Source organism: Aotus nancymaae, unplaced genomic scaffold (genome assembly GCF_030222135.1).
Source record: "Aotus nancymaae isolate 86718 unplaced genomic scaffold, 86718_ANA_hifiasm-v0.15.2.pri h1tg000158l, whole genome shotgun sequence".
Classification (NCBI taxonomy): domain Eukaryota; kingdom Metazoa; phylum Chordata; class Mammalia; order Primates; family Aotidae; genus Aotus; species Aotus nancymaae.
In genome coordinates this window covers 2,190,489-2,332,374 of record NW_026988573.1, presented here as the reverse complement: position 1 = coordinate 2,332,374, position 141,886 = coordinate 2,190,489, and the positions used below count along the sequence as shown (strand labels likewise).

General features: G+C 61.9%; 1 protein-coding gene and 1 pseudogene across 5 annotated transcripts; both read right to left on the bottom strand.

Moving 5' to 3' along the window:
• Positions 1-23,182: 23,182 nt before the first annotated feature.
• Positions 23,183-26,876, bottom strand: LOC105716357 (uncharacterized; annotated as a pseudogene).
• Positions 23,183-141,004, bottom strand: RXRA (retinoid X receptor alpha). 5 transcript variants are annotated; one of them, XM_021671422.2, is made up of 10 exons: positions 140,916-141,004; positions 60,115-60,365; positions 54,051-54,201; positions 53,253-53,432; positions 44,195-44,364; positions 39,726-39,855; positions 33,581-33,713; positions 31,256-31,347; positions 29,729-29,834; positions 23,183-27,495 (listed from the first exon to the last, which is right to left on the bottom strand). In XM_021671422.2, the coding sequence occupies exons 1-10, from the start codon at positions 140,941-140,943 to the stop codon at positions 27,348-27,350; spliced, it is 1,389 nt and encodes a 462-aa protein (XP_021527097.1). In that variant the 5' UTR covers positions 140,944-141,004; the 3' UTR covers positions 23,183-27,347. The 5 variants fall into 5 exon arrangements, with proteins under 5 accessions (XP_021527097.1, XP_064227810.1, XP_021527098.1 ...); XM_064371740.1 differs by lacking the exon at positions 140,916-141,004 and adding an exon at positions 119,362-119,377; XM_021671423.2 differs by lacking the exon at positions 140,916-141,004 and adding an exon at positions 85,103-85,498.
• Positions 141,005-141,886: the final 882 nt, after the last annotated feature.

The following is a 141,886-nucleotide window of genomic DNA, read 5'->3' as shown; positions in this document are numbered from 1 at the left end:
GATTTTGGTCCCAGAGGGCTAGAGGTTAACATCTTCCCGCGTCTGGGAAATGTCCTCCGTGGGTAACGGCCCAGGTGTGCAGGGGCTGCTCCCGCATGACCACCAGGGCCGGTGAAGTGCTGTGAGACCCCCGCTAGACCCACAGCACATACATGGCAGAGCCCCGAGGGGTGAGGCCTCCACCGATGAGGGCCACAGAGCCAGCAGGAGGGAGGCACGGCCACCAGGAGCCCAAGAGACAAGATTTGTGTTCCCGAAAACCTAGAGGGCGTGGCAGTCAGGTGTGGACGACAGGCAGGATCCAAAGAGGTAGGAGCTCAGACTGGCAGGGGTGGCTCAGGAGGGCTTCCTGGAGGAGGGGGTAGGGTCGGGATGGAGATGGTCATGAAGCCTCCCCTGTGGGTCCTTCCTAGCTGCAGCCACGCCCAGCCAGGAGGCTCCAGGCTAGATACCCACAGCCTGAGGTCGGCCTGTCTGCCATTCTCCCTGCCCTCACCCTGCCCCGCCCCGTGCTGCAGGGAGAAGAGGGAAGGGAGGTCCCCAGCTTGGCTGCAGACTTCTGCTTTCCCAGTTGACACTGAGCCACACTTGACCATGGCAGACCCTGCCCCACAGCCCAGGCCCACCCCCAGCGCATGGCCTTGTGCTCCGGGGCTGCCATGCTGGTCTCCCATGGGGAGGGAAGAGGCCTTCGAGGGGATCAGGGCAGGCTTCTGACCGACCATTTTACGGCCAGTGTCTCTCAGAGAAGAATTAGCTGGGGGTCACACGGGGCAGGTGGGTGCCCCCCCAACCAGCTGTTGGGTCCGAGACCGGGGCCCCCGGGGGAATTTTTCAGGGTGGCTGCTCCTAAATTCAGCAGCACCTGCAAACTCCCAGAAGATCTGCCAATTTCACCTCGCGCTCCACAGGCTCGGGAGGAAGCTACGCACCCCTCCCTCCATATCCCGCCCCACCCTTCCCTTAAAGAGTTAACGGAGACCTGGAGCCCAGTGGCCCATCACAGCCCGGTCCTTGCCTTTCAGCATCCAGCCTCCCCAGAGCCCCCGCCCTGGCAGAAGGCAAAACGCAGGTTCAGAGGACACGCACTTGCAGGATGGGACTGGGCCAGAGTCCAGCTGTCTGACCCCTGCCTGGAGCTCTCATCCCATCCAGGCCAGTGGAAAGTCCAGCAAATAACTGCCGCAGCCCCCACCAAGCCCTCAGCAGCAGGCGGGGGAGGGGGCGGGGGACAGAGAGCTCCCCGGGAAGCAGAGAGCCAGCAGCTACTTTCCATGGAAAAAATGTCTTCAGCCCCACCCCCACCCTGCAGAGGCTGGGAGGCCCCAGCCATGACTCAAGGCTCTGCTGCTAAGGAATCGCTCCGGCCAGACAGCCCCTCGGCCCAGGCAGACCGGGCCCCAGCCCCGGCCCCTATCACGCCAGGGCCCCATTCCAGGCAGAACCCCAATGTCAAACCCCAGGGCCCCACCGCAGGCTTCGTGGCCCTCTGCCTCTCACCCTGGCCATGGTAGAGGCCACTGGGCTTCGATGAGCCAGGCCACAGGCCCTGTGGCTCTGACCCGTCTGCGAGGGCCTCAGCCACCCACCTGCAGAGTGGGAAGGTGGTCTGTGGGGCGGTTCCCTGCGGGCCTTAAAAGTCCACCAAATGCTTGACCGAGGCGAGCCCAGAGGGAGGGCTGTGGGCCTTGGCCCTGGTGGACCGCATGCAAGAGGCGGGGCCTGGGTCTCGGGGCACAGCACCCATGGGCTGTCATGAACACTGGTGGGTGTGACTCCCAGGCCTTCAGCAGACCCACTCATCCACACCACGGAACGGGCTTCTTCGGGTTTCATTTCGAGGCGTTTCGTTTCGAGACCACACTGGAGATGACGGGACCCCACCATCAGCTCAGAGCCCTGCCTGTGGCGGACTCGAGCCAGAAGTACTGGCCATGCGGCAGGCAAGCCCTTTCCACCCTGGGGTCCCCTGGCTCCAAACGCCAGAGGGGTCTGTGGCAGGTCCATGGGAGAGGCTGTGTCCTTCGCCCAGAGGCCTGGGCTCCATCAGAATGAGGCACTGTCCCTGGGAAGCCCCTGGACTCTCGGGGAGGGAACAGCAAAGAGAACCACCCCAGCTCCTGAGATTTCAGGACAGGCGGGACCCCCAGCTCGGGATGACCTCAGGTCAGGAGGGACAGAGATGGTGACCTGAAGCTAAGAACACTGTGAGAGGCACAGACCCCACCCCACAGGACACAGACGGACACAGACACCAGCCCGCAGGACACAGAGGGACACAGACCCGAGGCCCACCCCACAGGACACAGAGGGACACAGACACCAGCCCGCAGGACACAGGACACAGACGGACACAGACCCTAGCCCACAGGACACAGACGGACACAGACAGACACAGACCCCAGGCCCACCCCACAGGACACAGAGGGACAGACCCCAGCCCGCAGGACACAGACGGACACAGACCCCAGGCCCACCCCACAGGATGCTGGGAGGATGGAGACCCCCAGCCCCATGCTACAGGACACTGTAGGAACAGCTGATCCTGGGGCAATTGGAAAGTAGGGAGCCCTGAGGGCCCAGCCATGTTCCCCTTGCCAGCCCAGAGCCGCCATAGGTGGCCTTAGAGTGGAAGCCGAGCTCTAGGCAAGGCTGGGCCATTTCTGTCCAGGAGCCTGTGGGGTCAGATGGGGTAGACGGAGCCTGAGCAGGGGAAGCTCGGAGGGTGTGAGAGGGGACAGCCCAGTGCATCCGAAGCAAGGGACCCTTCTCCCCTCCTCCTGGGAGGGACCCCCTGTTGGTGGGCTGGCAGGCTCGAGCATGGCCAGCAGCTGGCCCGGACCGTGTTCCGTGGGGTGTGTGTCACCACGCAGTCCGCGAGCTTCATAGTTTCCCACTGACGTCACCGCATGGCTTGAATCTGAAGTGACTGTGAACCCTCAGAGGCATAATTGCAGTTGTCTTTGCAAAGTGAAATCAGATGGCTTTTCCAAACCTCCCCCCGGCCCGCCTTCCCCGTTACTCTCCTATTTTTTTTTATTATGTTCCTTGGACCACATCCAGATGTTTCCTGCAACCACAGCCCTCCAAAAATTTACAAAAAGAGAACGAGAGAGTACAGCTTCCTGCCTGCGGGGTGGAAGTGGCGACGTGGCAGGGTGGGGGCAGCCACGTCTGCAGGGTGGGCGGGGGCGGCCACGTCAGCAGCTGGGGCAGCGGCAGGCTCCAGGCAGGTCCCAATCCCCTGCCTCCTTGTGCCTGGGGTCTGGGCGCTGAGAGGACCAGGCCGTGGGGCCACGGTGTGTCAGGGACAGCCCCTCCCTGGCTGTTGAGGCCCTGGCCCAGCTGTGGGCTGAGCGGAGACCATGCTGGGAAGAAGCAGGGCATTGCGGTCATGACCAGCCTTTGGGTTCGGGCTGCCCCAGGCGCCACTCCCAGCTGCGCTACTCACACGTGTGGCCTGGGAGCCACGTCTCCACCGGGACCTCTGTTTCCACGGCGATAGGGGTGGTTGCTGGAGCTTTAATAAAACCAGTCTCTGTCCACTGCTGGCAGCAGGGAGTGCCTCACCTGGACCCAGGCACCTGGGATGGGCGTGCAGAAGACCCCGTAGAGCCCGACACGGAGGGGTTACTCATGGGAGAAGGGCCTTGAAGGAAGCCCAGGATTTCCTGAGGCACAGGCGGAGAAGGCGGCCCCAGGCAAGGAAGCGGCTACATCAGAGGCTTGGCCGCTGGACACACAGGCTGCTGGGGCCCAAGGTGTCCCTGAGACAGCGCATGTGAGGGTCTCTGGAGAAGCATGTCCAGCCTTTCCAGGGGAAGGGGCGACCTGAGGGTTTCTCCCGCAGCGTCCATCTGTCCTGCCTGCCTCCCTCGCCCAGAGGATGCTGAACTGTAGGGGGCGGGCGGGGCTGGCTCACTCCCGACCTCAGGCCACAGCCTGCCCCTCTCTGACCTGGGCCATCCCTAGGTGTAGGCACAGCCCCTGGTGGGCAGAACTGGGAATGTGGATAGGTGGGGACAGGTGTCAAGGCCAGGCGAGGGCTCAGCAAAATGTCTAGAGGGGGAGAAATGGCCCTGGAACCTTCCGTGGGCTGTTTCAGAAACAAGACTTGCCAGTTCATAGAGTCAGCCCCAACTGACACCTCCCCGCCACCTGCCCTCAGAACTCGTCAGTGGAAATGCTGACACCGCAGTTCAGGACCCCCAAACCACCCTCAGGCTCAGGGACGTACTGGACGGCTCACAGAACTCAGTCAGGCAGCCATACTCGAGGCCAGGGCTTAGCACCGTGAAAAGAGACAGCCTCGAACCGGCAAACCAGGCATCTCTGGAGGGCGGGGTCCAGGAGAGACCAGGCTGCAGCACACAGGTGTCGCCTCTCAGTGGAGTCGGGCAGACAATGCTGGATTCTCCCAGAATGCGTGTGCACTAGCCTGGGAGGCCCGGCCATGCCCTGGGGCCCAGGGTTCCTGCTGGGGGTCCATCGCAAAGACGTGCCCGACTGCCAGGCGCCTGGCCTTGGTCTCACCCCCAGGATGATGAGCTGGTACAGCATAGCCCAGGGTCCCATGGTAAATGACATCATGATCACTGGGATGGCCCAAGACCCCCAGGCAAACGCAGACCCTATCACACAGTATACTCCGAGTGGGTAGAGGTCAGCGGTCACCTCCCAGGAGCTAGGCCAGGGTCAAGACCTTTCTTTGGAATGTGCAGGGTGTGGATGGCTCAGGGCTGCTGCGTTAACCCTTTCCTGCACACAACCCACCAGCGCCGCACTGGGAGGTGGTCAGCTTGAATGAGTCCCTGGAGACGGGCAGGAGAGGGGAGGAGGCAGAGAAAACCACAGACAAAATTACAGTCCAGCGAGAGCCAGAGCAGCTGTCGCCACCTCCACTGTACAGAGGATGGGATGGAGGCAGGAAGAGGGGTTGTGACGTGCCCCAGGTCACAGACCCAGGCCGGGAGAGTGCCGGAACCAACCCCGAGCTATGCAGCTTGCTCCTGTCACCCCTGGCTCCACCTCCAGCAGCGAAGATGCTGGCTGGCACCTGGTCCACGCCTTGGGGGAGCCCTAGAACTGGGGGCCTGGTGGTGGCTGCCTCCTGGGAAGTGTTGGCATCTCTCTTGAACCTCAGGTGGAGCTTGGGTTCTGAGAGCAAGCACTCTGCAGTGGCCACATGCTGGGCCCTGCTCAAGCCCCTTCCGGCTCCCAGAAAGAATGAGGTCAGCCTGTTCCACCCTGAGATGTGCAGCAAGCATCTGAGAAGGGAGAGGGCAGTGCTTAACCCTCAGGACAGAGCCCCGCTGCTGGGATCCCGGGCAGCAGGGAGGCAGAGGCGGGAAGGGGAGGCCGCCTTGCTGTCCCCACCAAATCACACGAGCCATAGAGTGGATTCCAGAACAAATCCCTCTTTCCACGAGAGAAATCCGAGGCCTCCCGCGATGGGAAAGGGTGTGCCTGTGGCCACACGGGGCTTGTCACGGGCCAGACACTCCCACGCTGCTCATCTAGCTACAGATGTCCCTGACGTGGGTTTCTTTAGGCTCTTCATTGAAACATTCTGGAAGATACATGTCTAAGGGTTTTAGTGAAAATGGCAGCTTTCCAGGCTGGTCTTAGACAGCAATCGCCAGCAGCCCTGCCGGCCAGGGCTCACCTGGGGCCCCAAGCACTGGGGAGGGGTCGGGGGATGTTGAGTCAGCAGCAAGAGAGATTGCAGTTAGACCTAAAATGGACCACCCAAGTGAGAGCCAGATGGCCATGCCTGGTTATAGACAAGTTTCAGAGACCCCCCCACCCCGCCCACCAGCACTTCCTCCTGTAACACACAGGTACAGAGCCTGGAAGTTCACAGGCACACGCACAGTAGCCTAAAGGTCTCCGTGATCTCCGAAAGTCCTCACAAATGGTGGCTGGACCAGGTGGTATCGTCCAAAGGTCTGGCCAGCATAGCTCAACATTTATGGACTCTTCCGTGGGCAGGCCCCAGGCTGCCCTCCCAGGCCGATAACCAGAAAGGCAGGCCGTGATTCTCCCAATTAGCTTAATTGTGAAATTGGTTCCATGCGGTCTCCAGGGCCACCATCTACGGGAGAAGGCAGCTCAGCGGGATGGTGAGTCTCCCAGCAGCGGTCCACAGAGCCAGCGCCCTGAGGGGCTTACGGGTCAGAGCAAGGAAGGAGCTTTATTCCACACGTCCTCCGCTCCTACTTCCAACCCCACCATCTGGGGTGGAGCTCTAGCTCACGGCAGATGCTCTGAAACCCACGGCTGTAAGTAGTTGGATCTCCAGACCCCAGTGTGCATCACTGTAAGATGGGGAAGATCCACACTGGCCCAGGGAGCGGGCAGGGGGGGAATAAGATGATGTGAACCGCAGGTCCATAAGGAGCAGCTGGTGGGAAGGTCATTAACGGCCCTTGGTTTCTTCAGGCTGACCTGCACCTTCATGAGCCTGCTTAGGGCATCAGGAAACTGGGAGATTTTCTTTTCCCTATTTTGCACCCGAAGAACTCCTGTTCATCCTTCAGCTCCCCGCTCCAGGGCTTCCTCCTCTGGGAAGCCACTCAGCCTCCTCCACCCATGGCTGCTCCTCCCCTGTGTTCCCGTAGCACCTTGATTATGGCCTCCTCATGGCACAGATCAGCCCACATCTGCTGCCCACGTGCAACACCGGGAGAACATTGTAGACCTGCACTGTCCAATACACAAGCCACTTGCCACATGTGGCTTCGAGAGCCTGCAATGTGGCCTGTACAAATTGAGATGTGCCGTAAGGGTAAGATTAACACCAAATCTCCAAGTCTTGCCACCAAAATATGAATGTAAAATGTCTCATTAATAATTGTTATATTGATTGCATGTGGAAATTATACTATTGTTTATATATTGGGTTAAATAACATACTACACTTATTTCACCTGGTTTTAGTGTGGCTACTAGGAAATTCTTAATTAATTACATGTATGCTTCCCATTGGATTCCTATTGAACAGACTCTGCAAACTCTGCTCTCCCCAGAGCCAAGTACAGGACCTAATCTCTGCAATTTCCAGGCTGTATTTGCTGAACGAATAAATGGAGGGATGAATGTATGGGTGGATGGGTGGATGGGTGGATGGGTGGATGGATGGATGGATGGATGGGTGGATGGATGGATGAGTGGATGGATGGATGCATAGATGGGTGGATGGATGGATGCGTGGGTTGGCTGGGTGGATAGATAAGTGACTGGGTAAAATGGATAAATAGATGGTTGGGTGACTGGGTGGGTGGATGGATGGATGACTGAGTGAGTGAATGGGTGGATGGGTGGATGGATGGGTGGGTGGACAGATGGATGGATGGATGGATGGATGGATGGATGGATGGATGGATGGGTAAGCAGGTAGATGGACGGATGGATGAATGGATTGGTGGGTGGGTAGGTGGATGGGTGGGTGGATGGGTGAATAGATGGGTGAATAGATGGGTAGGTAGATGGGTAGGTGGATGGGTGGGTGGATGGGTGGGTGGATGGGTGGGTGGATGGGTGAATAGATGGGTAGGTAGACAGGTGGGTGGATGGGTGGGTGGATGGGTGAATAGATGGGTAGGTGGATGGGTGGGTGGATGGGTGGGTGGATGGGTGAATAGATGGGTAGGTAGATGGGTGGGTAGATGGGTAGGTGGATGGGTGGGTAGATGGGTGGGTAGATGGGTGGGTAGATGGGTAGGTAGATGGGTGGATGGGTGGATGGGTGGATGGGTGGATGGATGGATGGGTGGATGGATGGATGAGTGGATGGATGGATGAATAGATGGGTGGATGGATGGATGGGTGGGTTGGCTGGGTGGATAGATAGGTGACTGGGTAAAATGGATAAATAGATGGTTGGGTGACTGAGTGGGTGGATGGATGGATGACTGGGTGAGTGAATGGGTGGATGGGTGGATGGATGGGTGGGTGGACAGACGGATGGATGGATGGATGGATGGATGGATGGATGGATGGATGGGTAAGCAGGTAGATGGACGGATGGATGAATGGATTGGTGGGTGGGTAGGTGGATGGGTGGGTGGATGGGTGGGTGGATGGGTGAATAGATGGGTAGGTAGATGGGTGGGTAGATGGGTAGGTGGATGGGTGGGTAGACGGGTAGGTAGATGGGTGGGTAGATGGGTGGGTGGATGGGTGGGTGGATGGGTGGGTGGATGGGTAGGTAGATGGGTAGGTAGATGGGTGGGTGGATGGGTGGGTGGATGAGTGGGTGGATGAGTGGGTGGATGGGTGAACAGATGGGTAGGTAGATGGGTGGGTGGATGGGTGAACAGATGGGTAGGTAGATGGGTAGGTGGATGGGTGGGTGGATGGGTGGGTGGATGGGTGGGTGGATGGGTAGGTTGATGGGTGAATAGATGGGTGGGTGGATGAGTAGGTAGATGGGTGGGTGGATGGGTGGGGGGATGGGTGGGGGGATGGGTAGGTGGATGGGTGAATAGATGGGTGGGTGGATGGGTAGGTGGATGGGTGGGTGGATGGGTAGGTGGATGGGTAGGTAGATGGGTAGGTAGATGGGTATGTAGATGGGTGGGTGGATGGGTGGATAGATGGGTGAACAGATGGGTAGGTAGATGGGTGGGTGGATGGGTAGGTAGATGGGCGGGTGGATGGATAGGTAGATGGGTGAATAGATGAGTGGGTAGATGGGTGAACAGATGGGTGAACAGATGAGTAGGGAGACGGCTGGATAGGTGCTCAGGTCTAAACACCATGAGCCTTGCCCCGGAGCGTCTGATTCACCAATGTACCCCTGTGCACTTGTGAAATGCAAACAACTTGTGAAATTTACAAAACCACAGTTCCCACCTCTTGGAACTACACCCAATTTATTCATGTGATCAGCCCCACTGGGTGCCTGCCTTGGGGTTTCAGGAGACCTGGCCAAGAAGATGGCAAGCTCTAGCCAGCAAGGGGTGAAGAGGTTTGCAGATGCACTCTTGACCAAGCCTAAAGACTCAACCCAGACTGTGCTCAGGCACAGGGAGAAGACTGAGAGCTGGCGTTCTTCTCAGGGAGGAGTCTGTGAGGCAGAAGAAGGGATGGAGGGAGGGAGGGAAGGGAAGGAGGAGGAGAAGACACAGGCCAGGCACGCTGACCCTCCTGAGCAGGGGGGAACGTTTGTGAAAGGTGAAAGAGGCCTTTGAAGGGGGGCTGAGAAGAGGTGCTGGAATTGCTGGATGTCTGGGTGATACCGAGGAGGCATGCAGACTTCCGGCACGTCTGCGGGGCAACATGGAGAATGCGCAGCCCCAGTGGTCTCCACCTCATCACCAGCCTCTCTCCCCATGTGTCTCTGTGTTGTTCTTTGCACACCTCGGTTGTCTCCCACCTCTGAGCCTTCGCATATGCTATTCCCCCAGCCTGGGGTGCCTTTCCCTGTACTGTTGTGTAGTTGTGCTATAGACTGAATATCTGTGTCTCCACAGAAGTCATGGATTGAAATCCTAACCCCCAAGATGATGGTGTTGGGAGGTAAGAGCTTTGGGAGGCTCTGCCCTCATGAGTGGGATAAGCGCCTGTATAAAAGAGGTCTCTGAGAACTGCCATGTGAGGACGCAGACAAAAGCCGCCATCTATGAAGCAGCCGTGGGCCCTCTCCAGATACCAAATCTGCAGGAGCTCTGATCTTGGACTTCCAGCCTCCAGGACCGTGAGCAGTAAGCTGCCGTCTGTAAGCCCAAGCGGACTCAGCCAGGTCGGCTTCCCAGGAAGGCCCACCTGCCATGCTGTCCAAAGCGGCACCTCCCCACCACCTCCCACCCTCACTGCCTGCCCCATGCCTTGATTCCTCACATGCTTATCTGAGACCAAGGGCTCCGGCCCCAGATGCAGGCATCCACCAGACACCATGAGCAGGCTCCAGGCGTGTGCTTTCTCCCTTTGACCTCAGAACACCCTCCTGAGGCTTTCTGCAGGCTCTGGGGACAGCTACCTGTGTCCCATTGGGGTTCAAGTCATTAGAATTCATAGTCGCTTTGTAGCTGACAAGATCTGCTCCAGAAAGACTACCACAAACCTCCCCTGGGACTAATCAGGGGCCAATGTCCCAGGCATCCCACTTCCATGCTCCTGAACCCCCATGTTCTGCATCCCCTCCCTCCCCTCAGCAGCAGGCAGGGGCAGGACGCTCTCCCCAGCTCATGAGATGGGCGGCAGGCAGGGAGGGATGCAGGGGCTCTGCCCCGGGAATCACAGAAGCATCACAGAGTTCTCCGCCTTCGCTCCTGGCTCTGAAAGCACCTTCTCTGTATTTTGCTCTTCATTTCCAGAGCAGGGTGTGGGAAACACAAGCATTGGAGGGAAAGGAGGACCCTTGGGCTAAGATGAAATCAGGGATGTTCTTATGTGGGTCCGTCCCTGCTTCCACAGCCCACCACGGTCCATTCTGGTGCAACATCTTGGCCCCTAAGCATGGGGACAGAGAGCAAAAAGACAGCATCTGCAAATCAAACTAAGTAGCATGCTCCAGGACTAGGCAAATGGAAGAGGGAGGAGCCTGGAGGTGGTTGCCAGGGAAACATCAGGGCTTAGCCAATCAGCAGGGGACACCAGTTTGGTTGCCGGGTGCACTTGGCGGGTCGACGCTGCCCTCAGGTGGTGGATGGGGATGCTGACAGCCCCGGCACCAGGTACCGCTGCGTCCCGAGTGACGGAGGCGCCTAACGATGTTCTCCCTCGCACTGGGTATACTCTGAGACAGCCGGGTAGGGCTGACCCTGCACACAGCTCCCATGGCCTCTCTGCGGGAGCAAGCTGAGGATCTTTGGTTGTGATGGGTTTCATAAGCGTCCTGACCTCCGGGGAAGTTGTTTTTGCTACAGTTCCCATGAACTGTTGCCCTGCAAGCCAAGGAAACAGAGCCGCTTGCAGAGAAGACGAAGGGTCTGTGAAATGCCTCCTTCCCTGAACACGACTTAATTCAATGCTCTCATTCACAGAACTCAGTGACAAACACAGGCTTTACTGGATTTCATCAGTAAGGTATTTTGGGTTTATAAATCCTAACGCTTGGAATAATTAGAGGGTGCCACCCAGTGGGAACTCAGAAAATTGCAACCCGGCTTTACAAGCCGTTGTAACTCTCCAAACAGAACTAAGGTCTCTCCCTGTGTATGGCGGGTGGGGTGGGGCAGGGCGGGTGTTCAGGGACTGGGGGAGTTTCCAGAGCCCTAAGAGGGGTTGACATGGCCAACAGCAAGGAAATCACCAAGTTTCAAATTCAGGGGGACAGTGGAACAAAATCTGCTGGCCTTGGACCTTTAAGCTGCCTGCCTCCCCACACCCCACCATCCAGCTGACCCACTGAAGCATGCAGCTGCACAGTGGCAGTCCCATTAGGGCCCCATCAGGCCTGAGTCCGCTGCACCCACACAAGGCCTCAGAGTCCTCATCACAGTGCTGTGGGCAGCTCCTGCTACAAACTAGAATGGTCAAGGGCTGGACGGCCCCTCAGCCCATGGTCCATTTGCTCCTAGTTCACTTGAGGTTTCTGGTAAATTGTTTGCTAAAGCAACTTGTTTGTTGCATTCAAAGTTCACTAGGTGTGTACTTACTGGAAATTTCCTGGGTCCTGCCCTGTGGATTTGTCCCTACCCAGTGCCGCCGTGACCTCATGCCCTCCAGTGACACTGACACCTTGGCCCTCTATGCCCTGGACAGTCTGCAGTTCGCTGACCCCAGGCCCCTGCAGCCCCATGTCACCATAGGTAGTTGTGGAAGAACCGTGGCCCAGGTGGGAAGAGCTGAGGCTGGGGGCTGGGGGATGCCCGCTGAGCAGGCCCAAAACCCAACCGCCCAGCAGCATCTTCTGGGCACAACTGCACACGGCTGAACGTGGCCTTCATGCCCTTCTCACGTCTGCCTGGCTCTCACCGGTGTAGCAACGTCCTTCATCTCCAGGGGCTTCATGCTGTCCTCCTTCCACTCCCACTTCCAGCCCGGTGACATTCTGCCCCACAGCTGGGGTCAACTCCCCGCACACATGACCTCCAGTTCTCCCAGGCCCTTCACAGCAGCTGGGTCCTAGACCCACACACTTGTCATGGCTTCTGCGCAAACCACACACCTCCCTGGGCACCCAGAGAAAGGCCCTTAGAAAAGGCCAATGAGGCTGCAAAGCCTGGCACCTGGAAGGTCTCTCGCTCTGAGTCAAGCACAGCTGCCCCTCACTGAGTGTTGGGGTGATGCCAGAGGGGAGCCACTGCAGGCCTCGGCTCGGGCAGCACCACGAGCAAGGTGCTAGGATTACCCCATTCCACAGAGGCGGAAACTGAGGCTCAGGATAAGCAAGCGGGGAGCTGACACGCGTGACTCCAGAGCCCACAGTTGTATCTCCCAGGGGCAGGGCAGAAGAGACCAAGGACAGGGTTCCAGGCCTGCACCACCAGCAGGGCCCTTGGCTCCTGGTCACTACCTGAGACCCAGAGGCTCTACAGAGCCCACATCTTCTTGCTCCCCTCCCCAGCCGCATCCAACCCCAACAAATGAGAAATCTTCCCCAAACCCTGCCTCTCTGTTAGGAAGTGTGGGAAGGAGAAAAGTTCCTCTTCAAAGTTTCCTTTCTTGTTTAAGAAAAATCGTAAGTGTTAGAAATAATAGTTTGTTTCAAACACTTTCTTCAAAGTCTCTTTGCTTTTTGCTAGTAGCTCTCTGTTAAGCCCTGTCCTATGTAGCTGTGAGACATGCCGTGCTTACAGGCACGTAGTACATTCTGTGTCCTTGTACTTTAACCAAGGTATCTGTGCTGGACGTGCTCACAGGCAGGTCCCAGCTCTCCATTGCTTTTACCTGTTTAGAAAAGTTTTAAGTTGTTAGCCAATCGGGTTTTAGTTTAAATTGTGAGTCTGGCTCCAGCCAACGGAGATCAGACACAGCAGTGAGGACGACCCCACATGCGTAAGGGATAAATGTGTGTGTTTTCCTTTGTTCATTGTGCTCTAGGTGGCAAGATTGCTAACAAGGGTACCCTTCCTGCAGGAAAGTACAAAAAAAGAATTGCTTTGCTGAGAGACCTTTTGTCCCAGTACTGATTTTTTTTCTTTGCAGCACCAAAAATTTTCATATAAGAGGAAAGCTCCCCCTGTCAGTCCCCCAGCCCTGGGGCCTCTAACCCAGGTCTTACTAAGTAAGAACGTGGGGGTTTTTATGCAAGAGCAAGTGTCCAAGCCAGAGAAGGGTGAGACACTCTCCAGGTGTCAGGCTGAGGCCCCGGTCCACCAACAACTCCTGGCATGTTCACCGGCACTGGTCCTGGCTCCTCCGGGTGGGCAGCATTTGGGAGCTGGGACCCCCCTTCCGCTTCCCCCTACCTCAAAGCACACAGGCTGCTCTCGCACAGGCTGAGCCTGAGGGGGCCTTTCAGACTGAAATGGAAGAGCTGAATTGTGGAGGAAGACTTGCCACAAGCAGTCCTGTGACAGGGTCATGCCCATCCCATCACACCAAACAAGGGAAACTGAGTCATGGGCACACGCAACAGTGATCAGCAGCTCAGCAGGACCAGGACCAGGACCCCAGAGAAATCCCAGCCCGCCACCACCCCACTGAGCCTGGAGGAAACCCCACAGCTGCGCCCGAGCTCCCTGGTGCCCCGCCATCCACATCCTCCTCCCCCTCTGGGTGATAGGGCGCTGAGTCTCCTCACCTGCCTCCCTCGGGGTGCTGCTGCAGATTCCACATGTTCCTGCCACTCCCAGGTGATGGCAGCACCCCGACCACTGCCGGTCATGCAGCAGCCTCAGTTTCCCCAGCTGTGACAGTTATCAAGGAACAGGTCTGCGGTGGCAAATGTGCATCTGTGCTGTAGGGTGGACATGCTGCCTCTGACAGCGGCACCCCAGCGAGTGCTGGGTGAGGGGAGTCCAGCGAGAAGCCTCGCAGAAGCGCCTCCCTCCTTCCAGGACCGGCAGCAGGACGGAGAGCAGGAGGCTGCAGGCTGGCCAGCTTCCCTCGGAAGCCCTTAAGGAAGCCCCTCCCTGATCACTCTGTGGGAACGAGACCACCGCTCACCTGCAAAGACAGCCTAGCCGGGAGTCCTGACACCGACGTGTGGGTTGTGAGGCCTGTTCCTCTCCGGGCCTCAGTTTCCTTTGTGAACCTGGGCTTCTCACCCCTCCTCCCTCACGGAGCTGCTGGGAGGACAACACGAAGCCCCTGGAGACGGACACTGTCATTCCAGTAAGAGTCAGGCAGACGTGAGAAGGTCGTGAGGGCCGAGTCCGGCCTGTGCAGTGGTGCCCAGAAGATGCTGCTGGGCGGTTGGATTTTGGGCCTGCTCAGGGGGAATCCCCCAGCCCCCCAGCCTGGGCCCCTCCCACCTGGGCCACAGTTCTTCCACAGCTACCTGTGGTGAGCTGGCACTGCGGGAAACAGCGTCCCCCTCCACCCCTGGGCAACGGTGGTCAAGTCACTTGCACCCCAGCCTTAGAAGTGTAGGAGGGAGGGAGGGGGCGAGGGGGAAGGAGTTGGGGGACAGTCACCCTCAAAAGTCGCTTCATTGGGCCCAACATGGTGACTCACACCTGTAGTCCCAGCACTTTGGGAGGCTGAGGTGGGTGAATCATTTGAGAATAGGAGTTCAAGACCAGCCTGACCAACATGGTGAAACCCTGTCTGTATTGAAAATTAAAAAAAAAAAAATAGCTGGGTGTGGTGGTGTGCGCTTGTAATTCCAGCTACTTGGGAGGCTGAGGCAGGAGAATCACTTGAACTCAAAAGGTAGAGGTTGCAGTGAGCCAAGATTGTGCCACTGCACTCCAGCCTGGGTGACAGAGCAAAACTCGTTTCAAAAAAAAAAAAAAAAGTCACCCCATTGGCCTCCTCCCATCAGCACCCCAGTTCCTCATTCTCTGTCTCCTCCGTGCACATCTGACTAGAGGGGTCAGCCAAGGCATGGAATCGCTTTGGAAAAGCTAAACCCTCATTTCCAGCTGCTGGAATGTCTCATGATAACTCTCCAGTAAGCAGGGTAGCTTCCATAATGACTTAGGCAACAGCCTGTGGCTTTTCTAATTTTGAGGCAGAGTCCTGCTCTGTTGCCCCAGCTGGAGTACAGTGGTGGGACCACCGCTCATGCCCCCTTGACCTCCCAGGCTCGAGCGATCTTCCCGTCTCAGCCTCGAGTGGCTGGGACGACAGGCACATGCCACGGTGCTCAGCTAATTTTTGCAGGAGTATTTTTTTGTTTTTTGTTTTTTTTGTAAAGATGAGGTTTCTCCACATCCCCCAGGATGATCTGTGGGGATCGCTCCCATGTGAGGCCCCTCGGAATTGGGCCTCGCCGTATGGTGAGCTTGAGCCCGGACACAGTTTCTCGTTGGAGGCAGTCGAGATCGGGGAAAGTTAAACTGAGATCAAAGGATATCTAAAAGCAACTTTGCAAGACGATGAGGTGATACCTATGTGGTCTGAGAAGACATTGTGTTTATTTTCTGTTTCTGCTTTTTATGACTTTGTCTACCCATTTGCTGGGTCCTGTGCTTGTTCTTGTGACTGCTGTTTGCACAGATAACAGGCTTACTGCCTCTCTGGTGCCCTGCATAGATAGTTAACTTTTTAACTTTAGCTTCCCCCAACCTGATAATGAGACCCGTCTGGACGACTTGATTGTATCGGATTATGTACCTGATTTTACTATTGTGTTATCTGCTGCCTAAGCTTGTATCCCAGGACTTTCTGTTCCCTTGATGTATGAGATATTGGTGTCTGTTCCTGCAAACGAAGTAGGACAAAGATATATATACTAACTGTGTGCAAAAATAAATTTGTCACTTGAGCAAAAGCTTACTTGACCCTCCGGACCTCTCTATGCTTTCTCTCTTTTCTTCCAGCGCACTCCCCTATTCAGGTTGGAACCCTCTTGCTGGCCAAGAGTCCCCGGCAGACGTGCCGGCCGACCGGGAACGCAGAATGATCTCAAACTCCTGGGCTCAAACGATCTGCCCACCTCGGCTTCTGAAAGCGCAGGGATCACAGGCACCTCAGCCAGCTTCTTCATATAGAGACATGCTGCTTTCAGGTTTTAAATAAGCTTTTTAAATTTTAGAATAGTTTTTAGATGCGCTGAAGAGTTGCGAAGATACCACAGTTCCCACACGCCCCACACCCAGCTCTGCTCACACTGACATGTCACGTTAGCCTAGCACCTGTGTTGAGGTCGTGAGCCAGCACGGACACACCGTCCTCGATGTCCAGGCAGGCCACTCGGTCATCGCGTCTCCCGAGGCTCCTCCTGTCGTCTCAGCCTCTCAAGCTCTCGTCTTTGATGACCTTGACGGTCCCGAGGAGGCGCCATGTCAGTCCGTTGTCACTTTACTATCAAGAACACCCTGAGACTGGATAATTTAGAAAGAAGAGAGGTTTGACTGGCTCACAGTTCTGCAGGCTGGGCAGGAGGCACGGCTGGGAGGCCTCCGGAAACAGAATCGTGGCAGGTGAAGGGGAAGCAGGTGCGTCCCACACGGCGGCAGGAGAGGGGGCAAGTAAAGGACCAGATCTCACGAGAACGGCAAGGACAAGTCCACGCCCGTGACCCATCCCCTCCCCCGGGCCCCTCCTCCAACACCGAAGATCATAATTAACCTCATCGTTGTGCCCCGGCCCCCTCAAATCTCATGTCCTTCTCAGGGGGTTTCTTTGTTTGTTTTGAGACAGAGTCTCCCTCTGTCACCCAGGCTGGAGTGCAGTAGCGCGATCTCAGCTCACTGCAACCTCTGCTTCCCAGATTCAAGCGATTCTCCTGTCTCAGCCTCTTGAGTAGCTGGAATTACAGGCACCTGCCACCACACTTGGCTAATTTTTTTATTTTTAGTAGAGAAGGGGTTTCACCGTGTTGACCAGGCTGGTCTTGAACTCCTGACCTCAAGTGATTCTCGTGCCTCAGCTTCCCAAGTAGCTGCAATTACAGGCACCTGCCACCATGCCCAGCTAATTTATGTATTTTCAGTAAAGAAGGAGTTTCACCATGTTGGCCTCAAGGGTTTCGCCATGTTGGCCAGGCTGGTCTCGAACTCCTGACCTCAAGTGATCCACCTACCTCAGCCTCCCAAAGTGCTGAGATTACAGCTGTGAGCTACTGCGCCCAGCCCCTTCTCACATTTCAAAACACAATCCTGCCTTTTTAACAGTCTAAAAGTCTTAACTCATTCCAGCATTAACTCAAAAGTCCAAATCCAAAGTCTCATATTTGCGACCTATCGAATGTTTTCTCTATGGTTAGAGGGGGTTAGAGCTTTGGGAGGAAGGCTGCCGAGGCCAGGTCCCTTCTCACCAGGGCTTCCTCTCCACAGGACACCGCTGATGACATTGATGAGGGTCACCTGGCGGCAAGTGCTCTTCAGAAAAGAGACTGGAAAGAGACCCCTTTCTCTCCCTTTTGTGCCGTCCTCTTTCTAAAGAAGTCACTATGCTCAGCCCACATTCGGGGAGGGAGAGCTACGCCCCTTTCCTTAAGGGCTGGGCGTCTGCAGAAATTACTTGGCATTCTGCACTGGGAGTTTGTCTCTCTCCACCATGTGATTATCGATTCAGCCATTTATCTGCATGAGTGTGGACTTGTGGATGTGGGAAGTAAAAGTTCCTCTTCAAAGTTTCCCTGCAGTGGCGCGATCTTGGCTCACTGCAACCTCCGCCTCCCGGGTTCAAGCAATTCTCCTGCCTCAGCCTCCCGAGTAGCTGGGACTACAGGCACGTGCCACCACGTCTAGCTAATTTTTATGTTTTTAGTAGAGATGGGGTTTCACCATGTTGGCCAGGATGGTCTCGATCTTGACCTCGTGATCTGCCTGCCTCGGCCTCCCAAAGTGCTGGGATTACAGGTGTGAGCCACTGCGCCCGGCCAAGAATAAATTTGCTAATAACTCTTTGTGAAGCCCTATCCTATGCAGCTGTGAAACATGCCGTGCTTGCAGGCACATAGTACATTCTGTGTCCTTGTGCTTTAACCAAAATATCTGCAGGACACGCTCACAGGCGTGTCCCAGCTTGCCGTCTATGCCCCTTACCTGTTTAGAAAAGTTTTAAGAAGTTGTTAGCCAATCGGGTTTTAGTTTACATTGTGAGTCTGGCTCCAGCCAATGGAGATCAGACACAGCAGTGAGGACAACCCTGAATGGGTAAGGGATAAATGTGTCTGTTTTCCTTTGTTTACTGTACTCTCGTGGCACGATGGCTAGTGAGGGAACCCTTCCTGCAGCCCAGGAAGTAAACATTGCTTTGCTGAGAGATCCTTTGTCTCAGTGCGGATTTTTCTTTGCAGCACGGAGCATCTGTTTCCAACAGTGGGTATTTACACTTTGTGTTCTAATCCAATACTGCATGATTTCTTCCCTCCAGCTCACACGTTCCTGCTTCGCCATCCGGAACTCTTCTGCTCGGCGACTATGTCCCTCTGACAGGCCCTCATTGTTTGGCTTTGTTTTTAATATTTTTTTCAGCACTTCTTTACTTTTACTTGCTGGTTCTGCAAGATGTTCCTGTCCTAGAATCAGCCATTTCTCCAAGGAGCACGGTCCTTTTACTGGAGAAGGGCGTTAGGAACCAAGACCCGGGCGCCAGGGTGTCCACTGCTCCTGGGAGGTCTTGGTTCCTTTGTGTCTCTCTCGGCAGACAGAGCGAGAGTCATGTGTGCTTCCTAACCTGTGCACAGACACACGTCTGTCTGTAAGGGTCCTCCTGAGCAAACACGGAGGCAGCTCTCGTCCAGAGTGCTGGCCCTGGATGCCGCCTGCTCTCCAGCCACACTCCGTGCCTGAACAACGGGCTCAGCTCCCCTGGTGAGATCACTGCTCTCCACTCTTCAGTAAGAGCTCAACCCTGGTGTGACCTTCCTGAGCTTCATAACGCAACGCTCACTGCAATTCTCACCCGGGCCACAGGGGAGACTGAGGCTGGGGAGGGAAGTGCTTTTGCCCATGGACCTCAGGCCTGGTTTTCTAACCTTCACACTGCAGGAAGTGGGGTTCCGCGGCCCCCCAGATGGGCTGGGCCAGGTTTTGGCAGCTGCTGTTGCAAGGACGGGGGAGGATGAAGGCCCTGCCTGGCCAGCTTCCCCCAAGGACGGACTCCCTGTTCTTCAGAGGCCCTGGGACCTGTCTCTCTGTCGCCAAAACAGGCTCTGCTGCATCAGTGTCACCCCTGAGGGCAGCAGGGAGGCATCTGAGTCCTCGGGGATCCAGCCCCAGGGGCCCGGTGTTTCAGTGCCTTCTGCCCTGGTGGAGTAGATGAGACTCCTCAGGACAGGCCTGGGCCAGAGGGAGAGGCACAAGGAGGGAGGGAGGAGGGAAGTAGGGAGGGAGGGGGAAAGGAGGGAGGGAGGAGGGGGAAAGGAGGGAGGGAGGAGGGGGAAAGGAGGGAGGGAGGAGGAAGAAAGGAGGGAGGGAGGAGGAAGAAAGGAGGGAGGGAGGGAGGAAGGGGAAAGCAGGGAGGGAGGAGGAAGAAAGGAGGGAGGGAGGGAGGAAGAAAGGAGGGAGGGAGGAGGAAGAAAGGAGGGAGGGAGGGAGAAAGGGGAAAGGAGGGAGGGGGGAAGGAGGAAGGGAGGGGGAAGAATGGAGGGAGGGGGAAAGAAGAAGGAAGGAAAAGGAGGGAAGGGGGAAGGAGGAAGGGAGGGGGAAGAATGGAGGGAGGGAGGGAGGAAGGGGAAAGTGGGGGGGAAGGAGGGAGAGGGAAGGAAGGAAGACCACTGAGTCCCCTCTCGGTGCTTCCCCAATGCCCCAGCTGACCCACACAGGGGTCTCTGCTCTGCCCTTGGACCTCAAGGGCTCCACTGCTCACCTTGGAAGGCACCGTGGTACCCGACCTCCCCCATCCCCCATGGTGGGCAAGAGCCATGATGCCACCTCCTGGCCCCCAGGCCCTGGAACCTAGGCCCACAGTCCTGGCCTTGCCCAGAGGTGGATCCCAGGTCAACTCTCCAAGGGTTCCTGCTGCCCACCCTTTGTCCCAGGAGCAAAGGACTGAGTCTGCCTGGCCCCTCCCCCCATGCCCTGCATTAGAGCCTCTGCACACCAAAAGAAGGAAGGAAGCCGCCGCCATAAAGCATTTTCTGGGTGACCAAGGCCCTGGTCACAACAGCCCTGGAAAGTGGGGAGTCTGTCCTCATTGTGGGGATGGAGAAACTGAGACTCAGAGAGGGCGGGACCCACCCACTCCCTCCCTGCCACTCCGCCGTCCCCCACTCCCTCCCTGCCACTCCGCCCTCACCTTCCCTGCCCCTGCCCCTGCTGCAGGCCAAGCCCACCTGCCACCCAGTAGTAGCGCTGCGTGCCCAGCGTCCCACACAGCTGACTGCCAGGCATCTGGGTGAAACTCGGATGAAGCCGGCTGCTGCCTGGACTGCCCGTTGCAGTGAGCAGGGATGTGGCTGGGCGGGGGAGTGCCCGGGTGATTCTAACTCGGGAATCAGCCCCGCTGCCCAAGCCACTGTGACCCCCACGGGCCTGGAGGAGCCAGAAGGGACCGGAACACCGCGCTGTCTGAGCATCGCCAGCAGGGGGCAGGGCTGCCTCACGCCACGGGCGCTGCAGAGGGCACGGTGCATCTGTCCTTGGGGGCAGCACACCCTGACGGCCTTGGGTTATAACCGAGGGGGTGGGATGGGACCTGGTCCTGCCTCAGGCTCCCTTTGGGCAAACTCCTTCCTCCCAGGGCCTCTGCGAGGGTGAGGACGTGGCTCTGGTGGCTGCGGGTTCCCTCGGGGCATCTGTGCAGAGGGCAGAAGGGCAGGTGGAAAAAGCCACACTCGATGGCCGGCCTGCCCCGATGCTGTCTGAGTTCCTGCCGAGGGGCAGATGTGCCCCTTGGAGAATCCGGGGCCTAGGACGCAGGCAATACGTGGCCCTTCCCGACGTCTCCACGCCCCAGCCCCTCCCTCCTGAGGCCCCCGAGTCTTCCCTGACCTCCTCTGGCCACCCAGGTGCGGATGTCCTCGGGCACAACAATGGCCCCCTCCTCCACCCTGAGTGTGCACTGCCTGTACCAGGGTCTCTGTGAGGGGCTGCTCTGTTCTCCCAGGATGCGCCCCATTCCCCACGCATGCCCTTCCTCCCATCACGCTGTCTGCTGGCTGACAGCAAAGACAGCGGCACGGGGAGCTCAGTAACACCCAAGAGCCATGTGTCCCTGCCCCCACCGCAGGTGCCTGAGCCCCGCCCTCACATGCCTCTCAGTTCACAGCCCCCCAGCCCACATTGGCTGTCACCGCCTGAGCATGCTGGTGATGAACTTATCAGGCCCAGCATCTCTGGTCCAGAGGGACTTCCCTGGCCAGGAGTCGCCATGGCAACCAGATGCCGCAGGGAGGCCCAAGGCTGGGGTGTCCTGCGATGCCACGCCGGCCGGCAGCCTGGAGCTTCTGCCTGGCTGGTAGGAGCACAGGGTGGCGTTCACGTCCCTGGAGGGGCACCAAACTCCCCCACCACGTTCACCCCAGGAAGTCCCGTGTAGTTCCCTGCCCTATTATTAAAACCAGCACCAAGGCCCTGGGAACCCATGAGGAAGCTTCCCCTTCCTGGGGTTCTCCTGGAGCCCCAAGGGGTCTGTCTCCTGCACCCACACACCTGAGCTTTCCCCTTTTGTCCCTGCACCCTGGTCTAAGAACTCTGAGGGCTCCCTCACCCTGAAGACAGGTGTCCATGGAGACTGTGCCCAGCGTCCAGGGGCCACCAGGGCACAGAGCCAGCTTCCAACCTGTGTTGCTGTCTCACACAGCAGCACTCAGCCATGTGGCCACGCCCATAGCAGGACAGGAGGCCTTGCAACACGGAGGCCACATCCCAGTTCCCAAGGCCCCAGGGCCAACCCCCTTTCCAGACCACAGAAGGGTCCCGCGTGCTTTATGTGTGCAAGATTGTCTGCGGGGAGCCTCGGTGGGCCAGGCCCCCCAGGCCAGATGGGCAGAGGGCTGCTGGGCACAGAGGAAGCGGGTGGGTACTTCCAGGACTCTGCCCTCCCTCAGGGTCTTCTCACTTGGGGCCCTCTGGAGAAGCCCAGGCTGGTCTTGGTGGGCAGAGCCAAGGCCCTGGCAGTGGAGGGCGTGCACACCTGGGGAGGCTCCTCTGGACCTGCAGCTGGGACCTGCAGCGGCTCCTAAGATGGCAAAGTGAGTCCAGCCTCCTGTGGCACCAACCATTCATAGTTGGGGCTTAGGGAGTGGCCGAGTTTCAGGGCACAGCCGCTGCTCCCAGGAAGAGGGAAGAGGGTGTGACGTCCCGACTCCACCGAGGGAGGCTGACTCAGCCCTGCCCCCCACAACCCCCACTGCTCTGTAGACCCCTCTAGGGCTGAGCACGAGTGTGATGTTCATGAGTGTGAGTCAGTGTGTGCACGGGTGTATGGGTGTGTGCAAGGGTGTGTATGCACATGAGCGTGTATGGGTGTGTGCAGGGGAGTGTGTATGGATATGCATGGGAGCAGCTGAGCATGGGCGTGCATGCCAAAGCGTGTGTGTATGTGTCCATGTGTATGAATGGGTGCAAAGGTGCACGTGAGCATGTATGCCTGTGTGAGTATACAAGTGTGTGAATGCGTGTGTCCTTCAGGCGGCAGGTCGTTCCATCTTGAGTCTCACCCGGGAGTCACCCCTGCTCTGGACACAGGTCACACTGCCCTCTGCCCACCACCACAGGGCAGGACCTGGACCCTCAAGGCCCCACTCCTCATCTTCAGTGTGTCTGGTGCCTCCTGGGGAGAGTGCCTGGCTGGACACAGGTGCATGACAGGGCTCAGGACACCACCACCAAACCTCAGCCTGGAGCAGCCCAGCCCCAGACAGCGTGGAGACAGAGGGCACTTATCACAGAAGACGTGCAGAGGGGGCGGCATTAACCTGTTATTATTGGGGCAGTTGGGTGACATCATGTGTTCCCTGCCCTGCCGACCCGGGCCAGCATGGCTGCAGAGGCGTGGGTCTCTGGCAGCCCGGGGCGGACAGGTGCCCACAGGCCCGGTGCCCATGGCTGCTGACAGGCGCCCTCATGGAGGCCCCGGTTCCCGGCCCCTGGGAGGAGCAGCAGAGCCCAGCGAACAGGGAGAGGACTCTCAGAGCGTGGCCCACGGGACCTGGTGGGGAGGAGGGCGGGCTGGTGGGGGCTGACCGCAGGCCCTCCCGCTCCAAACAAAAAAGTCCTCAGGCAGAACAAACGAACTGAATGGCGATGTATTTTAAACACTCATATTTTGTTTCTTCTCTCACGTTTCTCCCTTTGCATGTTTCTTTTCCACAATTCTATGCCACTGTCCATCAGACCCCGGCACCTGCGGCCGCCGTGTTTCAGACGATCGTATGGGGAAGCCGTTTCAGTCATAGTCACAGGAAGGCCGGCCACAGGACACAACAGAGCAAGGCTTTAAAAATTACTCAAAAGGGGAAGAAAACCCTTGAAAGCCTCAGGCCCACCCTCCTGTCCCCAAGGAAGATGCCCCCGGCGGCGGTTTCCTCCCAAGCCTCGCCGCTGTCACAGGGGTCCTCTCCTCTGCCATCGTCTGCCCTGGCATCTCTCGGAGGAAGCTTTCACATCAATCTCTAGAAGCAGAAACAAAACAGCCCCAGCCCTCCCCCCGCCATATCCAAGTATACATGAGGGATAAAATTACATTTGTACAAAAATAGATTTTTTTTTTTACCTTTCCAGATGCTTTAGACATTTTCTCTTATCTTTACTCTCTTTATGTATCCGTCATCCTCTCTAAAGTATTAGCTATGCGTCCCAGCTAAGGCATTGCTAAGGATTGGGAACGGCTAAAGCTGTCTGCTCCAAAGCATCTTAAAATAGATGCATCTCCTGCCTTGAGATATTCATTCGAACCCGGATTTCACCAAAGGAGGGTCCTATGTACTTGCTTACACTAAGCAAATTTATAGGAAAACGGGAAACGTCTTGATTAAAAATAAACACGAAACATTGGTAACTGCTCCGCCTCTCCGTGGCCCTGGTGCACGGCTCTCCCCACACACGTCTGCACGGTACATACATGTTTACACCACACACCTGCGTGGATGGGCCCCAGGTCACGCACCCTGACCACGGCGGGGACATCAGCCGGCCGCCCACAGGCTGCACATGCCGGCCAGGCCCTCCTGGGTGCCCCACGGGGAAAGGCTCAGGGTCTTCGCCAGCACTGCCATCAGGCCGCCAGCCCAGAATTCTTGGGGAACATCGTGACTTGGAACGCCGAAGGTCAGGGCTGTCTTTCCCAGAGCCCGTGTGCTTCCAGGGTGCAGAGGGCCGGTGGCTGACACAGGCCCTAGGGTGGAGGGTCCCAGCAGGCCAGCTTCCAACACACACCTGACGAAGCCTAGGGTGGCCCGGCTCTGCGGCGTCTTCACTCCTCAGCCTCAGGAGCCCCATCGGAAAGCCAAGCAAGGAGGTGACCAGCTGAGGAACACGCCTGAAGGCGCCGGGGTGCCCTGGTGGCCCAGGAAGCAGCCACCGCGAAGGGGGGCCTGCGGGGAAGCCGCTTCATCCAGCCGGGCCGAGCCGGGGACAGGCACAGGTGGCTAATGAGCTGATGTTAGTGCTATCTTTAGAAAATTAAAGATTGTCCCACCAAAATAATAATTACAAAAAAATCACCTTAATTGAACCAGATTGGTAATACTACTACAGGTCTGGTTAAATAGAAACTCTACCTGTCTACTGAGTAATGAGCCACACTCCTCACACGTCACCTTTTCAAACCAACAGCACTGGTTATACAACCACAGGGCCGATGAGAAGGGGCGAGAGGGCTGCAGGAAGAACCCAGGCCACGAGGGCTGGTGGGGAGGGCTGCAGGAAGAACCCAGGCCACGAGGGCTGGTGGGGAGGGCTGCAGGAAGAACCCAGGCCACGAGGGCTGGTGGGGAGGGCTGCAGGGGCCCGGGTGGCTGCAGGAAGAACCCAGGCCACGAGGGCTGGTGGGGAGGGCTGCAGGAAGAACCCAGGCCACGAGGACTGGTGGGGAGGGCTGCAGGAAGAACCCAGGCCACGAGGGCTGGTGGGGAGGGCTGCAGGAAGAACCCAGGCCACGAGGGCTGGTGGGGAAGGCTGCAGGGGCCCGGGTGGCTACAGGAAGAACCCAGGCCACGAGGGCTGGTGAGGAAGGCTGCAGGGGCCGGGGAGGCCAGGGTTCTGCTTGCAGGGGTTGGCGGCCCAGGGGTGGGGGGCCTCAGTGCTTTACAGACAGATAGCCAGAGCTGGAAATGGCAGGGCTGCCAAGAAGTCGAGCCCCCAAAATTAAGGCCCCGGCCCTGGGCTTCTTCCTCTGGAGCCGTGGGCGTTCCCGAGGGTCCAGGCGCAAACGGACGGGTACTGGCTGCAGAAGGCACCGGGTGTTGGTGTGGGGTCTCTCACGCTCCCACCATTGGGCCCCAGAGCACCTGCACCCTCCTGTTTCCACCATGCCCAAGGGGCAGCTGGGCTCCCGGGCAGTGCCTGGGAGGGGCCCAGCTGGCCAGGGGCCTGTTACAGGTGTGAGGCTCACCACTCTGCCTCAGGATGGTGGCTGGACAGAGGGCACCTCTGGGGATCCACGCCACTAAAAGGCAGGGGTGGAGGGGGGCGGGAATGAGAGGCTTCTGGAATCTCTGACAGTCTCTGTCTCGGGCAGACTCAGCTGCAGGCTCCACCCAGTCCCTCAGCTCAGCTCTGGCTGGAAGCTCCAGGAAGGCAAAGAATGGACACTCCTCCCCACCAAGGCTGGAACACTGCCTCTGAGCCGCTGCCTCCTGGCCCAACCCCCCAGGCGGCTCCCCTCCCCACCGAGGAGCCCCTCCTGGGGCACCCCACACTCCCCTGCTCCAGGTGGGGAAAGCCTCTGGAGAAGACGCCCACTCCCCCGCTCCACTCCTAGACCGCTGCTGGGAAGACAAGGCCCCTCCTGCATCCCCCCACCCGTCTGCTGTTCAGGCACCTGCTACTGACAAAGGCTGGGTCCACGGGACTGAGGCGTGAACAGGAAGAGTACTCAGGCCAAAGGAAGGGCCTTCCAGTGCAAAAGAGGCGCGTTCAACCTGAGAGCCCTGCACCACTGGACGGGGGAGAGCCTGGGGGAGGAGCGCCGGGCCACGTGGGGCTGAGCCGGGGAGGCCCTCAGCCCCCAACCTTCAACCAGAGCGGGCGTTCGGTGAGGCTCCCAAGTAAGGCTCTGGGTGAGCAACGCTGTCTCTGGACACCACCGGGCTGGGTGGTCCCACCAGGGCCTGCGTACGGCCAGGACCAAGGGCATTGCAACTCAGGGTTCTCAGGTTCCAAGTCTTTTAGACACACTGTAGCGGGTCCCACCGATGCCCCTGCAGAGCCGCTCCAGGCCACGAGGTCCCAGTTCCCGAGCCCCTCTCTCCAGGCCACCTGCCCCTCTGAGGAAAATCACCGGGCCACCCTCTTCCCCTCCCGTCCACGCGGGCCTCACAGATGGTTGCAGGTCAGCAGAGCCCTGTGCTTCCAGCAAGGCCAGGGGCGTGGTGACGCCCCACCCTGCCCCGCCAGGCCGCAGCCCACCCGGCAGAGCGAGAAGACTCAGGCTGGGGAGGGACCGAGGCACTCCGGTCTCAACAGGAAGGGGGAGTCTGAAGCCAGGACACCAAGGCAGAGAGAAAACCGAGGGGGTGAGTGACACCCGTCCCTGCAGCCTGGAGGTGGCCCTGAAACCCTGCACAGAGGTCGGCTCATATTCTCCTTGGCTCGAGGGCAACACCGCGAGTTATCTTTGGAAAAAGACGCTACTCTCCCTTCACTCACAGCACAGGGCAGCCTCCTGGCCCCTCTCGTCCCCGAGGCGGCTGAGGTCTTGGCTGATGACACGCCAGCCTGTGCCCCCAGCTGTCCCCTCCTCCTGATTGGGGGAGCTGTCATGGGCAGGCGGGGCACCAGTACTCAGAGCAGGCAAAGACATCACTCCAGACGGGAGGGCCACACGGGAATTCTGAAAACCAGCTTCGATCAACAGCAATGGAAACCGAGGCCCCGTTCCCAACTCCTGCAGCTCCAGGGCCCGGAGCCGGGGGACCCCTGTGAGCCACCCAAGACCCGTGGGGTGTGGCAGGGTGTCCCGAGAGCCCGGTGGGGAGGTGCCTGGCTGGGCTCACTCTAGTTCTTGCCACTCAGGCTGCCACCTCAGGAAAGCCACTGCCCTGGGCCACAGACAAGTAGTAACAGAAATAAGGAGGTGACAACACATCTCTTAGGCAGAGCAGTGACAGGCTGTGCCCCAAAGTCCAAACAGGCCAGGCAGAGAAGGGCAGGGACAGGGCTCAGGCTGAGAAGAGCAGCTGCGTCCAGGCGGGGTGGCCGGACCGGGCAGGCGCGAAGGATGGGCCCGCAGGCCTAAGTCATTTGGTGCGGGGCTTCCAGCATCTCCATGAGGAAGGTGTCGATGGGCGTGTCCCCAATGAGCTTGAAGAAGAAGAGATGTTCCAGGCACTTGAGCCCAATGGAGCGCAGAGCCGGCAGGCGGAGCAAGAGCTTGGCAAACCTGCAGGGAAGGGGTCCGGTGAGGGCTGGGCAAGGCGCACGGGCAGTCCTGCCATGGCACCTGGAGGCCTCCCTAGGGATGGGGCTGTGTCTGACAGCCCAACCACCCTGAAGCTGGTCTGTGGCCCAGGGCCTGCCTGTGCCAAGCCCCCAGAAGGACGAAGGGGAGGCCAGAAGGCAACAGGCGGCAGCAGCCAGAGCCAGGAGAGCGAAGGGAGATCCCTGGGGCCGAGGACAGAGAGGAGGGGCGGGGCCAGACAGCCGCGGGTGGGGGCCAGCTGAAAAGCTTCAGTAAAGGAGTTAAACATTGTGGGCAGCTGGGTAGCTCACACCCATAATCTCAGCACTTTGAGAGGTCAAGGTGGGAGGACAGCTTGAGCCCAGGAGTTCGAGACCAGCCTGGGCAACACAGTGAGACCGTGTCTCTACACAACATAAAGAGAAAAAAAGCAGCTGGGCGTGGTGGTGTGCGCCTGCAGGGAGGCCGGCTCGAGAGCCGGCGGTGGAGGCTGCAGTGAGCTACCGCCGCACCACTGCACTCCAGCCTGGGCAACAGAGCAAGACTGTCTCCTAAAAAATGAAAAAATGTGGGCCGTAGGGACCGTCAGCGGGATTTGCAGCAGGGGAGAGCTGCAGGAGTGGACGTGTCAGCGACGCCTCCGGCTGCTGCAGCTGTCCCAGCAAGAGACAGCGGGGCCTGTGAGGGAAAGGGGTGCTGAGCACGCTGGTGAGTGGCAGAAACGGGCAGGGCACTGGATGGGCAACCAAGAAGTCAAAGGCTATGGGGGTGGTGTTCAGGCTGCACCCCCACTGCAGGGGGAGCCAGGCCTGACCTGGGAGCCCTGTACCAGGCAAGTCCATTCCCATCAAGCGCCAGCACCCCGTGAGTGCCTTCCCACCACACCTCGTGCAGGGCTGCGGGCCCCAGACCAAGGGCCACCTCTTCAGCAGAAATAGCATTGCCGGTGTTGGGCGCACCACGGTCAGAGAAGGCTGGCAAGGAGGGAGGGACCATGGGTTGCTCCTCAGGGCCCAGCCCACCCCTGGGGAGTTTCCTGGGGCAGGGACCAGTGCGGAGGCAGGGGAGAAGTCTGGGGCTCTGGGAAGAGGTGCAGAGGGCCAGGCATGAGGGCAGCAGCTGCCACAGAGGACAGGGTGCTGTGGGGACGGGGCCAGGTTTCCCTCCCGGCTGCCCATGTCTGCCCCGGGGCCCCTGGGCACCGCCTGGGTCTCTCCACACAGCCCCACCAGGGGCTGCAGAACCTCATTAATTATTAACGAAGTCTTTATTTCAGGGAAAAGCTCTGTGGTTGGCTGCCTCACAGTTCTTGTTTTAAAGGCAAAAACAGCGCAGAGGCTGGAGTTGGGCCAGAGAACAAGCTGTTTTCTGCTGAGCTGGCGAGATGGGCCAGGGCAGAAAGCCAGGAAAAACAAGCCGCCTGCCACCCCCTCCTGTCCTCGTCCTCCGTCCTCTGGGAAGTTTCACTTTAAACCAAGCCAGATGAGGGCCGAGCAGGCAGTGGGGACACAGTTAACTGTGTGTGTGCCGGTGGCACCAGGGCCTGGGTGTCCTACGGGTCTGGGGGCCCCCTCACCCCACCCCTCACCCACAGTCAGGATCAAGAGGCCAGGAGAAGCCTCTTTAGAGAGAAGGGGCAGAATCTGGAGAGCTGACTCTGAATCCCAGGAATCCACGAGTTTCTCTTCCTGGACACCTACTGCGCGCCCAGCAACGTGGACTCGGAGACGAGAGGCTCCCAGCCGTTCTGGGGCCCACTGTCGGGCGGGGGGGAAATGAGCTCCTCCAGGGGGCCGTGGTCACCTATTCTATACACACTTGTAGAGAACGTTTATTACGTGTGGACATCAGGCCATCTAGGCTACACATGCTTGTGAAGTGCCTACTGTGTGCTGGTGTCGCCTGGCCTCTGGTGGTTCTGCTTGGCAGGGGAGTGGGTGGGGGGTGAAGCACAGCCTTCATCTACCTACTCGAGAAAGACAAGCACCTACTACGCGCCAGGTCCGAGGTAATCCTTCCGCGGGGATACGTACGGCGTGAACCTGTGGGTCATGCCCGCCACGGCCCACTGGCCCGGAGAGCCTGCTCAGGACCTACTGCCCAGGGCTGGGCCTGGGGAGGCTGCCACCTTCTCGTTCACATAAAACAGCCTTGCAGAGGGTGGGGGCTCTGGAGGCAAGAGCCCGGGTCTGGGGTCTGTGGGGGCGGGGCCCACCTTCCCGGCTGCTCTGGGTATTTTTGCTTGCAGTAGGCCTCCAGGGACGCGTAGACCTTCTCCCTCAGCGCCTCCACCTCGGCCGGGTTCGAGAGCCCCTTAGAGTCTGAAAGGAGGAGAGGCCGCAGGTCAGAACCCTCAGCTGGGGCGCGTCCCGGGCACCTGCCCCCAGGACCCAGGCCTGTGTGGGGTCTGGGCAGAGCAGGTGGTGTGAGGGATGCCGCAGGACATGACCCCAGAGCCCACCGGCAGGGGGCGATTGTGGAACCCGAGGCCAGGCCAGGCTGCTCTGGGCCCAAGCCCGGCTCTGCCACTTGCCAGTCATGTGAACTTGGGTCAATCATTCGCCCTCCAGAGACTCGTGTCCGGAACCTGCTGCCTTCCAGCTGCCGCAGGGACTGACAATGGACGCCTCTGCTGCCCTTGGGTCCCAGCCCCGTAACACGGATGGGAGCTACCAATGCCACCCCAGGAGCACCCAGAGCCTGCGGAAACCCACCCTCAGGATGCTGGAGAGTGCTGAGCTCAGGCCCCGGGGTCAAGAGCCTAGAGCGAACAGAGTCTGGGATTGCGGCCACCAACACCTGCAAGGCCCAGGGACCCCTGTGAGTGCCACTTTGGCCCAGGCCCTGGGGCTCCTTGGCAACATGTCTGGCTCCCCCGGCTGCCTCAGCTCCAGCCAGTCTCCTCACTCTCCCTGCAAGCCCAGGCCCAGGTCCTGCTGGTGTCCCAGCTCTGGCAACCAGGCCACACGGGACCTGAGTGGGGATTCCTTGGGCCAGGCGTGACTCAGCCTCCGTGCTGACAGGATTATATGCTGGGGGCGCCTGCTGGTGGGTGTGGCCCCCTGAACCTGGAGCTCTGGGCGGACGGGCCCTACCCAGCAGCCTGAAGGAGCCCTCCCATGCACGGCAGGGTGCCAGGCAAACAGGCATGTGTTAACATTTGTTGGGTGAAGGAGTAACACCTAGGAGGCTTTAAAGCAGAGAACCCAGAGTCTGGAGAAGGGCGGCACTGTTGGCCAGGAGGCCTGCGCCCACCCCAGCCCCGCAGCCCCGAGTCCCGAGCCCTGCCGTGCTTAACTGCAGGGGCCCAGGGAAACACCCTGGACCCGAGGCTCGGGGATGAGGCTGGTCCTCTCCAGAACACCCGGCAGACCTGACCCATCCCCATCGCCAGCCTGCAGGGCCTGGGGCTCCTGAACTTGAGCGCCGGAAGGTCACACCACAGCCGGCCGCTGCAGAGTCTGGATTCCCATGCACAATGGTGGACGCTGCCAAGGCAGAGCCCAGAGGCACCACCAAGCCCCTGAAAACAAGTACCTTGCTGGGCCCCCCTGTGAGCAGAAGGCAGAGCAGCCCAAGAAAAGCGGCCACACTTTGGCTGAGAGGGGAGCCCGCTGAGCTCAGGGAGGGTGGGAGTCAGCCCCATGCGGAGCCACAGCGAGAGGCGCAGGCGGGAGGAGGCCCAGGTGCCCCTGCCCCACCGGAGGACGCGACCAGGAGCCGCGAGGCAGGAAGGCCGTACCGGGGTTGAAGAGGACGATGGCGCGCAGGCAGCCCAGCTCCGTCTTGTCCATCTGCATGTCCCGCATCTTGGACACGAGCTCCGTCAGCACCCTGCAGCGGAGGAGGGCAGACACCCCATCCCTGTCAGGCCGTGGCCCTCACCAGGGCCCCATCCCAGACACCCAAGGCCTCTGGGAGACCAGTGTGGCCCAAGGGTGGCTGAGATGGGCCAAGCCAAGCCAAGAACTACCAGACAGCCGGAGCGGGAGTGGGCAGAACCCAGGCCCAAGTGCCACCTCTGCCAGGCCTGCCCAGCCCTGCCTGGAAGGTGGGCTTCCCTCCTCTCCCTCTAGGGTCTGCCTGTGAAGCTTTATTCTGGGAACCTAGATGCTAAGGAGGGGCCTGGTGACAGCCAAGCCGAGGTGAGCCAGGGCGGCACGTGGGGCAGAGTCCACTCCTGAGCCCAGTGAGACCCATCACTGTCCCCCCTCAGCTTCAGACCCAGCACCACCTGAGGCAAAGCCTCGGCCTGTGCCACAGCCCCAGTGCTCCCTTCACTCCAGAGAGAGGGCTTTCCCCAGGACCTGGTCTCCCTGGGTGGGGGCTGCCAGAGGGAAGCATTTCCACTTCTTGTTACCAGAGAAAAAAATCCCTCGGCTCCCTCCCCGGAGCCGCTGGGGACGTTCTCGGATGAGACTCAGCCGCCCGCCCCTGCAGCTAGACTCCGAATCCCACTGGCCTCTCCACAGTGTCCTGGGGCCCCTAGCCTCAGCAGCCTGCCCACCAACCCCAAAGCTGGACTGCTGACCAGGAAGTGAGGGTGGGCCATGGCAGGGAAAGGGAGATGGCCGGGTGGGGCCTAGAGGGCCGCCTAAGGAGTCTGGGCGCTCCCCTGTGAGCCAAGGGGGGCCCTGAGGGTCTACAGAAGGGGGAGTACCCTGGCTGGTTCCTCGGAGATCTGAGGGAGCCTGGAGCTAGATAGAGGGGGACAGAACAGGAGCTGGAAGGGACCCTGATGTCTGCTCTGAGGCAGGGGCACACACTGCAGCGGGCACGGAAAAGCTCTGGGCCACCGAGAGCAAAGACTTTGCATGCCACTCGCACAAAAGGCAAGGAAACGCGGGGCTCTGTCGTCACTGCTCTGGGACCCCAGAGAATGTAACCCCGAGACTCTGTCATCTCTCCACGAGCCAAACAAAGGAGCTGTCAGCTGGGCAGTGGCTGGGGCTTCACTTCCCTAAGCCGCATCCCCAGTACCCCTCTAAAGAAACTCCTGTGGGCAATAAATATGGCACCCTGCAGCCCCATGAGGACTCTCCTGTACGCTTTCTTAAAGGCCCTGACAAGTCCTGCAGCAAGCCCCTCTAGCACACAATTTAAACTAGCATTTCCCCACCGTCTGTGGCGGGACTTGGGGACCTGAACTGCCCCATGGGCACTGCTGTTGGTGCATTCATTCCCCTGTGAGTGCCGGGGCCTGGCCTCTGCCCACCTCTAACGTCAGGGCTCTCGTGCTCAGAGGCCATCTTCTCCAGGCGGCCTGCTCCTCCCCTCTCACTGCTCCTGTGCCGTAGACCCCTGCCCAAGGGACCCCGCAACGCCCCTCGCCAGCCTTCCTGCCCCAGCTGGCTGAGCTGACATCCAGTCCCCAGGAGGCCCAGTCTGGGTGGGCTCCCTGAGCCTGTGGAGAAAGACTGTGCAGAGACAGGGACAAGGAAGCTCCTGCCCACCTCGCCCGGAGGACGGTCGTGGGCCAGCGCTTCAGGAGGGCACTGTGAATGGACACAGACCACCAGGCCAGGACAAGGGTGGGCCCTCCAGGCAACGCCACCCTTCCAGGGTGTCCCTGAGAAGTGGCTGAGGTACGACCGGTGCTCCGCTGGGAGGTGTGAAGTGCAGTGGTCCCCACACCCCTGCCTGCACGGGGACAGGCACTGGAGCGCACCACGCCCTCCCGGGCTGCCCCAGCACGACCGTGCCAGCCCCAAACAAACAGCCTGCAACGTGCCAACCGGAATCAACAGTTCTACAAAACTGCATCTATGATCTAATCGCTCCAAAAAGAAATAAAGCTTCCTTCCCGCGGATAAATCCGTGGGATCGTGAAAAAGAGGAGCTGGAGGGAAACAGGCAAAGTGCCCCCTGCGGTCTAGATGCCCAGGGCCGGGCTGGCACGGGGCTCCAAGCCACCTCCTCGTGCTTTCTCTTTTCCACGTGGGCACCCTCCATGCCCTGAAATAATACTAGGCAGGTGGTGCACGGGGCCCAGGCGGCTGGACTCTGATGGCCTGGCGGGCGGTGGAGGTGACCGAAGCGCCATTGCCCCTCCCGGGACCACCCCCACCTGTCAAAGATGGCGCCCACCCCTGCGCTGTGGGCGCTGTTCCGGTGGACGTGCAGCCCGGTGGCCAGGAGGATCCCGTCCTTCACGGCGATGGAGCGGTGGGAGAAGGAGGCGATGAGCAGCTCGTTCCAGCCTGGGGAGGAGGCACACGGTCACTCGGCTGTCTCCAGGCCATGGGCCTCCCCACTTCCCAGGCCCTGCTGGGACTCCCCCCACAGAGGCAGCATGTCACAGACCCCTCCTGACAGGCTGTGGAACCCTAATCCCATGAAGTGTCCACAGAAAAAAGCTTCCTGAGAATGCCTCTTCCACAGTACACGCCGGCACAGGAAAGGCACCGAGAAGTCCCACGCAAAGTCCCCTGAGCTTTGCGGACCCCAGGAGCCCACAAACTCATGCGCCCACCAAAGCTTCCTCCTGTGCGTGCAGGACACGCCTGCCACAGGGCACGTGGGAGAGCACCCAGGGATGTTCCCACAGCTGCCAGCAGGTTCCAGGAGAGATCCGCGCACTGAGTGGAGTGCCACTGAACGGCAGGTCGTCCACCTGAAAGCGGGTGCTCGAGAGCCCAGCCTCTTCTGGGGAGTTCCCCGGGAGGCCAGCTAGAAAACAGCAGCCCCTCAATACGAGGCTCCAGTGCAGACAAACCAGAGCAGGCATCAGGGAGGAAGAGAGCCGCAAACAGGGACCCTCACGCACACACACGTTACGGCTTTTGTGGCTCCTGCAGACAGGGTGACACGGTATAACCTGCAGTCACAGAGTCACCTTTAGCACCTTCCGCACCCCTCGGGCGCTCCAGAGGCTCCAGGCTCTGTAGCAGACACTGTCGTGAATTTCCCACCTAATCCCAACTGTAATCCTGGAAGCCAGCATGAACCCTGTTTTACAGGGGGGAGACTGAGGCACGAGAGTACATGTCAGCAAGAAGCTGGTGGGGAGCACCATGCTATCACCGGCTCAGTCCACCAGGCCTCCTGGCACATGCCCACCCCATCATGGGGACCCCGAGGGCAGGTGTCACCATCCTCATTCTCCCCAGTTCACAACTGGGTCATCCGAGGACCCCAGGAGGGAGGTCCCACCCCCGAAGCCAGCTAGCCCAGGTGTGCCGACACAGACCAGGCAGCGATGACGCCGAACTCGCCCCAGGCTGTGCCACCAAAACGAGGGCAGAACAGTGGGTTCTCTGCCCATCACCGTGGGGGGATGCAAATGGCACCACGGGCAGTCTGATGGAAATACCATCACAGACACAGGACTGGCACCTCCCCACCTGCCACGCATCCCCTCTCCCTGCTAGTCGGCAGCAGGCAGCCTGTTAGGTTGGGAGGATAAGAAGAGTGGGGTCCCCTGGGGCAGGGGTTTGGGAAACACACCCAGCCTCTGCACCAAGGCTGCAGCACACCGTGGCATCCGGGCTCAGCCGCGCCGGCAGCCGAGGAGCTTCCACTCTGCACAGACACGTTTTCCTAACCATAGAATCCTTTTTTTCCCATGAAACAACTGTAGCACCACATTTGGGAGAACTCTGATCTAGAAGACTCCCCTCAATCTGACATGTGGGGAATCTGTGGCCTGGAGATGAAAAGGGCCCTCCCTCTCTTCCCATACCAGGCCCAGTGTAGACAGAGCCTGCGGCCAAGGGCAGGGACCCAGGGGGCTGAAGATGAGAGCTGTGCTGGGGCAGAACTGGCTGGTCCTGCCCTCTTGAGCCTGCCTCTCTCCCCAAAATCCTCCAGCCCTGGGGGTTTACTTGACAGCGGCCACCTCCCTCCCACTGCCCCGAGAGCCCCTGAGGCCCCAGCGGGGAGGAGGTGGACTCGCCTCTGAAACTCTGGTGTCCCCAGGAGTGGCCTGGTGTGCAGCTGGGTTCAGAAGGTGCTGCTGAGCCGAGGCGGGGCTCTCAGCACAGGATACAGGTTGGGGCCCCAGACGCACGGACAGAACAGCGGGAATCTCTCCGCGCACCCTCCTGCTCGCCGGCGGCCTCTCAGCTCCCCCATCCCCATCCCTCCACCCAATGTCCTCACTCGGTATTCCTCCTCTCCTGCCCCACACACCTCTAGAAGCGGCCCTCCTCCGTCTCAGATGTAAGGGGAAACAGAGGAACTCACTTTACAGGAGCCTTTGGGGTGCGTGCCTCACTCGGTATTCCTCCTCTCCTGCCCCACACACCTCTAGAAGCGGCCCTCCTCCGTCTCAGATGTAAGGGGAAACAGAGGAACTCACTTTACAGGAGCCTTTGGGGTGCGTGTTCACCTTCCCAAGCGCGCCATCGCGGTCCGAAGGAGCTCGGAACCGGCAATGTGAGGGCCCGGATCGGCCACAGCTCTTAACAGCTCAGGGCACGCTGGCCTTTCAGGTGGACCTCAGTGACGCGGGGGACACCAAGTCTTCCTCCAGGCTCCGAGCTCAGGACAAACAAGGAGGCTGGCCTGGGGCTGCTCGGTTGGTCACTCCATCCTCCACCTCGAGAGGCTGGCCCTGCCCGAGGAGCTAACGCCTGCAGCCCCCTCGCGGCCCTGCCCACACGCCCAGGGCCTCCCAACCAGAATAGTCGCCTCTGCTGGGGTGCAGGACGCCTGGAACCCCACTCAAGGGCACAGACTCTCTGGAACCCGCCTCCCACGGCTCTCAGGGCCGGACAGCACTTCTGGTAGGGAGCGCACAGAGTCGAGGGTCAGGTGGGGAAGCCGGGGCCTCGGGCTGGCTCACCGGGTTCCCGTCTCACCTCTGAGCCACCACTTCCTTGGCACAGGGAGCAGTGATCGTCTGGAGAGTTAAATGAGTCCACACCCATGAGGCAGGGCAGGGCCCCTCAGGGTCACGGCTGCCGTACCCATGGGGCTCGTGATGGGGACCCCCTCCCAGGGCGGCCATGACCAGAAGAACCCAGCCTGGCTTCCCCTATGTCCCCAGGCTGGAGATGTGGGCAGCATTAAGAAGACCAGAGGAGTAAAGTGATGTGCTGTCCCCACAGGGGACGTCGGCTACTACACAAGCCTGGCCCCTCCCTCCCTCCCGGCCCAGCAAGGCCTGGCCCCGCCTCTCCCATCCCTCCCTCCCCGCAGCAGCAAGAAGTGCCTGTGCAGCCCAGGCCCTCAGAAAACCCCGTTAGAGCAGCTAATGGGACCTCAGAACCAAGAGCCTGGGATGAGGGGGCAGGTGGGAGGAAGGAGCCGGACAGAGGAACCTGAAAGCTGTGAGCGACCTGGCTCTGCCTGGTTTCCTCATCTGACAAACTCAAGGGTCAGGGTGTGACTCGGAGCTTCCATGAACAAGCCAAAGCTATTCATTTGGATGCTTTACTTCTGAAGCCGCCTGGACAGGTGGGGCAGGAACCCACCCCAAGGACGGGGCCCACCCCACAGGAGCAGACATGTGACACCAGTTACCCACGGCCCCGCTGGAATCCTCCACCAGTTTCCGGGCCCCTGCAGGGCTGTGGCCGCTGCCCCCGCTCAGTGACACCAAGAGCCACAGGTGGACACTCCCGGGGTGAGCAGAGACCCTGGGCCTTGAACCTGGATGGCCAATGGCTCTCACGATGGTGGGAACCCCAGGCATGGGCACCCGTTCCCATTGCTGCTACCGCCCAGCAGAAGCCACCTCCCACCAGCACTGGGAACGCAGTGGGAGGGCCCAGCAGGAGGGACATAATGGGGGAGCACCCAGCGCACCCCTGTACTTGCCAGGGCTCGGCGGGGCTCACCTCTGCCACTGCCTCCTGCACAGAGGAAAACCCAGCAGGGCTGCCCCAGCCCCCAAGCCAGGCTACAGCCACGGATCCTGACCCGAGTCCCCTGGAGGGGACAGAGCCCTCCAGCCAACACCAGCCAGAGGCTACAATCACGGACCCTGACCTGAGCCCCCTGGAGGGGACACAGCCCTCCAGCCAACACCAGTCAGAGGCTACTACCACGGACCCTGACCTGAGCCCCCTGGAGGGGACAGAGCCCTCCAGCCAACACCAGCCAGAGGCTACAACCACGGACCCTGATCTGAGCCCCCTGGAGGGGACAGAGCCCTCCAGCCAACACCAGCCAGAGGCTACAATCACGGACCCTGACCTGAGCCCCCTGGAGGGGACAGAGCCCTCCAGCCAACACCAGCCAGAGGCTACAACCACGGACCCTGACCTGAGCCCCTGGAGGGGACAGAGCCCTCCAGCCAACACCAGCCGGGCACGGCATATCCTTGGGGCTGACCCAGGTCCTCTCCAGCCGGCCAGTGCAGGCTTCAAACTCCCATGCTCCACATCTGGGCTGGACTTGTCCCTCGGTGGACCTTACGAGGCTTGGGGAGACCACCTGGTGTGTGAGCTCCCAAGCCCGGCAGACAGAGCACACAGGACGCTGAGGCGCAGACGGTAAATGACTTGGTCAAGGTCAGCGCTCACAGGCAGCAGGGTGGGACTCATGTCGGAAGTGCAGCTCCAGACCTCACCGTGTGCCTAGAAGCCGGCACCACACAGGAGCAGAGCACACTGGAGACAGGTCAGCAAGGACCTCAGTGGGGACCAGGAGGAGGCCAGGCTGGGAGGACCCACCCAGAGACAAGCAGCAGTAAAGATGTCCCGGAAAAAGCCGCTGGGCAGGAGCAGAGGCCACCCTCGAAGGGATGTCACAGGGTGGCTTCCCAGGCATCCTAGAAGGGACCAGGGATTCGGAGCACCAGGGCTCTAGGCTGAGGGAAGGGCCTCGTGGGGAGCCCCACCTGATTACACTCCGCCACGAACACCGCATGCAGGCCAAGGTTGGAGCCAGAAGCTGCCAGAACCTGGGACTGCAGGGCCAGGCGCCACACAAATACTGTGACAGACACAGCCGCCCAACCCGACTCGGACCTCTGCCCGGCCCCAGTACACAACCACCGGGAGACCCCCCAGGAAAAGAGCTGCAACCGACCAGCCGTTATCTGGGTCTGACGGGTGGGCTGGGAATGGGGGCACCATTCTCTCTCTACAAAGACCACTGGGGTCAGGCAGGCGTGCAGCTGGCAAAGCCAGGGGCTCTGAACCGAGGGCTCTGGGGGAGCCCCTGCAAACGAGGGCACCTGGAACGCTCACCATACCCTAAAAGAAGTCTGAGCCCATAAGAGCAGACGTCCACATGCCTGAGGCCCAGCAGGGCAAGGACCCACCAGACGCCAGGCCAGCAGGATCAAGTCAAGGGCTTGGAGATGGGAGATTACCCGGGCTGATCCAGGGGGCCCCAATACGGCCATAAGAGTCCTTACAGGAGGAGGCGGCGGTGCCACGCCTTCCACACACAGCCCGTGTGGTCCCAGCCCTGACCCAAGCAGCTTCCAGAATATTCCCTGCTTCACAGGGAGCCCCGTCTCTGTTTGGTGTGTCTTCTCTATTTTTTTTGAGGAGTCGCCTTGTACGGGCCAAGGCTCCCTGGTCAGGCTGAGGATGGGGCCCGCAGTGCAGCCATGGGACTCGAGGCAGCTGGGACACCTGGCCCTAACGGAGCTTGGCCTCTTGGGCCCAGGGGCACATGGGACAGCAGCCAGCACCATCGTCGCTGCTGGGAGGGCACTGAGGGCAGACCTGGGCCCCCAACATGCTGCTGCCCCAGCAGGAACCTGCACTATGGGCCTGGTCTCAGCTATCCCGTGACTCAGTGAGGACCAGCCCAGGCGGGATGCCCCTCACACCTCCTTTCCAGGTGGGGGACCAGCTCAGAGGGCGCCGCCCCATCCAGCTCCCACCGCCAACCTGACCCCAAAACCCCAAAGCTGAGCTCCCAGCCCCCGTCTGGCTGCTGTCTGGCGTCGCAGGGCATGTGCTGAGCGTGGAGCAGGCATTTCTGTGCCGTGGCTGGGTGCATCACCATTCCCGCATGGAAACAGGGTGGGAGGAGAGGGGCAGAGAGCGCATGGCCCTCCCCAGCAGCCTCTGGGACACACCCAGCCTCCCTCTCCAGAGCCTCCAAGCCTCCACCGACAGCCCTTCACCTCTCTGAAGGCCACTCAGAGAGACCCGAATGGCACCCCTCCGTATGGGGGCAGGAGGAAGGGCAGGAAGAGCCCTTCCTCAACAGTCGCATATAGTCCACAGTTGGTCCCAGGAGGTGGAAGTGTTCCAAGACGTACCATCCTCACGCCTTCCCCACCCCCGCCCGGGCCGGCCACTCACCTGCCCGCAGCAGGATGACCTGGTCGTCCAGGGGCAGCTCTGAGAAGTGAGGGATGCGCTTGGCCCACTCCACCAGGGTGAAGAGCTGCTTGTCGGCTGCTTGGCAGATGTTGGTGACGGGGTCGTTCGGCTGCAGGGGAGGAAGAGGAGAATGACATTTGGTCCCAGAAGCCGACGTACTGACGGAACACAGCGCAGACCAGGCCCCACCCACATGACGGGCCCATGCGGGGCGCTGAATACAGCCCCCAAAGATGCCCACGCCCTAATCCCCGGAACCTGGGAATGTGCGACCTTGCACGGCAAACAGGGCTTTGAGAGGCATTAGGTGTGGCCTTAGGTTGGGAGCTGGGCCTGCGCCCGGGCCCGCAGCGTGTATCAGCAGCAGGAACCTGCACCGCAGGCCACTCTACCAGGGTGAAGAGCTGCTTGTCGGCTGCTCTTGCCAGGGTCATGGCAAGGGGCCCAGGAGAGGGAGGCAGCAGGGGCAGAGGAGGACATGTGATCGCAGGCACCAGGGCCCGAGGGAGAGAGACGCTGCTGGCTTTGAAGGCAGAGGAAGAGGCCATGAGCCAAGGAATGTGGGGGCACCAGAAGCTGGCAAACGCAGGGCAGCCTCCCCGTCACAGCCTCCAGGAGCCAGCCCACAGACGCTTCGACTTCAGCCCAGCAAGACTGATTTGGCTCTCCGACCTCAGGACGGTCAGATAATAAAACGTGTGTCGTTTCCAGCCACTAGGTTACAGCAGGACACGTATCTCTCCCACGGCTCTGGGACGCAGGTGCAGGGAGCTGGGGAAATCGGATATGGGGCAGCGGCAGAGCTGGGTGGGACCGACCCCCTTCATCTCTGATGGCCACAGTGTCCCACCCTGGGGACAGGGCTGGCCTCTTGTAGTCTACCAGACATGGAGGTGGGCGCTCAGGAGGGCAGGCGCCTCGGCTGAGACACCAGACCCCAGGCACGGAGAGCAAGCGGCATTCCCAGCTCCTTTGGAAAGTCCTAGTGAGAAGAGGGCAATTCAGTCTCACAGATGAGGGCACCCAGGTGGCCTTGAAGCAGGGCAGGAGGGGAGGCCCCTCCCCAGCTCCTAGCAGGTGGGGCTTGGGTCATGGACCTTCTATGTCCTGAGCAATGGGTCCCCTCGGTTGTGCGGCTGCAGGAGTAAGGACTGTGAATGGGATCTGGAGACCCCGTACTCCAGGGCATTCGCCAAGGAGAAAATGCCTCCCTTTGAAGAGCTTTCACTGACAGAAACCATATGCTCGTCAGAGGCATGCAGCCTAAACACAGTGCCTGGTGGGAAGAGCCCCTAAGGCCTGAGTGGGAAGTCCCCTGATGAACGGTGTGGAGGCCAGGACCCTCAGGAGAGGCCAGGACAGCCCTTGGGGCCCCGAGCCTGAAGGGGTGAACAGAGGGGCAGGATTCTTCAGCTGAGAGGGGTTCACCACAGTCTACACAGGTCTCAGACTCACTCATTCCTCCGCAAACCTTCCATGAGCAGCACATCCACAGCACTCACAGGCTCCAGCCTCTATGCCCAGCACCCCCCAGGCCCGCCACAGCCAGGCCCGGCTTCTCAGCCTCAGCCTCAGCCTCCCCTTCTGTCTCACTGGGGGCTGAACAGGGCAGTTCCTTCTCGCCTGCTCATTTGCCGCAGGGCATCCCTGAGAAAGGGTCACGCAGGCCTGGCAGGGGAGGGGGATGTGGGGTAAACAGCCCGAGCACCGGGTCCGCAGCATGTGCCTCTGCTTGGGAGCCTTGTACCAGGGAACTCCCCAGCTGCTGGCGGGCCACTCTCGGAAGCCAACACAGGGCCCAGAGCAGGCCCAGGTGACAGGCGGTTGCCATGGGTGGGAAGAAGAGCCTCGAGTCCTCCTGGGCTGATGGGGCCTCTGCAGGAGAGGACGCAGGGTCACCATCTGTCATGTGCCTGCAGTGGGCACGGCCAGCACAGGGAGCAGGGTGTGGCGGCTGAAAAGCCAGCAGGCTGGAGCGAAGAAGGCACACGCCCAGCAGGTATGAGGCTCTGGCTCCCATGACAGCAGGGCCAGGCCTGGAGGGGTCCCCCAGGAAGGGAGGGACCATGCAGGTTCCTGGCTCCGCCCAGCTCCACCTCCCTGTGTGGCCTTGGGATAGGCTTAACGTCTGTGAGCCTCCCATTCTCGCCTGGAGATCCAACGTGCCTCGTGTAAAGGAAGGCGTGTGACAGGCTCCACTCCTGCCTAGAAGTGTCCATAGGACCCGCCCAGGCCGAGGCCCTGGCCCTGCCCCATGCTGGGGAGAAACCGGGCACCAGGACCATGACACTCGGCAGGTTGCCCCCTCTCTGACCTCAGTTTGCCCATCTGAGGGAAGGGGCCCAGTGAGCGGTCTGGAAGTTGGACCCAGACCAGTCTACAGAGGAGCGTTCAGTGTGAGATCAGACAGAGGAGCGGGCAGGGAGAGACCCATCCCTGCGGAGACGCGTCCTTTATCCCGCTAAAGTCCTGCCTGTCTCTGCGTTTCTGAACCCCCTGAACTTTTACGCAATGAGAGAGAGAGCACATGGCAGACTTTTCTCCCAAGTAATGTCCTTACTTCACAGAATGAAGATTTTCTGCTGGATCATGAAACCCTCAGGGCCACCCTCCCTCCCCTGCCCTCCGCAGGGCTGCACAGGCGGGCGCAGGGCAGGGCAGGTGTGCAGACCAGACAGGACTGTGCGGTATCCCAGGTGGGGTGGGCCTGCGCCAGTCACTCACAGAGAGGGTTTCTCTGGAAAGAAGGGGCCTACTGTCGGGGTCCCGTGTGCCTTCTCCCCAGCAGCCCCAGCCCCCAGCCAGAGTAGAGGTCTGAGGAGAGCCAGGATATGCAGAAGGCACCGGGCTGTCCTATCCAGAAAGGGCAGGGGAGCAGGACGGCCCCAACCCAGCCACGGGGCTTCAGGCAAGAGCAGAACCTCACCCTCAGACAGGCAGAGGCAGTGGGGGTGTGGGCCCTATGTGAGCGCCAAGGAGCAGGGGTGGGGTGGCTGTCCCTGACTGAAGCTGGCGGCGAGAAGCAGCCCAGCCGTCCCCAGCAGCCTCGTGGGGGCAGCAGACGTCAACCCACCGCACACCTTACCCTGCACTCACACGTCACCCTGCGATGGCTCGTGCTAGGGGCCACAGAGAAAAGAGCAAGCGCTCTCAGCCCACGTCACAGGGGCTGTCCCCACCCTGGTGGGGGCACAGATAGAAGCCAGAGGTACTTCAACTGAGACCAAAGCCTGAGGAAGAGCCAGAGGGCCCGGCTCCAGGCCGTGGGAGCAGGGACAGTGACCTGCAGAGCACGCCCAGCACTGAGGGAGGCCAGCCCGCTGTGCCTGGGCCCACAGAGGGACAGAGGTCAGGGCCACCTCATGGTCAGCCTGGACAAGGTCATCGGTGACCACGGGGCTCTGGTCCCAGCCCCAAACCCACAGAGAGACACAGATGAAGTCTAGATACCATGGTCCCCGAGAGCAGCTGGGTCCAAGGTCCCCGGCAGCAGGAAGCTTCGTGCAAAGTCCTGAACCTTGACTCAGGCAGCCAGGAGCTCACCCTCGCCCAACCCCGGGCACAGCTGCAGCCACCCCCTCAGTGGGGCCCGGGACAAGTGGGGTCTCCCAGCCAGACCAGCCCACCAGGGAGCAACGGTTCCCAGAACATGCATGTCCCTGGGCCTTAGGGTAAAAGGGGCTGAGAACGCACCTGTGACGCCCTCCCTGGCAAGACCACAGCCGTAAGTCAAGATGCCACAGGGAGGGAGCCGGCGGCAAGGAAGGGTCCAAGGTGGGGAGGGCGAGGCCAGGGGGTCCAAATCCAACACCCTGCAGCCAGCTGAGCCAACCCAGGAGAAAAGCCTGGGACCCACCCATCCTCCTCCTCTTGAGCCAACCCAGGAGAAAAGCCTGGGACCCACCCATGGACTGTGGTCCACCCATCCTCCTCCTCCTGAGGCTGCCAGTCCAGGGTGGGAATAGGCAGGAGGGACAGCACGAGGGTCACAAGCTGGGGGACTGCAGAGCCGCTTCCTGTTTCAACAGTACCCACCACAACTGCTGGGTACCTGCCCAGGGCCATACAGCTGTTGGCAAAGACAGCCCCGGAACCAAAGTGCAGAACCTCTCGCCGGAAGCTCGGCCTCCTCCCACACCTTCTCCAGGGGGCACCTGGGAGCAGGGACAGCCTCTGTGCCCAGAGAGGCCAAATCCCAAGGGGACATGGCAGCTGAGGCCCCTGTCCCCTGCCTGAGTGCCACCCCTGCGTGGGCCAGGAGAGGACAGTGGTGCCCAGCTGGGGTGAGGGGCCCACAGGGTCGCCACAGGTAAGAGACCAAGCTGAGGAGGCCACAGAGCCCAGGGCAGCCCCCAGGACGGACCTCTCCGGCTCAGCAGCAGCTCAGGTGGGTGAGTAAGGGAAACTGAGGCAGGCAGGCTGCCCCCCCCGCACAGGCTGCAACTCACCGAACTGGGGTTCAGCCCCACGTTGGCCTCCACGTAGGTCTCGGTCTTGGGCTCCACAGCCAGCTCGGCCTCCAGGATCCTCTCCACGGGCATGTCCTCGTTGGCGCTGCTGGTCGACTCCACCTCGTTCTCGTTCCGGTCCTTGCCACGCTGCCGCTCCTCCTGCACGGCTACAACCCGGGAGGCGGGGTCAGCCCCACACTCAGCCCAGCCAGTGGCTCCCAGGGAAGCCTGTCGGGGCCGGGTGGTGCCAGCTCCCAGCCAATGCACCCACAACACCAGCATCCCCACCAGGGCTGGGTGATAGAGACCCCATCTCTGCCCCAGGCCTGGCCTCCATGTGGCTGTGTGCTCTGAGAACAGAGACCAGCTCTCATTAACTCCAATTAATTTTCACACCAGGAGCCTGCCTGGGGCCCGGCAGGAGATCGTGCAGCAGGAACCTCAACATGCAGCGAGAAAGGCCCTGATGGTCTGTGGACTCAGGGAGAACCAGGAAGCCTTCCTGGAAGAGGTGGCGATGTGACTGGAGGCAGGTGCAGAGGAATAATGGCTCATGCAGGAGACACAGTCCCTGCAAAGGCCTAGAAGCAGAGCAGAACGTGCTCACGAGGGGGCACCCATGCCGGCTGAGGGTCTGGGCTAAGGGGCACATCCAGGGGTGACAGGCTCAGAGCCACCGGGGCAAGGAGGAAACTGTGCACCTGTAGACCCCATGCGCCTCCCAACACCGGGCCCTGCCAGAAATGGAGGGCAGGCACCCACCAGGCCCCACCCTGGCCACACAGAGACGGCCCACCCAGCTCCACCAGCCACGCCCCAAGCAGCGGCACAGAGATGCCTTTCAATCTGCCCCAGGAAGCAGCCACTCGTGGGGCACCGGAGGCCAAGCATTAGGATAAAACACAGCGACGCTTGCAGGCAGCAGCACCTGCATCCCCGGCCACGCTCCCTGCTCAGCCGTGGGCTCCAGTCAGCTGACTCTGATCAGCCCTGGGGGTGAGCTCAGCGAAAGGCCTGACGCATGAACCCTGCTGCCCAGGCGCATGAGGCTCCTCCCGCCCCGCACTTCCCCTCACCTGGATTTGCCTTCCTGGGCTGTCCACTCTGGGCCCTGAGGGAGCCACCTCAGCACCTCTGCCGCCTATCTGGGCATCCCCTACCAGAAGTGCCAGGGGGCAGGCCGGGACCCAGACGGAGCTTGGACAGAAGCGTCCACTTGGCTCATGGGCCATTCCCCCGAGACGTGCCCCCTTCCCCGCAAGGCCTGAGCTGGGGCTCCGGTCCCAATCCCCACCACCTCTTCCCTCTTCTGTTCCATCCACCACCCAACAGCCTCAGAGGGCAGGCACCTGCGTTACCCCACTGTACCAATGAGAAGACTGTGGCTCATGGAGATAGAGTGACTTGTCCAAGTGAGTCAACAGCAGAGACAGAAGAGCAACAGGACCCGGGCCGCAAGGCCAGTTCTGTCAAGCACAGCTCCATGCCCTCCTCCAGTCAACCTCTCCACTCTCGCCCTGAAAATGTCTCTCCTGCCTATCTCCTCCCAGCTCAGACACGGACCTGGGGCCAATTCCTCCCTCCCTCGTGCCCTCCTGCCAGTGTGCTGGGCCGGGCAGTCCCTGATCCAGGCCCCTTCTCTTCCTGGTCTGACGCCTAGGACACGGCCTTTCTAAGGGCCTGAGGGTATGGCCTGGCAGGGGGGCTCCTAGCGCTACCACCTTTCTGGGCCTTGGGTGGGGCTCATCCCAGCCCCTCCAGGCCATCTTGACAGTGGGCAGAACACAAACCTGGTAGCCTGGCCACCATGGACTATGTTCCGCTCCCACTCTCTGGCTTCCAGATGGTTGTGGCAAACATGAGGGACAGCAGGAGGAACAAGGGCGGGAGAGCATATCTGCGCCTCTGGCACCCTCCCTGCCCCTACCCGCCATGGTGTCAGCCGCCACTTCCTCCTAAAGCCACAGCTCCTGCTGAGCAGCACTCTCCAGGCTCTGCAAGTCCCTCCCCACTTCACACCCCCAGGCCCGGGGTCCCCAGCTCTGCGTGGTTCCCTTCACGCCAGCCAGGGCTCTGTAACAGCCCCACACGGACGCCTCTCAGCCACCCTGTGCCAACAGTTTCCTGCACGGCCTGCTGCCTGAGCAAGGGACTTCCGCCCACACAGAGAGACTCAGGGCCGGGAGGCCCAGCCCCAGCTTCAAGATGCACCAGCTAGGCCGAGGAGCCAGCCAGGGCCCCCGCAGTCGGCATACAGGCCTGGCCCTACTGGAAACCTGACGGCGGGTGGGCGCAGGGCGGGGGGCACGGCTGGCGGGCAGACATTGAGGGTCTGGCAGCCCCCACACGGGACTTCCGTGAGCACTCCAGTGGGCGGAGCTTGTCTGGGGTGGGGTCACTACTCACAGGACCCTCTGTACAGGATCCTGAGCCAGTAGAGTCGACCCCAACCCCCAGCAGGAGGCACCCACGCAGGTGGGTCTCAGCCAGCATCTGAGCTGACAGGGACAGGGACCTCCACTGGCCCAGGTCCCTGAGACCCTAAGGATGAGCACCAACGACAGAATTCTGAAGTCTCAGTGCCAAGATACAGCTGGCACTGCTGTCTCCCCAGTGGGGAAACTGAGGCTCTGAGCACCAAAGGGGCAAGGCTGAGCCCTCAAGACAGTGAGCAGCCTGAAGCTGCCATCCTGGGATCAGATAACCGCAGCTCCCGGAGCCCAGAGCCTGCCACAGCCGAGCAACAGTGTGGCCCCTGGCAAGTCCCCGACCTCCCGGTGCCTCGGCTTCCTCATCCGTAAGAGGAGAATGACAGCGCCCACCCCCAGGACGGCTCCAAGAGGAAGCGCCAGCACACAGGGGGCCTGGAGGTGCCCAGAGCTGTCACCAGAGCCTCCCACCCTACGCGCCAGCCCGGTCCAGTGCCAGGGATTTTCTCCTGCTCAGAGGTAGCCCCAGACGAGGGTGGCCCTGAGCGAGGGGCCTTCCTGCCAGTTCTCCCCAGGCGTCTGGAACTGGGCTCCTTGGCACCGGCCTCCTCTGCCAGGACAGCCGAGAATTAATTAGCGAGTGTTTTGTGAAGCACTTTGAAGCTGTGAAGGGCCCGGCAGCTCTGCCCAGCATCATTATAAATATGATCGCTTTATTTATAGGCTGGGGGCAGAAGGGGCTGGGATTGATGCTTTGCCAGCACAATCACCTTCTAGACAAAGTCACGCTTGACTCATGTTCCGCTGGCGCCGCAGGCCGGGTGGGAGGCGTCTGTAAACACAGGGCCTCTTCACCCTCCAGCCTGAGTGAGCGCTGCTCGGAGGCAGAGGAGGCTCATACGCCGCAGCCTAGTCTTCCCAGGAAGACTTGAGACCCCTGCACTGCTGCAGCTGGATCCCCGCCCAAGCACCCCTGCCCCTGGCTTCACTGCGGTCCCAGCATCAGGAGACATGCTGGCCCAGGACTCGGGGTACAGCAGCCCCTAAGAAGCAAGGGACATCTCTGACCCGCCACAGCCCCTATGGGCCAAGCAGGAGGGAAGGGGTCTAGGGGAAGGCAGGCGGCTCCAAGGTAGGCATTTCGGGGCCCAAGGGCATCCCAAGCCCCGCTGGCTCCTCCGCCTCAGGTAGTGGCAACGGCCGAGCCCTTCCTCTGTCCTTCGCACAGTCCAGAGCTGGGCTCAAGACAGGCAGGACTGAACTCCACCGAACCATTCTGGCATCCCCTTAAGGGTGGAGTGACAGAGCCCCAGAGAGCGGCGCCAGAGGCCACACAGCCAGCTAGAGTCTCTAAAGGGAGTGGCGTACCTTCCCTCAAGGCTTCAGCCTAGAGCAAGGCATCAGAACATGAGAACCATGCACACACACGTGCGTACAAACTATGCAGACACACACACACATGCCACACCACACACACACACGCCACACACACATGCCACACATGACAGCACACAGACATGCCATACCACACACACCACACACACCACATGACAGCACAGACACATGCCACACACACACGCCACACATGACAGCACACACACAGACATGCCATACCACACACACCACACACACACCACACATGACAGCACACACACATGCCACACATGACAGCACACAGACATGCCATACCACACATGCTACACACATACCACACATGACAGCATAGACACATGCCACACACACACATGCCACACATGACAGCACACACACACAGACATGCTATACCACACACACCATACACACAGCACACAGGACAGCATAGACACATGCCATACGCACACACGCCACACACGTACCACACACCCATACACCACACACACACAGAGACATGCCATATCACACACAGACACCACACACACACGGCCACTGCTCTCCAACCCCATCACCACCTACACACAGTGCTCTCATCTGCCATGCTCTGCCCCCAAGCTCACAGGGGTCTTCCTGATGCCCCCGGCCTGTCACAGATGAGGAACCTGAGGACCCAGCGAGGCAAGGTCACTTGCCCAGTGTCAGGCCAGATGGCAAGAGGGCCACACCTGAACCCAGCCGGGTCTCCCTCCCCACCACAGAAACACATGGGGTCAGCCATGTCCCTGCAGTGCACTCCCACACATGTGCACACACACGTGGGTCAGTTGTGTCGCTGCACTGCACTGACACAAATGTGCACACACACATGGGGTCAGCCATGTTCCTGCACTCGCACACACGTGCACACACACGCGGGTCAGCCATGTTCCTGCAATGCACTCACATGTGCACACCCAGCCGGGGCTCCCTCCCCACCAGAGACATGTGGGTCAGCCGTGTCACTGCAGTGCACTCACGAGCACACACATGTGCACACACACACTCACACGTGCACACACATGCACTCACACATGCACCACATGCACTTGTGCACACATGCCCTCACATGTGCACACATGCACTCACACACATGCACACATGTACCACAATGCACTCACATGTGCACAAACATGCATCACATGTGCACAATCATGCAACACACGTGCACATATGTGCACTTACACATGCACACACGCACTTGTGTGCAGACATGCACTCGTGTGCACATGCACGCACACATGCACACATATGCACTCACGTGTGCACGCACATGCACTAGCACATGTGCACACGTGCATTCACACGTGCACTCACATGTGCAAACATGCACCACACATACACGTGCACACACACATGCACACAGCCGGGGCTTCCCACCACAGAGACATGTGGTCAGCTGTGTCCCTGCAGTGCACTCACACATGTACTCATACACATGCACTCACTCGTGCACATACACATGCACCATACATGCACACGTGCACAAACGTGCACAAACATGAACCACACATACACACGCACACACACATGCACTCACATGCACACACAGCCGGGGCTCCCTCCCCACCACAGAGACGTGGGTGAGCTGTGTCCCTGCAGTTCACTCACGTGCACACACACATGCACTCACATGCACACAGCCGGGGCTCCCCACCACAGAGACGTGGGTCAGCTGTGTCCCTGTAGTGCATTCACACATGTGTGCACACACATGCACTCACACACATGTGCACACACATGCACCACATGCCAGACACTGCTGTTTCCGCACCCGGTCCTTCTGAGCTGGAGGGTGGGCACAGGAAGCAAAGGCAGGCAGGAAGGAAACGGGGAGCAGCCTTCCTGGGGGAAGAGGAAGCCGAGTGGGAGGCAGGCACCATCCCCTCTAATCTGGGCCAGAGTTCCCCCCAGTGGAAGCCAAGCCTCTCCCATAGACTGGGAACCCCCAAGGGTAAGGCCTGCCTTCCCCATCAGACCACATGTGCCTGCAGGCCCCGAAGCCCTGCCACCCCCGGCTTCAGCAAACAGGCCCAGCTCAGCTTGGCAGAGGGCCAACACCCATCACACTAGTCCCCCAGCCTCTGCCCACCCCTGGTCCGGGAATGCAGCAGAACAAGTCCCTCCTGGCGGCTGCCTGCGAATGCAGGCCCCATTGCCCAACCCGAGATGCTATCAGCCTGTGGCATCCTCAGCATAGGGGTAGGGATCCCACCTGCCCCAGAGCTACAGTGGGCCCTTGCTGGGGGCAGAGCCACTGTAAGAGGCACCTGGTCCATCCTGCCTTCAGCCAGCCCCGGGACCCACCCCAGGCAACTCCCTCGCAGCACTGCAATGAGACCCGACACCTCAGCACCAGCCTCAGTTTCTAGGGGTATGATCACAAACCGGGCCAAAGGGCCACGTGGCTTCAAGGCCAGTCAGCGTGGCAGCCTGCCAGGGGCCTGACGCTTAGGAGGGCTCAGCCCCCCGAGCTGACAGCACCCATCCTGCAGGAGGGAAGGGATCTGAGGGAAGGCAGACAGCTTGTATACATACTTTGGGCCACGGGCACCTAGGGTTAGCCAATCTGGCCCCATAGCTTTCCCCAGGGCTACTGCCATGCCCCACCCATGCAGCCCACAGCCATGCCTTCTACTGCCAGGGAGCCCACCTTGCAGTGCTCTGCCCCAAGAGGAGAGAGGGAAGCGCTCTGCATTTGAGGACTCATCTGGAGCCAAGGGGTCTTGTCCAGCACCCAGACGCAGGGGGCAGAGGAGGGTGCCTCCCAAGCCCTCCCAGCCGCCAATCCCGTGTGGGGTCCCTGCAGGGCAAGTGCCTAGGCTGCACGTGAGGCCCCATCACGCTGCCCAAGAGTAAGGAGCTCCACAGGCTCCTGTGCAGCCCACACAGCCAGGGTGGAGGAGCTAAGAGACTTCCCGGTGCCCGAGGAGAGGCGTTGGCAGCAGGGCACGTTTGGCACGGGGGCCTCAGCCCCTCCTCTCCGCCCACGCAGAGGCACCCTTCACGCCAAGGCTGAGTTCTGCAGCTGTGTTTGGGGCGAGAGCGCTCAGCAGCGTTCTGACTGCATGTTCACGACACAGAATCCTGCTGGAGACAAAGGGGAGGGGTCCCTCGACAGCAGCAGCTGCTCCTCTCATGGCCCATAAGTCTGGTCTCCGGGGCTGTGCACTGCCAAGAGGAAGGACCAGAAGCACCAGACGCCTCCATCGGCACATACAGACATGCCACGGCACGTGTGGCCAGAAATGGATCATGCCTGCTGCTGGCCCCGGGACCTCCCCACGGCTCACCTCTCTGCACCTCATTTCTCTATCTCAGAGGTATGGGGCGAGTGAGACCATGTGTGGGGATAAGGAAGGGGGTGTCCAGGGTGCACCCCACATGGCATGCTCCTAACAGAACCCAGTCACCAATGGGCACCAGAGGAGGGGTCAGACCAGGTGACTCCAGGTCCCCCCAGCCCCAACATCGCACAGTTCTATTGGGATGGGATGGGGTGTTGGCCCCACACTTTGGGGGACCCAGGCAGCAGGAGTTTGGTGATCCCAAGCACACGGATGACCAGGCTGCGGAGCTTTAGGAAGGAGTCAGTGCAGCCTGGAGAGAGGGCTTCAGCCGAGAGCAAGGCATCAGAACATGAGAACCATGCACACACACGTGCGCACAAACTATGCACACACACACAGACACACACACAGACACGCCACACCACACAGACACGCCACACCACACAGACACACCACACACAGACACACACCACACACAGACACACACCATACACAGAGACGCACACCACACCCACACCCAAACACCACAGACACGCCACACCACACAGAAAGGCCATCCCCGACCTCTGAGGGCAGGTGTGATGACAGTCTCAGACTGCACAGATGCTGCTCCCTGCAGCCAGGCTTGTGGACACCTTTCCATTCCTCAGGCATCAGCCGGGACAGCCCTCCTGCCTGTCTCGCCGGGTACCTGAGGCAGAGTCAGGTGCCTCCCTCCCCTCGGCTCCCACAGCACCCGACTTCCCCTCAGCCTGCAATGACTGTGCTCTGGGGCTCCCCCGGTCATCTGCTGATCACTTTCAAAGGACAGCAAGCTCACTGCTGTACACCCAGGCCCGGCGTTGCTAAGCATGGTCTCAGCTCAACCAAGCTCTCTGTGCTGTGGCATCCTCGCCGGGTAAACCAGGCTCAGGCTGCAAGCGGGGGCCTTCTCCCCGGCTCCAGCTACGCCTCGGGCCTCTCTACCCCGGAATAGGACCGTCTCCACACCTGGCACAGTGGCCCTGGCCACTGGCCACCATGCCTGCCCCTGTCCCAGTTTTCCTCTTCCAGGGACAAAGCTATACCTGCCACCCCAAGCGCCCGGAAGAACTGGGCTGGGCCCGCACCTCTCCAGGATGGGCACACGCTCCTCTGCCCTCTGGTGAAAGCAACAAGGTCTGGATGGCATGTGACCCTGAGCAAGGCTGGAGCCCTCTGGCCTCGGTTTCCCAATCTGCACAGCCAAGGGTGGGCCTGAGCAAACGCCAGCACTTCATGAAACATCCTCCTCATCAGAAAGGCCTGACTGGCAACACTGGGCACGGCCACGCCAGCCCCAGAAGGCAGCTCTGCTGCGCGCACAAGGACCCAACACCAGCCCGGATGCCACTCTCGACCCGAGGCCCGGGAAGGAAGCCCTACAGGGGCACGGGGCTCAGCAGAGACTGTGGCTTCTCAGTGAGGACCACCAAGGCTGAGACGGTCACACAAAAGAAGGTGAAATGAAACGGCAGCACCAGGCCCCCGCTCGGGACATCCCTGGTGTGAGACAGTGGCTTGGGCCCTGCCTGGGGACCCCACCGGGGGCTGGTGGGAAGGAAGTAAGACACATCGGCCACACACGTGTGGGGCCGTGGGAGCAGCACGGCGGAGGACAGAGGAAGGGTGTCCTGCAGAGCTAGGGGGACAGGGACAGGCCAGCAGACCTTCACCCAAGACAGCACCTCCCACCCCATGTGGCCCAGGATACAGGACCTGATGGGAGGAATCGAGGCACACCCTGAAACGTGCATGCAAACAGGACCCAGGGCCCCGCCCCACTCCTCCCGCGGCCTTGCTGAGCTTGTCTGGGATGCTCACTCCCTGTTGTCCATCTTGGGCGTCCACGCGGGGAGCCCGGGCCCCCGTTTGCCCAACACCCGCCCAGGCCCCGCCACGGCCTACCTTCCCGCTTCATGCCCATGGCCAGGCACTTCTGGTAGCGGCAGTACTGGCACCGGTTCCGCTGCCGCTTGTCAATCAGGCAGTCCTTGTTGTCCCGGCAGGTGTAGGTCAGGTCCTTGCGCACCGTCCGCTTGAAGAAGCCCTTGCAGCCCTCACAGCTGTACACGCCGTAGTGCTTGCCTGCAGGGGGCGGGCAGGGCGGGGCTGGGGAGCAGCCACCCAGCCTCGGGGAACCCACCCCGCCACTGCCAGCTGGCTGGCCAGGCCTCGGGAACGGCCGTGCTGGTCTCCAGACTCCTACGTGGGCTCAGACTGGGCCCCAGCCTTGCCCTCTCTGCTCTTCCGAGGACAGCTCGGGAGTGGGGCAGGGACAAATCCCAGCCCCGCAGGGACCAGGGCCCCTGGCAAGTCAGCTGCTCTGTGTCTGCACTGTGTGGCCCGGAAGAGGGCATCCTTCCCTCTCAGGCTGTTGGGGGTCAGCGGCACATCATAAGCCCCTTGCCCAGACCCAGCGCTGCCTGCCCCCATGCTGACCTTGCCATCAGTAGCCACCTCCTCTCTGGAAGCCTCAGTCTGCCCTGTGCCCCACCCGACCCAACACTCGCTGTCCCACAGATGTGAGAACCTTGGAAGGGAGCTCAGTGGGGTGAATGGGGCATGGCCCAGGCACGTGCCTCCCTGCACCCTGGCCTGGGGTTCCTGCCTGGCCCACAGGAGGGAGAGTTGGGGAGCCCTCCAGTCCCTGCAGTGGCCTGACAGCCCTGTCCCACGGGCCCCCAGCCCCCAAAACAGCAGTACCTGAGGAGCGGTCCCCGCAGATGGCGCAGATGTGCTTGGTGAAGGATGCCATGTTTCCTGAGGGGTGGGCGGGGACCTTGAGGACGCCATTGAGGCCCAGGGGAGGCTTGATGTCCTCGCTGCTGCTGACGGGGTTCATGGGTGAGCTGAGCTGGGGGGCAAGCACAGCGGTCAGCGGGGTACACACCAGGCTCCTCCCACATCCCCCACAGCCCTGCAGCAAGGATGGCATGGCACACTCCCACTTCACACAGGCACCGAGGCTAGAGAGGGCTGTGCCCCCACCCGCCACACTGCCCAGGAGCAGCGGGGCCACTGTGCGTGCTTGGCCAGGCCAGGCCTCTGTGGAAAAGGACCCTCGGCACCCCCACAACACACAGGCGCTGCCAACTAGCACCCCCTGCCCGCTGCCCACCTAAATGGGAGCTGCCTCTCATGACTGAGCTCCTGGCAGTGCCCAGGACGCTCCACGAGGCAGGCGCTCTGGGGGGTCCCAACCCACAGATGAGGACGCCGAGGCCCCGTCCCCAGGATGGAGGAGGGTAGGTGACCCCCCAGAACCACACATGTACCCCACAACACCACAGGGCGGGGGCTCTGGTCACGTGACACGAGAGGGGAGTGAACACCCCCGGGCATCAGGTGGCGCGACACCGCTGGCCTCTCCGCACACCCCTCCGCCCCACCCGTCAGCCCGCACGCTGCTGCCCTGGCAAGCGTGGGAAACTCACCCGGTCACCCTGGCAACAGCTGCCGCGTGCAGTGACACAGCAGTTTTGCTTCCGCTGCCTCCACCCAGCTCTGCAGTCAGCGCAGGGGACCCACAGGCGCTTCCCGATGCATCCTGCCCGCCAGCCGGCTTTGCAGGGCGGCGAGCGCTCGGCCAGGCGGCCCCCAGCCCCCAGCCTCCACTTCTGCAAACCCCTGCCGCCTGTGCGCAGGAAGCTCCCCTCCTTCCTTCCTCAGGCCTCGAAATCCCATCCCCCCTTCTCACGGGACAGGAAGAGTTTGAAGCTCAATGCAAGCAAAGCAGAAACCACCCCAAAGCCTCCTTTCACAGGGGCCCTGGCGCCTGGAATGATTCTTCCAACCCCAGCCTGTTCTGGCTTCTAGGTCTTTCTTCAGTCTGCCTAGGTGGGCTGCAAGGCTTTGCAAGGATGCTTGGTCCCTGTGGGCCTCAGGTGGGCTGAAGGAGGCCAGGAGGCCCTCCGTGACAGCGCAGCACAGTGGTGGTGCCAGAAGGTGCATGGAGAACCAGGTGGCCACCGTGTGACTCGCCAAATGCCCAGTGCTCATGTTCGCGGGCACCAGGTGCACTTCTCAGAGAAGGGAGGGAACTGAAGGGCAAAAGAACGCCCCCAGCGTTTGCTGAGTGCCATGGTGCCCAAGCTTTGGACACACACTCGCAACTCCCTGCATGGAAAACCCCAGGGGCCCCAGATGCGGAGGCTGCAGCTCAGGGAGGTCGGGGCTGGCCCAGGTCACACATGGTCCCCACAAGCTGCAGAAGGGGCAAGTGAAACCCCGAGAGGGACGGAGCTTGCCCAGACTCAGTGCCCAGCTGGCCCTGCCCCATGCTGGGCTCCGGGAGGCACCAGGAGACAAGGCCCTGCCCGGCCCTCCAAGGCTCACTGGTCTAGTCACTGCCTCGCTGAAGGCACTGAGGTCCCAGACACGGACCCCTGGCTCGGGATTCTGCCTCCTCCGTTCTCGTGTGACTTTGGGAAAATTATTTCATCACTGTGACCTGTTTCCTCATCTGCAACACTGGAACGATGTTAGCGCCTGCTTTTTTTTTTCCCTAAAACAGGGTCTCACTCTACTGCCCAGGCTGGAGTCGTGGCACAATCATAGTCACCGCAGCCTCGAAATTCTGTACCCAATCCCTCCTTCTGCTTCAGCCTCTTGAGTAGCTGGGATTACAGGTTCATGCCACCACACTCAGCTAATTTTTGTTTGTTTGTTTGTGGTGATGGGGTCTCACTATGTTGCCCAGGCTTGTCTCCAACTCCTGGGTTCAAGCAATCCTCCCGCCTCAGCCTCCCAAAGTGCTGGGATTACAGGTGTGAGCCACCACGCCCGGCCAGGGTCTCTGAGCACTGATGTCAGGGTAACTGAGTTGCTCAGGGCAGAGTTCGCAGACAACTCGCTGCCTTGTAGGGTGGCCGGTGGCTGCAGTGGAGGAGACGGGCCAGGGCCTGGGAGGAAGAAAGGGGTGTCCCAGGCAGCGGGCCTCCCAGGCCGGTGTTCAGAGTTGGGGAAGCAAAATGGCTTGTTTGAAAAAAGGAAAGAATTTGGAACAGCCAGAGGCGAGGGTCAGGTCCAAACAGGGGCAGCAAAGTACCCACAAGCAGCTTTGTGCCCTCACACTGGAGAGGCACCGAGGCCTGTGAGCAGGAGGCCCCGGGCCAGAGGCTGGAGGGCACAGGCCATGACTCTGCAGGCCCAGGTTGCTCGGAGGCACCAAGGAGAGGAACTCACGCATTTCTTCTTTCCAGGCTGCCCCAAGCCACCCCGGGTACATAGGGGTCCACCCGCTGCCTCCCGCCCCCCACGTGCAGTCCCTTGGGCCTCGCACCTGTCCTGGGTAAACTGAGGGAACGCCAGAGCATCCCTGGCCAGGAAAGGGCTCCAGGCAGCATGGAATGGCAGACGGTCACCCTCCCTCTCAGTGTTGTGGCCAAGCTAGCTCCCAGGCTGAACTCGGGGTGCATTCCTGGCTGCCGTGACCTCAGTCAGATCACAGGCTCTGGCTAGCCCAGTGAGCCCAGGGCCCAGGAGCCCCTGCACATCTGGAGTGGAGTGGAGGCTGGGCTGGGGTGCCCATTTCACTGCAGGCCCTGGGAATACCCACTTTGCTTCTCTGGCCTCACCCAGAGGATGGTCCAGGCTGCAGAAGTGAGGCTGTGCCGGGACAGGGAGGCGAGGCGCGCCTTTTGCCGCCCTTCCAGACAGGGCTGCTGGGCCTCGGGCTGGCTCACAGCCCCAGGAGCACAGCACAGGGCCGCCCCAGGGTCTGCCTTGCTCTGTCCCTCCCGCAGTGGGCTCCACAGCCCCGCAGCTTTCCAGGGTCTCCTCCCACACTGCCTGCTCCAGCTCCGAGAAAGTCAGGTGGCCATCGGTGCTTTGCTGGAGCATCAGGACTCCATGCGTGGCCGGGTGTGGACTGCCCCATTTCCCCTTTCAGATTCTTGGCTCTCATTTCAGTTCCCGCCGCCTCGATGCCCCACCCAGGTCTCCTGCCCGTCTCTCGGCTCTCTCCCCCACTCACCACACCCTTCCTTCCTGAGCCCCTGCAGGGTCCCTCACCAGCCCCGACCTGGGAAGGCCCACTCTGTACCAGGAGCAGACCCCTCGGCCTTGCTGGGCCTGATCTGTCCATCAAGGCAGGAGCAAACCAGCTCCTCTCCACGCTCCGCTCTGACCTCAGTCCCTGGCAGGTAGGTGCCCGGCGCCGGTGCCACCCTGCTTCTAACACCATGAAGCCCACTCAGCCTCTGTGCACACATCACAGCCCCACAGGCCCCGTGCAGGCCCTCCCACCAGGAGGCTCTGCTGGAGCTCAGAGGCCTTGACGCCAAGTCCAGCTCCACGCTGGGCACTCGGAACTGCTCTATGTGGAAGCTGGCACCGACTCACTCCCCCAATACCTGTGACATGTGCAAGTGAGCCAGCTGCAGCCGGGCAGGCTCTGGGCCACTGTGGGGAATGTCCCCCTAAACCACAGAGGGGACTTGGGACGGCTCAGGGGCCAGGCGGCTGCAATCTGGCCCAGCTCTACCCGAGCACCCCCAGACGCCTATTCCCGCGCCAGGAGGGGTCAAGTGGCTTGGACGCGGCCACGTGGAAGGCCCTTCCAGGCCATGGACTGGAGCAGGCAGAAGGCCGCGCCTGGCAGAGTGCCTGGCCCTCCTCAACAGCAGCAGAAGTCAGAGCACCTCTCTGGCTCCAGCAACTCTGACTCTGCGGTTGTGGTTCTGGGGCCAGGAGTGGGGGCACATCCCCCCTGAAACCCTACTCACATGCCCACAAATGCAAGGAACCCCAGGTTTCCAAGACAAACTGCTGAGGTCCTGAAGCTGGACTCAACCCCCAGGGAAGGAGCTATGGGTTCTGGGGAACCAGCGCCAAGTCAAGCATGGGCCTCAGACCGAGGGAAACCAACATCGGGTGAGACCAGCAGACCGACGCCAGCAGCGGCCAGGCAGGGGCGTCTGGGGCAGCCCGTGTCGGCTCCTCACCCACCCCCCACTGGGGCCCTCGCCAGCGTCAAGGGGTCTGCAGCACGTGATCCCGAGCAACTCGGCTTCAGCAAGCCCCTCCTGTGTCCCGGAGGCCTGGCTGCACAGGAGAAAATAGAGAGCAGCCCATCCCTTCCCCCAGAAGGGCCAAACAGTGCTGAGGACACCAGGCACCCCTGGGTTTCTGGGAGCACCAACTGTGCACTAGACTCCTGGGTGTCTGGGGCAGGCAACAGGCCTGGGAGGACCCCGTAGGTGCCAGCCAGCGAGCCAAGGGACAGGTGAAAGCCAAGTCTTCATCGACCTCTCGCCACAGGGCACCATGCCGCCAGCAGGGGCAGGGCTGGTGTGCTAAAAATGACATAACCAGGCCTCCCTTGTGCCAGTACCTTGGGCCTCCTGGCTGCTTTTGGAAGGTCAGGTGAGGTGAGGGGGACACGAAGCAGGGGCCCCAGCTGTTCTGCATGCGTCCTGCAGAGCACAGGGGCTTTGACGGCGTTGGTCCAGAAAGCCAACAAGATTCTCCAGGGGAAAGGGGCTCGGGAGGCCACGGCCAGCTCTAAACAGGCCAGGTGGATGGGCAGTGGGCCGGCTCCAGACCCCAACCACAGCAGGCCTGGACCAGGTGCAGTCCTCGGCTGTCCAGGAGGTGGCATGGGTGCTTGGGGCTAGGTGTCCACCTGCTGCCTCCTGGCCCCCTCACGTGCAATCCCTCGGGCCTAGTGCCTGACCTAGGTAAACTGAGGCAGGGCAGCAGGGGGCTTGGGAGTCCACAGGACATATCTGGCGCTGTCAGCTGTGTGACTGTGGGCAGAAAAGCTGCTAGGGCGAGTCCCACCCTGGTGGGCTGTCCTGAGATGGCACCGAAACTCTGCCATGGAGCCTTCAGCTGCCAGACAAAGGGCTAAACCCAAACATAGAAATCCAGAGTGGAAGGAGCACCCCTGCCCATTTGGAGCAGGGCAGATGGAGCCCCTGGAGAGGGAGGGCCTGGTGGAAATCCACAAGCAATCACTGGGGGCCAGGGGAGGAGGCCCAGCCTCGCCCTCCACCCTCACAGATAGGAGATCCCGGGGCTAGGGATGACTCCACGAGAGACACTTGAGGTATCTTCCCCAAGGGAGGAGGGGTCCCCAAGTTCCGCAAGACAAGACCTGGACTATGCCAGGCTCTGCCAACACCAGCCCTTCCTGATCCAGAAACAGCCAAAGGGCCAGGCGGAGCTGGAGAAACAACTGAGCAAACCCCAACTGTGGAAAAGGTCCCCACGCCCCACAGATGGCCAGGCACCCACAGCGCCACGGGGAGCCAAGACCACAGAGCACCGCTGCCACACCAGCCACTGCAGGTCCAAGGCCCGGTGTCCCTGGCGGGGGACGCAGCTGCCCTGAGCCTGAACACGCCTTCCCTGGGGGCCCTTTGGCTTGAGTGTGAGCAGACTTCAGGGGAGGACCCAGGCTGTGTGGCCACAGGCGTTTGGGAAAGCAGGCTAAGGCCTCTCCCTGCTGAGCCCCCCAGGCACGGAAACAGGGAGTCCCCCAGCCCTCCAGCATGGGAGGGGCCACATGGGCAGAGGACCCGCGGCAAGTCACCTCAGCTGATGATGCAAAAGGCCCAGCTGGGCAGTCAGCCAGGCCTGGGCTCAGACCCCTGCAGCCCGCAGCTCCCTGAGGCTGTTTCCCGAATCAAGCAGGGAGACCTCAGCACCCACCTCCGAGAGGCCTCAAGACGAGGCGATGTCCTGCAGGGGAAGCCACAGCCCTGCCCCAGGCCCCACCCCAGGCCCACCCCGTCCCCTGCCCCTGCCCCAGCCCCACACTCACCTGGGGGCTGCCAGTGCTGAAGCCCAGGGTGGGTGTGGTGGGCACCGACATGGAGTGCGGGCCCATGGGGGAGCTGATGACGGAGAAGGGCGGGCCCATGCCATTGATGGGGGAGCTCAGGGTGCTGATGGGGGAGTGCAGCTGCCCTGGGGAGCCGATGCCAGGCCCCAGGGACGGGTGCAGCGAGGGGGCGGCCATGGAGCCTCGGCCTGTCGGGGAGGTGAGGGACGAGTTCACCTGGGTGGAGAAATCTGCAAGACAAGAAGGCACAGGAGGGCGGTCAGCGCGGGCCACGCCAGGACCCGCCACGTGCCTGCTCCCCCCAGCTACGGACGCATCCGCGGGAAGACCACGGCACCCCCAAGGTGGCCCCCTCGGTCTTGACAGCTCACCAACGCAAATGCACACTCACTAGCGGCCAGGGGTCCCAGAGCACCCCTCCAAGGCACTGCCCTGTGCCAGACCCCAGCTTTAGGCTGGGCCTGCAGAAGATGTGGGAAGAACTCACTGTGAGTGTGCCCCAAGATGCCTGCCTGGGCTGCACCAACCCTCATCGCTCCAGGCTCATCCCCCGGGAAGGCAGAGGGAGGAGTGGCTGGTGACCAGGAGACAGCCCCTCTGCCCACTCCACAGGGGCTCGGGGTGAAAGTCTGGGAATAATGGTGAAAGGAACAAAGGCTGGTGTCTCCAAGCACCTCCCGTGTGCCAGGACCTGGTCGGTTCTGGGCGTGGGTGAGTTCGTGGAACTGGGACGTCTGCAGTGAGCACTGAGATCCTCCCACTTTACAGACGCGGGAAGCCAGGCCCTGAGTCCCATAGCTGCCTGTGGCCAAGCCAGGACTGGCACTGCCTGCTGACCCACTCCCATGTCTGTGGCCCTCAGCAGCAGACCACACTCAGGCCACACTCCCTGGGCCAGCTCAGGTGCCACAGCAGCAGTAACCCAGGCACCGCTCGCTCGGGCCCCTGGCTCCATGGTCTGAGGTCTGTCTGAGGGGAGCAGAGGGGTGGGACGGGGTACTTCCCATGTGGGCAGTGGGCTGGGCACTGCTGAGTGGCTTTGTGCCAGGCCTGGGTGTGTGCCAGGAGCGAGAGGGCGGCCCACAGATACCTCAAAAGAGGCTAGGACCTCCCACACTCCCGCCTTTCATCTCAGGGATTTCAAAGCCCAGAACATGCTTCAGGAGGCGCCCGTACCCTGGAGGCTGGCACAGCGGGAGGGAGGCTCCCAGGTGGCGAATCCACTGCCCGTGGGCCTGAGTGATCACTGGAAAATGTCAGAGCCCACCCAAGGCAGCAGAAACGGCAGCGTGTGCCGGGAGCCGTAGGCACCACCTGCCTGCCCGACCCTGCCTCCGACGGGCCGGGCACACGGGGCAAGTCCCTCTCCCTCTCCGGGCCTCAGCCTTCCCATCTGCAAAATGGTTTCTCAGGCCCTCCATGCCTCACCCTGGCAATCACAGGCACTCTGGGGAATTGAGCAGGACCGTGAACGGAGTGGCTGTGACTAAGCCCACACGCCCCAGGTAAGAGGACACCCCTGGCTGCACCCCTCCACAGCCCCGGGAAGACTTCACCTCCCCAAGCCTCACAGCAGCCATGTCCAGGGCATTGGCTCATTTACTGGGTGCCAGGCTGGAGCAGAAGAAGCCCTGGGCCAGGCCTCTCACCAGCATCTGCCCGTGCACACTGAGTCTCGGGGAGACACAGCATGAGTTCTAGATGCCACCACCACCCAGCAGCGTCGGGACTGGGGCCAGACCTGACCCCGTCCAAAGCCAGCACTCTTCTCATCTCACACAGCTCTGCTGCCCCAAGCAGCTGTCCTGAGAAGGCAGCAGGAACACAGAAGCTCTGCCACCCTGTGCCCACCCCTGCTCCAGCAGCCTCAGGCCTGCTCCACACAGCCCCTCCTGCTTCCCCTCCCAGGGAGGAAGGTGCAGGGAGGTGCAGGGAGGAGGCCTGGATGCCAGCTTCAGCCAGCACTGCCCTGGGGGCAGGTCCACAGTATGACAGCCGGGCCTGGCTGCCACTAGTGCCCCATCACACTCAGGATATAGACCCCACCAGCAAACGACCCTTGTCTGACCCACTGGAAACCACCATCATTCATAAAATTGGAAATAAGCCTCCTCATTGAACTAAAAAAGGTAGACTTAAGGAATTCCAGAACCAGATGTTGGTGACACCTACTGGCAAAGATGGGTACTACAAACCAGCCCTATTAGTCATTAAACTCCCAGGAGGAGGACAAGTAGGAACCACATGTAAATGTCAAACACGTGCAGCCCACAGGTCTCCACGTCCAGGCAGAATCCCCCGGGGCAGAAGGCCAGGGAGGGAACAGCTGGGGGCTGACAAGCGAAGGCAGGCAAAGGAGTGCATCTAAGACACAAATACAAAATCAGGCTGCTCACGTGAGTCTACGAAACACCTGCATATCCTGATGTTACCGATTCCCACAACTCTCCGAGAAGCTACCACCGCCAGCCTGTGCCAGACAGGGAAACTGAGGCATGGAGAAGGTGTGAGATGAGAACTGTCCCAAAGGCACACTCCCAGAAACCTGCAGCTGCCCCGAGGCCAGGCAACCCCTGCCATGCCCACCAGGCCACTGTGGGGACCCTGAGAATGCCACGGGGCTGCCCCATCACAGCCCCGCCTCACACACCTTCAGCTGACCCCTGGAGGAGGAGACCTGAGCCGGCTTCTTCCCTTTCCGAGTCTCAGTTTCCTCATCTGTGAAAGGCAGACAGGCACGCCTGCTCAGCAGTGAGTTCTGCTCGGCGCCAAGCCCACACAGGCTGAGCCTGGGCCTGGGCTGGGCCCTCTTTATCCAGGCCGATCCAGGGAAGGACCGTGCTGACTTGAAGGCAGAAGGGACAAGGAAGTACAAGTGTGCACAGATCGGCTTTGCAGGCACGTCCACCTGGCAGCCCTGGGGGCACCTGGGAGGAGGCCGGGCCATGCGGGGAGCCCAAAGGTCGGCACTGTGTTCGGAAGCCGGGCCTTGGAGCGGCCCAGCGTGAGGCCCCAGACACCCTGGGGAGGCCGCCCACCTTTCTTCATGGCCTCTGGGAAGAAGACGGGAATGGTGAAGCCGTGGGAGAAGTCACCCCTGGATTCTTTCAGCTTCTCCACCCCACCCCCTACTGCAGGTATAATCTGGGAAGACTGAGGGGTCAGGGGGACTCTGAATTGGAGGAGGGGACTGGAGGGTTTCTGGGACAGCCTGCCAGGCCACCTCAGGGGCTGAATTCCTTAAGCCAGCTGCTCCAGGCCCCCTCCCAACCCTTCCTGTTTACACAGACTCCATCCACGGCAGACACCTTCCCAGAGCCTGGGTGACAATAGGCTGGGTGTGTTTTCTGGAATCCTCTAGAGAGAAGCTTTTTGGCCAGGAAGAGAATATTAAAAAAGAAAAGGCAAAAATATGCCTGGACATCCTCTGCTCACAGCGAAAGGCCCTGGCCACATGCGTGCAGGCTCTGTCTTTTCCAGGCCATTTATTTTTCCCCACCCCGATAAGTGGTGGCTCCCATAAGGTGTTATTCTTAAAACATCCTACTTTGGGGCTGGGCGTGGTGACTCACGCCGGTAATACCAACACTTTGAGAGGCCAAGGTGGGCGGATCACCTGAGGTCAGGAATTCGAGGCCAGCCTGGCCAACATGGCAAAACCCAGTCTCTACTAAAAATACAAAAATTAGCCGGGTGTGGTGGTGCACGCCTGTAATCTCAGCTACTCAGGAGGCTGAGGCAGGAGCATTGCTTGAACCTGGGAGGTGGAGGTTGCGGTGAGCCAAGATCTCACTATTGCACTCCAGCCTGGGCAACAAGAGTAAAACTCTGTCGCAAAAAAAAAAAAAAAAATCCTACTTTGGTCTTGCAGGGGCGCTTGTCACCATCTGGTCTCCACTGGCCTCCCTAACCCTCTAGACTCACCCTCATGCCACAGGGACAGCCTCAGACACCCAGACCCAACCCAGGAGCCAGCAGACGCACAGCCCTCCCCACACAAGGGAGTGGCAGAGGGGCCTGAGTGGCAAAAACTGAATCACGGGATCTGGGAACCTCAGAACCTGAGCCACACAGGGCCCCACAATCTCACAGCCTCACACGCCTTACACCCGACATGCCCCCTTAGGGACCGCAGGCAATCAGTGTGACTCAGAACCCCAGGGGAGGAGGAGTTCACAAAGCCCACGGGGACCTCCAGGGCTAAACGGAAGAGAGGAAAGCCAGTGGTCCCCACGTGCGCCAAGGCGCCTCACACGGCTACTAGATTTCTATCCAGGAAGACTGCACGGAAGAGGTAGCGGAGTGACGGCTCCCTTGGCACAGAGCTGACTCTGAAGTACAGATACCACGAGGCCAGGAACAAAAGCCATGCAGCGGAGACGGATGCCCGGAATGCCCAGCAGCAGGCAGGCACGGAGCAGCTCCCTGGGCCCCAGACGGCAGATCCCGAGTGTCGGGGGCTAAGCGGCACGTTTGGTAACACCGAAATAAGGAATGTTCTCGTCCTGGCCGCAGCCCAGCGATGGCACAGGCTGCTCCCTGAGGCGGTGAGCTCCCACCAGGACCCCAGGGACACTCACACCCCTGAAGGTCTGCTGGAAGTGGGAAGGGACACCCCTGTTGACCCAGGTTCCCAAGCTGCACAGTTCGCTGCAGAATGCTCTCCAGTGCCAGGATGCTTCTGCTGCCTGGACCCCAGAACAGGAAGCCTGGGGAACCCCCACCAACTCTCTTCCGGCCTCCGTCTGGCAGGCAAGGGTGGCAGAGGAGGCGGCAGGAAATGCCAGCCCAACTGTGGCTGCGGCAGGGGCGAGCGATCAGGACTCCAGCCCCTCCTGGGCAGCCAGGGAACCCCCGGCTACTGGACAGGGGAAGTCGAGTGTCCTCCACATCCCTTTGGAAGCTGCAGGGCCAATCATGGCAGGTCTGAGCAGGCCACAGCCTGGGGCACAGGGATCAGGCCACCTGTCTGGATGGACAGCAGATGACACCCGGGCCGTCCACTCCAGGGCCCCAAGGAGCTGGACAGGAAGTCCGGTGGAGGGAAGGACGGCACTCCAAATGAGGGAGTGTGGGTGGGGTCCCATGGGCTCCACAGTGGGGCATCCAGGGTGGCGCAGAGAGAGGGCAGGGTTCCCGGGACGGGGGAGGAGCTCGGCCTGTGGTGAGGAAGCCCACTGCGTGAACCAGCACCCAGATGAGAGCTGGCCCTGCGCCTGCCTGCTCCGCATGCCTGCACGGTCCCTGCAACTCTACGCCGCCTGCCTGGGGATCCCCCCGGAACTGAAACCCCAATGGCAGGCGGCTAGCAGGCCCTTGGAGCTTCCTGGGCCGCCCACCAGCAGCCCCCACCTCCAGAAGTGCTGCCTCCCCTGGCCGCCCAGGGGAGGGAGAAGGGCAGCCCTGGTGGGAACTGGGATGGGGACGTGGCAGGGACCACGGCGCATCAAGGTTTGGGGGAAGCTGAGGGCGGTGAGCGTGGGAGGAAGAGGAAGGAAGTGTCCGCAAGCCCCAGAGGGTGAGGGGCCCTGAGGAGCCAGGGTGGGGCGGGCAGCCGTGCCCAGCACAGGCGGTGCCAACCGTGGTGGAAACAGGCTCCTACTCACCCCTGGGGCCACAGGACACACCACTCCCTGACGGGGAGACCCTAGGCAACCCTTAACCTCCACAAGCCTGTTTTCCCTTCTGTAAAATGGGCATGCCAACAGCAGAGGCTGTTGAAGAATGGGCCCTATGGGCCCTCGGCAGGGTGGGCGCTCAGCACCTGCTGCGTGTCTGTCCCCCACCTCCCTGCGGGGGCAGGCAGAGACTCGACCTGTCACCTCCAGCCCCAGGAGCATGGCCCACTCTCGGCCTCCGGGCCAGGTGTCAGCTTACAGCTCAGATAGCCCAGGCTGGAATTTCACCTCTTCTGAGGTTACCCTGCCCTTTTCTCAACCAACACACCGGCCCGAAATCTCAGCCCCATCTGAGGACAGGCCAGCTTGGCCCTCCTGAACAGTCAGGAGAGACCCAGGCCTGCCTCCACAGGAGCCTGGGGGCCCCAAAGCAGGGTCTGATGGGGAGCTCCCAGAAGGCAAAGTCGGGGGCCCCATGGGGAGGCCCCAGCCCCTCCCTCAGCCAGGCCTATGAAGTCACCTACCTGAGGGAACCAGGACACTCAGGCCCCTGCTCTGAGCCAGGGGTGGCCCAGAAGCACCCAGACCCTGGAGGAGAGAGGAGGATGGGGCTGGCATACCTAGGCATCCGTCTCCTTCACTCCAGTCTGCACCTGCCCACAAGACCACCAGAAGGTGGCCCTCAGGGCTGCCGGCCCCACACAGACCCCGAGCTGGTCTGCTCCCTAGCCCTGCCCTACCCAACCTTCTGCGACACACAGGGTGCTCCAAGCGTTCAGTGAGACAGGCCCTTCCATGATCAGCCCCCAGGGGCTGGCCAGTGGGCCAGGAGGGAAGGGGTGAGATGGAAGCAGCGGTGGACACAGGAAGCCGTGGCGAGGGGCAGAGATCTGGTTCTGCGCCAGACACAATGCCACAGTCCTGCCAGCCCCATGGACACGTGGGAGCCGGGAGTGACAGAGGTTACAGAGCCAGCACGGACAGGCTCCTGCCAGGAATCAGAGGAGACGGATGCTTCCCTGAGAGCCCAAGGTATCTCAGGACAGAGCCCAGGCAGGCCACGTCCGGTCAGGCTCTGGACTCCTGTCCGGCCTCTGCCTCTGTGAGTTTGGTCCCTCAGGTTCCACGAGACCAAGAGCCCCTCAAGGACTCTGAATGCCAAACCCACCTTTCTGATCACCGACGCCTGCACAAATCCGGAGAAAGCAGGATCTTGACTCCAGAAGGAGCCCAGCACTGGCCTCTCCCTCCTTGAGCTCCTCCCACCCCTCTGCCCTCCCAGCCCAGGAGACTGCCATGGGGGGACCCTGTCCAGTTTCCCCAGTGCAAGATCAGGGGCTGGCACTTCCCTGGGGAGACTGGGAGACGCAGGGTAGTGAGGGGGTGTGACGTCAAGACGAAGGGCCCAGGGGTGCTGCCTGAGGCTTCTGGCCCCTGAGGCACGTGGCATTCAAGTACAGCTGGCCAGGCAGCTCAGTCACAGGGGAGACAGAGCCAAAGGCAGATCTGCAACCAGACCTACAAGACCCTGCCAGACCCCCACACCTTGACCTTCCCCAAGCCTCAGTCAGGAGACATCAACCTAGCACCTTTCAGTCTTGACTGACCTCAAACTCCCAGGGCACAGGCAGTGGCCCCTCATGGAGACAGGAAAGGGTCTTGGCAGGAAAACCACACTTGATTATAGAACTCAGCTTAGGGCGATGTCTGTGAAGAAACCCAGCGTGCACACAATGATACAACTGCACCGTCACTGTCATCAACATCGCCATCGACATCACCACCATCATCACTACAATCACCATCATCATTAACATCACCTTCATCACCACCATCATCACCAACATCAATATCAAAACCATCATCATCACCATCATCACCACCACCACCATCACTATGATCACCATCATCACCATCACCACCATTATCACTATCAATATCAACACCATCATCACCATCAACATCAACACCACCATCATCACTATGATCACCACTATCATCACCACCATCATCACCATCAATATCAACACCATCACCATCACCATCATCACTATGATCACCATCATCACCATCACCACCATTATCACTATCAATATCAACACCATCATCACCATCAACATCAACACCATCATCATCACTATGATCACCATCATCACCACCATCACCATCATCACCATCAATATCAACACCATCACCATCACCATCATCACTATGATCACCATCATCACCATCACCACCATTATCACTATCAATATCAACACCATCATCACCATCAACATCAACACCACCATCATCACTATGATCACCATCATCACCACCATCATCACCATCAATATCAACACCACCATCATCACTATGATCACCACTATCATCACCACCATCATCACCATCAATATCAACACCATCACCATCACCATCATCATCACTATGATCACCATCATCACCATCACCACCATTATCACTATCAATATCAACACCATCATCACCATCAACATCAACACCATCATCATCACTATGATCACCATCACCACCATCACCATCATCACCATCAATATCAACACCATCACCATCACCACCATCATCACTATGATCACCATCATCACCATCACCACCATTATCACTATCAATATCAACACCATCATCACCATCAACATCAACACCACCATCATCACTATGATCACCATCACCATCACCATCATCATCACTATGATCACCATCATCACCACCATCACCATCAATATCAACACCATCAACATCACCATCATCACTATGATCACCATCATCACCATCACCACCATTATCACTATCAATATCAACACCATCATCACCATCAACATCAACACCATCATCACTATGATCACCATCACCACCATCACCATCATCACCATCAATATCAACACCATCACCATCACCACCATCATCACTATGATCACCATCACCACCATCACCATCATCACCATCAATATCAACACCATCATCATCACAATGATCACCACTATCATCACCACCATCATCACCATCAATATCAACACCATCACCATCACCATCATCATCACTATGATCACCATCATCATCACCACCATCACCATCATCACCATCAACATCAACATCACCATCATCACTATGATCACCATCATCACCATCACCACCATTATCACTATCAATATCAACACCATCACCATCCTCACCATCACCATCACTACTACTACCATCCATCATCACCAATCTCATCACCACATCATCACCATCACCACTACCATCATCCACCACTATCAACATCACCACCATCATCAACTTCATCAACACCATGATTACATCATCATCACCACCGTCATCACCATCACCAACCTCATCAACACCATCACTACATCCTATCACCACCATCATTACCAGCTGAGCAAACCCTTGCCCTGTTCCATTATGCAGACGGGAGGCTAAAACAAGAGAGGTTGACAAGTTTTGTCACAAGTAGCAAGGGGATGGTGTTTTGGGTCCTCTTGGCCATACTGAGCAAGCTGAGGACCAGCCAGGAGCAGAAGGAAGAACAGGAAGTGGTGCCCAGTCTGTGCCACCCTTGCACAGCCCACTCATACAGCCCAGGGGCGCTGGGATTAGACCCAGTGGTGGCAGGCTCAGCTGCGGCCCAGCCACAGTGAAGGAAGTGGGAAGCACACCCAGGAGGAAGAGAGTGGTCAGGAGGGGGCTCCCCATGAGCAGTCAGCGCCTGCACCCAGGAAGTATTCAAGACAGAGCTGAGGGGTGAAGACACTCACTAACTGGGGCATGAGGACTAGGGTCTTTGCAGGAACGCCCCTGCCATGCCAACTCCCCTGATAAGCCCACAGCCCACAGGAGCCGCGGCCACAGGGCCTCACACCAGGCCTAGCTACGTTCAACCAAACATGCACACACCACCTTCCCCCTGATTCTTACAGCAGTTGCTGTTGTTACTCACCAGGCTGGGGGGGCGGCCAGATGCCCATTGTGGCCACTGTCCAGGGATGCCCCAGCTGCAGAGGTGCACACTTAACCTAGGACCAGGCTTCCTGAACCACCACAGTTCAGAAGAGGAAACAGCTCCAGAGCTGCATCCGCTCCCAAATTCTTCACAGCTTAGAGGCAGATGGGGACAACGGGGGACACAACCCAAGCAGGCCAGGCAGCTGGGAGGTGCAGGCCGAACTCTTGCCAGCCCCCCAGCCCTCCGTGACCCAGCCTCCTAGCTGCATCATGCCCGCTTCACCACCCTGTGTGTGCCCCAAGCTACAGGGAGAAGAGTGCCAGGCCACTCATGGCTTCAGCTGACAGCAGGCCGGCTGCACACCTCCCCGCCTGGCTCCCCCTGCACTGGGTGCAGATGTCCCCAACACTGGCTCACGAAATGCCAGCTCCCTACTGTCACCTTCCGCTTCCCCGTGATTCCAGGGCTTCCCAGGGTAGGCAGGGTTTTTTTTAGGAGAAGCCAAGTGACCACCTGCAGAGCTGGTCCCTAACAATATGAACAGGCAGGGTCTGTCCCCAGAGGGCTGAGGGGCTGCAGTGACAGGCCAGTGGCTGTGGGACCTGTAGCTGCATCCTGAATGCCCGCCCACCGCCGGGCTCCCAGTGCAGCTGCCACTCCTCCACCCACCCAACAGCACAAACCTCAAAGGATGTCCATCCCCAGGGTGCAGCCCACACGGCCAGAATGAAGTCCTGAGCCCAGGGGTCAGGACCAGGGACCCCAAATCTGAGGCTGGCCCTTTCAGGAGAGCTACGGGCATTTGATTTTACCAGGAAGCCACCACATTCCCCCAGCTAGAGATGGCTGGGTAAGCGAGAATTCAGGTAGCCTCATGGAGGGGGTCACGAATCCATCCCAGGGACCCAGAAGTCAGGAGGGCTTGGCCCAGCCAGCGCCAAGGAGGAAGCCGGGAGGGTGCACTGATGGAAACCGCCCAGCTCCGGGGCCAGGCCTGTCCAGCCAATCTCGCTCCACTGGTTCCCAAAAAGGACCTCCTGACATGGGGGTACAGGGAGGAGGAGGCTCAGGGCCACCCACCTAGAAAGAGGCCAAGGAGCCCCGAGTCCTGAAGCTGCTTTCCAGCCCCATGGCCGGGGACACTCAGCAAGCTGACCTATGCCCCTGCACGGCCATTCCCCCGGGGGCACGGTGAGCAGACCACCCAGCTGCTCACCAGGGCAAAGGCTGGGAGGGTGGGAGTCAAGTCCCAGGCCTGCCGGCGTCCCTGCGGAGGAAGCGGAGTCACGGAAGGGGCATGACCAAAGGTCTGGGGCCACCAGGAAGCTGGGGGCCCCAATGGCCTGTGTGTGACGTCCTTCCCTCCCTCCCCCTCCATAAAATGGAGGCTCTGACACCGGGGCCCGCCCTGTGCACTGCGCCCAGCCAGGTGACCGTCACGGCCCCCTGCAAACACACCAACTTCACCGTGTGATGAAAGGCGTGCCACAGGCAGCAGCTACCACAGCTCAAACACCTACTGCAGGTGCACGCCAGGCCCACGCTTCATCACATGCGCTCGCGGAAGTGTCATGACAAGGGGGAGCCACTCCCACTCCCGTCCTGCCGGGGAAGAACCGGGGCTCAAGGAGACGAGATGCTTCCAAGCCCAGAACAAGAGCTGCCAGGCCAAGACCTGGAGTCCCGGCTTTCTGAAACCTCGCTCCACCCTTGGCCAGCCCTGGACCAGTCCTCAACCACCAGGGTGGCCAGACACAGCAGACGCCCATGCGCCCTGAGCGTTCCGGCAATGCCGCCCACCTTGGAGGACAGGCACCAGCCCAGGGGCCTGGCAGGACCTCACCTCTCCAGGGCCAGGCAGGGGCTCCTGGGCACTGCAGCCTCCCTTCCAGGCCGCACCACTGAACTGACTCTGGCACCTCCACAGAGCCAGACCTTCGAGGAGGGTGAGTGGGAAGCAGGGGAATTCCTGGAGAAACCCCGCCTGCCCCCAGCCCGCCTGTGTGGCAAGGGGGCCCCCAGTCTGCGGGCTCTCGGGGGTAGTTTCCCTTCAACAGGAAAAGAAATGATTCTTGTTTCATTTTGAGCCACGTTGCTCTTGGTGGCTCAGAGGCCCCGCCGCCACGGCCGCCCCCCACCCTCCCACCAGCAGCTGTCGCGGAACGGCCGGCTCTCCACCCTCAGGGCGGCTCTCCTCTCCGCCTTCGTGTGCACGCCTAGCCGGCTCCGGAACAGACCTGCAGCTCCTCAGGTCCCATCTGTGGTGGAGCGTGGCCAGCTCCGCGCCGGAGGCCCAAAGGATAGTTCAGTGGGGGACCCTGGAATGATCAGGGCAGAGGGCGCTCCCCGAGGCAGGGCCTGGGGCCTGGCATGGGACCAGCCTCTCTGGGGGACGTCCCTGGTCCTCCCACAGCCCGCTGAGCAGCTCTATCTGCAGACGTGGGCACGGGTGCTCAGAACAGGCAGGGCACGGCCACCAGGGGCATGCAGTGAACAGAGGCTGGGCAGGGAGTCGCTGACGGGCAGAGCACCTGCTCAGCACCCAAGGCTGGCGGTGGGGGCCGCCTCCAGCTGGTCTCAGCTTTCCAAGAACCCCCTCCACACCCTCACCATAAGCCCAGGCCCACCCCAGCACACAGCACCATCCCCACAGAAGATGCTCGACACCCACACACCCGAGCCGGGTGCCTGTCATGTGCGGGGGCCTGACTGGCAGAGCGTCTACAGACGGGAGACGGGCCTCACCCATGAGACAGATCGAGAACAGAGCGTCAGCCCGCTGAGCCGGACTTCCCCCATCACCGCCCCGGCCCGGGTGCCCTCCCTGCCCACCCCTCACGGGGGCAGGGCTGCGGCGGAGCTCACCCGCACCGGCACAGAGGCTCAACTGCACCAGAGTTGCCTCTTCAAGCTCAGCCTCCACGCGTCCCTCCTGCCCCGCAGAAACTTGCTGAGGGCCCATGTCAGACTTGTCACTGCTCTGAGCGAAACAAACCACCCCGTGGCCACGGGCACCACAGGCCCCACGGGCTGAGCCTCAGACACCTCCCTCCTGGCTGCCGTGCCTGCTGTGTGGGGCCTGGCCCCCCACCTGCTGCTCCAGGCTAGGGCTGTGGGCTTTGGGGGTGTAATAGGGAGCCCCTGGAAGTTCCAGCGGCGACAGAGTGGTCATCTGGCCGAGTGGCCCGTGGATGGATGGCAGTGAAGTGGAGTGCTGAGCTGGCTTTTGCCTGGTCTGGCTAGGTCTGAACTTGGCCACTTCTGGGGGATCCAGGGCCCCCTAGCCACTGTCTGTCAGACTCCCCCTCCCATCCCCCTGCTCCCAGCCAGCCCAGGGAGAGGGGAGAGGGCACAGCCTGCACCAAGGAGATGCAGACCCAGGATGCCAAGAGGAAATCCTGCAGGGAACCGGAGCAAGCACAGGCCCTGGCCCGCTGCCCCCAGGACAGCCACCCTCTGATCCAAAGCCTCACTGTGCCCCTCCCAATCCACCAATCGGCACGCATCAGCGTACCCCGGCAGGCGGGGAGGAGCCGCTGGCCTGCAGATGTGAGGGTGAGCAGGTGGCAGGCAGTGTCTCTGCTCCTCCGTGCCCGGCCCCAAGAACCGAAGAGGGGGCAGCAGCTAGCACGCACGCACTCCCGGCCTAGCCAGCAGCTGCAGGGGGCCCTGGAAGGAAAGGGAGGGATGGACAGGCCAGAGGTAGCTATGGAGTCTCTCTCCAGACTCCAGGTGACCCCGTCCACAGAGTGGCTCCAGCAGGAATGCCCACCAGCCCCTCTGTAAACACAGAGCCAGACACAGCCAAGTCCAGACCTAGCCAGGACAGGCTAAGGCCAGCTCAGCACACCCTCTCCATCACTGTCCCCTCCACGGGCCACTTGGCAGGTTGTCCACTCTGTCACTGCCGGAACTTCCCAGGGCCCCCCATTACACCGCAAAATCCAAAGCTCCCAGCCCAGGACAGAGACACCCAAGCCCTAGCCCCTGGTCCCCTGGGGCCAGCCCCCTGCTGTCTCTGTCCAGCACCCTTCCCAGCCTGCTTGGTCTCACCGATGTCCACCTCTCTGGATCCTACAAGCAACCCCCGGGGGGTGACCAAAACCAGCGCCCGCGTGTGCAGGGAACCCAACAGACCTGCATTTCCACCATCTTCCCTCCTCACAAATCCGGGAAAATGGGTTCTGTGAAATGTGAACAACGTGTGCTCTGTGCCATCCAGAGGGGCAGGGGACAGCAGCGAGCTGGGGGTGTTCATGACAGGACTGGCCAGGTGATGGACATGACTCTGAGGAGGACCCAGGAGACTAAACTCCTCCTTGGAGACCGGTGCCTGGCAGGGAGGTGACAGCCCAGCTCAGGGGCTGGGGTAGAGTGGACACGGAAAGCAGGTCACCAGGTCTCAGCCCTCTGGGGCATCCGGCAGGGAGGAGGGGGCCAGAAATGGGCCTTCCAGGGCTTCTGACCCACACACAGTCCATCAAGCAGCAGCCCCCGCCAAGCAGGAAGGGGCTCCATCCCTCCAGAGAACTCCAGACACCCGGAGACCCTCAGCATCTGCCCAGGGCACCCGGCTGCCACCTGGCTCGGGAGGAGGATGGGGCAGAGGAAGGACAGTGAAGGATGACTCCCCTCCCCACGAAGGTGCAGGAAGGCCAGGGAAAGGGGCGGGGAAAGCCCGATCCACCCAGGATGGCAGGACCAACTCCAGAAGCTAAAACCTCCACGTGCCTGACTCATGGGAGAGGCTCCTGCTCAGGGCCTTTGCATCAGCTTCGCACACAACACTGCCCTGAGGCTTTGGATGACTTCCCAGAGGATGAGCAGCCAGACAGGTAACCGTGGGAGAAAGGACACTCCGGGAGGTCACGGGAAAGGTGTACAAAGCCAAGTGCAGCAGCCCCTGCGCTCTGCTCCCACGTGTGGCCGGACACTCCCCAGTCATCCCCAGAAGAGACAGTCAGTGTGCTTCAAGAGACATTTAGAGAGCCTGGCCTGGCCACCAGATGCCCGTAATGACCCCACCAGACGCCTATAATGGCCCCAACGTGTGTGCAAGTGTACGAGAATGCATGTGTGCAAACAGGTGCACACGCTCACACACACACACACACACACACACACACACAGCTTCCAGCTGAGAACGCCAAAGACATCCCCCAAACCTGATTTAGTCTAACAGCCTAGGACATTTTCTACACAAAAGTGACTTTACACAAATCAAACATCCTGTCACATCAAGAGACAAGCTGACCTGGAAAACTCTTTCTACGCCCACTTTACAGATGAGTAAATCAAAGCCAAGAGCCGAAGAGGCCTCTCCATGGGGTGCGGAGACAGGAGCCCTATACGCACTTCCTGCCCTCCAGGAAGAGTTGCCGAAGGGACGCGAATTCAAACCCCGCCGTGTCACCTCCGAAACAGAAATCAGAGTTCTTTGCTGCAAGACTCTGGGGCTTTCAAGAAACCTGGGGCTCACCGACTCAGGCTGGGAACAGGATCACCCAGACAGCCCAAGCGAGGCAGGGGTTTGGGGGAAAAGGGGAGAAGCTGAGTCCAGAGAGGCCTGGGACAGGCTCACGGTCAGCAGCAAGTCAGGGCCGGCGCCGGGACCCGGGTGTGGGGCAGGCACACCGCACGCCTGCTGCTCACGGATGGCGCAGAACGCGGAAACGCTCGTGGCAGCTCTGTAAGGCAGGCCCTGCTCAAGGACCGCGTGGTGCCCGGGTGCACTGCGTTCTATTAGGTGTCAGCTCCAAAGCCAAGTGGCTCCCAGAGACTGCCCGGCACAGCCTCGCCCGGCACCCGCCAGTGACCATGCCGTGCTGAGGAAGGCTGGGCTAAATATTTACAAACTGCGAAAAGACTTTAAAAGGCCTGGGAAAATCGAGATGGTCCAAGCCCGCACCCTGGCCAGACCCATCTGGTTTGAGGCCCTCCCTGAGGCTCCCCATGGTCTTGGGAAACTTACTCCACGGCACTGAGACTGTTTTCCCGCACCGTGGGCACTGAGAGTGTGTCCTTCTAGGCACATCCGTGAAGACGCATGAGGACCCCACACGGGCCCTGGCACTCAGCGCAGGCCAATTAAAGGCACTCCTGGCCATGAAAAAGAAAGGAAACAGGACACGAGCCAGGGCCGGCCAGGGCCAGGCAGCTGGGAGCCGGCTCTGGCCTGTACCAGCAGGATGGGTGTGGGGACCCTCACTCACTTCAGAAGGGTTGCCCCTACCAGTCTCCCCTCTCACCCCCACCCCACGCTGCAGCCAGGGCAGAGGCCCAGGGCAGGCGGAGGCTGACCACCCACCCCCCCGTCTGGCCACCAGCAGCTTAAGCCCCCTGCCACTCTCTCACACAGTGTCCCGACACTGGGCCCAGGACAATGAGGTCAGGTCCACTGCACCCCTCTGGCCACACAAGTCCCTGCCCCCACCCAGCCTCAGTTTCCTCATATTTAAAATGGGAGTGGGGCAGTCCCCAGGGGTCCTCCACAGAGCCTCAAGGCAAGGAGAGAGAGGAGAACCAGAGACGCCCCACCGCTGCACAGAGCCCATGTCTTCCCTCTGGAACAAAGTGGCCTGAAAAGAGCCCTCAGGCCCAGACACCCAGGTGAGACCAGAGAGCCCAGTGCTCTTGGCTTCTGACAGACCCACAGCCAGCCTCAGTTTGCCCATCTGTTGCTGACGGCGGCAGCCTCGGAGAATCAGAACGCTCCCAAGATACCCTCAGCACGGCCATGGGCAGAGCAGGCGTAACCAGGCCACAGGCATGCTCCACGGAGCGGGGTGTCCCAGACCTGGCCCCCACATCTCCCTAGCCTCTCCCCACCTGGGGTCCCCAGATCCTCTCCCCGACAACCCCAGCAGACCTGCCATGAGTCCCACACCCCATAGGCAAGGCACAGGCACCCTCCCAGGCCACACGGAGTGGCCACCAAACCTGCCCCTCACCTGCCAGCCACCTGCGGTCCCCCGCCCGCCAGGCCAGGCCACCGCCCGAGAGAGAGGCAAGGAGGTGCAGCCTCATGGCGAGGGCAGGTGAGAGGTCCCACCACAGGGGCGGTGCCATTGGCCGCCGGCCGGCAGGCTCAGGGTCCCACAGCCTCGGGCGATGCAGCGTGGCGGCTAAGCGGGCAGGAAGGGGCCTGGGGGAGGAGGCTGAGCAGAGCTGGAGTCTCTTCCAGACGGCCTGGAGCTGGTTGTGAGCGAATGGTGCTCATGCTGGCCTGGCAGCCCAGTTCCCCTTTCCCAGAGCCGCCCGGTCCCCCACCCTCGACCAGACACCTGTGACCACAGGCGGCTGCCATTGGCCAAAGCCAAGATCTTCTTGGAAGAGGACAAGGACCCCGGCCTCATTTCCTCAATCTGAGGCACGACCGTCACGCCCGCAGCTGCTGCAGCAGATGGTCCGCCACCCAGCAGGGGCCTGGGCAGAGGACAAGGGCCAGGCCCGGACGTCGGGCAGCCCCAAGTTCAAATCCGGCTCCACCGTGGCCGGCTGCCAACCGTGGGCAGATCAGTTCCCCATCTGCATGCTGGGGGACGATGGGAACAGCCGCCCCGACACGGTGCCAGCCAGCACACAGGAGTGCTGGATAACCGGACGCAGGGTTCCTGTCCTTGTCCTCGCCTGGAGGGGTGGCCTTGATAAAGCCCAGGCAGTGTTCAGGGGCCCACCACTGCTGGCCTAGGCCCTCACATCCCCATCACGCTAACCCCACCTGCTCCCAGCAAGAGCCGCACTGAGCAGGGAGCCCTGGAGAGCCTACAGCCAGCACACGGGTCCTGAGGGGAGTCCTGCAGGGGGATTGGGGGACGCAGAGGCCTGAGCCAAGGAAACAGGCAGAGAGTCACCAAGGCAGGGACTGGGACGGAGCCTCGGATACTGGGGAGGCAGGGCCCGAGCATCCCTGGATGGAATCCCCCTCGGGGGGCTTGAGGAAGCACACAGGGAACAGGACCTTCGTGGTTCCCGCCTCCCTCCAGCCACACAACGAAGTCATTCTTCCAGGGCCCAGAACGCCTTTTGTGGCCCGTCAGCCAATGACCGAGCCCAGGGCCGGTAGTGAGCCTGGGAGTGTGAGGGTGCAGCTTTCAGCCCTGCCAGCCCCTGGCATGCTAGTGGGGGTCTTCAGTCCCCACCCACCCAGGAGGCCGGAGACGAAACCAGCTCTGTCCACAACAGGCTGCCCTGCCCAGGCTGCAGAGGCCGCTGCCTGAGAACCAGGTGTCAAGGAGGGTTGCCCAGGGGTAGCTCTGAGCAGCAGGGACTCATGGCTGATACCCTGGTCTGTGCCCATCCCAGGCTAAGGTCTTCCTGCCTGCCCCACCAGTGCTGGGGACAGGCCACCAAGACGTCACGCAGGGCTGGAGGGGAACCAGTAGCCGCCCACAGTGGCACCCCACAGGCTCACACTCATCTGAAAACCCTTCTGCAGGCAGTGCTCAGGGCGGGAGGCCAGGTTGGCCTGAACCACAGGACGGCACTGCCCCGCTGAGCACAGGGAAACCCACTGCCCAAGCCGCCCAGGGCACCAGCGTCCAGGTGGCAGGTGGGACATGGAGGCTCTTTCCTCCTGCAAGACAGAAAAGGGCCAGAGAACCCTCGCCCCCAGGCTGACTGGGTGACGGCCCAGCACAGCCCACCTCGGTCTCTTCCTCCAGCCCTGGCCCTGCCCCTCAGCATGCCCTGAATGGGTCCACGCCACTGCCCACCCTGCACTCAGGCTCTGCCGGCTGAGGGCCCCAGGCCAGTCCCTCCCCTCCTGGGCCTCACCCACCACAAAAGCCCACGCTCTGCAGAACCCACTAAACTCCCACGTCTCCCCCACCCTCAGGGTGTCTCCACTGCTGTCACATCCCAACTCCACCCTCAGCCGCCGGGAACCCCAGCACGGCTCACTTTCCTCTGCACCGCAGGCCCAGCCACGTGCAATAGGAACCCACCAATGTCTGTGCAGTTTGGGGTTCAAAGATGATGAGGGAGGTCCCAGGGGTGCAACTGTGGAGGGTCAGGGACTCACCCCCTGGGGTGACACTGTAGAGGGTCCAGGACTCCCCCCACACTGGGAGTGACAGTGTAGACAGTTCAGGACATCCCCCTGGGGTGACAGCGTGGAGAGGTCTGGGACTCGCCCCACCCCGGGGAGGCAGTGTGGAGAGGTCTGTCCGGGACTCCCAGCTCTAATGAAGAGAAGATAAGGCTTTTGTTGAGTGGGGGTTTGTACCACAGGCACATGTTAGTCTCATAATAACAAGGCAAACGAGCCCGGAGGCCTGGCTCCATCAAGACCCGGCCAGACGCTCCCTCAGCCTGCTGGGTGTTGGCCTGGATCCCTCAGTCCCTCCTCCGAACGTCCCAGCGTCCGGCTCATCTCGTTCAGGGCCCGGGACCACACCTGGATAAGTTCATCAGGACGAGGGCAAGGGATGTTCTGCCTGGAGCAGGAATCACAGCCCACCCACCATACTCAGGTCGAAGCTTTATTCCCAAGAGCCACCATGCCACCACGCCAACTGCCAACTCCACTGTGGCTGCTGGTCAGCCGTGGCTCCCAGACCCTCACCAGCTGCCTGAGGGCCTGGTTCCCCGAGTGGGGCGGGGTGGGGGGGTGTGAGGCCCCTGTGGGATCCTCTGGCCCTCACCCCCTTGACGCACTTCATTTATGCCAGGCAAGCCTCCCTGGCAGCTAAGTGGTGCGGTCTCACAAGACTCAGACTGTGGGTCAGTGGCCCCGTCCCATGCAGCCCCAGGACTGACCTCAGCTCCAGAAGAGACAGACAAGTCCAAGACTGCACGGCCCCTCCAAGAGCCAGCACAGACTGACCTCCCGCCTCAGCAGGGCCCGGTGCCGGGCCCGCCGCACCCACACGACAGCGCCACCTCCATCTTGCCCCACTCTGACTCGGCTCATCAGTGAGAGATCCCCAGAGCAAGCCCAGCTGACCAGCTGCAGGGCCCACCTGTGTGTGCTGACACTGGCAAAGCCTCCGGCAGGACCCAGGCTTCGGTGTGCCCACCCGTATGCCCCACCTCTGTGCACACATGCGGCCACATCCACCCAGTCACCCACAGCACGAGATCCCAGCAGCCCAGTGCCAGTGCCTGAAGATCAGCCAGGTGGCTTCAGCTCCACTGCAGCCCCTTCTGGGCCCTTCAGCCAGGGTCTGGCTAACCAGGCCCTGCCCAGACAACCCGAAGGTGTGCCTGCATTCAGCAAGCTCCAAGAACTCACCGGGCGCCGCGCCCAGCACGGAGGCAGACCAAGCACCCGGTGAGCACCCTTAGGTGGGCGGGGCTCCCCCAGTGGGGGCCAGGCCACCCTGAGCAGCTCTCAGGCACATCTCATCCCAGCTCAGAGACAGCAACGCCACAGACCAGGGTCTCCCAGAGAGAGCAAGCTGGCTGTTACACAGTCCCCAGCCCACACTCACACAGCCAGCAGGCCTCAGCATCCACCCTGGATCACTGGGATGCGGATTGACTCGTAACCCGAAAGGCCCCTCCCTCGTGCATCTGCACCCCAGCACCCGGGAATCCCACAGACCTACTGCTCCAGCAGTGTGCAGGGCCCGGTGGTGCCCAGTCCCCGGCCTCTGATCTACCTTGCCAGTCCAGCAAAGCCAAGACAGCAGCCAGGGGCTTTCCTGGGGGACAGGCTGCGAGTGCAGGACTCCTGGCCTATCTCTGACCAGCTGCCTGGGCCCACCACAGCCCCCAGCTCTGGTCTCCTCGGCACCCAGCTCCTGGCCCCCAGGAGGCCCAACTGCAGCCCCCACTGCAGCCCCCACTGCCTCCCCAGGCCTCACTCCTCCCAGCCGAGGTGCTGGAGGCCGGAGCTTGAGTCCCAGCCAGAGCCCTCCGAATCCAGTCAAAAGCAAACACACACACACCACCACCCAAACCTCAGCTTCCTTCCTCCCCACACAAGGCCAGCAGCGGGCACAGGCAGGGGCAGCGGCAGGCGGGGAGGTAGACGCCAGCCCGGGCGGCGGGTAACGCTAGCCCCCAGCAGCTACACCTTGGCTCAGCCCACTGCCCCGCCTCCCACATCCTGGCAGGGCGTACGTGCATCTTGGTGGGGATGGGGGGTCCTCATCACAGAGGCCAAAGCGCCCAAGCTTGCCCACCGGCCTCTCCCAAACTCCTGGGTCCAGGGACAGAGGGAGAGGAGGGGACGTGGGGAAGACCCCACGACTGCTACAGGGAGGGGGTATGGCTTCACCTGCCCACAGGTACAGTTTTCACCACCACCTAAACAACTGCATCCAACCTGTCCCGTGGCCCCCACACAGCGAAGGCGCCCAGCAGCCATGACGGAGCACCTGAGATGTGGCACGCCCCTGCTGAGGTCTGGGCTGATTCACAGCGAAGCCCCTTCCAAGCCGTAACCAGGGCCACTGAAGTAGATAGCCCAGAGGCCCCACCCCCAAATCCAGCTGAGAGGCTCTGCCATTCACTTGCCTACCTGCCCGTCAGGTCCCTTAAGGCCAGCCCCACCCTCCCTACCAGAGGGGCCTTGTGGCCATGGAGGAGGGAGAAAGTAGGCACCGTATAGACCTCAGCATCCTGTCCCACCCAGCCCCCGCTATCTCTCGCCAGCCCCTCACCCTGGGCCTGGCCCTTACCACAAGCACGGTCATTCCCTCTGCGTCTTCCTGCCAGGGACACCTCCTCCAGGAAGCCTTCCCTCTGCCACTCAGACAGATCCAGCAGGGTCCAGCCCTAACAGAGCGGCTCCCAGCACTCTGCCCCGGCACTGGCAGTCTCCTGAGGTCTGAGCTCAACTCCTCCGGATGGGGCTCTACCAGCAGGTGAGGCCCACTGCATCCCTGGACCCAGCCCCCAGCCAGGCCAGGCACCCTGGCCACGCACCCCCCATAGCCCTGAGCCTCTTCAAAGCCTCCGCAGCTCCAAGATCTCCCTCCCAGGGACTCCCTCAACTCCCAGCCCATGTCTGTCCTGCCTTAAATCAGCGCCACTGTGGGCTCTGACAGCAGCAGGGGCTCAGAGAAGGCAAACCCCCCGTCCAGATCACAGAGCTGGCAGAGGCCCCACCGGGTTCAGACTCCATCTCTGCCTGACTGGGCCCTGCCCCTCCTGCTCCCTGGGGCCACATTTCCCTGGGTGTAGTGAGGGGAACTCCCGGAACCCTCCACCCTCTCAGCTGCTAGGAGGGGTCCCGGGGCTCTGCTGTCTCTGCTGCAGATGGACAGTGGGGGATCCATCCTGGGTGGGAGCTTCTGTCTGCCTACAGCTCAAAGTTCCTGACCTCAGGATGGGTAGCCGTGGATTCCGGAGGAGGCCTTTCCTGACCGGAGGAGGCCAGACCTGGCTGCCAGGGAGCTGCAAAGGGTGCTCCATGAAGCTCGGGGACCAGCTTCATTCCCTGCCGGCCCAGGAGCTGGGATAACCCACAGCCAGGGGCTGCGGGGCAGTGATGGAAGGGCCGAGGCCTGGCCACAGGGGCAGCACAGAGGGCAGGGACCCCACGGCACTGTCACCAAGCCTTCCCGAGTCCAGTTCCCAGATAAGCCAGCCATCACATCAAGGGCCCCAGGCAGGACCCCACCCCACCCCTGACCCCAGACCAAGCCACGGGCAGGCCAGCCTCAGCACGTCAGCTCGCAGTGCCCCGGCCGCCCCCACTCCTCTCCTGGGATCGGCGTGACTCACGGGGCTGGCTCGCCACCTCCAGCCTGTACCTCGGGCAGCTGCCCTCGACACACACACCTGCCCAGACTTGCCGCTGTGGCAAGACCAACCACGGCAACGGACAGGCTGCAGGGGAGGGGCCAAGACGGTTATGCTCAGGCAGGGGGCACAGAGAAGGCAGCCCCTGCTGGGCAGGAGTCCCTCATCCTGAAACCCCGACAGCCCCAAGGCCTTCCCGCCCTCCAAGGGAAGCAGCCTGGGAGGCCAGAGGGAGTCCTGTCTTCTGTGACAGAGTCTCGGACTCAGAGACCAGCGGCCCCCAGGCTCTGCTGTACTGGAGAGGGCGCTGCAGCTGCCACGCCAGGTCCCAGGGCCACTGCCCCTCCCACACAAGGCCCCGCAGTTGGAGCTGGGGAAGGCTGAGCCCCACTCTTAGGGGTGGCTGGGCCAAGGTCCCTGCAGAACACAGGCATAGAGGGGCTGAGCTGGACCCACAAATCCACCTGGGCTGGGCCGAAGGTCTTCTCATCTGAATACTGGGGCTGTCCTGCTACCTCCCAGGACCACAGCGGGGGGCAGAGAGGGGCTGGGGCAGGAGGGTAAGGCCCTCCAGCTGTCAGGGAGCATGGGAGCATCGTCTAAGCCCTGGAGCAAGCCCCTGATGAGGGAGGGCCACCAAGACCCTGGGCCACGGCCACCAGCAGTGCCTGCCACAGAGGGTCAGCGATGGGCAGCGACTCAGTCCTGGGGATCCTCCTCAATGTCCCGGACACAGACACAGATGCCACGGATGGCCAGGAATGAAGGCAGGCCCTGTCTCAAGGGCCCCAAAAGAGCTGACCACAGGACAGCCAGCCTCCCCTCCCCCCACTGTCACAGAGCCCCCGGCCCTCCTTCAGCCCCACCCCACGCACAGGGCATCTGCATCCTCGGCAACAGCTGCTGCTAATGGGAGAGGTCCGAGCCCCACCCTCAGCGAGCCCAGAGGGATCAGGAAGGGCCCAGGCTAAGCACGGACAAGCAGGTCCAACCAGGAACAGCATAATTCCGGGTCCTGTGCGCAGAGGAGGCGTGGTGGGGAGGAGCTGTGAGGCAGGAGGAGCCGGGTGGGCCCCACAGACTGGGCTGGACCCCAGGAGCTCAGCTGGCAGGCCGGTGACCCAGCAGGAGCTGCATTTGCTGACTAATGGGTGGCAACTGAGGTCCACCCCCACCCACGGGGAGGGAAGGCAAGGGACATGTGTCCCACCCGAGGACAGGAGCAGGTGCTCTCTTCTGGGCACAGGATGAAGCAGGACAATCCGATGTGAGGAAACCAAAGTCACAGCCAAGGATGGCCTGGCTACTCTAGCCCGCCCCGCCAGGCCCCGCTCCACCAGGCCCCGACCCCGCGAGCCTCCAGAGGCCCCCACACCGCCAGGCCCCCGCCCCGCCAGGCCCCGCCCCACCAGGCCCCCATCCCGCGAGCCTCCAGAGGCCCCCACCCCAACAGGCTCCCACCCCGCAAGGCTCCAGAGGATCTGACCCCTCCAGGCTCCTGCCCCCGCCAGGCTCCAGAGGCCGTGCCAGAGGCTGCTCCAGAGGCTGCCTGGACTCTTGCAGACAGTGAGCCCAGCGAGGCTGGGGTGTTCACAGCCCGGGGTCTGCAGGGCAGCCTCCCTCGCCAAACCCCAACTCCAGGCTGCCTTTGGGAGCACCAGATGGCATGCACCACCCAGGAGCTCCCCAGCCAGCCCTCCTGCAACTCTGAGCTGCTGACCCAGCCTAATGGCCACAGTCCTGAGGCTGGTAGGGGCAGGGAGGGCCACCACTCCCATACCTGCGCCAGGCACTGCTCCTTGGGGACAGGTGACAGGGGCCAGAGCCTGTTCTCTTGGCGCCCAGGAGCCTGCCTCTAAGCAAATAACCCAACAACCAACCACATTCGCCTCTAGGTCACGGGACGCCTTAGGGTCAGGCCAGCTCTATTCGGCGTCTGCGTTCTGGATGCAGATGGCCACAGCTCCCTCGGGTGGCAAGGGTTAAACCGCATAGTGGTGAGGACCCCACACACGGGCAGGTGCACACACCTTCAGGTGACGGCAGCAACACTGGGGCCGGCCTGGCTCCCCGATGCCCACCCAGCCGACAGAGAACTTGCCTCTATGCCTACGATGACAGAATCCAGCCGGGAACTCATGCCCAAAGCAACTGGGGTGGCCTGGCACCCTCGGAGCTCGGTGCCTTGCCTGTGCCCTCTGCCCTGGCCCTGCCTAGAACCCTGGGTGGCTGCCAGCTTCCTGCCAAGCTGCCTCCTCGTCCCCGGCCAGATTCATTGTGAAACCTGCCCACCATCCAGGGCAACACCATCTGCCCCCGAGGCCACCACTCCAGGAGACAGCACAAGGGCCAGGCCTGGGGGCGGCCACCGCGGAGCTGCACACCCCCCGCCTCAGCTCAGCCCTTCCGCACACACCTGGATTCTCACAGCCCCTCCAAGGCTGGCAGAGCAGGAGGGCCCCTGCTCAGCACCCCCTCAGCTCACGTAATGTCCCCCCTACTGGCTCTGATGGGGGTAAGGGCGGCGGTGAGATGCCTTCCTGGGGACAGAAGCTGGTCTGCACAGCAGGAGGGTGGGACAGAATCAAAACGCACACAGACGGTGAAAATCAGGCAGAAGCTGGGGGCCAGAATAAAAACATTAAATCTCTGCAAGAGTAGCGTGCTCCTCCCTGACCCCCACATCCAAACCAACCTCCGTTTTCACAAAGGCCAAGAAGACACAGAAGTGCTCCCAGAGAGAGAAGTTGGGAAAGCGATCATCTCCGAGGGTCTCGGGAGCGCTGGCTGCAGGGCACACACGAGACTTCACCCAGCCGTGCAGGAAGGACACGCGTGCTTCCCTGGGCGGTGACGCCAGCTCACGCAGGACTGAGTTCTGAGGAGGTGCCAGCCCCATGGCAGCGTTGGACAGTGGGGCGCCCCTCCCATGCTCCGGGCCACCTGCCCTTGGTCAGGCCGTGACGGGGACAACGCCATCGGCTTCCACGTGGGAGAGCACATGGTGCAGGGAGGGCAGTCAGCTTGCCATCAAGTACCCAACACCCCTGGGGCTGGCCGCGATCAGTCACCCCAACACTGCCAGAGGCCTCCAGAAATGAAAGCGGGGCATGGAGAGGGTGAAGACGGGTGCTCTGAGTTCCCAGCACGGATGCAGCGAGCTTGGGGCTCCATCTCCAAAGGCTGAGCGAGACTGGCCAGGTCCCTACTCCTACTGCCGGCCCCTTGCCGGGCCCTGCCCCTAGACCAGCAGCCACAAGGCTACCAGGAAAACCCAGCTGACAGGTCAGGGACAGTGATGGGCAGGCATGGGGCCAGGACACACAGACGCAGGCCCAGTCAGTGAACACAAAACCCAGAGGTCAGCCTGCCTGGCGCACTGCCCACCACAGGTAAGAAAATGATTCCTGCACCTCCTCAGAGACTCCACGTCCGAGGCATCCATAGGCCAAGCCAGATCCCTGGGGCTGCGCCCCTGGCTGGGCTCAGCCGCGAGGAGCCAGGAGGTCCCTGGCATTCCCATGCTCAGTGCCCAGCTTCCCCCGTGGGCACAGCCAGGGACGGTGCTGCCCTTGCGCTGAGCACCCGAGATGCGCCGGCCAGCACAGGCCTCACTGGTTCTGAGACGCTCCCCGAGCATCACCTTCTATAGACAGAGGACGCAGCAAGGCTCTGACATGCAAAGGTCGCCTGGCCGAGGCCACGCAGCTGGCCAGCTGGCCAATCATGAGCCTTGGGCTGCCTGAGCAGAGTGCCGGGGGCGGGGGGGCGGGAGAGGAAAGAGAAGAGAGGGTGGGAGGGCAGCAGTGGGGGCTGTGGTTGGGCACTGGAGGGACCCCTGCCCCCGCGGGAGGATGGAGACAGCACAGACAGGAACGGTGTGGGCGGGGGACGCAGACACACGTACAGGCCAGAGCACGAGGCACACACAGGCACCCACACACGCCCTGCTGGGCACCGACGCTCTAGAGGCCCACAACCCTGGGCACTGTGAGGTGCGGTGGCCGACACGGGCAGGCGCAGCAGCTGAGGGCGCCCTGCTGGGCCTCCACGAGAAGGCCTGGCCGCACCCGAAGACGGGCCACCGTCTTCCGCCCCAAGCAGCAGGCCTTCGGGAGGGTGCCTTCCTTCCTAAGGAAGATCCCAACCTTGATAGGAAACGCAAATCTGAATTCCACTTTCCTTTTAAAACATTAATAAACAGCAAGGCTTGCCATGATCTGCCAACATGCAGAGAAGGGAGCCCAGCAGGCTGCAGGCCGCAGGCCTGAGAACGGGGGAGGGAGCGGGGAGGGAAGGAGGGCAGCCGGCAGCTTGTTTTCTCTGTGTGGCCTCTGCTGTGGAGTTAGAGAGTGCACGGTGTTCATGGTCTGTTTCAGGGAGTGTTTCACAGAATCTCAGCAACCCCCCAGCCACTGACACAAACTCTCACACGCAACAGAAGCCGGCCCACCCCGCTCCGCACCAGGGAATGGCTGCTTCCAAACCACCCCCGCCCCTGCCCTCTGGGCTGCTCCTCCAGCCCTGAGGGCCCCACACGGGGCAGGGGCTACGGGCCCCCCAGCCCACTTGCTGGGCACCGCAGGCTACCCACTGTCCCTGGCTCTCGTTCCCGGGTGCAAAACTAGACAGCCCACCCAGCGTCATTCCCAGCTCTCCCGCCAGGCCATCATCCACACAGTCTCTGGGCTGACCCTCAGATGAACCAGGGTTTACTCTGGGCCAGGACCTGCCCGGAACCCCTGCCCACTGCCTGGAGCAACCGTCCGCACAACCACCCTCCATGAAGACCGTCCCTCTCCCAGACCCCAGAAGCCACTGCAATTCTAAAGGCAGGAAGGTTTCCCAGGGTGCCCAGCCAGCCGCAGCCGTCGGCACCAGGCCAGGAAGACGGCAGCCAGCCCCCACCTCCCCAGTGCCCGTGCTCTGGCCAGCCTGCTCTCTGCCCACAGCCTTGGGTCGTTCCAGGAACAGGCCAGGCTCTCTCGCCTCTAGCCTTGAACATGCTGTTCCCTGGGCCTGAAACTCCTCCACCTGTTTCCTGGCTCGCTCCAGCCTGGCTCTGTTTTATACAACACCTCCTCCAGAAAGCCTTCCCAGAGTCTCCCAGTTGGGGTGGGGGTCTCATCTCCTCCATACCCGCTCAAGTGCACTCCCTACAGTGCAGGGCACAGCCAGCCCCTCAGCCAGGGTGCCAAGGCTGAGGGCTACTGAGGATAGGGCCATGTCTGGTCCATTGTGACAGCCTGGGCCTGGCCAGTGCCTGGCACACAGCAGGTGCCAAGTACAGACTGATGGGTTGGGGGGACCAGGTCAGCTGCAGGAGTCTCCACCGTCCTTTAAGAACTAGCCAGACAGGCACCAAGTTCCAAGAAGACCAGGCAGTCACATGAGAGACAGCCTACAGTGCTCCTCCAATCACGTTAGACAACCTCTCTGAGCCCCTACAGACCCAGGCGGTCACATGAGGCACTGCGGCGCTGTGCTTCCCCAAGCAGGTTAGACAACAACCTCTCTGAGCCTGTACGGACCCAGGCGGTCACATGAGGCACTGCGGCGCTGTGCTTCCCCAAGCAGGTTAGACAACCTCTCTGAGCCTCTACGGACCCAGGCGGTCACATGAGGCACTGCGGCGCTGTGCTTCCCCAAGCAGGTTAGACAACCTCTCTGAGCCTCTACGGACCCAGGCGGTCACATGAGGCACTGCGGCGCTGTGCCTCCCCAAGGAAGTTAGACAACCTCTCTGAGCCTCTACGGACCCAGGCGGTCACATGAGGCACTGCGGCGCTGTGCTTCCCCAAGCAGGTTAGACAACCTCTCTGAGCCTCTACGGACCCAGGCGGTCACATGAGGCACTGCGGCGCTGTGCCTCCCCAAGCAAGTTAGACAACCTCTCTGAGCCTCTACGGACCCAGGCAGTCACATGCACATGAGGCACTGCGGCGCTGTGCCTCCCCAAGCAAGTTAGACGACCTCTCTGAGCCTCTACGGACCCAGGCAGTCACATGAGGCACTGCGGCGCTGTGCCTCCCCAAGCAAGTTAGACAACCTCTCTGAGCCTCTACAGACCCAGGCAGTCACATGCACATGAGGCACTGCGGCGCTGTGCCTCCCCAAGCAAGTTAGACAACCTCTCTGAGCCTCTACGGACCCAGGTGGTCACATGAGGCACTGCGGCGCTGTGCCTCCCCAAGCAAGTTAGACAACCTCTCTGAGCCTCTATCTCATGTTCTGCAGAGATGAAACTGAAGGAAGTTGCCGGGAGGCAAAAGGTCTAAGTGTCCCCACCCACTTGCTGCATCTCCCCAGGCAGCCACTGGCCTGGCCACTCTCTGGGCAAACAGAGGGAAGAGCATTTCCTCGGAGCTAAACACATGGAGGATGTGGGGGTGGGTCTGGGAGGAAGACTGGAGGCTGTCCCGGGGGCCTCCCTCGAGGCAGAGCCTGTGGAAGGAGTGGGCCTGGGCGGAGGACCAGCGACCAGCACAGCCCACACCAGGAGGACGGGCTGGGATTCACCCCTCACCCCTCAGGAGAGCCGGGGGCCAGAGCCACCCTCAGGCCGGGCACCGCCCACACTGGGGAAGTGGGAGTGACCCCGAGGCTGGCCTGTCCTCCTCCATCCCATAGGACGTGAGTGCCAAGCACCGCCCAGGCTCAAGCTCCACTGGGCACAGCGGCCGCCACCAATGGACCTGGGTTTGAGTCCTGGCTGCAGCGCCCACCGCTGGGCAGGGCCTTGGGCATCTGACTCAAGCTCGCTGAGGAGCCTAAATGTCCTTGTCCTCAGAAAGGGGATGGTGCCCGCGCCATTAGCTCCTGGAAGCCGTGAGGACTAACACCACGATGGCCGCCTGGACAGCCACCTTCATGCACCACTCACAGAGCACTTGACCATCAGACGGCCACTTTCCCCGTCGGACCCTGGGCCAGGAACAGGCAGAGAAAATCCAGTCTGGGGGACCGGGTGAGGTGGCACACCCCCGAAGTATCCATTACTGGAGACGTCAGGCGGGAGGATCACTTGAGCCCAGAAATGCAACTCTAGCCTGGGCAACACAGCAAGACACTGTCTCTAATTTTTAAAACATTGATTAAATTAAATCAGGAAACAAAGGTGGGCCCTGCCCGGGGCACCCAGTCCAGAGTCAGACAGACAGCCTTTTCCAGGAGCCCAGTGGCCATCTGGTGGTAATGCAGCAAGCGGGGGAGACATCAAAGAGGGCTTCCTGGGGGAGGGCCACTCACCTCCCTCCAGCTACAACCCAGTAGGTTCTGACATCCCCCCACCCCATGCCAACCCCTGGCCTCTCCGTGCACAGCAGGGGGATGGGACAGACCTGCACACGTGTCTACCATGAGGGTGGTCTCCCCAGCACAGGCCCAGGGAGGGTGACAGACGATGGGGACCCCTGGCACCAGAAGACGGGAAGAGCTGGGTTCAAGGCCAGCCCCACCACCTCCTGGCCAAGGACCGCAGCACACGATGCTGCCTCTCTGGGCCGCAATGTTCTCATCTGGAAAATGGGCCAACAGCCTGGGAATGGCCCAGCCTCCATGCAGGGCTGTAGACCACACTAGAAGGGCAGAGCGCAGGGCCCCACACACGGCAGGCATGCAGCTGCTGAAGACAGTCCCTGAAGGCAGCAGGTGCCCACACCTGAGCACACCTCGGGGGCTGTGCCCTTCATGTTACTGCCATTTCTAGCCCGGGTAGCGACGCAGAGGCTGCTCTCAGGGACCCGCATCCTTCATCCCACCCTCGCCCCAGATACCTCCGCCTTACCGGAAAGCATGGCTCCCGACCACCTCGGCTCTGTGGCCGCCTAGCTGTGTGGCCCAGCCCAGCTCCTCACCCTCTCTGGGCGCTCACTTCCTCATCCATAACGGACTGGTCTCCAGGGCCCCTCCCCTGCTGACGAGCCCCAGGCAGACGCCACAGCCTGGGCCAGGCTTGGCCACAGGCTCCTGGAGTGCCACGCCTCACCGGCAGGAAGAGGGTCTGGCCTACAGCAGGTCCCCGACCCAGAAGGCGGTCTCAGCCCCTCTCCTGCTGCCCCTTCACTAGAGAGCCAGATTCCAGACCTCGAGCAGTTGCGTGCCCAGGCCAGACCAGAGAGCCTGAGCTACCGCCTGGGGTCACACAGCCTACAAGGGCAGAGCCAGGACTCACCTGTGCCACAGGAGCACATGCTCTGCCAGGCCCTCTGCTGCCACCCTCTGAGGTGATAAGAGTCCTGGAGAGAGCAAAGCCTCCCAGTCCAGCACCTGGACACAGTCTCCCTGCCCGCTGTGGGCCCCCAGGTGGGTCGGTGGGCCTCTCTGAGCCTCTGCCTCCTCCTCTAAACCAAGCCTAAGAACACCCACCCCATAAGGTAACAGGGAGGTCTCTGTGATACCCTCTAAGCCGACGGCCTGGAACCCAGTGACAACCAGTGAATTCTGCAGTGAGCCCAAGCACTGTCCTCACAGGGCAGTCCAGGGCCAGGTCTCCTCCAGCCAAAGGAAGAGGGGCACTCGCTTGAGGCCCCCACTCCACACCATCTCCCACACTTGGCCCAGGAGGGGCCACAGGCCCGCACCGCAGCCCCAAGCGGCAAAGCCAGCGTCCAGGCGGCCCTCAGTTGGGGCCCTGGCCACGGCCCTCCACCTCCCCAGTGCGTGCAGACGTCCTGCCGCACTGCCGGGCACCCTTGGCCTACCTGGCCCTCCATCTCCCTCCCCACGCCCTTCTGCCTCTGCCAGCGCCACCGAGACGGGATGGACTGGCTTCAAACCCCTCCCCACATCTCAGTTTCTCCTCCATGAAACGAGGAAGTCACAAGGATCCCGTGGGCCCTGACGAATGTCACCCTGCCTTGACATCACCCCCTCGAGGTGGCCTCTCCTCCCCTCCCCAGGGAGGGAAGTAGGGCCCAAGCACCCCACCAGGGAGGCCCCGGCTGGGCCTGGCACCCAGTCCTGCACCAGGCTGGCAGGATGTTAGGAAATGCGCAGGCACTTATTTCAACACCGCTGGCCGTGTCACAGACGGGTTTCAACACGCAGTGGTGCCATCTTGGCCCAGCCGCCTGCCACACTGCACAGGGTAGACGGGCCCAGCCGGGCACTCACGCACCGTGGCTGCCCTGCGGCCCACCTCACGTGATGACCCTCGTCCTCGAGATAGGCAGACACAAGGGGGGACCACTTCGAGGAAGCACACGTCACCCCTAGGCCAGTTCTCCACACCCCAGGGCCAGGCCTCGGGCCCAGTGAACCGGAGGCGCTGGCCCCAGTGCCACAGCCATGAAATGGGCCGAGAGTTCTCTGCCAGCTTGCTAGGGGCGAGGCCTAGGGGAGGTGCCCCCGGAAGCCTGGCCCCCATCAGCATTTGGGAGAAGCTCAGCCCAGCTGGCCCTCGCTGGACACACAGCAACCCCGCCAAGCCCGCACCGTCCTGGGCGCACAGCCAGGGCTGCCCAGGCCCGGGTGCAGCCAGCAGGCCTTGCCTGGATGTGAAGCAGAAACGTCAGGGGGGCCAGAGAGAGTGGTGGCTGCCCAAGAGCACAATGGCTCTAGACGAGAGCCCACACTGGCCCTGGAGCCCTCACAGTGAAGGACACAGAGGCCCGGGAGGTCAGGGGACTTTTCCAAGGCCACATATTAGACGAGACAGGCAGCAAGGACCCCACTCGGTGCGGAGCCCCAGCAGCCCCCACTGGGCCAGTGGGAGGGAAGACTTCTGTAACTGGGTGGGAACGTGACGGAGAATGCAAACCCCTTGCCACAGCACTGAGTGTGTCCCCAAGCGAGGGTGGCCACCTGCCGGCCCAGGCCCCCACACTGCCTTCAGCACTCAGCCCTCAAGTGAGGCTCCTGCCACTCCCTCAGGTGGGACCTCATGGAGGAGGGGGCACTGCACTCTCTGCTGACCGCCCACCTTCCACCACGGCCCCTCAGCAGCTGCCCGCTAGGCTAGCCCCCCTTCTCTTGGCAGCGTTCTCTCCTGGAGCAAGGGCACTCATTGAGTCCACGCTGCCTCCAAACCCAGACCTTCTGTGGGCTGAGCTCAGCTGTGCACAAGGCCCACTGGGTCCCACCACACCTGGGCTCCCGGGGTAAGCGCTTCTGCCCAGATCTCCCTGGCCACAGCCTGCAGCCCAGGGCCCAGCCGGCACACAGGGACGGCTTGCAGGTGGCGAGGGGACGACCAGGGAGGTCACGTAGCAGTCAGCGCTCTGAAACCCTGAAAGGCCCTGGTATGGCTGGGCTGCCCCAATAAAACTATATTGGGGGGGGTCACCATGAGCCCTTCATCTACCAGGCAAAGGCCTGTGTCACGCAGAGGTGATGCTCCACAGGGAGAGAGAAAACACCAGTACACAAAGAAGAGAGGAATTTGGGGTCCCGAGGCGAGGGGCCCAGTCTGGACACAGGGACCAGGAGGCCTTGGAGCCAGCCAGGCAGGGAGGCCCAACATGCTCCCAGCAGTGGGCACAGCGAGGGCAGAAAGCCCTGCCAAGCTCACTGCAGCGCTGCCTAAGGTCACACTGCCAAGCAGCAATGGAGCCAGGGCTCAAACCCAGAGGCTGTGCCCCCCACGGCCCAGGCGATGGACACCACCCCACAGGGCCCCGGGGCTCCTCAGACGCACAGCCACGGGACACAGTTGTCCTTCCAACCCAACATCAGAACACCAAGGACCAGACCCCAGCTGGGGCCCAGGGAGTCAGGCAGTGGGCCCCCCGTTCCCACCTGTCTGGGAGCCCCCAGCACCCCACTGTGACTTCTAATCCAGCAAGAAGATCCTGAAACCCCACAGGGAAACCAGCTGTGCTTTTCTGGTGCACCCAGGCTCTGAGCACAGCCTGCTCACCCCACCAGGCGGAGGCAGAGTCCACTGCCAGCTCCCACGTGTGGACACAGTACACACGCTGGGCTCACGCACCGCCACACACGGGGCTGTGTGAAAATGGCATTCATACAGCTTTAGGTTAAAGTGAGCCTGGAACTAGGAGGAGGGAACCTCCCAATTCAGCTTCTCCTCCCACGCCTCTGCCTCCGCACGTGAGGCTGTGGGGAGGGTGCACCGAGGCAGCTCTGGGACAGGATCCCCGAGAGCCTGAACATACCCAGGCCTGCCCGAGGCCACGGAGCAGGTCATACCTCGAACCCAGGTCCACGGCTCCCAAGCCCACGGGGAGCAGGCCCTGGGTAGGGCTGAGGGGACACAAAGGTGGGGGTGTGGAGAGCTCACAAGGACCGGGTGACAGCATCCAAGAGGCACCCAGAGGTGCAACAGCTGCAATCTGAAACACACACACACAACCCCCGCACTCACACACAGAACTTCCACACACACACACACAACCACCACACACACACGACCCCTGAACTCACACACACAACTTCCACACACACACAACCCCCGCACACACACACAACTTCCACACACACAACCCCCGCACTCACACACAACTCCCATACTTACACACACAACCTCCACACACACACACCCCTGAACTCACACACACAACCTCCACACACAACCCCCACACTCACACACAACTCCCATACACACACAACTTCCACACACACACAACCCCTGAACTCACACACAACCTCCACACACACACAACCCCCGCATTCACACACACAACCCCTGAACTCACACACACAACCTCCACACACACAACCCCCGCACTCACACACAACTCCCATACTCACACACACTTCCACACACACACCCCTGAACTCACACACACAACCCCCACACTCACACAACCCCCGCACTCACAACCCCCACACACACACGTCCCATACTCACACACAACCTACACACACACACACAACCCCTGAACTCACACACACAACCTCCAAACTCACACAACCCCCACTCACACACATTAACCCCGAACTCACACACACAACCCCCGCACTCACACACAACTCCCATACTCACACACACTTCCACACACACAACCTCCACACACACAACCCCCACTCACACACATTAACCCCGAACTCACACACACAACTCCCACACTCACACACAACTCCCATACACACACAACTTCCACACACACCCCTGAACACACAACTTCCACACACAAACACCCCTGAACTCACAACCTCCACACTCACACAACCCCCACTCACACACATTAACCCCCGAACTCACACACACAACCCTCGCACTCACAACCCCACACACACAACCCCTGAACTCACACAACCTCCACACTCACACAACCCCCACTCACACATATTAACCCCAAACTCACACACACGACCCTCGCACTCACGCAACCCCACACACACAACCCCTGAACTCACACAACCTCCACACTCACACAACCCCCACTCACACACATTAACCCCAAACTCACACACACAACCCTCACACTCACGCAACCCCACACACACAAACCCCTGAACTCACAAAACCTCCACACACAACCCTTGCACTCACACACAACCCCACTCACACAAACCCCATACTCACAACCCCCACACACAAACATAATACCCACTCACACAACCCCTGCACTCACACACAACCCCCATACTCATGCATACACAACCACAGTCACACACAACCCCCACACTCACACATAACCCCACTCACACACACAAGTTCCGCACTCACTCATACACAACCCCCGAACACACACAATCCCTACACTCAGTCACACTCACAAATATGCATACATACAGTAAGCACATTTACCCATATGCACACAATCACACACACATCCACACAAGCATGAAGTCACACACATCCACACACATTCACATATACTCACACATCCTCAGTCACACACACATTCACATACATGCACAATCATACAGCCATCTACAGTCACACATACCTATACTCACAGAATACACACAGTCTCACACATACATACACCCATGCACACACCCCCTCACAGAACGGCACACCTGACTTTTTACTCAAAGCCAGCCAGCTCTCCGGAGCCTTCTGCCACCTGAGCCTCTCATCCTGCAGGCTCATCTCCAGGACACCAGAGGGTGAGAAAGCACCGGTGGCCCCCATGGCAGGGGCTGTGCCCAGGAGAGTGGGCAGCAAGGGCAGAGAGAGCAGCTGCCCTTCTTCCCAAGGGGGCTTCAAGCCCACTGGATGGAACAGCACCTCGCAGGCACCTGCCCACGCCCGTCCAGGCCAGCTGACCGTCAGCTGAGCTTGGGGGACACAGGGCACTGGGGTAGCCAGAGCCAGGCACTGACCATTCATCCATCGGCGAGCAGCCTGGCCTCCCTCCCCCGCAGAGGGTTCTCCAGGAACACAGGTGCATGGCAGAGAGTCCCAAGAGGGGCCAAGGAGACCCCAGCCCCAGGCCCGCTGCCGCAGGCTCCCGGCCCTGCAGGCTGGTACCTCCAGAGCGCAGAGCATGTGCCAGCTGTGTTGTTTAATAACAAATTACTCCGAGCAGGCGGGGAGCGGCTTATCAGCCGAGCATCTCCGGCAAGGCCGATACCATCAGCTGCTGTCAGGCGGCTCTGGGAACTATTAGCTTAATTAGCAGTTCCTGCAGGGTCAGCACAAAACTGCTGGCTGAGCCAGGGCCCAGGAACCAGTTTCGGCTGCCAGAGACAGGCTGGGTAGGCCCTCAGGTGTGGGAGGGGAACCCCGAGGACCCAGAAGGCGCCACAAGACAGCCGGCACCCCCACCTGAGGGGGAGTTGCAGGCGCTAACGAGGCTCTGTGCCCCTTGGGGACCCTGCTGCCCCACACACCCCCTGCCCAGGCAGGCAAGTCAAGGCCCCCACGAAGGGAAGCTGCCCCACTCTCCCCAGCCAGCCAGGGCCACCGCACTGCACCGACATCTTGGCGGAGGGGCCACGAGCCAAGGGCTCACGTCCTGGATGTTCACATCCAGGCACCAGCTCCTCAACCACTGAGCCTCGGTTTCCCCATCTGTAAAGTGGGATGGCCAAGGTAAGGGCACACGGCAGCCCCTGGCACGTCGCCCCTGCGTGTGGGATGCAGGAGGAACCCGAGGGAGACTCAGTGTCCCTCTCTTCCCACAGAGAGCGGAGCGGCGGGCTCCGGGGACAAGGCTGGGGCTCCCTGGACACAGTCGCCTCCCTCCCCCACCCCCCGAAGGCTCAGTCCCCACCCAGCACAGCACCCAGACTGCTCTGAAGATCGAGGGAAATCACTAACTCGGGACCAGGCAGACCCACGGGGGTGGCAGGCGAGGGAGTGGCCAGCAGGGTCAGGTGGGGTCAGGCAGGGTCAGACGGGGCACTGCAGCGGCTCCAGTGGGCACGGGGCTTCCTTCTGGGTTGGTGGAAATGCTCCCTAATTGTAAAGCTGGCTGTGGTGGTGGCTGTGAGACTGCGTGGATGAAAATCCAGTGAACTGCACACCTCAAAAAGGTGACCCGTATCTCAACCAATTAAGCAATGGATCAACCAATTAAGCAATGGAATAAGCGTGGTGCTGGCCGAAGGCTGAGAGTGGCACCGAGGGCAGGGGTCGGGACATACAGGCCCGGGAACCACCATCCCCTCCTCCCAGCAGGAGCCGAAGGGACAGGTCCTGACTCAGCCTGCTCGGCGCCTTCCCACCACGTTCCGACTGGGAGGTGTGGCCCACTCCTGCGTCTCTGCTCACATGAACCCTTGTCCCCAAGCATCTGTGGCCTTAGGGTGGCCTACGTGTAGCGGGGCAGGGGGGTCCACACTTCCTTTTCGGTGGAGAGCCGACAGCCTTTCTGACAAACCCTGTCTTCCTCAGGTTCAGCTTCTGTGGCAGGAAGACCAGGCTGGCGGGAGGTGCCTTCTCGGGCCCCACCTGGCTCCTCAGGAGAAGGCCGAGGCCCACAGGTGGAGGGGCCCTTCCTCCCTGCCCAGTCCTGGCTGGCCCTGCAGTGCTGTCCCCAGGCCAGCCTAGTCCAGCTCCTGGAGGACCTGGAGGCCTAGGGCAGGAGGTGGCTGCTGGGGCAGGGGGCCTTCCATTCCCGCCGTGGCCCGCCGTGGCCAGGCCACTCTGCCACCAACACCGCAGTGTAATGAGTTGCAGATGTGGCGGTGGAAGAGCCCGGAGCAGCCCCGCCCTGCAGAGGAAGCTGGGACCGGTCTGGGATCACGTGCAGTTCTGGAGCCCGTGCCAAGGCCGGCTGGACCTGGTGGGGGCAGGCGTGGGGGGATGGGCAGAGTAAGAGGCCGTGCTACTCCTCCTGGGCACCCATGGGAGACCACCCAGCGGGCACCTGTGTTGACGACACCCTCCCTGGCCCCATGCACAGCCCAGAACATGCCACACAGAGCCCCAGAGGCTCTGCCACCTCCCACTGGGACCCTGGGCCTCTGAGCCTCAGCTTCTCATCTGTACCCAGGGCCAGCACCGCTCCCAGCTTATTGAGGAACAAGAAGTGCTGAGGAAATGCCAAGCGCCACCTCCCAAAAAGGACAGGGTGGAGGCAGCCGCCAGACGGTGTCCCACCATCCCCAGGGCTCCTGCAAACACAGGCAGCTTAGCCGGACCCCCACCCACACGCAGCCACAACCGTGCTAAGCATATGTGAGCACCTCCCCCATGGCCAACCCCAGCCCGGGACCCTTCCCCAAGGCAGGCCTGAGCCTGGCAGCAGGAACGTGGGGGTGGGCAAGCCACCAGAGGGGGTCGAGGGTCCTCCTGGCCCGGCCCTCCCTTCCCCTGCGGCACCTCATCTGAGACTCTGCTGGGCCCCTCAGGGCTACATCTGGCCAGGAGTTTACAGCCCAGTCCCAGGCCTGCTGAGGGACAGCCCAGGACCCCAGGGAAGCCACAGACGCCGCTCGACAGGCAGGCAGGCCCACCCCCCACCCCACAACCCCCGGGCCCCAGTGCAGCCCCAGCCTGGCCCACACGGCAATGGCCAAGGCCAAAGATGAGGCGGGGGCGGGGGTGTGGGTGGGGGTGTGGGTTAGGCGTGTGGGGTGGGGGTGTGGGGTGGGGGTGAGGGTGTGGGTGGAGGTGTGGGGTGGGGGTGTGGGGTGGGGGTGTGGGGTGGGGGTGTGGGGTGGGGGTGGGGGTGTGGGGTGGGGGTGTGGGGTGGGGGTGTGGGTGTGGGGTGGGGGTGTGGGGTGGGGGTGTGGGGTGGGGGTGAGGGTGTGGGTGGGGGTGTGGGGTGGGGGTGTGGGGTGGGGGTGTGGGGTGGGGGTGTGGGTGTGGGGTGGGGGTGTGGGGTGGGGGTGTGGGGTGGGGGTGGGGGTGTGGGTGGGGGTGTGGGGTGGGGGTGTGGGTGGGGGTGTGGATGGGGGTGTGGAGTGAGGGTGTGGGTGTGGGTGTGGGGTGGAGGTGTGGGGTGGGGGTGTGGCGTGGGGGTGAGGGTGTGGGTGGGGGTATGGGTTGGGGGTGTGGGTGTGGGGTGGGGGTGTGGGGTGGGGGTGAGGGTGTGGGTGTGGGTGGGGGTGGGGGGTGGGGGTGTGGGTGTGGGGTGGAGGTGTGGGGTGGGGGTGTGGGGTGGGGGTGAGGGTGAGGGTGGGGGTGGGGGGTGGGGGTGTGGGGTGGGGGGGGTGGGGGTGTGGGGTGGGGGTGAGGGTGTGGGTGGGGGTGTGGGGTGGGGGTGTGGGGTGGGGGTGTGGGGTGGGGGTGTGGGGTGGGGGTGTGGGGTGTGGGGTGTGGGGTGGGGGTGTGGGGTGTGGGGTGGGGGTGGGGGAGCACCCTGGTCCACCCGATAAGCAAACCCACACACCAGCCAAGAACACCAGGTCTCACACCAGGACACGCTGTGAGCGGCCTCTCTTACGAGCAACCTGACCTGCCAAACCCCACCCGGGCTGGGCAAGGTGGGCCCGGCTCCTCAAACTCAGCCAAGACCAAGGCTGCCTGGTCGCTCACCCAGGGACCCACTGCCCCACCACAAGGGCCGAGGCCTTCAGCTCGGGCGCCTGCAGGCTGGGATGGTGACCCTCAGCCTCTATCTCCCCATCTGTGATAGGGGCTTTCCCGGGTAGGCACTCTCAGCCCTCCAGCAACATCCGCCTCTGTGGCCGCCCCGGAGCCACCAGCTCAACCAGCCCCCTCCTGCCAGCACCAGACCCCACCTTAGGAAACGCTCGGCCCACCCAGCCATGGGCCTGCCCCTCCCTGGCTGGGCGACCGAGACAGGGCACATCCCTCTCCAGCCTCAGCTTCCTCAAAGGTGAGAGGGCGGGTAGGCAGGAGGGGAGAGACCCAAGTGAGGCCTCATCTATGTAACATTCAAAGCCAGCGCCACGAGCCACGGGCCAAGAGTCCACGCTCCTGGCTCCTCTCCCCCAGCCACCAACACGAGGGGCCCAGCTGGGTCCCAGACAGCCCTAATGTCAGCAGGGGCAGGCTGGGCGAAGCATGGCCCCCCAAGGAGGTCTCCAATCTCCCAGAACACCCCAGGGTTGCCACCCCGGCCCTGCCCACAAGAGCCCAGCTTAGGAGGTGTGGGGAGCAGCCCAGAGGGTCTGCAGGGCCAAGGCCAGGAGGGCAGTCGAGGCCCCACCTGAACCGTGCCCTGGCCTGTCTGGGCCTCAGTTTCCCACAGATGCCCTCTGGCGGCTGCTGGGAGCATCCAAACACACAGGGCCCACAACAGCCAGACCCCCACGCAGAGGCTGCTGTTGATACTGTTGGCAAAGACACCAGCCCCAGGTCCTTCCCGGGGTCTGTGCCTGAAGGTCAGCTGCCCATCAACGCTGGGGTGGGAGCCATTTAATATGTCAGGGCTCGGAGCCCCCCCAAGTCGCCAGCGCCCTGGCACCCACACAGCGGGCATCTGCCAGACCTCCCTCACACCCCAGCACAAGCTCCCACCCCACAGCTTTCACGCCTTGTCCCTGATGCCTGGCCCTTACAGGAGATGCTGTGGGCCTCACCCCACTGAGTGGGAAGTGTCTCCATTCAGCTGCAGATACGGGGGGGACAACATCACCATCCTGGAGGAGTCTGGGAAAATGGGCTGGAGGAGGGGCAGCTGGGAGAGGAGAAACCGCCCCGGCCCAGGCACGCCCACCACGAGGCTCTCAGCACAACCGCGCCTGTTCCCCTCTTCGCCTTTCTGCGTAGCTCCTAAGGGAGGGTTTTCCCCCCAGAAATGCTAAACCCGGGAGAGACGGCCACATGTCGGCAGCGGAGGTCAGGATGAGGAGGCCCAGGTCATCCTACGGCCCCGGGATCCCCGTGCTCAGGGCGGCCTGGGCCTCCCACAAGGGCTGCCCAAGGACTGGGAGACGCGCTGGGTGCAGCCGGCATGGGCAGTGCTCGGGCAGACAGCGGCAGAGCCGTGCCAGCTACACTCAGCGCTGCACAGGTGAGGGCACGGCGCCCGTCCTGCCCAAAGCTGCCATCGCCAACCCTGCCCACTTGGACCCTTTGCAGCCCTCCCTGGAGGGCAGAGTAGGCCCATCCCTGAAACAGGACAGAAGCAGACACACTGCCCTCAGAGGAGGGGCAGGGAGCCCAGCAGCCTGGGTTCATGACACCACACCGGGGCCGCAAGGGCTGGGCCTCAGACGGGAAAACAGAGAGGTATGGAATTAGCTGACTCCCTAAACGCACGCCTCCCACCTCCCCCTGCTCAGGGAAACGCGGTGGGTGGACAGGGCCCACCGCCAGGCTCTCTGAGCGAGGGGCACCTCTGAAGCCTGACATCCCTGCCACACGCTGGGCTGGGAGGGGACAGAGCAGCGAGGCCCCCACCCCCTCGCCCACGGTCATGACTTGGGTTACCTCCATCACCAGCGACAACGACCCCCAAAAGGTGCCCATCCCACAGGGAGAACCTGGCACCCAGCAGCCCCCGGGGACAGTGAGCTTACTGAACTCACCACCCTGGACTCACATCCTGGCCTGTCGGGGAGCGGGGCTGTGAGGAAGGGGTCCTGTTTTGCCACCGTCCACACCTTCCCCGTATTAACAAGAGCAGGGATTCGCCAAGACCCAGAGCTCAGGTCTCCAAATGAAGCTGAGGTGGCTGCTGGCAGTGGACAGGTCAGGCTGGGGACAACGGTGTGGGAGTAAGGCCAGTGCAGGCTTGGGCATGTGGGCGCACAGGCAGAGTCTCCCCGTTCAATCCAGCCCCCTCCTCTGAGTACCACCAGTCAGGTTTTCACCCCAGCCGAGAGCCGACTGGGACCACATGAGGGGCGGACGGAGCTGGGCACACTCGCTGGGGCCTTGCTGGGCCGCCTAGGATGGCAGCATGTGTCTGCAGGTATGAAGGAGTCCACAACTTCACCGTCAGCTCCATGCCCAGCCCACACCCAGCTCCCAGGAAGAGGCTCTGCTCCCTGGAACACCACTGTTTATTCACTCCACGAACCCGCAAAGGCCTGTGCCATGCCGGCACTAAGATGTGACCATAAGGCAGGCATGGCTTCTGCCCTCTAGAAGCTCACTGTCCAGCAGGGCCTGGGAAGTCACACCTTGGACGAGCCACTGGAAACAGTTTGTGGCATGAACAGAGAAACACGGGCTGCAGAGTATCTGCAGGGGCCCCCAACCAGGTGGGCCCTAAGAGATGCCCTGCCACCCCAGGGAGAGATGCGACCTGCGGGATGAGCAGAGCCTTCGAAGGAGGGGCAGCCAGGCTGAGGGAGGGAACCCAGGGCCAAGGCTTGGTGGGAGCTACCAGGGGACACAGGGGAGCCACTGAGGGCTCTAGGCAGAGCCTGACATGAGCAGCGGCCACACATTGGGCCCTGGACAAGCGCTGCTCACACCTCTGAGCCCATTCCTTCCCAACCTGCACAGAAGGCCCAGGGCGGGCAGAGCCAGTAGGCAGTCCAGGGAGGGCACAGAGGGCAGTGCCAAGCCAGGGGGCAGCTCCAGGCTGGGAGACAGCCAGACTTTGGCCCCTCCCACCAGTGGCAGCCCTGCCAAGCCCGTGGGGAGGGGAGGATCTGAGCCCAATGGCATCGGAAACGCAGCGCAGCTGGGGCTACATGCACACCCTGGCCCCCCAGGGCTTGACCACACTGCTGTCCCCATTCTACAGATGGAGACCCGAGGGACAGGCACTAAAACCCCTCCTGGGTCAGACCAGAAGGAGGCCCATCAGGCTCAGGCCCTGAGCTCACGTTCTGGAACATTCTGCCTCCCCCAGTCACAGGCAAGTGAGGCAGTCCCGGAAGCCACAGGCCTCTCCCAAACCCGGAAGCTCGGAGTCCCTGCGATGTTAATCAGAGCCATTAGGTGCTTGTTTGGCAATTAGGAGACACAAATTACAGTATGAAAAAGCTCATTACCAGCAAATGACGGGCGCAGGCCACGGACGGCGCGGAAGGCCCCGATGAACGGCGCACGTTGGAGGCATTCGGACTCGGCAGAGACAACACCTCAGCTCCCACGGCCTCATCGGTCACCCACACCTTCCTGCCGCCACCATCCCTGTCCCAGCCATCCAGCCAGGAGACAGAAATGACAGAGCCGGCACCAGGCAGGCCAGGCGGGCACGTCTCCTGCAGGAGACGCCCAAGGAGCCGGGCACGCAGCAGGCCCTCGGTACTGAACCACTCAGGGGCTCGGGAGGGACCAGGAGGAGGCAGGGCAGGCAAGGCTGTGCTTCACAGGAGGCCTCAGTTTACCGCTCAGTGAAATGAGGACACTGAAAAGGATCCCCAGGTTCCCTCCCAGCTCTGAGACCCAGCGCCCAACCGGAAAAGGTTCCGGAATCAGCTGAAGGAATTAACAAAATGACCACAGCATTAATTGAATGAGTCAGATGGCAGGGCACATCGGCAAGTCCGGTTTGACAGCGAAAGGCCAGCTCCTGGCCATCAGAGAAGATCCCTGGCAGGGCTGGGGCAAGGCGGCACTTGCCACATCTGGGCTCCAAGTTGGGCAGCACACCAAAAGCTCTCCAGGCCTCCTGGGTTCCCAAATCCCAGGCCAGGGGGAAAGACAGGAGTCACCTGGACTTCTGAGGGCCACCAGGAAGGACCACCTTCACCCTGCATCAGGCTCAGGCCCCCTACGGGGAGCCCAGGGCCCTAGCCTCCCCCAGCAGGCTTCCCCACTCCCCACAGGGACGCCTCAAGGACCTGCCTGGGGGCAGCCCCACAATCCAAGGAGCCTCAGGAAGTGGAAGGGGCTGTCTTCCAAAAGATTCTAGCCAGAACTCCTCTCTCCGTGGTCCCAGGTCCTGGATTTACCACCAAGGCACCATGGCCCTTTGGCCACCGTGTCCCCCATGTAATGCCAGTCCAAGCCGCTGAGGAGTACCCGTTTCAAAAGGGCCTCCCACAGACCAGAGAGGGGCGAGTAACTGCAAGCAACCCGAACACAGTGCGCTGAAAGGGGTGCTGGCGCAGCGGGCGCTGGCTGCTCACATCGTCTCCTGATACCAGACCTTCAGAAAGGGAAACTGAGGCTGTGGGAGGGGGGACCAGGAGAGGATGAGCCTTGCCTGCAGCCACAATAGAGCCAGAGCTTAAACGCAGGACTCCAGGCATCGGCAAGGCTGTGGGGCCGGGCAAGCCCAGGCCTCACCAGAGCTGGCACCCGTGACCAGCAGGGTGGGAATGGAGAAGGAACCACTGCTTCCTGCCCGCTCTGCCCCGCCACCCAACAGGCCGGTGTGCAGCCTGTCACCAGCTCAAGCAGTGCGGCCTCCAGGGGAGGGAGACACCCAACCCAGGCCCCAGGGCCCCCACCGAGGCTACCAAGCGCAGCTGGCAGCCTCCAGGCCCTGCCCAGGGATCCTGGCCCACCCCGGGCAGGACAGAGCCACCGCGGGGGCCTTAGGTGAGGCCCTGGGGCTCCTCAGTGTCCTGGAGCATGGTGGCATCCGTGCTGGGTGGGCCCACTGGCCCCACCACACCTCCACCCTCCGCCTACTGTCCTACTCCCCACCCGGTCCAGAAACTTCCCTGCTCCCAGGAGGGGCGGGGAAAGGCCTCTGCTGCTAGAGCCCCTTCCCCTCACAGGCCAGGCCCACCCCGAGCCACCAGGCTGCCCAGCACGGCGGGGCAATCCCAGATCAGAGCCCCTAGGGAAACGGGCTGGAATCGCAGGCCAGAGCCTTCCCAGGACCTTACAGGACTGGCAGGCCACATCCTCGCTGGGAGGGGCGGGGCTGGGTGTCACCTCCCACCCCACGGGGGACCACAATTCCCCTGGCCTCGGCCGGGATTCCAGACCCAAAATGATGGCGGTGTTGTGTTATTTATCCAGCAGAGAGAGGGAAGGAGGGAGGGAAAGCAATTCGGGAGGCCAATCTTGGGGGGAAGGGTCAGACCCCTCTCAGGAGGCCATGTTGGCCCCTCCGGCCCTCCCCAAGCAGGCACCCTCACCCTCCAAACAGGCAAAGCGGCGGTGCCTGGGGAATAATGCGATGATTTACAGAATTCACGTTCACACCGAGGTGAGGGCATGCCGGGAGAAGATGAGGAAGGGTGGGCGCTGGGAAGGGAGGGCGGGGAGGGGGGCCGGCCACACCTGCAGCCATTAATGAGCTCGCTATTGCCAGATCATTATCACCGGGGCCTCCAAAGCTTCCGAGGCCCACTTCACAGCTGCCGCCACCATCAGCAGCAGGCCCATCTCACAGCCAGCGCCTGAGGACCCCAAAGGCAGGTGGCCCCGGCTCAGCCTCAGTCTCCCCAGCTATTCAGTGCAGCCAGTGTTCTTTACATCTCACTCTCCGTGCCCTCAGACGTGAGCAGGAGACCCCAAAGCAGGAAGTACACCTCTGCCTTCCTCAATTAGCAGATCTGGAAGCTTCCTCCACCCCCGGCTGCAGCCTGGCCCTACTCTGGCCCTACTCTGGCCCTCTCCTGCGCCTTCTCCCACTCAGCAGCCCCCAGCAGCTGGTCCATGAATGCTCCCTGGACCCCATCGAGCCTCCCAGAAACAGGTGTGGGGTAGGAGTGGGGTGCAAGGCTTCACAAAAATCCCGTCACGTGGGGCTGCTGGCCCCAGGACTCCGCCTGCCCTTCCCCTGAGCCTGGCAGCAGGCCCTGGGGGCTCCTGGCCCTCTGCCCGCAGCCCTCACCACCCACGTGAGCAAGCGGCACACACCAGCCAGGCTCAGACCTGCCAACATTCCCAAAGCCAGCGCACCCCAGAGACCCCATCCGGGGCCCAGGCCTGCCGCAGGAACTGCGTGTCTCTGGCAGGGTGCAGGGGCTCTGCCCAGTCCTGCAAGCGACCAGGGCAGGGCAGGGCAGGGCAGGGCAGGCGGGGATTAGGGCAGCACGGCTATGCGGGAACAGCGTCCAAACAGGAGCCTGGAAAGCAGCTCCCAGACCTCTGAGGAAGTCTCTGGAACAAGACCTTGCCTGTTCCTGGGGGGCACCCACAGGGCCAAGTCCAGACCCCGCACAGAGCCTCTGAGAACTGACAGGCTCAGCTGTGACCGCCCCACACAGGGCCCTGGAACGCTCTCAGCGCTGCGCCTTGCCTATGCTGTTCCCCATACGTTCCCTGTCACCTGCCCCCTCCCCGATGAAGCCGTCCCTCCAGCTCCACCCCACCCAGGCTGAGGGAGGCCCATGGCCCTGGGCTGTGGCTCCTGCCTGCCTGCCTGCTGCTGGAGGAAAGCGGCTGCACTGGCCAACAGGCCCGGTGCCCAACTCCCGGCTCCTGAGCCAGAGCACTCCAGCGAGGACACAAGGCCTGCACAGGCAGAACTCAGCGTTTCAGCTCTATCCTGCACGGGCGCGCACACCTGGCTCCATCCTGGGCGGGTGGCCTGGGTGGCCCACGGCCTCCCACGGGGATGGTGCTGCAGAAGCCAGCCCTCAGGCCAGTGAGCAGCTGGGGTGTGGGGGCCACGGTGGGCGTGCCTCTCATTTCACGCCTGCCCCACGCCCCCGTGTTCTGTGGGGGCTCCCCAGGCCCCAGGTGGGAGGGACCCTACCCTCTTCCTCCTCCTGCTCCTCCTCCTCCACCTCCTCCCCCTGCCCACAGGGTCCGCTGTAAACTGCCCCACGGTCTCACTCTATGATCAGACAGTGTGAAGGTTGCCAGGGCAAAACCAATAAACAAACTTAGGAAGAAACTGTGATTTATAGATAATTTTCTAAGAACACATAATTTCCTGGGTGCTCTGCCCCAAGGGTGGCCATTTCTGCTCCCCTCTGGTGCATGTTTGCGTTCTGGAAGGTTCTGGGTAACATATCTGACTAGTTAGGCAGGGCATTCCCTAGCAAAGACCTGACATTTCTGCCTGGGTCTGCACAAATCACAGTTGAACCTTGGCGTCGAAGCCGGGGCCAGGGCTCTCAGGTGAGTCAGGTCTGGGAGTCTCTCGCCCCACCCACGATTCCCCCACTGTGCTCAAGGTGTGGACAGTCCTTGTGGACATACAGACCTCACCAACCCCATGCCCTGCCTCTCACGCCCCTGCACGGGTGAGAAATCTGCGGTCCACGCAGCACCTGACTTCCCACGGCTCCAGCAGAGGGGCCAGGCGTGAACCAGCTCCCTACAATCCCCTGCCCGGCCCTGCAGGCCCCCTTCTCCCAGGAACTGCAGGGAGCCGAGGTGAGGATGCTGGAGGCTGCGGCCCGCTCAGCAGTGAACTCTGGCCAGGTTTTTGCTCTGGGTTCTGGAGAAGGGCCCTCCACCCGGGGCAGGAACCAAACCTGTCCAACCGCCCCAGATGCCTCAGTGCCCGGCAACTATCTGCTCATCGAATTTCTCAACCCACTCAGAGCAGGCAATTGCAACAGGCTGTGAAGACAAGATGAGGAGAGTCAGGGTGTGGGCTGGGTGGGTTTGGGGGTGGATTTTGTTCTTTTGTTTTCTTTCCACCCTGGCTCTGCCTTCACACCTCCCCAGCCCTGCTCGGGGGCCTCTGAGCTTCCTGGGGGTGCCCAGCACAGGGCATGGGCACGGGCCTTGGGCCACCTTCAGGGCTGCTGAGGCTGGGAGAAAGGCAGGGTGAGGAGGTGTCGGGAGACACCCTCTATCAGAGCCATCGAGGGTGGTGGCTGAGCAGGGCCTCGGGCAGGGTGAGGCTGGGGTGGGGCAGGGGCCCCTACCTGGGAAAACCACCCTTTCCCAACACCATGAGGGCACACGTGCCACCAGACAGTTTGTCACCTTCCCCTCCTTAGCAGGAAAATGGTGAGAACGTTCATCCTCCCCTGCAGGCAGCCAAGGACAGCTAATCCAAGAGTCGCTGAGCAGGGTGGCCACCACACTCACCACAGTGCCAGCATACAGCCGGAGCTCACCACAGCGCCAGCATACAGCAGGCACTCACCACAGCGCCAGCATACAGCCGGAGCTCACCACGGCACCAGCATACAACCAGCGCTCACCACGGCGCCAGCATACAGCAGGCATTCACCACGGTGCCAGCATACAGTAGGCGTTCACCACGGTGCTAGCATATAGTAGGTGCTCATCACATTGCCAGCAGATAGTAGCTCAGTGCACTGGGCCATCTCTTGAGGTGGGGGTGGTAAGACACACTTTTGGGCAAGGCATGGCCCCTCTCCAGCCTCCTGTGTCAGCAGGACGGGCTGCCATCCCGCAGGCCGTGCCACCCTACGTGCCCCAGAAGCCCTGGTGGGCACTGCAGAAGCACAGCGGCAGTTCCTGGCTCCTGCCCAGCCAGCATGCCATCCCCAGTCCAGAGCCATCACCATGTCCCAGGTGTGCTCCCAGCGTGAAAGAAACAATGGCTTTCCCCTTACCAAAACCCAAGGCAGAAACTCTTCCCCACTCTTTATCGACCAGGAGAGCAAGGTGGAGGTTGGTGAGGGGACCTATCCAAGGCCCCAGAGCTCCCCCAGTGAGTGTCACCTACGAGAGCCTGACACAGTTCTCCTCCCCTGCAGGACCCAGTGAGAAAGCCAGGTGAGGGTGGGGCAGCTTCCCCAGAAGGCCCCACCCTGCTCCACCTGGCAGGGGCAGGAGGGAAAGGCATGCCAGCAGAGTCCACGCTTTTCCAGGTCACCAGGGAAAGGAGGCCTGGCCCGGGACAGGCCCGGCCAGATCCCATGGTGAGGGCACTGTGGAAGCATCTCCCTGCCCCTCTCTGTGGGAGTCAGGGTCCAGCAGCCATCCCGAGGGCAGGGAGCTGCCCCCCACCCCCTCAGCTGCCCTCCCCTCAGGGCCTGTCTGACACCTGGGAGAGACCCTAGCCACCTCAAAGCCTCTGACCCACTGAGAGAGTACCCATGGAGCTTTCTGAAAAATGCAGGCTGCAGGGTAAGGTGAGCCAGGGCCCTGGGTGAAATTCTCCCTCACAGCTGCAGGTTGCACAACGGGCCAGGTCCCTACCTGCCCCCAGCATGTGGCAAGGCTGCGTTCCAAGCTGAACGCTGGGGAGGAGCAGGCCTGGGACCTCCCACGCCCAGCAGGGGTGCACACAGCTCCCCAGGCTCTGGGTCTGCAGCCTGGCTTTCAGAACCTGTCCATGGACAGCGCTGCCCCTCCCCGCCGGACTCTGCTGCCCCACCCCTCCACCGTAATTCTGGACCGGTGCCTGTACTCCCAACCCACCTGAGAAGTGAAGCCCAAGCGGGAAAAGATGAACCGAAAATGACAACTAGCAGTTCCCGGCGCTGGCTGAGCCGCAGGGGAGCCGGGTCTGGCTTCATCTCTGTTCACCCTCCAGCTCTTTGGAGACTGGCAGATCAGGAAACCGAGGCTGGGAAGGAGTCTGTCCAAAACTCCCTGACCCACGATGAGTGACCAAGGGTCAGGCTGGTTTCTACTGTTTTGCTTTTCAGTTAACAGTGCCTGGCCTGACCAGGGAACTCAGAGGGACGCAGAGATACTCATGCCAGGCACAGGCACACTGGGCACTGCTCATATACCTGGGACCTACAGCACAGCTCCTGGACAGCTGGGCCTGCATTTCCCACAGGCGAGGAAAGACGCCAGGGGAGAGAGGGACGCAGAGACGCAAGCACAGACAGCCAAGGTCCACCCCCAGCACAGCCAGGGACAGTGCCCACAAGGGGTGAGGCAGAAGGGAGCTGGGCACAAGAAAGGGCCCGCCTTGAACCCCAAAGGCCGACGTGGGCAGAGCTGGAGCTGAGCCACCCCATCCCTGCAGGGAGGGACGGACAGCCTCCTAGAATCACGGCCCCAACCGCTTCCAGAACAGAGGCCCTGCTCATGCAGTCTCCCAGAGCCCCTCTGTTCCAGACACCCCAGAACTCCAGGACAGGCTCCCTGACTCCCAACCACGGCTTCCCAGTGGCCTCTCAGCCCCTCCATCCCTAAGCCAGCTCTACCCACTCTTAGGGACTGGGGGTGCATGGGCCTATGGGAGGCGGAGCAGCGGATCCAGGACTGGGACACTCACAGCCTGGGGTACCTGGAAAGCCCAAGACAGTTGAGACAGGTCTGGCCCAGATCTGAGACTCTGAGCAGCAACAGGGCCTCTGAAGATTTCCGTCTTATGGCGAAGGCCAGCGTGCAACAGATGCCAGCAGAGCTGCGGGAGGAACCCCGGGAACGCCCAGCCCAGACCATCTCCACTGGCGGGACTCACCCTGGGGGCCCCAGTGCCCAGGCATCTGCCCCCATGGCTGCTGATCTGATTGGTCTGGGGTGTGGCCTGGGTACCAGGAATCTTAAAAGCTCCTCATCTTAAAATGATCCTGATGGCAGCCCAGGTGACACCCACTGAGCCACGGCAGCATGAGGCTGGCCCCAGCCCGGGTGAGTTCACTCAGTCCATCACTCCACACAGACCGACCACCTCCTCACACCAACACTGCCCAAGGAGGGAGACCCAGAGGAGCCGGCGGCATGGAAAGAAGACTCTGCAGAAGTCACAGTGAAAACATGCGCCGGTGTGGTACTAAAGCTCCCAGAAAGAGCGACACCAGCCAGAGACGGCAGGACCAGGACGGGAGCACCGGGCACGCAGGGGTGCCCCACAGCCCTCCCTGCAGACATCCCCAATCCACCACCCACCCACCTTCCCTGCTGGGTCCCAGGCACCCCATCAGATCTGTCAGAGGAGGCACACAGCTGGAGCACGCCTCTGGGCTTTTCCAGGCGTAGACCCAAGTGTTATTTTACAGTGGCAGCAGCGAAGTCTCAGCTCTATCTTTGCCTCTGCCCCCTTCCCTCGGGAGCTTGTGGCCCCTTCTGTCCCCAGTGAACAGCCACCAGGCACCCTCGGCCGAGCTCTCAACCACCCACAGCCCCATCCCCACCAGCCTTGGGGACATGTTCCCCGAATACAACCAGGCTGTCCCAGCTCATCACCAGCAGGGCTCGTGGGCGAGTGCGGCTGACGGAGCTCCACCAGCTTCTCAGCCAGGGGTCAGGAACACAGCCCCCAGGCATGACCCCAACGGGGCATCCCAGGCCTGCAGGCCCAACAGGTCCACAGGCAGTATGAGGAGGCAGCGGTTCCCTCTCCTGCCTGCCGGGGACTGGCACCCCCACACTGAGGGCGTCTCTGCCTGCCACCCAGGGGGAAAGCGGGAGGAAGCAGACAACCTGCCGGCGCCCTCCCTCCTGGCTGTGGGGAGGAGGGTGTTGGATGCACAGGAGCGTGTGGACCCGTGGGGCTGTGGAAGCTGCTGGGGTGCCACTGGGCAGCGAATACGCCTTTGAAAGGAAGTGAGGGTTTGCTCAAAGTGAAGGATGCCTGCGGCAGGGCCACATGCAGGGACCCCGGCTTACGATGTACGCCCGTGGGGCCCCGCCCACACATGCACAAGTGCACTCACAGTCCAGGCCCAGCACGCTGGTCCAGGGACTCCTACAACTGTGGGCCAGCAGAGGTTCCGCCTCTGGGCAACAGGGGTACCCCTGAGCAGGACTCCAGCAAACCCACTGAAGATAACAAACCCACCTCCTCCCCAGCTGGGAGAGCTCAGTTTGCTGTGTGCTCTTGTTTCAAAAGTAAAAGTTTGGTTTTTTTCTCAAGCCCAAGAACCCCTCATTTATGGGCCTGCCCCTCCCAGCCATGCCGGCAGCCCCAGCCCCTCTCCCACCTTCCAGAAGGGGACCCTAAGGGCTGCTCATCCCCCAGGCCCGCACCCCAAAAGTCCAGCCAGGACAGCACGGGCGGTGGGAGGGTGTCAGTGAATGTCACAGACCCCAGCTGCCTCTCCAAGTGGGCACCAGGAGGCAGGGCCAAGTGTCCTCAACGAGAGAAGAGTAGGCTGAGGACATCCTTCCTCACACCAAGGAAGGCAGGAGAGAGCGCCCAAGTCTCCAGGGTGCTCCTGACTCCCTGCCAGAGACAGGCCCAGGAGCCCTTGATGTCCCCAAAGGGAGGCTGTGCCGACCTCGAGCAAGACCTGACACGGCCCAGATGGGCATGTGAGCCATCGGCCGTGAAGCCGCCCCATGCTGCCCCCACCACCCCTCCCAGACAGTCCCAGGCAAGCCCTGACTTTGTTTCCCTGGGGCAGCTGGCCCCCTGCGTCAAGCCGGCATCCGGGAGCTGCAGGACTCACCCCGGGCGAACCTCCAGCCCCGCCAAAGGAAAACAGGCCCCAGCAGGAGGCCCGGTGGTCCAGACAGACGCCGCTTCCTGCATGGTCTGCACACAGCTGGGCAGCCACTGTGTCCACTAATGGGCAGGGGTGAGGCAGGGAGGGCAGGGAGGGCAGGGGGGCAGCGGTGAGGCAGAGAGGGCGGGTAGGGCAGGGGTGAGGCAGGGAGGGCAGGGAGGGCAGGGAGGGCAGGGGGGCAGGGGTGAGGCAGAGAGGGCGGGGAGGGCAGGGGTGAGGCAGGGAGGGCAGGGCAGCGCCACCAGGCCCTGTGCTGCCCATCTGGGGCCTAGAGCAGGGCCCTTCCTCCACAGCAGGGAAGGATTACAGTTCCTCAGCCTTCCTCATGCCCCGGACTTATCCAGGGTCCCCAAGGCAGCCCTCACTGTGCTCACCCTTCAGAACCCTCAGAGGCTGGCCAGATACCACCTCCCTGCTCCCCTCCCCTCACCCCCCTATGCACTTCCCTAGGGTTTTCCAGGGGCCCCAGGAGGCACAGAGGCAATCTGCCCCTTCCCTCATCTCACCAGGCACCATCAAACCCACGGCGGCTCCAGGGCCTCGCTGTCATCCTCATCCCATGCCCAGAACCCTCACCTTGCTGCACCCTGGCCCGACTACGCCTTCGACAGCCCCGATTCCCATGGCCTGTGCAGCCTCGCTCCCTCCCCAGGCTACCCGGAGATCCCTCTGGCTCCAGCACCATGACCCACGTGGGCAAACTCGGTGGGACTCTCAACCTCAGCCCCCAGGCCCTCCTGGTCCCCAGGCACACTGCACACAGAAGAGAGTGCCCACTCGACCCAACACACACTGGCCACTGGCACCCGCACTCCCCCGCCAGAGCCGCAGCTGCTGCCCGGCCTCCATCAGCCTCTCTGAGGCCCGCACGCCCCCTCTGACCAACCCAGCTGTCATTCACCTGGAGTTCTGAGAGTTAAAAATGCGTTCACAGCAGCGGATTGGCTATTACATCTCGGGCCTTAATTAAAGAGGGCAGCAGAACGGCATTTTAACTAACAATGTCATTTTCTAATTGACGCAGCTCCATGATCAAGAAAAATACTCAAACCGGCCTGAAACGGAGCCGGCACCCCTCCTCCCCCCTCCTGGAGGAGCAAGGACGGTTCAGCTTCAATTTTTAATCTGCTGATGAAATATTCACAGACCAGGGAAGCGATTACGTTTCCTGAGGTGAAGGATCCCTGCCCTGTTGGGGCTCCCCTCCCAGGAAGATGCACAGTTTGGGGTGCTGAGGTCAGAGCCATCGGGAGGAACAGAGCCATGCTGGAGACCAGCCTGCCAGGCCCGGGGCCACCGCTTTGCCCTTCCCTCAGCCCACTGATGGCACAGGGCCCCTCGAGAGTGCCCCCCGACTGCTCCTTCTCTGAGGGGGACGCTGGGGCCCAGAGGGCCAGGCACTGGCCAAGGCCTCCCGTGACTTCCCACCGGGCATCCTAACCCAGTCCTGCCACCTCTTCAGACTCTGGAAGCCCCAAGCCTGGCCGTGCAGGAGAAGGGGGCCCAGCATTCCGATTTCCTAAGCAAAGACTCAGAGGGCTCAGCCCCCATGGCCAGCATTCCACCACAGTGGGGTGTCTGTACCTCGAGGCCATGTGCCTCCTGTGACGTCTGAGGCTGGTGCCCCATGTTACGGCAAGGGACGCCGAGGCAGGGGAGGGACACCCGCCCCCTTGCTGAGGCACAGGGCTTCTTGCGGGTGCAAAACAGGCGGCCTCCGCACCGTCACACAGACAAGGGGCTGACGTCGGACCTGGGGACAGATGAGGACACAGCGGCAGGGGAGGCACCACCTAGGCCAGGCCGGGCCCAGGCTCAGCCGCTCAGCCCCTCAAATATGTCACCTCGTGCAGCGGGGACAGGCAGCCAGGAAAGCGGAGCCGCTGTCCCACCCCCACCCCCACCCGCCTCAGAAGAAGGCATGAAAATACCCCTGCTGGGGCTGCTCCCAGGAGCAGGCTGGCTTCTCCGCAGGGAAGGGTGTGTGTACAGCTGAGCCAGAGAGACCCCACCGGGCGTTGCCTCGGGCTCCCCATGTGGGTAAGCACAGCCAGGGCACAGCACAGGGGCCCACACAGTCCTCACATGGCATCGGCTGGGGCCTGCTGTGCCCGGAGGAAGACAGACGCTAGCCAGAAACCACAGGCCTCCGAGTGGAGGTGACGGCCCACAGGAAGCCCCTGGGGACCCCAGCCACCGGCACACCACCCATGTGGCTGCTACACAGCATGTCCAGCTCTGAGCCACCACCCCCTCACAGAAAAGGAAACTGAGGCATGAAGGGGCAAAGGGCCTTCCAAGCTGCAGCTGGCGAGGCGGGGGCCAGGGGTGATACCAGTGCTGTGTTCAGGCCACTCTTCAGCCCCAGCCCCACGGGCTCTCTGGGGCCAGTTCCTCCCTCCCCTGGTGGTTTCCATGCATCCTGCCCTGGGAGCCTGACACTGACCAGCTGCCCACTCGGCCCCAGACAGGCCGTTTAATCAAAGCACGTGATCGGCATAACATCTCCTGGTATCTCTGGGCAGCTGCACCCCCCCCCAGCCCCCGACACACAGCCATCTGGTGGGTCCACTCTTCCTGCCCATAGGCCGGCAAGTGCTCTGGAAAGAGGCATGAATCAGGGGTCCTGGGCTTGGGGACGGGGTCCCAGAAGTGCCTGGGGACCTCCAGACACCAGCTGCAGCCAGGAGCTGACCCAACCAGGAGGAGAGGAAGGTGTCACAGGCAGGACAAGATCATGAACGCTGTCACCACAGAGAGCCCAGCTCTGCCCCTCCTCCAAGCAGCCTTCCCGGGTGGACACCGCCTGGCAGGCCCAGCCCTGTGGAATCCTGTGCACCGGCCTGTACTTCCAGGCACACAGGCATTTGGGTGGAGCAAAAGACCCCAAACCTCATGAGACAAGTCAGCAGGCACACAGGTAACCTAGCCCAATGCGGGGTCTCCCAGCGTCACCCGTGCATGGGGCCACCTGGGAACCCTGCCTGTCTGGCCCTGCTCATCAAGTTGCTGGGTCCCTGTCCATGCACACTCCTGCCCACCACGAGCTTCGGGGCCGAGCCGCTCCTCACCACCACTGCCAGCCAAGGACTCCAGTCCACCTGAGCCAGCCTCTCATCTTCCCCCACCCACCAGCCCGTCCCTGTCCTCCTTCCTGCTCCCCGAGGAGAGGCCTTCCTCCCTGCCACCAAGCTCAGCCACGCCCTCAACCAGGCCGAGGCGCCCCTGCCCAGAGCTACCCTCAGCAGGCCCACCAACGACTGCCGGCCATCCAGGTGCAGAGCAGGGGTCAGCAGGGCTGCCAGGTGCCCAGCGTGAGGTGGCGGCAACTTGGGGCCAGGCTGGGGCAGGGATTGGGGCCTGCAGCCCAGACACACCCCTCTCTTGTAAGGGCCTCCGTGCAGGCTCCCATGAGGCGGGCGGTGCGCGGGATCCCTCCCCGCCCTCGGTGAGTTCAGGGGCAGCACAGGTCCCTCCTGGGAAGCGGCGTACCCACCACACATCACCAGCCTTCTCAGCAGGAACCAGCCCTTCACTGCAAGTCACGGAACTGGGTCTCAGATACGCCAGCCCCTTCCGAGCCTCAAGGCCCAACTGGCGCAAGGTCATGGTTGGCACACACATGGCGCAGAGCTGGTGTCTGAAGGGAGGCCCCGCCAAGGTCTGGGGGGTCTGGGTGTTTCAAAGTCATGCACACAAATTCAGCTCTTCCTCAAGACCGAAACCCCAGGCCCTGTTCCCCCCACCTCGGTATCCAGCATCCCGAAGAGGCACGTGGAGTCTCCTGACCACCGAACCCTGCATCCGGCCCGAGGCAGCATCCAGCAGACATGCAATGCCTCTGACAGTGGATAATGCACAGGCGCCATGCGGCCTGGGACCCCGAGGACAGGGCATGCGCAGGGCAGGCAGCAGTGGGCAGGGGCTGGCCCTCCGTGGCAATCCCACAGCAGGGTGGCCGTGTGAGCCAGGCTGAACTCAGCCAAGACTCAGCCCACGTGTCGGCCACCTGCGTCCCCCGGGACCAGATCAACATTCTGCCCGTGACTGGCCTCCATCTGCAGCAGGGGACAAGCAGCCAGCATGGGCCCTGGGGGGCCTTGGGACAGAACGGGGCTGCAGGGACCCTCCCAGCCAGCCCAAGCTCACAGGCGCTGCACCTGGCCCTCGCTGCCCCGAAGACCATTGCGCCACAATGCCTGCTGCACCAGCAAACGCTGCTCCATCCTCCCTCTCAAACCCCTGGCTCTGCCGCCAAAATGTTCCAAGCTCCAACCACAGACCTGGAGGTTCCGCCTCCTGGGAGGCTTCCAGGTCTCCCCCAGAGCTCTGGCATCAGCGCACACTGCCCTTCTCATCTGCACGTGGCCCTGCATGGCCTCAATCACAACCGGTGCACCTGGCACCCTCGACGCCCCTCGGTGCCTCGTGTCCCCAGAAACGGCACCACTGTGCAGGCCCTGGTTACCCAGAGCTCCTCCATCCCCATGGCCACAGCGCCTCCATGCCTCCGCCTCCTCGTGGCCTCAGGACTCCCCTCCTGCCCCTAGGGTCCAACCTCGCTAGCCACCAGGACCCTCGCTCAGCACTCACGACCTCTGAAGGGTGCTCCCCACTGTCAGGACAGGCCCAGTACCTCTGGCCATACCCCCGGCTCTGTCACCCACCAGCCCCCTCCTGGCTGCCCAGCTTTGAACTGACCACCCCACCCCAAGCCAGTGAGCCCCACCCCAGGGCCTTTGCACACGCTGTTCCCTGGCCTGAGAGGTCCTCCTCCACCTCCCCGCCGGCTGCTCATTCCCATCCACAAGCCCCGCAGAGGGCCTTCCCCAGCCACGCCGGCCAGTGATCCTCCGAATACCTGGAAACTGCCTGTCAGCGCGGGCCCCTGACCATCCTCGCCCAGCCCCGTGCTCCTCCAGAGGAGAGGGGTGTGGGGTCATGGCAGGGGCTGGCTCTGACTGACCAGGCCCCCCTCCTGCTCAGCAGAAGCCCAGGCGCCACGGCCCCCATCAGGGCGGACAGCACGGTGTCTGCCTCCCGGGCAGGCGGAGGGGCCGGGCTGTGCTCGGGGCTCAGAGACAAAGGCAGGCTGACCACCAGCGCCCGCAATTAATCTCGGTCAACACTGCGGCAGGGCGCGTCGTCCGCCCAGCAATTTACATTTTTATTAAATTACATAGGAAAATTAGAAACATTATTACTTCCCTCGGCCCTTTAACCCTTTCTCTACCTGCTCTCCTTGCAGCCGCCCCATCCAGCCCACAGATGACCGTGAGGTCCCCACCTCACCCCCGCCTGCCTGCCACCCCCACAGTGATGGCAAGGCCTCCATCCCACCCCCGCCCGTCACCTCCACAGTCATCGAGAAGCCACCATCCACTACCCGCGCCCTTCACCTCCACAGTGACAGAGAGGCCACCACCCACCCCTGCCTACACCCCACTCCTGCCCGCCCATCACCTCCACGGTGACAGAGAGGCCACCCCTCCTGCCTGCCTGCCACCTCCACAGTGACGGAGAGGCCACCACCCAACTCCCACCTGCCTGCCACCTCCATAGTGACACAGAGGCCACGATCCCACTCCCACCCATGTGTCACCTCCACAGTGACAGAGAGGTCACCACCCTACTCCCACCTGCCTGCCACCTCCACAGTGACAGCTGGGCCTTCTCCCCAAGGGTCAGGCCCAGGATGTGGTGCCTGGAGACAGCGCCTCCCAAGCTGCCCCGCACCAGCCCCGCCTTTCCCCTCCATAAGACGGAAGCACTGAGGCACTGGTGGGATCCCAGCCAGTCCACCTGTCACCTCCTCCAACCCACACTGTCCCAACTTGGGCTCCCCAAGCCCCTGGGGCCTCCAGGAGGACCCTCCCTCACAGGCAGCTCCTTTCCCACCCTGGGCTTCAGACGCCAGCAGTTCAGGAGTATGAGCAGTGGGGTGAAGGCACAGCACACCCCAAAAATGGGGGCTCCACCCTGGAGGGTGTCCACCCACGGCACCCAGACACACGTGTCTTTCAGCCAATAATGTGAAGCTGGGCAGTGCCAGGACACAGGGCACGTCCTGCAGTGCCTGGGCACACCGAGTCCCCAGAGCCCAGGTCCTGGTCAGGAAGTTGAACAAGAGCCCCGAGCACACCCGGGAACGTTGGCCACTGGCAGGACCTGCAGAGCACTCAGGAGGAAAAAGCAGAACCTGCCACGGGGGCCCGGGAGGGACAAGCGGAACCGGCCGCGGGGGCCTGGGGGGGACAAGCGGAACCGGCCGCGGGGGCCCGGGGGGGACAAGCGGACTGGTCACAGGGACAGTAGGGGTGAGGCCACGGCAGCCTGGGGTTCAGGGAGGCCTCTCAATGAGCTGACAGCTGAGGGAGACCTGAAGGGGCAACAGCAGAAGGGCATTTGGGCAACAGGATGGCACATACGAAACTCTGATGATTGAACACCTCACATCAGTCAGCAAAGCTGGTCCCCAGCAAGCCATGGGAGGGCAGGGAGGGCCGGGCAAGGATGAATGCCAGGTCCCGGGCCAGGACTCTACCCCAGGACCACGGCAGAAGAGAGGAACTAAGAGGAGGGCGGCATGATCCCGATCCAGCGCTTAGAATGGGCCAGCACTGGCAGAGCTGAGGGCCGCTGCACGGCCACCACCACATCCCTCTGGACTGTCGACCACACCCTGCCTGAACCCCACCCCCAGAAGTGGCCCAGGCTGCTGCCCTGACTCTCAACTGTCCCTACATGGACACTGTAAGACACACATGTATCAGGAAGCACAGGCACAGAAGAGGACCTCCTGAATGGGAAATCATGGAGGGCTTCCTGGAGGAGGGGACATCTGGACACAACAGCAGCCACAGTCCCACCTGGGAACACCCGTTCCACGTTCATCTGTGCCGGGAACTGACACGTATTTAGTCGTGAATGAACCAGGCCAGAGAGTCGAGACTGATTATTTTCAGTTTCCTCGTCATGCGTTTTGCACTGAGAGTGGCAGGCCTGGGGCTGGGGAGATGTAAGTTAATTTCAACTTCAATTGCTGTCTCCTGCGTTGGCTCCTTCTTGGTTCCAGGTTTCACAAGTCCCTTAGGAGGACCGAGGCAGGCAGCTGGTGGGACAGGCTGCTGGAGCTGCCATCAGCTCCTGGATTAAGACCCGTCGGGCGCAGCCAGGCCAGATATGCAATGTCAGAGTGACAGAGCGTCCGTCAGAGCCCCCGTCCTGCCCGTGGCCTTGGTCTCTGCTTGATGGAGACCACCAAGGCCAGGGCTGAGGCTCCTCCCACCCCAAACTCCAGATCCCTCCACAAGGATCCATGCCAGTCCCAGGGTGGGGCCCAAAGCGCCGTGAACCAACCAGGTACCCCCACTGCTGACCACCCAGGGGCCCGAGAAAACCCAGCAGGGCTTTGGCCCCAACTAAACCTCCTTCCCAGCAGCTACGCTTAAGGAACACCCGGCACCTGGCGCTCCACAGAGCCGGCACACCCTCGGGCCGGGCAAATACAGCTAGACGGGCTACGTTATCCCCCCTCACCCGCTGGGGACACTGAAGCCCAAACATTGTCAGGGCAACCGGTGACACCCTCCAGGGCACATCCACTTCCATTGTCTCGGCCACTGGCAGTGGTCCCAGCAGAACGGGGGCTGCCACGCTCGCTGAGCTGGAGCGGGCTGGGGTCCACCCTCCACACTGCAGCTCAAGCACTGGGCTCCATGATTCCAGCCAGCTGTCCCCAAGGACACAGCTGGGCTCAAGAGGCAGAGCCCACTCTGAGTGGCCATCACTGCTCCCCTCCTCCCCAACTCCACACTAGTCACGAGGCCCACACGGAGGCTGCGTCCATCACTACCACCCACGTGCTGGGTGAGACAGGAAGCCCAGTGCCCACAGAGCGTCAAGGGGACCGAGGCCCAGAGAGCCTCCTGCAGGAGGAGCGGGAAGCAGCTGCTAACGGGTATGGTGGTGGGACTAGAGGCAGAACGAGCTGGCTCCCGAGGATGGAGGGGCGTCCGTGGCCAGGAGGCAATGAGAGCTTCACCCTGAGGAGCCACAGCGGGTGCCAAGCAGCAGAGAAGCAGAGACCTCGGAGGCCCGGGATGGGGGGAAGAGAGGGCCCCGTCCCCACCCTCCTGTCGGGAGCCCCCAGAGGAAGGAACCAAGGGCCCCGCTGCCACCTTCATAAGGGGAATCTAAGCCTTGGGCGGGTGCCCAGGGTTGGGGTTTTTGTCAAGAAACCTCCGGTTCCCCCACCCTGCAGCTGCTGAGTCACGAGCAAAGGGGTGGGACCCCAATCTCAGCCCATTCCAGTGGTGAGGGCAGGAAGCTGCACCCCACAAGTCTCTCCAGATGCCAGGCCAGACCCCAAGCTGCAGAGCCAGCCCCCTACCCACTCCGCTACCCAGGGAGGAGCCACACCACAGCATCCGTACAAGTCGGTGCCCGAGGGGGCTGGGAAAGGGAGGCCCTGGGAAAGGGAGGCCCGGGGCAGGTGGGGGAAGACCGGTCCACATTTGTGCTGCATGGGCCCCGGCCCGCCAGGTCCCCGGCGCCAGCTTCAAGAGCAGGGAACGCTGGACTCAGGATGTCAAGGATGGAAGGAGAAGGGCAGAACAGGCGGGCACGCCAGGCAGAGGGAACAGCATGAGAGATGGCACGGAGGCAGGGTCACATGGGGCACAGCCTCCAGGGACCCTAGCACGACCAGGCCCCATGAAAAGGGCTGTGTCCAGGGCAGAAGGCCGAGGGTGACACGCCCACCCCATCGTGGCAGGGCCACGAGGGCCAACGACTGGCCAGAGGGTGAGAAGGCGCCAGAGGGGCCCATCTGCTGACCCAGCCAGCCCGCCCCGCCTTCCAGGAGGAAATGCTCCTTCCCACAGTTCAGGAAGATCCTCTTTGCTTAAAGAAGAAAGCATGCTTCCCTCAGCTCAGCACTGCACCCAGCTGGGGATGGGCGATGGAGGGCTGGTCCCAAGGCCCGCAGGCTGTGACAGCCCCAAGTGCACACATCTCTCCTCTGGCCACTGAACAAGATGGGGTAGGACAGGGTCTTGACCCCTCAAGTCCAGGTCAAGGCTACACCCAGTGACTGGCCTTGCTTCCTGGCCCTAAGCAATCTCTGGGTCCCAGGATGGTTCCAGAACTAGCTGCCCCTGAAACCACTCCTCCCACGAAAATGCTTCTTCCCGTGAGACAGAACACTCATGCCCTCCTGACACTCCTCAGCCCCACACTGAGCGCCCTATTCCAGGGGTTGCAGGGTGCTGCGGGCAGTCCTGCATGAGCCCCAGAACCCATAAGAAACTTCTCTTCCCAGCCCTCAGACAAAGACACTGAGGTCCAGAGAGGACCCCAGCCAATGGCTTCCCTGCTCCCAGGCAAGAACTGAAGAAGAGGGCCTGCTATCAGTTGCCCTCACAACCACCCCCAAAGCAAGCACCCTCACCCCACTTCACAGATGAGAAAGTCGAGACAGAGAGGGAGATGCGCTGCCTGGGTCACACAGCAGGTAAGGGCCGCGTGGGTACCTGAACGGAGGGCCGAAGACAGCCTCCCAGGCTCCGGGGCAGGAACCCCCTCTCGACCTCCCAAGGCCAAATGCTCTCCGCCCAAGACACCTCCCAGGGCAGGGCAGGTGGAAATCCCATAATCTGCAGGGGCCTCTCTGGAAAGAGGTGCCCCCCAACTGCCTGGGTCGCAGGATTGGGTTTCCTGGCCTCTAATCAAAGGATTACCCCACAATCCCCAGCACCCACACGTGCCTCCACAGCCATGCCACCCTCACACTCACGCCCAAAGGGAAGGTCACTGCGCTGATAGCAGGGCCACAGCCACTGCCTGTGCTCCACCCGCTGAGCCAGCCAGAGCAGGAAGGGCCTGGAAGGCAGGTAGGCAGCCTCCTCCCCAGCGCTCTCCACTCTCTTATGGGGCCAGGACCCCCCAAACCCAGCAGGTCAGGGCAGCCCACACCAGCCGCCTCGGCTCTGGAGGCCATGTATGGCCCTGAGGGACCCATAGGGGCCTCCTCTCCCAGCCCTGCAGCCCCACCACCTGCCTGGCCTCACAGAGGCTCCCAAGCAGTCCCTTGCCCCCACCTTGCTGCTACCACTCTGCCTGAACCGTCCCGCTGCCCCCATTGATGGCAGGAAGAGGCTGCATGGTACGCCATCCCGAGTGTAGCCTCTGGCGCCTGACCACCTGGGGGACCCCTGCTCTCTGTGCCTCAGCTTCCAGGCAGGGAAAAGGCAAGGATCGGCCCTCCATGCCCACAAGCTGTGTGGGCTTGAAGATCGGCTCAGGCTCTCGGAGCCCAGGCCTCCTCTGTAAATGGGGGCAACTCCCTTCCCCAAGGTTCTGGGAGGGCAGCAGGCCTGGCATAGGCTGGCACCGGGGCACTTGGTGCACTGTGGCTTGCTAGTCCTTGACCCAGGCCCCGCCCCTGCCCTCACTCTGGCCTGGGAACCCCAGTGGGCCTGGGGCTTTCTCTAGACTGATCTCATAGTTCAGAACCCACTATCCACGAGATGCCAGCACAAGGGCCCCTGCCCCCGGCCTAGCAGAGAGCCTTCAGGGAAACGCCTCCCCATTTAGGGTCTTTGTGTCCCCCAAGCCAGCGACACCCACCACGAGCCGGCTCCAGCTGGCCAGATGCTCTGACCACCCCTACCCTCATGGTGGGCTTCACAGACCCCAGAGCGGGTGGGGCTGGGCCATCAGTGGGCGGGGCCTGAACCAACTCCAGCCCAGCTGTGCCTGGCCAGGCCCCAGGCGACGACGCTGCCTGTCACTCACCCAGCTCCACAGACACACCGCCAAGTGCCTCCACCTCCCAAACCCCAACCTCTGGCCAAGACCCAGAGCAGGGGTGGCCACACACAGTCACACACGGAGACGCGCCCCTGCCACTACGCACGCCCCACGGTGCTCCCCAAGGGCGGGAGAAGGCCGGCCACCAGCAAGCGCTCCCAGCAAGAGAGGAGCTCAGCCACCAGGTGTGTGTGGCCAAGCTGCCAGCCCAAGCCGGCCCAACCCCAGGCCACACACACCCACGCCTCCTCCAAGGTCCCGGCCTGGGCCAGGAAGCCGGGTGGAGACTGGAGGGCGGGGGCCTATCTAACCCAGAGTTGCTAAAAAGAGCCAACGGGGAAGTAAAAATAGGAAATAAAAATAAAATGGCTCCAGCCAGGCCTGGTTGTTTGTGTAGGAAGCAAGGCCCCTCCCCAGCCAGCAGGGAGGGCTCGGCTCCAGCTCCCTCCCAGAGGAGGAATGTCCTCCACCCTCGCAGCCCCCAGGACTCCAAGCACGCGCCAGAACCCCAGGCTGGAAGTGGTCTAAGAGGATTCCCAAGAAGCTGGGTTTGAATCCTGGCTCTGCCATTCAATGGCCTTGACACAGGGCAAGGAGCTGAGCCCTGCTGTGACTCAGCCTCCTCATCAGCGCCGGGGCGCAGGGAAGGAGGGAGCCTGCTGCACCGTGCTGGGCACACGCTCCAGGTACCACCCCTACAGCGGGGCCTGCGGTCACAGCTCTGGCCACCCGCCTCTCCCTGCCTGCCCCTCACCAGGGCCCTCCCGCCTGTGCGCTCACTCCACCCCAAGGTGGGCCGTGAGGAGGTGAGGGCACAAGGCCAGGGTCAGGAGACAGCCGGGCCGTCAGCTCGCCCCGCTAGCCGGCTGTGCCGCTCTCAGACCTCAATTTCCTCGTCCACACAATTAGAGGAAGCCTTCCTTCCTCTCTTTTCCTGTGAGGCCTCTCCAGGGTTCACATGAGGCTCATTCACACTAAAGTGCGTGACTGACCCTGGCTTCAGGATCGGCTCAGCTCCTTCTCCCAGGGCACCAGGCTCCTGGCTTCTGGAGCTCAGAGAGCCTAGCTAGAGAGCCAGGGAGCACTGCTTGGGCTGCAGCTCACACATCCAATCCACCTGTCTGACCTGGACAGCGTGTGGCTTCTGCACTGCCGGCACCACTCAGTAAGACAGCTGCGGGCCCAGGCGTGGGTCGAGGCTCCCACACCAAGACCGTCTGCCCAGAGTGCCTACAGAAAGGGATCGGTGTGCTTCAGAGGGTCTGTGATGCCTGTCACACTGCAGGCCGGAGGGCAGGCGGCGAGCCGGTGCCATGTGAGCCCCACTGGACCAAAACAGACTGCTTCAGAGTGCTCCCCGGCACTTCCCAAAGCCCCCTGGCTTGACAATTATCACCCCTGTGCCACTTGAACTGGCTGAAAGGTCAGGGGGTGACATCACCGGTCTGCCCCAAACCACCATCCCCACAGTGGCCAAGGTCCTTCTAGAACATATATCTGCCCACAGTACCCACAGCCCACTATTCTCCCGTCTGGGATCCCCGGCGCTCAGGACCCTTTAGCTAAGAAGGGAGCCAGGCAGCACGGGCAGCAGCCAATCTCAAAGCTGGACTCGCAGGCGCGGGCCATCAGGAGGTGTGGGCACAGGGCACAGTGCAGCACGTGCAGGCACACAGGCCACAAAGCACAGCGCAGGCACACACACGAGGACACGGGTACACGGACACACGCTCACACTCAGGCACACACACCAGGACACGGGTACACGGACACACGCTCACACGCAGGCACACACACCAGGACACGGGTACACGCACACACGCTCACACGCAGGTGCACACACCAGGACACGGGTACACGCACACACGCTCACACACAGGCGCACACACCAGGACACGGGTACACGCACACACGCTCACACGCAGGCGCACACACCAGGACACGGGTACACGCACACACGCTCACACGCAGGCGCACACACCAGGACACGGGTACACGCACACACGCTCACACTCAGGCGCACACACCAGGACACGGGTACACGGACACACGCTCACACGCAGGCGCACACACCAGGACACGGGTACACGCACACACGCTCAAACGCAGGCGCACACACCAGGACACGGGTACACGCACACACGCTCACACGCAGGCGCAACCAGGACACGGGTACCTGGACACCCGCTCACACGCTGGCGCACACACGAGGACACGGGTACCTGGACACACGCTCACACGCAGGCACACACACCAGGACACAGGTACCCGGACACACGCTCACACGCAGGCGCACACACCAGGACACGGGTACCCGGACACACGCTCACACGCAGGCGCACACACCAGGACACGGGTACACGCACACACGCTCACAACGCAGGTGCACGCACCAGGACGCGGGTACACGCACACACGCTCACACGCAGGCGCACGCACCAGGACGCGGGTACACGGACACACGCTCACATGCAGGCGCACACACCAGGACGCGGGTACACGGACACACGCTCACATGCTGGTGCACACACGAGGACGGGTACAGGGACACACGCTCACACGCAGGCGCACACACGAGGACACGGGTACACGGACACACGCTCACACGCAGGCACACACACCAGGACACGGGTACACGGACACACGCTCACACGCAGGCGCACACACCAGGACACGGGTACACGGACACATGCTCACACTCAGGCACACACACCAGGACACGGGTACACGGACACACGCTCACACGCAGGCACACACACCAGGACACGGGTACACGGACACATGCTCACACGCGGGTGCACACGGGTACATGGACACACGCTCACACGCAGGTCCACACACCAGGACACGGGTACACGCACACACACACGCAGGCACACACACTGGGACACAAGGGTACCCAGACACACGCTCACATGCAGGCACACACACGACACAGGTACCCGGACACACGTTCACACGCGGGTGCACACATGGGTACATGGACACATGCTCACACGCAGGCGCACACACCAGGACACGGGTACACAGACATGCTCACGCACAGGCACACACACCAGGACACAGGGGTACACATACACACGCTCACATGCAGGTGCACACACCAGGACACGGGTACAAGGGCACATGCTCACACGCAGGTGCACACACCAGGACACGGGTACACGGACACACGCTCACACGGCAGGGGACAGAGGGACACGGATGCGGGTGCACACACACTGGCTCAGTCATGGACACAGTTGTGCACAGAGGGACAGACATGGACGAGTACACAGACACAGGCTCGTGAAAGGGCATGGGTGTGCACACACACACTCATGCACACAGGCTCACACACTCATACACAGGCTCTCACACGGGCTCACACACAGATACAAACACAGGCTCACACAGGCAGACATACACAGGCTCACACAGACACAAACAGGCTCACAGACACAGGCTCACAGACACATACATATAGGCTCACACTCATACACAGATGTGCACACACAGGCTCACACACATACACAGGCTCACACAGGCTCAGGCTCACACACGCTCAGACACACACTCATACACACAGGCTCACACATACACATACACACAGGCTCATACACATACACAGGCTCTCACATTCATACACACAGATGCACGCACACAGGCTCACACACACATACACAGGTGTACACACAGGCTCACACACACTCATACACAGGCGCACACAGGCTGTCAGACATACACAGGCACACATACACAAGCTCACACACACTCATACACAGGCACACACAGGCTCACACACTCATACACAGGCACACACAGGCTCACACACACTCATACACAGGCACACACAGGCTCACACTCATACACAGGCACACAGGCACACACAGGCTCACATACACAGGGACACACACACAGGCACACACAGGCTCACATACACAGGGACACACACACAGGCACACAGGCTCACACACACACATACATGCATACACAGGCTCACACACACTCAGGCACACACACAGGCTCACACACATACACAGGCACATACACAGGCTCACACTCATACACAGGCACACACACAGGCTCACACACATACACAGGCACACACACAGGCTCACACACACTCGTACACAGGCGCACACACAGGCTCACAGACATATACACAGGCACACACACAGGCTCACACTCATACACAGGCACATACACACAGGCTCACACACACACAGGCACACACACAGGCTCACACACACAGTCACACACTCATACACAGGCACATACACACAGGCTCACACACTCATACACAGGCACACAGGCTCACACACACATACATAGGCTCACACACAGGCACACACAGGCTCACACACAGGCACACACACAGGCTCACACACAGGCACACAGGCTCACACATACTCATACACAGGCACACACACAGGCTCACACACACTCACACAGGCGTGCACACACAGGCTCACACACTCATTCACAGGTACACACAGGCTCACACACACTCATACACAGGCGCACACAGGCTCACAGACACATATACACAGACACACACACAGGCTCACACACATACACAGGCACACACAGGCTCACACACTCATACACAGGCACACACAGGCTCACACACACTAATACACAGGCACACATACACAGGCTCACACACTCATACACAGGCACACACAGGCTCACATGCACACACACACTCATACACAGGCACACACATAGGCTCACACACACAGGCACACACTCATACAAAGGCACACACAGGCTCATACACTCATACACAGGCACACACAGGCACACACACAGGCTCACACACACACACAGGCACACAGGCTCACACATACACAGGCACACACACAGGTGCACACACACACAGGCGCACCCACACACAGGCTCACACACTCATTCACAGGCACACACAGGCTCACACACACTCATACACAGGCACACACACAGGCACACACACAGGCTCACACACACTCATACACAGGCACACACAGACTCACACACTCATACACAGGCACACACACAGGCTCACACACACTCACACAGGCACACACACAGGCTCACACACAGTCACACACTCATACACAGGCACACACAGGCTCATACACTCATACACAGGCACACACAGGCTCACACAATACACAGGCACACACACAGGCTCACACACACACAGGCACACAGGCTCACACACATACACAGGCACACACACACAGGCTCACACACACTCATACACAGGCACACACAGGCTCACACACTCATACACAGGCACACACACAGGTGCACACACACAGGCGCGCACACACAGGCTCACACACTCATTCACAGGCACACACAGGCTCACACACACTCATACACAGGCACACACAAAGGCACACACACAGGCGCACACACACAGGCTCACAGACACATACACAGGCACAAACATACACAGGCTCACACACCGATGCACTCATACAGGCTCACACACACACACAGGCTCACAGAGGCATACACAGGCTCACACACACACACAGGCTCACATACACAGGCTCACACACACACACAGGCTCACACACAGACACACACAGGCTCACAGACACACACAGGCTCACACACACTCATACACATAGGCACACAGACACACATACACAGGCTCACACACACACACAGGCTCACTCACAGACACACACAGGCTCACGCACACTCATACACACAGGCACACAGACAGGCTCACACACAGACACACATACACATACTCATACATACAGGCTCACACAAGGGCATGGGCATGCACGCCCACACACAGGCTCACACAGGTGTGGCACCCACACACATACACACAGGCTCACAGGCTCACACACAGAGGCTCACACGCACACAGCCTGGTGGGAACCCTGACCACACACATGAGCCTGACCATCCCTTTGCTCCATGCTGTTCTGGCTCCAGATGCCCAGAGAACGGTCTGGGGAGGACACCAGGGCCCTGAGGACCAGGGAGGGAGGAAGGCAGAGTGCAGAGGGCTCCACACCAGCCACCTCAATCCTGGCCTTTCTGCCAAGAACCCTCCAGTCTGCGGGGCCTCTGAGCCGGCTAGAGAGCATGAGAGGGTCCCCACAGACAGGGCGCAGACAGGCAGGGCCCTGAGTCCATGGGGCCAACCCCAGGTGGGTGACCACCAGCTCCGCCCCAATGCCAGGCACACGGGCGGCGGCCCAGGCCCAGCTCCAAGTCTCCAGGTCCCTGCTGGTGTGGGCACTGCCAACGCCAGACAAGGCACCCACAGCAGGACGCAGACAGCAGTGCTGACAATTAGCTCCTTGTTCTCAGAAAGGACGGCCAGGCAGACCTGAGGGCGGGCGAAGGGCCAGCAGGGAGGGTGGCACGGTGGCTGTCTCCGGAGCCCTGGAGGGAGGATCTCTGGGCCCTGGTGGACCCCGAAGACTCCCAAGTCCCCACAGAGGCCTGCTCACTCCCCCAGCTTCATTCTCAGGCCTGGGCAGAGTGCAGGGGTCTGGCCCCAGGGCAAGGCCTAGGTGCCGGCTGGGAGTTGGGGCACCAGCTGCCCCCTCCGATAACGAGTTTGCAGCTTATCAGCCACGTCCAGGCCTCGTGGGCTCCGACAGCCAGCCCCTCCTCTATCCCGCCAGCCACCGGCCAACATCACTGCTTCCTAGGCAGGAGGCCTAACTGTCCACACGCAGGCAGGTCCTGGCCACTGACTGCAGCCAGAAACACGTGAGAACACGCCTCTCCCAGCCAGCGAGGATGGCGGTGACCTCCCCTGCAACTCCATGTCCTAGGGGATGCCAGCCCAGGTCAGAGGGACCCAGGCGCCACTTGGGCTGGAGGCACATCAATCTGGGACCAGAAGTGGCCTGTGGGCTGCAGCCAGGGGTACCCTGACATGAGCAGGCCCTTTCAGCACCACGGCTGACACGTGTTCTCTGTAAACCATTATCCCACGCCAGCCACAGGGAACCAGGAATGATCCAGCAGGGTGGAGTGCCTGGCGATGGCCGTACCTCACACACCTGCCCATCCTGCCAGCCAGAGGAGGGCCCAGGGAGGCCCCGGGACAACGCAGCAGGACAACGCACCTGTCTGCTGTCAGGGCCCCTGACGCCGCCGTCCCCCCCGTGGCCACTGCCCAGCGTTTCCCTCCATGCCCTACATCGTCTTTGGCTGCCACTGACCACCCATCTCCCCCGCTGGCCTGGCAGCCCACGAGGGCAGGGACCTGCCTGTCACATCCTCAGAGCAGCTCTGGACAGAGGGGCCCTCCGTGGGCACTGGTGGTGCAGTGACCCACCTCTCGCCTGCACCTCTCAGGGCTGGCATGCAGTGGCCTGAGCCAAACGAAAGCCACTTGTCCCGTTTCTCTTTGGAAAGGTTCAAGTTTTGCAATCTACGTCTGCTCCGAGGACACCCAGGAGTCTCTGGGTGACCCCTGGGGGGAGGCACGTCACTGTCTGACACCAGGGATGGCGGAGTCAACAAGCTCTGCCCCAGAAGCCTCTGATGACATGAGGCGGACACACGGTGTGAGGACGAGACACTGGCTTCTCCCAGGCCAACTCCTACCCATCCCTCATGACCTAAATTCAAAAGCCCCAACGCTCTGCACGCTAGGGTGAGCCGCGGATGCCTCCTCCGTGTCCCTTCTGCCTCCAGTCCATCCTCCTACCACCACACTCACACCATCTCCACCCCAGACAGGGGCCAGGGATTCCTTACTGATAGGAAAACTGAGGCCTAGGAGGGCTAAAACATCTGGCCCACGGTCACACACCATCAGGTGGCAGCACTGGGGTCCATCCCAGGCCATCGGACCCCGGGACCACCACTGCCCACGTGAGGGCTGAGTCTGGCTCCTCTGCGCCTCCCTGATGGATGTGGATAGACGGACAGACAGATGAGCAGACGGACAGACAGCAGGCAGGTGGGAGGCATGCTCCTTCCCTCTGGCTGGCCTTGACCCCCCACACTGCCACAAGTTCCAACAAGACGTGCCTGGCAGCAGCGGAAGAAGCTAGGTCCCCAACAGGGGTGGGCATCTGGGGCTGAGCACCGCCCCCCGTCGCAATCTGGGAATCTGAGTCCAGGGACGCCCAGGCGGGTGTATCTCAAACACACTGAGCACTGGTGGGGCCAGCCTGAGCCTCAGCCTCAGCTCCCACCCAGGCCCCCAGGGGTTGGTTCCAGCTGGCCCAAGAAGTCCTCAAGGATAGTCCCAGACCCTCTCATCCACTCCCGCTCCAGAAACCGACACTGAGCTAGACACACAGCAGGACTTCCCTTCCCTGGAAATTGGACCGGCCCCCAGAAGGAGGGAGATTCAAGTCACATGAGGTCAGGATTTTAAAAATCAACTTCGCAAGGAACGGGCTCACCCATCTCAACACTTATGAACCTGAGGGGGCTGAGGGGTCAGTCGGCTGACCGCGTGAATTCATGCTACAAACTTCACGAGGCTCATACAGCACCTGGTACTGGGCTCAGCAGCCGCAGAGATCTAGAGCCAACTCCGAGCCACGAGAGGGGTGTCTGGAGCCAGCCCTGTGTTGAGAAAGACTCTGAGGTCTGAAGGCCCCGTGGGAAGAGGAGCAGCGTTCATATGGTGACGTCTGCCGAGGCTCTGGCCAGCCACAGCAGCACAGCGGTGTGCACTTCCCACCTCGAACTCTGCCTGGCACCCTTCCTTCCATTTTCCAAATGAGAAAACCAAGATGAAGAGGGAGGAAGGAAAGTGCTCCAAGTCACAAAGTCCATGTGGCAGAAAAGACCCAGGCCATGAGCATGCCACCGCCCCAGCCCGCTGTCTGCAGGGGCAGGAGACCAGCTCCACACGGCCACTAAGGGGTGACGCCCCCTGTGGCCCCAGCCTCAGGAGGTGGGCCACACAGTACAGAGGGGTGGGTGGCTCTGACCTGAAACCCAGGAGACTGAGGGGAGGAAAGAGGAAGGCCCCGCTGCCCTTCCTGTCCTCACCCCTCCACTGGGCCCGGGACGGCACGGGTGGTACCATCTGCCAGGCCCGCCTCACCACTGCCTGTGCCCAGAGCGGCCCAGCACCCCTGACGAAGGCCCCACCTCCCGCCCTACGCCTCGACCTTGATCCTGGGCAGAAAGTCCACGGAGGGGTGGGGTAGGGGCAGCTCTACCACCTCCCGTGGACTCTGCTCACAGTCAGAGCTGTTTTCCTCCCTCTGGGTGGGGAGAGGCCAAGAAGCCATCCAATAGCTTGGCACTCACACAGGGGGCTCTTGGGCACATGGCGCCTAGACTGCCCACAAGGAGAAGCAGGGACCAAGGCAGGACCACAGGGCACTAGAGCAACCGACCAAGGGTCATGGGGATAGGCAGCGGGGAAGGGCCCCAGCTGCTCCTCCCAGCGGCAGACACGCTCTGGTGGCCAGATCCCCAAGCTGGGGTACCATACCAGTGGGGCGCCAGTGGGGGTCCACACTCCAGACCTGGGCAGGAAGGAGAGGGGACATCAGGTCAGCTGGGGGCTGCCAGGCTGCAGCAAGACCCCCTAGCCTGAGCTCCACAGGGTGAATTCTTCCCAGGCCAGCTGACCATAGCCCCATGCTCAAAGGGGTCCCCACCAGCACAGACCTGGAAGCCAGCCAGCAAGGGCCAGGCAAGAGGAGGCTGGTCACAGAGTCAGATCCTTCAGAAACGCTCCAGGAAAGCCCCCGACTTATGCCCGCACAGGCATCCCTTCCCCATACCCTTGGCTGGAACCAGATTCCCCTGGACAGAGTCCACCTGTTCTCTCTGCCTTGATTCCTTCCCCACTTCCCACCCAACAAACTCCTACTCATCCCTCAAAACCCAACTACATCACCTCCTCTATGAAGCTTCCCTGACCTCCCTCAGGCAGTCTGCAGGTGAGACAACTGAGGCCTAGTGAAGTAAATTTGCTAGCCCAGGGCGAAAAAGCCCGTGACTCAGAGGGGTGCTCACTCATCACACGGGCAGCCTACCTCACCAACAAGTTTTAGACATGAGAAAATCAGTAAGAGATGCCTAATGAGGAGGGAGAGGCTATAGAGCCACGTAACACTAGGTGGAGGCCTGGTCTCCATGCTGGGGGCAATGGGGAGTCACAGAAGCTTCCAGGCATGGGAGGTCAGTGCCCAAGGGGAGAAGGACTAGCCTGGCCTTGGGTGATGCCGTCATGGACACTGACTCCACTCAGCAGTGGCCCCTGCTGTCTCTCCTCTGCCACTCCCCCAGGCCACCATTTCACCATGATATGCTGCACACCCCAAAAGTGTTTTACCACAACACGCCCAGTCCGCATCCAGAGCCAGGCCCACCCCAGCTGGCTCAGAGCCCAGGGCTTTCCAGACCCTAGCAACCCAGCCCCTACCCCAGCCCAGGTCCTGTCCCCCTCGGCGGGGGAGGGCACAGAGCTATTTTCTAGGGAGCTGGTCCCCACTGTGCCACCCTGACCAATGGCCGACGGCACATCAGAACACAGCCAGGGTGCTGGGAAGGCACGGCAGAGGCTCTGATGGCCAGAGGGACCCAGGGAAACTGAAACCAAAGAGGGGGAAGGGACATGCCTGGAGCCACACAGAAGCCTGGTCAGAGAGCCGCCCCCACCACGTAGAGAGCTGAGTGCGAGGAACAGCTCAGCACACACTGCCAGTGCCACAGTCCATGCTATCACTGCGGCGGTCACTGACACTGCTGCCCAACGCCCAGTCCTATTTCTGAGGAGCAAATTGGCCACCCAGGTGGTCCTCTGGACACCAGGCCTGGGTTGACCGGAAACCAGGGGCTGGAGTCTGGCCTGCCAGCCTCTCTCCAAGGCACCAGGCACGTCCTTCCCAAGTACAGGGAATGAAGTCACCGCTGTCAAGCAGGAGAGGTGCTTCTGATTCCACTCTGTAAGTCCATCAAGCACTTCCTGCACACCTGTGCTGGGTGCCGCAGGGGTGCCCATGCCTCAGAAGGGCCCTGCCCTCAGGAAGCCTGGGACAAGAGGAGGCAGGATGGGGGGCTGGCACGTGGAGAGCTCCCACCCGCCAGGCACCTGCACCAGCAGCGGCCTCAACACCAAACACAGGCCTGGGATCACGGCCCTCAGGAGGGAGGAAACTGAGCAGTGGCCAGGCACAGACCCAGCACGCTTGCCAGCGGGAGCTGAAGGCAGGCGCTGGGCACCAGTCCAAAGCTGCGGCCCCACCTCAAGCCCGGCACAGCGCACACTAAGGGGGCTGCTGAGCACCAAGGGCGGCAGGTGGGCTCTGGCTGGAGAGGCAGGCTGAGCCTGCACAGGTGGAGAGGGCAGAGCATGTGAAGGGAGTCCCAGCAGAGGCACAGGGCGGCCCAGGCCGGAGGGCCCCCCATGCAGAGGGGCTCGGACACAGCAGCTGTTGGAAGCCCGCCCCAGCGACTCCAGCCACCTGTGCTGTCACCGCCTGACCTCTGCCCAGGGCCAGTGTGGACACTTAAGCTAAATTGGTCAATTACGGGATACTTAGATCCCTCCCCGGGGCTTCCCAGCCTCGCTGCATTCTGGGCGGCAGCACCAGGAAGCCTGTTGAATCAGTAACCTCATTACAGCCGGCGGCCGCACCCGGGGCTGGCTTTGAACTCCGAGGGTTTATCCATGGCGGCTGGAGGATTTACACACGGCCTGGCCCAGGCCCAACTCAGTCTCCCCTCCCCTCAGTGCCAGAGGCTCCAGATCCCGCACACACAGCAGCAGTCTGTGCTGACAACCATCACCCCCAACCCTGGCCCCGGGTACAGCCGGGGAAACCAAGGCCCAGATGGAAACTACTTAGGCTCAGGCGGCCAACAGAGGGGCAAGGAGGCCAGGGACGGCCTCTGGGTCACCCCAGAAGCAGGTCTGTGACCAAGGGCCTCCCAGCATCCCTCACCCCAGCAGGCAGCGCCTGGAGGAGGCACTGGGGCTGAGACTGATCATGAAAGACAGTTGTGGGCTGGCCGAGCGGACCCCGTGGTCACTCCTCACATGGAGACCCTGAGAGGCTCTGATCCCCTCAAGCCCCCTCAGTGTCCCAATTCCAGCCCCAAAGTCGGGTCCCCTCCACAGCCTCAGCATCCCTGACTAGCCCCAGGAGGCCTGGCTGCTCTGTTCCCCCGGACAGCCTGCCCCCGACTTCATCCAGTGCCTGGGGAGTGCAGTGACCTCCCGCCCAGCCAAAGGGGCTGGGGCAGGGGTGCCCAGAGCCAGGGTCAGGGAAAAGGCGTCTCCCCCATCCCCATGCTCAGGAAAGGCCACCCCCGTGCCAGCCCAGGGACCTGGCCTAAGCCCCAAGGAGATGCCAGGAATCCTCCACCCCGTTCCCAGGCTGCCACACTAAGGGGCCCAGCCACGGCAAGGGTGCACGGCCATTCATAGGGGCCCCCAAGGCCCACCTGAAACCAGTTAGCCAGCTGGAGAGAGTCACCACATTCCAGGCCTCGCCTGGCTGCCTCCAAGCCAGCCTCTGCACTGCTTCTAGCCATGAGCACCATGCCAGGATTCCCCAGTCTCTAGGCACCCACGCACCTGCACCTGGCACACAGGCCCTACACAGCCTCACACGTGAACCCCTCCTGGCTGCAGCCCTGCAACCTCCCCCTTGCATCCTCACCCCCTTCACCCCCTCCAGGCCAGACCTTCCTGTCCCTGCCTCTGGGCATCCCTCCCCCACCCCTCCTCCACAGGCAGCAGGACTAGACCAGCAACCAGCAGGCACTCCCTAAGCCACGTATGGACAAGCCCCCCAGCAGGCCCGGCCTCCCCAGCCACAAGCTAACAAGGCTCTGCCAGGTCACCCTGGGGAGGCCGGGGCCGACGCTTGCATGCATGGGTTGGCCATGTGTGCCAGGTTAGGACCTCAGAGAAAACCGCGCCCCTGCCTTACCCTGAGACCCGGGGTGGCCAACCTCACCCCGTCCACTCCACTAGGTCCCTCATGAATTGGCTGCAGACAGCGCTGCCCTGGCAGCGTGAGGAGGTGCGCAGGCCACAGCTCCCAGGCTGGGCCTCTGCTGCTCGCCCAGCTACAGCTTTCCAGGTGGGCATGGGGACCTCTCCCAGCCACCACCCCAAGCCAAGGATAACCCTGGAGGGAGGATCAAGGGACTGCCACTCCTTAAAGGGCCTTCGACCAACACAAGGGGCTGAAATGCCCAGTCCCAGGGCACAGAGCCGGCCCAGTGAGACCTCCGTCCTCCAGCGTCCCACAGAAGAAACACCTCCTCACTTGGGCCAAGACCAACAATGGGCCTCCCAGGAACCAGCACGGGGCATAGACCCAGCCTGGCCGGTGAGCAGCCTCTGAGGATGCTGAGGGGCAGGTCGGAGGCCTCATAGCGGGACACAAGGGCTGGCCCACAGACCTCATGCAGGGTTCAGTGCCCCCATCTGCTAAGTGGGCTTGACTCTGTGACACGACACCTCCACAAGTTCCCAAAAACAAAGTCCCTGGCACAGCCATCTGCGCCTTCACGGGGGCAGGGAGAGTCCTGGACGAGCTGGGGAGATTTAGAGAAAAGGAGGCCAACAAACCCAGCAGGGACCACCGTGCTCCTCCGGGGACCCCACGCGGCCTGGCTCACTCTCGGGCACACCGGGACCCAGGCCGGCAGCCAGCGGCGCCAGGTAAGCGCCTGTGACTGCTGTGACTCTGGTGAGCGTGCACACACCCAGGCCCTGCACGCGGTCCGCACCCGCTCTCCCCACGGCGGCCGGGCCAATTTTCCTTAGCTGCTTTCTGCTCCATTTCACGCTCATTCAGCTGCTGAGCTAGACAATTGCTTTGTAACTCTAGGGTGCAATTTCCCTGTCTGTGAGGCGCTGGGGCACAACTGCTCAGAACATCACGCACCAGGCTAGGGTGGGTGTGCAAGCCGAGGCCCCTCGCCCCAGCCGCCTCCTCGGGCCTCTGAGGACGATCCCTGCAGCGGGGTAGGGGCTGGTCCAGGGGACCGAGCAGCCTTGAGAGTTCTCCCGTGGCCGGTCTGTGTCCACAGAAAGGGTTACCTCAGTGTCCCCACGCGCTCTCTTCCTGAGCTGCTCCTCCACACCGCACAGCCCCGCAGCCACCATGGCCTGTTATGGTCCGATGCTGGAAACCTGGCCCCACCCTGACCCATGCAGGAGGCACAGAGAGGACCTAGCCACGGGCCTCACCTTCAGAAGGAGGGAAAACATCCCACAGACTCCCCGAACTCCCAGCCAGCCCACGACAAACCAGGCTGCCTTCTCCAGCACCCGGAAGAGCCAAGTGTGTCCATTTTCCTGACGGACAGCCAAGGCCCCGAGAAGCCGAAGAGCAGACCAGGCAGGCAGCGAGGACAGAGGGCCCAACCCCAGGTGGCCTGGCCACCCGCCCAGCAATGGGACACCGCCTGTCAGAGCCGCTTCCTGGGATCCCTGCAAAACCACCACCTCCATCCTCCAGGTGACAAAGGCCCTGAATGGGAGGGGCAGACGAGAGGGTGGAAGACGAGCTGCACCCTAGCAAATGGAAACATGTGGGCAGGGGTTCGGGGGTGGGCCCCTACTACACCACGGTATCCCAAAACCAATCCGCTTCAGAGCCTCAGGACAAAGGTCTGGAAGGTGACCCCCAAATGGACTCCAGCTCCCAACAGCTACAAGCCAGCCCCCCCAGTCCCTTGAGGCCCAGACCCCAGTCTCATCTTTAGCCCAGCTAACAGCCAATTCCCATGAGAAAACACCAGTTAACGGGCCACCCTGAGGCCCTGGCCACCAAAGCCAGCTAAAAACTACAAACGCGAGCCCGGCAGAGAAGGGAAGGAGGTCCCAATGGCAGTGCCCCAGCCCTGCGCCAGCTGCGGGCTGGGGAGGGCCTCTGCCCTGTGTTTGCTGGGACAGCTGTGCCCTCTTCTCCAGAGGACAGGTCCTTGCTCACCACTCAAGGCCTCAGCCCTGAAGCATTTGACCCATGGCAAAACCCAACATCGCCCAAGAAATGAAACTCAGGCAGCCTCCGCTGGTGCTGGGTGGGCATTTAAGACTATCGCCCCACCCCCACGCCACCTTCAGTGCAGCTGAGGTCTGTCCCTCTCCTGAGGCCAGAGCCCCCCTACATGTGAGGCCAGCCCCCAGGGGCAGAGGGGCACACCCCTAAGTACCCCCTGTGCCCACAGTAATTCCACAGCAAACCCTCCAGACACCCTTTCCCGGGGGAGGAAACAGAGCCCACCAGCAGCGACCTCCCGCCCAGCCACAGGGGGGTGGGGCAGGGGCCTCGTGGTGGAAACGAGCCCCCCACAGGCCCTGAAGGACAGGCACAGCTGGAAGAACCGCCAGGTGCTGGCAGAGATGGGAGCCAGTCACAGCAGCTGCCCGTGTGACCAGGGCTGCCGGCTCAACCTGCACCCCACACCCCAAGGGACTCAGAGCACCCGCCCTCCGCAGGCCCTTCCTAGGGGCCCAGCTTGTCCCACCCACATCTGGGCAGAGGGTCACAGGCCCAACAGCCAGCCCTAGGCAAGGATGGAGGCTTGCAAGGCCAGGGCCACCACTGGACTGGGCCATTTTTCTCACCCTGACACCTCCTCAGTCAACAAACAGGGCTCCTCCAGAGTTTACCAAAACAAACGCCCGCAGTCAGCAGTGCCCGCGCCGAGACGCCCTCGCCAGGCCTCAGCGGGACTCCAAGCCCAGCCTCCTGAGAGTCACGTGACCCTGTTATTTCGGGAGGCCCCGGAATGCGCTCTATTTTGGGTCCCAAGGGCTCTAATGTTACCAAAAGCCCCTCACCCAGACTGCAAGCTCACCCAGGTCCCTGAGAGCCCCAACTCCAAGAGTGGTCAGCGGGCCCACGGCTTTGCCACCAGTCTCTCCACGGGCGCACGGGGTCTGGCGTGGTCTGAGACCTTTGGACTCTGTGGACTCCGCCTGAGTCCCACCATTCAAGACGAGGCCAGCCGGAGCCTTCTCCCGGCAGCCACGGGAGCGCGGTCAGCCCCGGGCGGCAGGGCCAGGAAACCAGGACTGCCTCTGGCGAGTCCCTCAGCCTTGCTCTCCTTCCAGAGCTGGACGCTGGACTCATCCCTGCCCTCACGGAGTGGCTCAGTGGGCGCCGACTGGGACCCTCCCCCGGCCCCCAGAGCCCAGCGGCAGCGCATGCTGTGGGGAGGAAGCCCTCTCTACCCCAGACCCCAAAAGAGTCTGGCCGAGCCTCCCCAGCAGCTCCAGGTCTGACCGGGCGGCCAGCCGGGCCAGGACAAGCCAAGCCGTCCGCCACTCACCCCCGGGAGGGATTAGGCTGTGTTGACAAAAGGGCTTAGACGAGTAGCAGCTTAAATGGACCTTCGACTGCTCTGGACTTCAGAGCTGGTCACAAGCTTAGAAAAAAATAAAATGTAATCAGAGCCCAGGACTCTCTGCTCAGCCCTGGGGCGTGGGCTGCCTGGGAGGCCATGGGCCTCCGAGAACAGAGGACTCCCAGCTTTCTTGTGGCAGGGAAGTGCCCAGGGAGGTCCCTGGCGCAGTGGCTCAGAGGCACAGCCTCCCCTCCTCACAGGGACTCCAGCAAGCCACCCTGGGGACTGGGCACCCTTGCTCGCTCACCCTACATACACCAACTCCATGGGCTGTCCCTGTCCCGCCCAGGGCATTGGAAACACGGACTTGTTAGGTTCTCAGTACTCAGCTGAAGTGCAACCAGCCAGGCCCCTGCCATGTCCAGGGGACAGAGACTGAGCTGAGGAATTCCTTGTTCGAGAGGAATCGCCTCGGAGAGCCTAGCTCTGTGCGTGTGCACACGCGCGAGTGCAAAGCTTTAATGGGGGACGGCCACCCCAGCCCACCCGACAGCGCAGGCGGTCAGTCAGCTTTCCCTCCCGCTCACACTCAGCAGTTCTACGAGCTGGGGGTGCCAATCCCAAATCCACCACTTTGTACCCTGGGTCTCAGCCTCTCCCAGCCAGTTTTCTCATCTGCAAAATGGGCATGAGTGCCCACCCCTGGAGGCTGAGCCCTGGAGTTCATTCAAGGCCTCGAGCCTGCCACTCCGTCATGACAGAGTCAGGGAGTAAGCGTTAGGTCTCACAAACCTGGAACCCACCTCCGCCCCGGGTCCTGGGTCAGCACCCCTGCCTGTTAGTGCCAGGGGTACTCACCCCCACACCCAGGACGGGCTAGGTCCAGGCTGGCTCCCCTTCATGCCCCCATCTCACTAAACATCCCTGCAGCTACCCTGGCTTCTGAGTACCTCCTGGGGCGGCCAAGTTGCCCCCCGGGCTGCAGGGACGGTGAGCAGGAGGGGCTGTGGATGGCGAGACTTCATTCATAATCAGCTGTTTTAATTTCCATTCAGCACAAATCCTTCACCCGGCCTGACAGCCTGGCTGCCGTCCCACCACCAAATTAATATCCTTCCCGGAGCTCATTTATAAAGTCTCCCCCTTCTCACTAGCTTCCAAACCCTTGGGAGAGCAATGGGTGGGGGCCCCAGCCGTGCCCTCTCCTCCTCCTCGGTAGGTCTGGGCCTGGAGTTGGCGGGCAGTCTGGGATAGGAAGCCACCGGGCGGGGGGGACGGCAGCAGGAGGGGGAAAACTGAGCCTCCGAGTCTCTGGGCTGTCCGGCTCACAAACGGAGAGCCAGCCTGGGAGAACACGAGGGGGTGCCAGAGTGAGCGGCCCCCTTTCTGGGATGGGGCCTTCCCAGGTCTGACGTTCTGTTCACGCAGCCCCCGGGGGACCCTGCCCACCCGGGCGTGGGCTGCTTTGGGGTAACAGGGTCCCAGTCTGTTTCCTGGGCGGACGAACGCCCAAGGGCCAGCAGCCTGATGGAAGCGGCAGCCCTACGGGCGGGCGGCGCAGAGGCCGCTCCGGGCCCAGCGCGCCGTCCGGGTGCCCAGGCCGGGGAGGCCGGAGCCGCGGAGCGCAGAAGTTGCTCCTCCCGCCCCGGCCGGGTTCCTGCGCGGCCCGGCTGCAGCTGGGCGCCGGGGCTGCCCGGGGCCGGGGGCGCAGGCGGCCGCCGGTGACCGGGAGACCCGTCCTCGTCCCGGGCGAACCTGCCGCCCGCCCGCTGACCAACCCCGCTCCCCGGCCGAGTGAGCGGCCCCGCGCGGGCTGGGGGCCGCCGCCGCCCTCGCCCCTCCCCGCCTGGGCCCCGGGAAAAGTTGCCCCGGGTCGACCCCTCCCGGCCCGGCGCGCTAACTCTCGCCAAGGTCGGCGCGGGGTCCGAGGGGGACCCGGGCCAGCGACCCCGCGCGCGCCGCCCACGCGCCCGGGCCCCCGCCCGCCACCGGCCCCGTCCCCGGCCCCGTCCCCGCCCGGCCCCGCGAGCACTCACCGAGCGGCAGGAAATGTTTGGTGTCCATGTCTGCCACTAACTCATGCCCGGCCGGCGGCGCAGGCAGCGGGCGGCGGGCGCGGCGCCCCCGGCGCGGCCGGCCCGGGCCCGGGCGGCGGGGAGCCGGCGGCTGCGGCGGCGGCGGCGGCGGCGGCGCGCGGAGGCCGCGGCGCGGCGAGTTGTTGCAAAAGTCGCCCAACAATGTAAACTACTTGTGTCTGCGCGCCGCCGCCGCCGCCGCGCGCGCCCGGCCCGCGCCCCCGCCGCCGCCGCGCGCCCGCGCCCCGCTCCGACCGCGGCTCTGCGGCGCCGGCGGGGGGGTGGCGGGGGGCCCGCGACGGGCGCGGACTCGACGCAGCGCCGCCGCCGCCGCTCGGCCCGCGCCCCTCCCGCCCGGCCCCGCCCGGAGCGCGCCCCCCTCCGCCGCCGCCCCGCGATCGCCGCCCGCCCCGCCGCCCGCCCGGCCGCCGAGTTGCGAACGCCCTGCAAACTTGCGAGTTCGCCTCCGCCAGGGGTTCCCGGGAGCGGCGTGGAGGCGGCGTGGGAGGGGGCGGGGCGGGGCGGGGGCGGGGCAGAACTCCCTCCCGGGCCCGCCACACACTCGCGCGCACACTCGCGCACACACACACTCGCACGCACGGGGCCCGGAGGAGGCGGAGAGCCGGGCCCGGAGCCCAGCGGCCGGGCCATTGTCTGCGCGGCCACACAAAGCGGCCGGGCGGCGGCCGCACGGGGACCCCGGCCCGGGCCCGGCGGGAGCAGAGCGGGGCGGGATGGCCGCGGCACCCATACCTCGCGCCTTTCCCCCCCGGCGGACACGTGGGTAAACTGAGGCCCGGGAGTGGCGATGAGCCTCCAACGTCAGAGGACGGGCTCCTGGTCCGGGGAAGGTTTCATCTTCCGGACGCTCCCGCCGGTCCCCCCCCCCCTTTCACGCCCTACCCCCGCGGAGGGGTTCCCGGGCCCACCGG

Excerpts from the sequence above, each read along its gene's own strand:
- RXRA (XM_021671422.2), bottom strand. The coding sequence starts at position 140,943 with ATGGACACCAAACATTTCCTGCCGCTCG. Across the intron at positions 60,366-140,915 it reads CAAACATTTCCTGCCGCTCG|ATTTCTCCACCCAGGTGAAC; the intron begins GTGAGTGCTCGC and ends CTTGTCTTGCAG. Across the intron at positions 44,365-53,252 it reads CATGGGCATGAAGCGGGAAG|CCGTGCAGGAGGAGCGGCAG; the intron begins GTAGGCCGTGGC and ends CCCGGGTTGTAG.